This window comes from Lontra canadensis, unplaced genomic scaffold (assembly GCF_010015895.1).
Source record: "Lontra canadensis isolate GAN:19392208 unplaced genomic scaffold, GSC_riverotter_1.0 scaffold87, whole genome shotgun sequence".
Lineage (NCBI taxonomy): Eukaryota > Metazoa > Chordata > Mammalia > Carnivora > Mustelidae > Lontra > Lontra canadensis.
In genome coordinates this window covers 4,258,048-4,379,943 of record NW_022631081.1, presented here as the reverse complement: position 1 = coordinate 4,379,943, position 121,896 = coordinate 4,258,048, and the positions used below count along the sequence as shown (strand labels likewise).

Sequence of the window (121,896 nt, the reverse complement as noted above, 5' to 3'; positions counted from 1 at the left end):
CAGGCAGGCTTTCTCATACTTTCCTCTCTGTTATGATAACCCGTAGCCTTCTGCTGGCTAAAGTACATGTCTGGCCCCAGAGATTCTCCTCTTAGTCTGGGTCAGAGGTCCAGGATTCTTTCATGTGCATTAGAATCCTGGGAGTCCTCCACAGGACCCCACCCCCTGAGATTCTGATTTCAGAGAAATGAAATAGGCCCAATAATCCATATTTTAATGAGCATTCCAGGTGCAGATGTCCTTACTCCATTTGAAAAAACACCAAACTAAGTGAAGAAAAAAAAAAGATGAGTTAAAAACAAACAAACACCTTGTGTTTTGGTTTTATTTAACTGGAAAGCACATACATTCAACATTTAACCTATTGGTCCTGTCCATTTAAATTAAATTTTTAAATTATTTGTTATTAAATAATAAAAACATTTTAAGTCCTATATTATGTGTCTAATACTAATCATTGAGTTTATCAAATGTCCCAAAATAAGGAGGGAACTAATAACATCACCCGCAGGTTACAGACTGATAAACTGAAGTGTTTGTCAGAAAGCATTTAACATGAGACTTCAGAAGGCCTTTCTCAGGTGGCCAACAGAGCGGGGTGGAGGGCCAGATTCAAGGAACTTTACAGGGAGAGGACATTTTGGTCCAACACTTCGTTGATCAATCTCGTAATTGGAGTTAACATAAAAATCACACCTGCATAAGCACCACCACATACAACCTATGCAATTCTGTGGGAATTCTAATAAAGCGATACAGGGATTCCAGTACACAGGTTACAACAAGTTACAACATTTCACAGTAGACTAAATACCTGGGGAGTTTAGTTATGCAAGGAAAACCCTCCTTCCTTTTGAGAACAACAGCTTATTTCTTTTCGAAATAGCTGCTGTGGTTCTTTTACAGATATAAAGGGCGTCTCGTCTCTAACTCAGCCTTGAAGTACTGCTATCCCAAGGCAGCCCTGGTGACTTGTTTCCTTTTGGCAAAGTGAACCCATGTCCTACCCAGTAATTGAGCACTTAGTAAACTGACCAAAAAAGTTGAGCAACAAATTCAGTAAAAGGTTTTGGTGATAGGAACTTACTTTCCTACTTAAGACACTTCATGCATGTTTGTTGCAAAATAAAATCATTTTAGAGTAAATGCAGTGAAGACATCCAACTTTCATTTTCTGTCAGGGATGAAGACTTTCACTGGTTCACTGACCTTCCTCTTCTTCCTGGAGATCTCAGAACTTTGCTGACTGTACGCAAAATTCATTCTTTGAATCTGTGAGAATCACCAGAGAGGCACATTTCAGCAGAGGTTTTGACGTCTGCATAAGGCATATACAAGACAGGTAGACAAGCATTAATCCTTCTAGCTGCATAACGGATCTAAACCTGCTTTCCTGTGGGTTGGTTTGGCCTTGCTGCCAGTATCAGAGTCTGGCATTCCAAGTTTCAGGAGTTGAGGTCCTGGAGGCAGCCAGTTTCAGGGACAGTTTCTTGGCTCTCTTCGGTGAATTCAGCACATCCAACTCTTAAGGGAAGAGTTGTCAAGGTGTGGGGCCAACAAGGAGCAATTAGGGTCAGGAGAGATCTAGGGCACTGATTGCTTTAGAAGCAAATATAACTGCAGTCCCAATTTCAGTAAGCAGAAATATATAGCCTTTTTAATCATGAGTTCAGATTAATGAATTAGGAAGGACCATGGCCGTTCTTTCTGCTGGAAGAGAAGTATACATTATTGATGAAGTTAATCAGCAAATCATCATGAATATGTATTTTCCCATTGGGTTCAGCTTTGGTAAAGACTTTAAAGCTTATTTTTGCTTAACTAAGTAAACAAATGGTTGTATTATAATCTGTCAGACAATCCCTAATGCCTAGAATTCCAAGAAACACAGAGTTTTTCTATTTTCCAGCCACTAGATGGGAGGAAAGGTTTTTCAATGTCCTCTGTTCTTTCTTTGGTAGGAAAATGGAATAAAACATACATTTTTAAGCAAGACACATTAGAATATCTAGTAGAGTTTCCAACATTATCCTTTTTTCTGTTACAGATACAGGCTATTGTTACTATTGATATGTTACTACTACAAAATAGCAGGAATGTCAATAAAACACTTAAGTACCATTTAGAACCACAGACTGGGTCTACGAATGGCTAATATAAGTTTAGTTTTAGTTTTTTAGTTTTAGAAAGCATTTGAATTTCTGATCTCAAAAGCCACAAATTCTCTTTGGCTTAAACTAACATACCGATTATATAGAACAATAAAACTCTGAGAAAATAAATAGAGCTGCTCATCAAATAACTGGTTTGCTTATATATGTAAAAATTTGAAATGGCCTGCTGTAAAGGAAAAGAAATAGCACCATAAAACCCAAAGCACAAAACCCGATTTCTTTATCTACGAGATGAATTTGTTACAGTGTGACTGTAAGAAAGAGCACTTGGTAAAATTCAGTTTTTCTAGAAATGTTGCTTGGGCATACTTTCCACTCAAATGAAATTTCCCAAACTTCAATCAAGTTTGGGTATATGGAGAAGAAAGGAAGAAAGATGGATGTACAAATCCTAGAGTGACAAGTTGGTCTGATGGTTTAATAGTTTTGTTTTCTTTTTCTTCTTTACTCAAAAGTAAACCGGAGTTTTATTACAAGTTTCAGAATTGTAAATTTATTGCAGTGAGTTAATCAAAACATCTTTAATAATGTATCCAATCTCAAGGCAACCAGTGAGGACTGGGAACTCTCAACGGTTTATGGGAAACTAGTGGGTTCAAAAGCAAGTATGTGATCAGTCAGAGGCCACTTTCTAACAAAGACGAATAATCCATATGAACTATATAAACAAAAATATTTATCCATACAAACATTTTTTGGGTGTATTCCAACTGGCTGAGTTTGCATATTTGATGCCAAAGCCAACCAGGCAATCAAAGGGCCAGTGATCAGGCCGTCTAGATTATCTTGGTGATTTGAGCAACAATGGGGGATCATCAAATGATTTCTATTGCATGTCATATTATATTTTAAACAGCCTTTAAAGTGTTCCTTGTATATGGGCTAACAAGAGGCTACTATGATCCATTTACCAACAGAACCTCAGAAGTATCTATATGTAGGTCTGAAAAAAACCCTGAAGATATGTTTTCTGCTATATGGTATTTCCCTACTTCCCATTTTTTGTTCGGTAACATATTCTTTTGAGAAGCCAGAGAGCAGGTTTTGCCTTAAGCACAGACAAGTTACCTAGCTGACTTGGTAGCAGTATTTGAAAGCATGAAAAGGGGTCCCTTCATCTAAATTATTCCATTCATCGTGTATTCCTTTATTCATTTACTAAAAAAACACATGTTTGTTACCAGAATGTTCTCCCAGAGTTCTGTCTTTGACCATCTTTTCTCCTTCTCCACATTCATGTATGGCTCCTGGGAATCAGTTACCATTTATAACAAAGACTTACACTTCTATATATTCAGCCTAGACCTTCCTTTTGAACTCCAGATCCATGTGTGTAATCAATTGCTTACTAAAAGTATCCACATGGAAAGTTAAGAAAACTCAAATGCAATTTGTCCAATTTAGAATTTGTCATCTGCTTCTCTATGCCAGCTCCCAATCTTTGTTCTCACTCTTGGTGAGTCCCCTGGGGGAGTCCACGTTAAAAGCCTGGGACTCATCCATGGCTACTCCATCGTTCTCACCCTAACATGTACCTAATCACTAATTCCTGTTGATCCTACCTCCTTAATAGTGGTCAAATCCATCCATTTTTCTCTATTGCCACTGTTTCTACTTTAGCCCAGGCCAATATCATCTATCCCAAGTACTAAGTCTTGAACTCCCACTACTACTGCTTCTCAAATCTATTCTCTACTCTGGAATCTAAGTGGGCTTCTATTAAATCTGACCATGTCATTTTTCTGATTTGTCACCCATCCACTAAGGATTTTCCATTGTCCTTGGGATAAAATCAGACTCTGTATGGCCCTTACCCCCCTTTGCTGCTTCATCTTGCCCCAGACTCACTGAGCCACTCACAGTTCTCCAAATGGCTCTTCACACTTCCCTTTGGACTTTGCCTTTAATGCCCACTCCTGTGCTCTCCTTTTCTCTTCCTCACCATGCCTAGGGTCAGCCCTGGACTTTATTCTGCCCGCTGGCCTTCTGTGACACCTCTAGGGCTATGTTTTGTTCTTACCCAATTGTGGCAATTACTACATAGTATTATTAGGCCTACTTGCCAGTCTTCTCATCTTCTCATCCAGAGGATAAACTCCTCTGGGTTAGTGACAGTATCTTAGTTATTGTTGTATTCCCAGTTCCTGACATCTGGTAGATGCTCTTAAATTACTGGCTGAATGAATGAATGCATTTTGAAGCTGAATTTAAGTCAGGTACTGTGCTAGGTACTAGGACCATATCTCTAGTGATAAAAAGATGAATAAGACCCAGTAGTTTTCAAGGATCAAATATTATAAGGCAGGGGCATTAAGCACATGAGTATAATACAATACGATATAACAGATAGCTATTCAGTAGCCACAATAAACATTCATTCATCCAGCAATTATTTCTTGAGTGCTAGCTCTGTGCATGGTACTACTGTAGGTGCTCGGGACACATCAGTGAACAAAGGAGATAAAAATCCCTGCCTTGTGGATTTTACAATCTAGCTGTGCTACTTTCTGCTTAATAATTTCCAATGGCATCTCACTGTTTTTAGGACAAAGTCCAAAGTCAATACCTTGGTTTTCCTATACACCATCAGTGATTTTTTTTTATATTTCTTTTTTTTTTTTAAGATTTTATTTATTTATTTGTCAGAGACAGAGGGAGAGAGAGTGAGCGAGCACAGGCAGACAGAGGCAGAGGGAGAAGCAGGCTCCCTGCCAAGCAAGGAGCCCGATGTGGGACTCGATCCCAGGACGCCGGGATCATGACCTGAGCCGAAGGCAGCCGCTTAACCAACTGAGCCACCCAGGCGTCCCAAAGGGTCTTTTTTTTATATTTCTAGGGAGGGAGAGGTATCACAGGTTGGCTATAAGACCCTGATGAAGGCTATGGCCTCTCTTCTCAGAATGCTCACACCTGCAACTCACATACTCATCCACTATTGCAAGCTACTTGAGGGGGCTTCCAGGCCCATGAATACCTCTCAGTTAGAATCACTACATCCCAGGGCCTAGCTCTGCCCAGCAGTACCACCCTCACCTCCTCACTTGATCTGTCACTCTCTGTCCTCTCAGTTTTCTCATAGCAGACTTCTTCCTGATTCTAGACCTTTGCATACGATGCTCCTTCTACCTAAAATGCTCTTTCCCCTCAACCTCCTTTGCCTAGTAAATTTGTATTCATTCTTCAGATCTCAGATGAAAAGTTATTTCCTCAAAGAAATGTTCTCTACCTTCATTCCAGTTAAGTTAGGTCCCCCAATCTTAAGTTCTTACTAAAGTTCCAGGAGATCAAGGACATGCTTGTCTTGGTCATGACTTGCACATAGTAGGGACTCAATAAATATTTTTCAATGAATAAATGGATGAGTGAATCTTCAAAGAGTAATCTGCAGTGTAGAAAGGTACAGGAGGCATCAAGTAAGTGGCCGCAGGCTGATGAGTCATACTACTATAGCAGTCAGGTGATAACTTGGGTGACAGTACAGATAAAGAGAAGTCAACAGTGAGAGAAATATTTAGAAGGTAGAGTCAGAAGGATAGCCAAATGGATATGACAGTAAAGAACAGGTAGGTAAGCCAATAGTGACTCCCATCTTCTGGGTTAGCTAAATTCATGGATGAAGGTACTGTTCTCTCAGGTAGAGAAAAATGGGAGTTTTGAACTTGCAGAGTTCAAAACTCTGGACCACATGTGTAATCCCAAGTGGACATATTAAATAGGCAGCTGTATATGGAAGTTTGGAGCCCAGGAGAGAGGTCTGTGATGAGAATGTAAATTTGAGAGCCATCAGCATATGGAGGCTAATTAATACCAGGGGCGAGGAAGAGTTTGCATATTGAGAGATCAGAGCGTGAGAAGGGAAAGGGGCCAAGACATAGCCTTAAGGAACTCTAACATTTAGAGATTATGTGGAACATAAGCCAACTAAGGAGACTGAGAGAGAGAGATAAGAGAAGACGAGCTGTCTATCATGCAAAGAAAGCCAAGGAAGGAGAGTTCTAAGAAGGAGTGGAGAAAATAAGAGAAATAATGATGGTGGTCAGTAGTGTCAGTTGCTGAGAGGTCAAGAAAGATGAGGACAGATATATCCACTTGATTTAGCCACATGGAAGTTACAAAGTGCATTGAATTTGTAGGGGCAGAAGTCACCTTGAAGTCAGCTGAAGAGTACATATGAAGTAAAAGAAATTAAGAGCAAGTATGTAAAACTTTATAAAGGTCAAGACAGAGTGGGGCGGCTAGATGGCTCATTTGGTTAAGGATAGGACTCTTGATTTCGGCTCATGTCATGATCTCAGGGCTGTGAGATCAAGCTCCGTGTCAGGTTGGTTGCTGGGCATGTAGCTTGCTTAAGATACTCTCACTCTCCTTCTTCCTTTACTCCTACCCTCTTAAAAAAAAAAAGTCAACAGGGAGTAACCAACTCAGCCTGGGAAATTTAGAAAAAGCCTTCTTAGCAAAAGAGGGACACGGAGCTGGGTCTTAAATAATGAGTAGGAGTTTACTAGACTGGAGATGGTGAAGGGGTGGGGTAAGAAAGTTCATTCTAGGCAGAAGGTTCAGCATGTTTAAAGACACTAAATCATGAAAAGACATGGAAGATATATTGGACAGCGAGAAATGTCCCTTTATTAGATCGGCTCTTAGGGTTAAGTGTTATTTATCCAATACACTCCTTTTTAAAAAATTTTTTTAAATTTAAAAAAAAAGATTTCATTTATTTATTTGAGTGAGTGAGAGAGAGTGAGAGACAGAGAGACAGAGCACAAGCAGGAAGGAGGGTCAGAGGGAGAGGATACAAGCAGGCTCCCCACTCCTAGGCTCCTAGGACGCTGAGATCGTGACCTCAGCCAAAGGCAGACACTTAACCAACTGAGCTATCCAGGCACCCCCTCTAATACACTCCTGTTAAAAATATAAATTCCCCTGGAATTATTACTCAATATGATATTAGTGTAAATTAACTCATCAAATGGTCTCCAAGTGGCAGCCTGCTAAAACCTGAGCCTCGCAGGCTTTGGAAAGCAGACAGGTAAGTTTCAATATAGGAAGGATACAGTACTTACTTGGCATTAGGAGGTAAATCTGTGTAGGGAGCCAAGGGGGGGAGGAGGGAGCCCCAGGCAAGCAGGAAATACTGTGAGTACTTTATGTGCTTGGGGTGAGATGAGCATGCAGTGAATTTTGCTTACTTCAAAATTATTTGTCAGGTCAGATCTGACAAAATGTTTTCCCTTTAGAAAACCAGTCCTTACCAGTATAGATTTATAATCAAGTGTTAAGCATGGAATCTTTGGATCTGGATGTTCCCAGATTAAGAAAGAACTGTTATGGTTCAGAAAGGGTGTGTGTCCCTATAAGTAAATTATAGCACTCATGCTAGTTTTGATTCTTCTCCCTAAACATTTATCCTTTTTTTTTTTGTACAATGAAAGATAAGTCAACAGGGATTACAAAATAAATGCTATTAGCATAAATGTAGTTCAAGTTAACATTAAGATGAATGAGCAGTAAGAAAGTGAATTTTTTTAAAAAATTTTATTTATTTATTTGACAGACAGATCACAAGTAGGCAGAAAGTCAGAGAGAGAGTGGGGGAAGCAGGATCCCTACTGAGCAGAGAGCCTGACGCAGGGCTTGATCCCAGGACCCTGAGATCATGACCAACCCCGAGATCATGACCTGAGCCGAAGGCAGAGGCCCAACCCACTGAGCCACCCAGGCACCCCAAGAAAGTGAATTCTTAAAGAGAACACTTCCCTCCAACTCCAGCAGAGCTATGAGCTCTTTTATATGTTGGGAAGTGCCTCATGTTTTAGTGGGATTTATGAAGGGTTTGTTCATTTATTTGCTTTCTTGCTTTCCTGATTTTTGTCACCAGGGTTCTGGACATGGCTATCTCTACTTAGGAGATAAATATGTATTCTTCTTTGAGTCATAACCATATATTTCCATTAATCTCCAAAAGTTATTATATCAATTCTCCCTTTCTCCATATGTTCTAAAGCATCATATAACTTTAAGAGCTCTAGAATTAATTAAGTTATTAAACAACATTTTTGGGGTACCTTCTCTGTGCCAGATAATACTGTTCATGAACAGTACAAAGGTGCTCAAGACACACTCCCGTGTGTGGATCTGGTAAGGGGAAACACACTGGTTACAGATGAAATGACAGTCATGTATAGGGTACAGCAGAGGTTCCAAAAAGATCTTATTAGCTCTTCCTGGGGAAGCCTGGCAAGGCTTCAAAGGGGATGTGAAGCTTACACTAATTAGCGCAAGATGAGAAGAGCTTCACCAGGCAAATGACATTAGAAATTGAAGTTGCAGGGAGAACATTCTAGGCCAAAGGAGCACAGGCACAGGGTTACAAAGCAGAGTACCTCCAGAGAACTGGGAATAGTTCTCTGAACTTGGTACTTTCTACAGCCGTACTACCCGGAATGTGATCAATCTCGTCTAATCTCAGAAGCTAAGCAGAGCTGGGCCTGGTTAGTACTTGGATGGGAGAATGAGTGACAAAAGGATGGAGTGCATGAAGTTTTGGACTTTGTACTGTAGTGGAATGCCACGGAAAGGATCTAAAAGCAGATTTGTTTCAGATAGATTCTATGGCCGCAGAGTAAAGGGTAGACTGGACCGGAATAAGACAAGGAGCAATGAGGCTATTTCAGAGAGAACTGATCTGGGCAAGAAAAAGAGAAGCAGTGAAGTTAGAGAGGAGAGGACTAATAAGGCAGAGGACTGAAGAGAGAGAGAACAAATGCTTGAGCCAAACACTAACATAACTTAGTTATGTTGGTGTTTGAATGAATTACTTAGTGAATGAACACTATGGCAAATAAAGGAGTAAAAAGTGACAAAAATTCTCCAAGTTTCTGGTAATGGCACTGACCAAGATAAGAAACAGAGGAAGCTGAGGGAGTGAGTGTTGGTAGCATCGTGGGAAGGATTCTGAATTAGAAGTGAGATATCAAAATGAAGATGTCCACCCAGGGCATTGACTATGTGACCTTGAGCTCAGGATGGAGGAAAGTGCATCACAAGCACATACAGAAAGATATATTCGCTTTGGACAAAAGATGGGATATTACTTGAGGCCTGGAAGGAAGTAAAAGTAGATATAGATATGTGTACATTTTTAAATATGGGAATAGGAAGTCGAATGATTCATATTTGATGGCCATAATTATTTCTACAAAGTAGAATTTAGGTCACCCACTTAGAAAGGGAGGGACTTGGTCTTGGGTGGTGCTTAAGTGGTACTTGAGTGGTGAAAGTTTGAACAATGAGAAAAGCAGCCAATAAATAGACATTTAAAACTAATGTTAACTGTTGCTTAGAACCTGGATAGCTTTAAGATATCTCACCTCAAAATTAAAACATCTGACATATTAATAATTTTGCTTTTTTGCATTTAAATGCTTACAATAGACCATATACTGCAGTAAGAACATCACAAAGACGATCTTGTTTATTCCCTACAAATAAGTGTGTGAGTGCAGGAAGGGGTTTTTATTCCTCTTTGACAGATGTAGAAATTGAAGTTCAGAGAAGTGAAATGACTTGTTCAGTTCACACAGTAAGTGTAAGTCTTAAACCCAAGTCTCCTGATTTCAAATTTAGTGTTCCTTATTATTTATTTCTTCATTTCAAAGGGGAAAACACAAGTTGAAAATTGCAGGAGATCTCTATATAGGGTTCTTAGGCTTCTTCTGGGGTTGACCCTTTTTGGCATAACTTAGCAGGACTCAAACTAAAGACAGCCAAAGCTGAGTTCTTTTTTTTTTTCCTTTGTAACCAATTTTTCCTCATGACTTTTCAATTTCTATTAATCACCATTTCCCAGTCACGAAAGGTGGAAAACATAGTCACCTTAGATTCTTCTCTCATCTAATGCCTACACAGAATTCTTGTAATGAGTAAATGGAATAGCACAGATACAGCACCTGGTACAGCATCAGACATATACAAGTCATTTAGTGACTGACAGCTGTTACCATTCCTACTGCCACAGGCATCTTCTACTCCAGCCAAAGTGGATCGCTGTAGTAGGCTGAAAAATCGGCTGCCTGAAGATGTCCATATCCTAATCCCTAGAACCCATGAACATTACCTTTTATGGTAAAGGGCGGGGGCAGATCTTTGTGGGTACGATTCATGATTTTGAGATGGAGAGGTTATCGTGGATTATCCAGGTAGACCCTACATATAATCACATGTATAGTTATAAGAGAGAAGCAGAGGGAAACGTGAACATAGATAAAGATGACAATGTGACCACTTAAGCAGAAACTGGAGTAATATGGCCATAAGCCAATGAAAGCCAGCAGCCATAAGAAGCTGGAAGAGGCAAAGAACAGAATTTCCCCTAGAATCTCCAGAAGGAATTTGGATTTACCCACATCTGTATGTCAGCCCAATGACACTGATTTTGGACTTCTGGCCTCTAGTCAAAGAATAGATTTCTAATGTTTTAGGCCACCAAGTTTGTGGTAATTTGTTACAGCAGCCCTATGAAACTAATAGTTACATTCTCCAAACACAGCTCATTCTTTTTCCTCTTCACTATTTCTTACACTTCAGAAAACAGAAATCTTTTATGACTTTTTCTCTTTTAAACTTAGAATAATTCCTTCAAGGTTAATCTCTAAAAGTCTTTCTTTCTTTCCTTCCTTCTTTCTTTTGTCAGAGAGAGTGTGTGTGCAATGTTCAGCACAAGCAGGGGGAGTGACAGGCCAAGGAAGAAGCAGACTCCCTGCTGAGCAAGGAGTCCCATGCAGGACTCAATCCCAGGGCCCTGGGATCATGACCTGAGCTGAAAAAAAAAAAAAAAGCCACCCAGGCGTCCCACTCTCTAAAAGTTACTTCATCCATAAAGACTTTCCTACTCCTTTAATCAGATATGACCTTTCTTTCTTAAGCAAATCCCATCGTGTTTTCGTAATTGTATTTTTCTGACAGCGTAAATGTTTGTAAACAATTTGTCCTTTACATGGGTCTGGGTTTAAGTTCTTCAGGAATTCATTTGTATTAATACTATGGTTTTTAGACTCTGCACTGCAATGCTTTACTCAGTTTCCTTCACCCAGTAGGTATCAATAATTCTTTCGCTGCCTACTTCTACTATCTACAGAAGTGCTCAATTACACAGTTACTCATGTATCCTAAAGCGCACAATTACAGTAGCCATTAGGTCATTAGCCACATGTGACCATTTAAATTTAAATTAATCAAAATTAAATAAAATTTAAAATTCAGTTCCTCAGTTTTCTTAGCCACATTTCAATGTTCAGTACCATATATTAGACATCACAGATATAAAACATTTTCATCATCACAGAAAGTTCTATAGGACAGAACTGCTTTACAGTGGCAATCTGGATATAATCTAAGTAAACAGGAAACTTTCCAGGGGCCATGGTGACAATAGAAATACAGAAACTAGAAATAAGTTTTCTTCAAAATGTAAAAATGTCAATTTTCCCGAGATTATTTTATCAAGTCAATGCAATCCCATTCAAAATTCCAATGGTATGTCTGTTGGAACTTAGTAAGCTGATTCTAATAGTCACCTAGAAGAGAATTGCCCTTCCAGACAGCAAAACATAATACAGTTAGATCAATTAACGCATTACAGTAGTAATACGGGAGTACACATATGGATCAGTGAAATAGAACAGCAAGTCTGAAGACAAACCTATGTATGTATGGGGCTATAACTTATGATAAAAGTGTCATTCGAATTAGCAGGAAAGGGCAGAAAATTCACATAGTACCAACACAATGGGAAAACATTCTCACACCAAAAAAAAAAAAAAAATCCCATCTAGTTTAAGAAGGCAAATGTAAAAAGCAAAATTATAAACTTATTAGAAGAAAATATAGAAAATGTTGCTTATAACTTCAGTATTGGAAAGACCTACTCAAGCAAGACATAAAATGATAAAACCATAGAAAGACATACCATGTTCCTAAACTGAAGATTTAATATTGTTAAGATATCAGTACTACCCCAAAATATCTATAGATGGGGTACAATCACTGTGAAAATCCTAATGACATTTTTTGGAGCAGAAATTCATAAATTCATATGGAATTTCAAAGGCTCCCAAAATGCCAAAATAATCTTGAAAAAGAAAAACAAATTTGGAGGACTTTGGACACTCACACTTCAGATTTCAAAACTTATTACAAAGTTACAGCCATCAAAGCATGTTGTACTGGTGTAAAGACCGACATATAGGTCAAGAAATAGAATGGAGAGCCCAGAAAAACACTTTTACCTATATGACCAAATGGTTTTCAGCAAGGGTGTCCAGAGCATTCATGAGGAAAAGAAAGTCTTTCAGTAAATGGTGCTGAAAAAACTGAATACCTGCATGTAAAAGAATGAAGTTGGATCCTTAAGTCATATACAAAAATTACTCAAAATGAATTGAAGAGGGGTACCTGGCTGGCTCAATGAGTAGAACATGCAGCTCTTGATCTCAGGGTTGTTGAATTCAAACCCCATGAGGGTAAAATTTGCTTAAAATAAATAAATAAATAAATAAATAAATAAGAAAATAAAAGAGAAAAGCTTAAAAAAAAAAAAAAGGATTGAAGACCTAAACATACGAGCTAAAACCACAAAACTCACAGAAGAAAACACAGGGGGAAGCACATGACATTGGATTTGACAAGAATTTCTTAGATATGACATCAAAACAGAGGCAACAAAAGAAAAAACAGATAAACTGGACTTTATCAAATTTAAAATTGTACATCCAAGAATACTACCAAGAGAGTGGACAGACAACCCATGAAATAAGAGAAAATATTTGTAAGTCATTATATCTGTTAAGTGATTAATAATCCAGAATATATAAAGAATTCATACAATTCAACAACAATAAAACAACCTGATTAAAAACTCTGTGAAGGGGTGCCTGGGTAGCTCAGGGGGTTAAAGCCTCTGCCTTCCACTCAGGTCATGATCCCAGGGTCCTGGGATGGGGCCCCGGATCCGGCTCTCTGCTCGGCAGGGAGCCTGCTTCTTTTCCTCTCTCTCTTTGTGTGCCTCTCTGCCTACTTGGGATCTCTATCAAAGAAACGAATAAAATCTTAAAAAAAAAAAAAAAGAATGGTAACATTTATTAAAAAACAAAACAAACAAACAAAAAACTCTGTGAAGGACTTTGAATAAGCATTTCTTCAAAGAAGATACACAAATGGCCAGATAAGCAAATGAAAAGATTCTCAACATCACTAATTATTAGGGAAATGCAAATCAAAACCACAATCACATATTATTTCATACCCATTAGGATGGCTATTATTTTTTTAAAAACCAAACAGAAAATAAAAGTATTGATGGGGTACTTGGGTGACTCAGTTAAGTGTCTACATTCAGCTCAGGTCACCATCACAGGTCCTGAGATAGAGCCTTGCATTGGGCTACTTTCTCAGCAGGGAGTCAGCTTTCCCTCTCCCTCTGACCCTCCACCCCTATCTTCATGCTTTCTGTCTCTCTCAAATAAATAAATAAAATATTTAAAAAAAAAAGAAAAAAGAAAAAATGGAAGAGTATTAGGGATGACATGGAGAAACTGAAACTCTAAGCATTGCTGATGGGAATGTAGAATGATACATTTTCTATGGAAAATAGTATGGGGGTGCCTGGGTAAATTCAGTCAGTTGAGCATCTGACTTTGGCTCAGGTCATGATTTCAGGGTCCTGGGATAGAGCCCTGTGTCTGTCAGGCTCTGTGATCAGCCAGGAGTCTGCTTGTCTCTCTCCCTTTGTCCCTCCCCAAATGCTAAAAAAAAAAAAAAAAAAGAAAGAAAGAAAGAAAGAAAGAAAATAGTATGGAAGTTCCTCTTAAAATTAAAGATAGAATAACCATATAATCCAGCAATTCCACTTCTAGGTATATACCCAAAAGAACTGAAAGCAGAAACTCGAACAGATATTTGTACACCCATGTCAATAGCAGTATAATTCATAATAGCCAAAAGATAGAAGCAACCCAAATGTCCATCAATGGATGAATGGATGAACAAAATGCAGCATAAATAGACAATGTAATATTATTTTGTCATAAAAATGAAGGAAATTCTGACACATGCTACAACATGTGTGAACCTTGAGGACACTATGCTAAGTGAAAATAAGCCCAGTCACAGAAGAATAACTATTGTACGATTTCACATTATATGAAGCACTTAGTCAAAGTTGTAGAAGAAAAGTAGGATGGTGGTTACCAGGGGCTAGGGAGAGAAATGGGGAGTTATTTAATAGATATGAAGCTTCAGTTTGGGAAGATGAAGAAGTTCTATAGATTGATGGTAGTGATGGTTTTACAACAATGGGGATGAACTTAATGCTACTGAACTGTACATTAAAAATAGTTAAAATGATAAATAAATTTTATGTTATATATATATTTTACCACAATTTTTTAAAGTGGCATTTTTCTTAAAGATAATTTTTAAAAAGATGATTTAGTGGTGCCTGGGCAGCTCAGTCAATTGAGTGTCTGGCTTTTTGTTTTGGCATTGGTGGTGATCTCATGGGTTGTGAGAGCAAGCCCTATGTCAGGCTCCATGCTCAGCGGGGAGTCTGCTTGAGATTCTCTCTCTTCCTCTCCCTTTGTCCCTATCCACCCTGTGCTCTCTTTTTCTCTGATAAATAAAAATAAATCTTTTTTAAAAATTAATAAATAAACCCAAAAAACAAAAAAGGAAAAGAATGTAAGATACAATTACAAGCCACATACATAACTTTAAATTTTCTAGTAGATGTATTTTAAAAAGTAGAAATAAAAAAAAAACAAAGTAAAAAGAAACGTGAAATTAAGAATGGTAATCATTGCTTTTATTTGATCCTATATATCAAAAATACTATCATTTCAATATGTAATCAATGTAAAAATTATTGGGATAGTTTACATTCTTTTTGTCTTATACCAAATCTTCACAATCCAGTGTCTATTTTACTCTTATAGCACATGTCAACTCAAATTAGTCACATTGTACGTGCTTAATAGCCACATGTAGCTAGTGGCTACCATATTGGACAGTACATCTTGTGTGTGTGTGTGTGTATGTGTGTGCGCGCACGCCTATGTGTATTTTAAATGTAAAGTCGAAGGTGTGAAATATCTTTGTGGGTAGTTTTTGACTTATTTATGAGAATGTATTCATGTGTAACTTATATAAGGTTATACTAAAAATATGAAGTTCCCTATTAATTTGCTTATAAATTCTGTTAAAATTTGTCTTATTACTTGATATGTTTACAACCAACATGCTTTTTATTTCTTCTTCTTGCTTTCCTTTATTTCAATATGGTGAAAGTTTCATTATGAAATTACTTCTGTTTGTAAACTAGAAAGGTAATAAAGGAACATAAAGTAGACTACATATAAGACAAAGAATATAAATATAACCTTCATAATTTTTCATATTTATTACATGGTAGAATTATAATATTTGATATATTAATAAATAAAGTATATTATTAAAAATTAAAAAATAGGGGCGCCTGGGTGGCTCAGTGGGTTAAGCCGCTGCCTTCGGCTCAGGTCATGATCTCAGAGTCCTGGGATCGAGCCCCGCATCGGGCTCTCTGCTCAGCAGGGAGCCTGCTTCCTCCTCTCTCTGCCTGCCTCTCTGCCTGCTTGTGATCTCTCTGTCAAATAAATAAATAAAATCTTTAAAAAAAAATTTAAAAATAGTAATTAAAAACTTCAAGTTTATTTGGCTTACCTTTATAAATTATAAAATATTCTAAAATATTTAGATACTTTTCAATAGAAAAATGTCAGGTACTTTCCTACTTTCAAATGCCTTAGTGATTAACTATTAATTCTGTGGTAGCTAAAGGCAGACACATAAAACACACAGAACAGGGGTGCACTGGCTCAGTAGGTAGAGCATGCAACTCCTGATCTTGGGGTCATGAGTTTGAGCCCCAAGTTGGGGGTAGAGTTTACTTTAAAAAAAAAAACACATATATAAACACATTCAAGCACATACTTGAAGAAATTATAAAAAATGAAAAAGTTGGGGGTGCCCTGGTGGCTCAGAAGCATCTGCCTTCAGCTCAGGTCATGATCCCAGAGTCCTGGGATGGAGCCCTGCCTCAGGCTCCATGTTCAGCAGGGAGTCTGCCTCTCCCTCTGCCTGCCGCTCCCCCTGCTTGAAGGCTCTCTCTCTGTGTCAAATAAATAAATGAAATCTTTTTAAAAAATGAAAAAGTTGTTTCTTGGTTTGTGGCATGTAGGAGGAAACCTACAGGCAATGACATGATGGTGTTATTAGATGTACTAAACTTGACATGGGTTTGCTGATTCTTCAAAAAAGAGATGAAGAGATAATAGATACAGAATTGGAAATGTGATAACTTGCTTCTTAATATTTGCTATGTAGGTCAATTGCTTGAATCTGAGTCTCTATAAAGTGTTTTAGCAGGTGTCGAAAGGAACCTAGTTTAACTGTAAGTACAGAAATGACTATAGAGATAGGTCCCATAAAATGAACAGAAAAGGGCCACTCTGGTATGAAGAGTGTCTCAAGTGGAAGGTCTCTATAGGTGTGACTTCCAAATCTCAGTTTATAACTGCCTAATCTCACTGGCAGGAAGGAGAGGGTGAAGGACATGGCACTTAGGGCCTCTGCTCCCAACCCCCAATAGCTCTTCCATACAAGGTGGAGGCAGAATGGCAAAAACACATTCACTCAGAAGTCACTTTAAATTGGCCCTGAGTTCATTCGAAGAGGAAAAGAAAAAAGTAAAAGAAAACCTCAAAAGAGAACTAGTTGGGTGTTGAGAGGAAGGATAAGTTTTATATGAGGGGCAGACGGCTAAACTTAATTTTTAAAAAAAATTTCAACTAACATCTACACCCAACATGGTGTAGATCCTGAGATCAACAGTCACATGCTCCAGCGACTGAGCCAGGCAGGCACCCCCTAAGATTAATTTTTATATTACTTTTCCAGCAAATGGTGAAACATTTCAGTTTCTAACACAAAATAAAAACAATCATACCTCTCTTTCTGATCTACTTTGATTTTTTAATATATTTTAATCCTTTCAGAATTTTCTATGGCATCAGTTCAGTTCACATCTACTTTGTATTCACATCTACTTTTTGTATTTGGTTTTATTTATCTATTTTATTAACTAATACAATCACATAGTAAGAAGTTCAAAAGGTAAAATAAAGTTAGACAGTGAGATTTTCCCTGCCATCCCTGAACCACTCAATTCCCCCCCGCAAGAAAGCAACCACTGTTATCAGTTACTCTTGTTTTCATTTTTAAATCTACTGCACCACTAAACTGTTGTAAAATTCCCAGAATCATTCTCTCCTAATTGCTTTACTAAAACTGGACCAGGCCTGTCCACAGTAAGAGTACACAAGGAAGTGGAGGGTTGTGCCCAAATAACAGACCTATCTGTGGGGGCACTCTTGGTCTCATATCATATGAAGGTGGGCCTTCTTCCCATTGCTTCCAGTTATCCTCACCAACTAGATGCCACATGTTTTCCTCCTGCCTAAAGGAATTGAGAGAGAACCAAAGAGTGGAGGGGTAAAAGAGGAGGGTCAGGAAAGCAGAGATTCAGAATACCATGCTAAGTGCTGCGATGGTGATGGGAGCCCTAGGAAGGCACGACAGGGACAGACAGCAGTGTTTCAAGGTAGTGAAGAGCACAGATGTGTAAACAATGAAATCTAACCAATATCTAACACAGGTAGATGAAGTAAGGGCTAAATAAAGTTAAAAGCAGTATGCTGTAGGAATGTGGAGGGAAAAGAAGAATAGGGGGAAGGACTTCATAAATTAGCCCATGGCTGGTTGAGCACGTCTGACAAGCTTCTTCTCGAACTGCACACGTTTTCCCTGACTCATGAAAACCTAGGGCTGGGAGAATGCCAGACCAGTGTGCTGCAGCTCAATCAGTCCGGGAAGCCTTTCGGAACCAATATGGAGAGGAAAAATTAGTTTAGAACTTTGCACACATGCAAAAATGTAAGGAAGAATAATAAAAGTCCCACAGAAGCTTACAACTGGTCTTCGGTTGTGAATCAGAGAAAAACCCATGAGCATTTTCAAAAGCTTCACTAATCAGGGATGCCAGGAATTGTTCCTCTCCAGGGGTTGCCATTTACAGTGTTGTCTATGTTTTCGGTATCCCTGGAATTGGGCAGTGCACAATCAACATGATTGTGTCCGCTAGGCAGACATCAGTTTTTTGACTACCACTTTCTAAGTTTCCCCATCACTAAATTTTTATGAGTTACAGGGTATTCCTTTTGGCTAACATTTCCTATGACAAGAAAAAACAAACATTTAGAATGTTATGAATATATTTTCTTAAAAACCCAAGGTTGTTGAGTATAAACTGCGGGGTAGCTATGCTACAGAATATGGCTAAATTATATACCTAAAGTATGACATACTGTACATATTTTCCAACCTATAAAGATTTTCCATGATGGGGTAAGGACTGCTCAGTTTCAAATTAAACACCATTTATTCAGAATATTATTTAGAGTGGAATAGTATTATTGTTGCCGGGCATCTGGCACATTTTTTTACTCTGAGGCTTTCAGAATTTAATGAGTAAAAGTTGAAAGTTTCTCCTTATTTTAGAACAATTTTTCTGATTTTTCTCCAGTATCTCTCTTTTCACTTCCATTATCTAATTTGGCGATGTACAGACAACCACTGATTTGGAAAACAACATGACAGTGGGTCATATAAAGATAAGATGTGAAACTGATTTTTGTGAGTGTTTAAAGTTATTCCACTATTGTTCTTAACCCCAGATACTAATATTTCTGACTAGGAAATGTCTAACTAAGTGAAATCAAGAAATATTTATCATTAGATATGGCTGTGTTTTGTTCCTTTGGGGCTTTGCATTAATTGTTGAGGATGCAGGAACCAATTTTTAAAGTTTTGTTTTTGTTTTTGTTTTTTTTAAGCGTGTGGGTATTGAGCTAATTCCTGGTGGTTTTTAGAATTTAGCCACATGTTCCCTTTTTGTGGAAACATTTACGCTGGGGATTTCCACTAAGGGAATTAGAGTTAATTGAGCTCTTTTCTGGGGGATAAAGCAGCTGAGGCCATACTTCTATTAGTGTCTTTTTCCCTGCCCTACTCTGAGAGTGTTTCCACACACATAAGACTTAATCTAACAGCTTCTCATGGAATATTATATATAAAATAAGATCATGTATTTGAAAATGTTTGGCACCCAATCTGGTACACGTTAATCACTCATTACAAATTGGTTGTATTGGGGCGCCTGGGTGGCTCAGTGGGTTAAAGCCTCTGCCTTCAGCTCAGGTCATGATCCCAGAGTCCTGGGATCGAGCCCCGCATCGGGCTCCCTGCTCGGCGGGGAGCCTGCTTCCTCCTCTCTCTCTGCCTGCCTCTCTGCCTACTTGTGATCTCTGTCTGTCAAATAAATAAATAAAATTTAAAAAAAAATTGGTTGTATCTAGTTGAACAAGTTGAACATTACCTGATTTTGGTGAATATGTGATTGCTATAAATGAAATGTCCCTTGAGCTGGCCAAGGGATTTAAAAAAAAAAATCTAACTTATCTTGGGGTATGAAAAGTATAAAGTATCTCTCAGTGATAAGCCAGATTACATATTCAATAACAAAATCTTTCATTTCAAATTTCAGCTACAAACTTCGGGTGTTCCTGTAAATGCAACAGTGGAAGATGAACTACATATGGTTGGAAATGCTTGACTGAAAATGAAGAAGGAAAAGAGGAACACAGAACCTAGAGACACTGAAAATTGAAATGCATACAAGCAGACATCCTCTCAAATCCCACCCAAGAAGCAACAAATAAGCTTGAAAAATTATTCATCTGGTTTTTCATGGTATAGCACAAAGACTCAGAACTAGGGTGCTGGGTTCCATCACTGACTTGCAAGTTTCCATCACAGTAAAAAAAAAAAAAAAGGGAGGGGGATAATATTTGCCATGTACTGAACAGTGATGCTTTGAGGATTAATGACATAATGTCTGTAAAGAGGTTGGAGCTCCTTGGAAAAAAGACACTACATAAATATAAAGTAGTATTAATGTTTAGGCTTAGTCCACAATGTGAGACCTGCTTTCTTTGGCTCATGAGGTCATCAGCAGTTTTGTAAGGTGTACTCAAACACCCACAGAGGAGCCTTGTTAGCAGCCTCGTAAGTGGACTGTAAAAGCTAATCTGACCCACCTGGTCAGAGCAGTCACGGAGGCTGTTCCCTTTTCACGGCCTCTGAGAAGCTACAGATGGAGAGTGCTAGGCTCTCTAAAAGAATGAGACGTGGCCATGAGAGAACTTCAACAGCATTTAGGGCTTCTCAGGAATGCAGTGGGAGTTTGGGAATGTTTTGACTTAGAATTAAACAAAAGTGCAGTCATATCATATCTTGATTTAGAAGAAAGGCTAAATTCGCCTTTCTCAGACAACGAAAATTTGGAATAAGAGTAGGAATGAGAAAGCTACTTCTTGGAATGGTTAGTTTATATCTTTAAAGGATTTGGAGGCAAACTGGGGTTTTTTGGTCCTGGGAACATTTTAGTCTCCAGGGGTTGCAGTCTCTTTGATGGCAATATCCTGACTCCTCATTACGGCTTCATCTCTGTGAAACGGTTATCAAGGGCAATCTTGCAGAAGTTTCAGTTCTAAAGTTTCAAAGGACAATCAATTCAATGTAGACATTGTCTTACAAAGTCTTGTGGTATAACTGAATGACATCAATGTAATTGTGATGAAACATTTGCATTTCTCAGTTTTAAAAGATAAAATTAATTTTGATTCAAGGGCCTTAGACATCAGAAACCACCATCTTCAAAATGTGAGGTTCATGAACTTATAATCTTTGGTGCTTAATAGTGATTCTGAGGCTGTGTCCATAACACTGAAACATTTTAACAAAAGATGAAAAATGTGAAGGAATTTTTTTTAAATCTGGGTATTCTGTTTTACATTGATCTAGGTTGGGTGCTCTTCAAGAAATGATTTTGATTTCTTGTCCACTGATTGCTATGGTATTTCAAACTGATTAATATTGATAATATATGCTTTCTTAGGGGAAAGGGAACAAAAATGTTATAGCCTTCTCAACTTGGTAGTCAAATCTACACTAACTAGAAAGGATTTTCTAAATAAAGTATTGTCCTTAGTTCTTCCCATCCTTTAATGAACAGTTTAATCTTAACACTAGTGTTAGCTTGGGTGGCTCAGTGGGTTAAGGCTCTGCCTTTGGCTCAGGTCATGATCTTAGGGTCCTGGGATCAAGCCCCGCATCAGGCTCTCTGCTCAGCAGGGAGCCTGCTTCTCCCTCTCTCTCTGCCTGCCTCTCAGCCTACTTGTGGTCTCTCTCTCTCTCTCTGTCAAATAAATAAATAAAATCTTAAAAAAAAAAAAAAACTAGTGTTAGGTGTAGCAGAGCAAGAGAGGCACCCTGAGCAAGGTGAGGAGGGCATTGCATCTACATTGGGAAAAAGGCCCAGATGGGTATCTATATGTGTGCAGGGGAAGGCGACGAGGATGGGAGTTTGGTTATGTTTGAGGGGACTGATAAAGTAAGTAAGCATGTAAAGCATAATGAAAGCCAGGTTTCTCACTAATGGAGAAAGAAATTACAAATATGGAAAGTGAAAAAATTGGAATGATTTCTATAGCTTTGGATTGGGACTGGCAATATAGGTGTGAACTCATGGATTTCCATAAAGAGATATAGATGTGTGTGTGGTGTGTGTGTGTGTGTGTGTGTGTGTGTGTACGTGTTCATACACATATTTTCCAGCTCATCCACTGAGAGAGACCATGTCTTGGCTACTAATGAAACCAATAAAAAAACTAGGTATCCTTGGAGAAATGGCTGATTCCAGGACTGGAACCAGGAAAGTACAAGATGAGCCAGATGTACCAGAATGTAAGGGAAGTACTCAAAGAATTGAGGGGACATGTCAAAGAACACAGAAGCCAGCTTGAAGGGCCTCCCACTGGCAAAATCTGAGACAATGAGAGCATCAAAATAAATAAAAATAATGATAGTAATGGATAAAACAGGCACCCATCAGTCTATACTGATATAATAATGAATGAGAAATTTAATGAGAAATAGGATAATTTACACAGTTTCAAAGAACTTCCCTACAAACTATTTAAAATTACAAAGAGAAGAGAGTAACTACAGTAAAGAACCCTGGTAGAAACCACTTTAATCAAGTAACCAAAATAAACATCCATCAATAATGGACAGATCAAAATCATGTATCATTTGACAGGAAGCAATAAGTACTAAGTACCACTTCTGTGGTATTCCTGAAAAAGATGCATACCCTGAACCTAATCATGAGGAAACATCAGACGAACCCAAATTGAAGGACATTCTACAAAACATGTCAAGTTGCATAATATACATATTTGTTGAATCATTATGTTGTACACCTGAAATTAATATAACATTGTGTGTCAACTATACTTTAATAAAAACAAAACAAATACACATACACAAAAACATGTCAAGGTCATGAAAATCAAGGAAAGACTGAGGAACAGCCCTAAGCTAAAGGAAGCTAAAGAAATTCAACAACAAAATACAATATTGATTTAATGTGGATTCTTATCCCTATCATTGACATTATTAAGATAAAACTTGAATAGACTTTGAGGGTTAGATAATAGTAATGTGTCAGAATTAATTTCCCAGTTTTCATGGTTGTATTGTGATTATTTTCGAGACTATCCATGTTTCTAGGGATTGTATACTACAGTATTTCGGAAGTGATGAAGCAACTGGTTTAGGAAATCATTTGTGTTGTACTTAACAGTTTTTCTGTAAGTTAGAGGTTGTTTCAACATAAACATAAATTTACACAAAAGACTATTCTAGAGAAAAGACTGTATATTTTCTTGTTTTTTCCTGTTGATATATGTCTTATATATAAAAATCTATTTATATAAATTATGTAGAGACAAATATTGTGGAAACTGAAGACATTTGAGAAATGAGAAATAGGATATCTTATCTAGTGATTATCTAGTGATTATTTTTAAATGTTATTTATCTAGTGATTATTTTTAAATGTGTCCACATGTAAGTTTGGTAACTTAAAAGTAAGTAACTTATCAGTAAGTTTGGCTTGTTCTTAAAACAAAGAAATCCAGAAAAGCTAGAGACAAAGGAGTGAGGGGAAACTGGCACAAGCTAAAGCTAGTACCTTAGGCTAGAGCAGATCAGGTATCACCTGGAAGACTATGGAAAGTGAAGTGACATAAAGAGATTCATATCTTTAAAGAAGGATTCTGGATGCTTTGTGTCAAACTTTGCAAAGGCAAAAATGAAAGCAGGGAGACCCTACATGAGTACTATTTACTTGAGCAAGAATGGTAACAATGAGATAGTGAGAAGTGGTCAGATTTGAAATATATTTTGAAAGGAGAGCTCACTGGACTTGCTGATGGAGTAGATGTGGGTTATAAGGGAGAAGAGCCAAGGATGTCTGCTAGGGTCTTAGAGCAACTGGGTAAATGATGGTTTCATTTACGGAGATGGGAAAGACTGAGGAAGTAACTAATAATAGGAATATAGTATGAATTGAGGAATAGTGGGGAAGAATACCTGGTTAAAGTGTGTTAAAGAGAACAGATAACAGGGAAGTGGACAGAGCAAACAAGGACAATTCTCTTGCAAGGTGGATATTATTTGGGTCAATGGAAAGAAGAAAGGCATTCCAGGTAAGAGAAAAGTATATTTGTTAAGATATGGAGGAAGAAATGAACTTGGCTTGTTCCTGACAGTGAGAAAATGGACATACTCAAGGAAGGGGAACATGTTGGGTAATAGTGGGAAATAAAATAGGTAATATGGACTCAGATTATGAGTAACCTGCAGATTGAGGTGTTTAAACTTGATGTAGTAGGAAATAGAAGTCATGAGATATTTTAATTAGAGAAGTGATATGATGAAGGTTACAAAAAATATCAGATTGGTAGTGGTATGAGGGATAGTGCAGGAGGCTGTGGGAGAGCCTGGAGGCTGTGGCAGCAATTTAAATGCAGGAAGAAGAAGGCCTGGATTCAAGTTTTAGTAGTAAAATCTGACTGGAAAGGGAAAGCTTGGGGAACTTTTAATACCTGACTAAATAAAGAGAACAATCCCAAGATTCTGAACTTTAGACATTGAGAGAATAAAGATGACATTAAAAGGCAGGGAAATTGGGTAGGAAAATTCATTCTGGGTGTGAAAAGGGGAGGGCAGTGGAGAATAAAGAGATGAGCACATTGGACTTGACATATTGGTGGGACATCAAAGTGGAAATTCCCAATAGAAAGTTATAGATATAGAACTGGAGTTCTGGGGCAAGAGGCCTCAAGATAAGCCATTTGGGAGTGGATATGATATGTGAAGCCCAGAGAAGAGATGAATCCTCCGAAGGAAAATATGTACAGCTCAAAGTGTAGATGGTCAAAAACTGTGGAGATGTTGGATTTTACCTGCAACTGGAGGTGGGAGGAGGAACAAAAGTGACAGAGAAATGGATGACAGGTCAGGCAGGTGGAAAAAGAATGAGAACAGAATAATATCATAGAAATAAGAAGGAACATTTAAAAATAGTATATAGTTAATATCATAAAATAGGTCAAGAAGAATAAAGATTGTGAGATCTATTCATTAAAAAGTCATTGTTTATTATGAAGAGAATAGTTAGGAAAGTGAAGATAAGCGAAGTGACCAGCTTTCTGAGCCAAAGAACAAGTGAGGAGTATGCAGTAAATGGAAAGAGTCTTGTGAACTGTGCCTAGCTGGCTCAATTGGTTAAGCATCCAACTCTGGATTTTGACTGAGGTCATCACCTCAGGGTTGTGAGATTGGGCTCCATGCTCAGCACAGAGTCTGCTTGACACACTCTCTCTTCCTCTCGCTCTGTCCCTCACCCTACTCATGCATGTGCACACATGCATGCACACGCTCTCTCACTCTCTCTAAATAAATAAGTAAAAGCTTAAAAAAAAAAAGAAAGAAAGCATCTTGTGAGAAATTTGGCAAGGAAAGGAAGGAAACAGCATATTAACTAGTGGGGTAATCAGGATCATGTAAAGCCTTTTTTAATGTAAAGTTTAGAACAACTTCACTTAAATTTTCCTCCTTTCCTGGCTTAGAACTTCAAAGTTTTCCTTTTGAGAAAAGTCAGGGATCATGACACAAAGCATCCAAAACCAAGTGGAGGAATTTGATCTCTTTGTACATTCTTGTAAATTAATAGGAAGTATCTTTGTGAACTTTCAGACTATGAGGCCACAGTGTTCTGACAAGCTCTGAAAAGATACAGTAAGAGTGAGAAGTTTTAAAACATGAAAATATTTTCAGATACAATTACTATATCCAGTGGCCTTTTACCCAGCTGAGGTATTTATTTCCAAGTGAAGACTAGGAGTCTATATTCTCTTCCTGAGATGGTTTAGACTTAAATTCTTTAAATATAATTTTGTAGTATTTTTATAGTATTATAAAGTGTTTTTCATGTTTAAATTGTTAAACAATATTTTATCAATTCTCAGAATTCCTATACAAAGTAATATTATTTTTATTCTCAGACAAAAATACTTAAAGAAAAAATGCACTGTATGTCCTTTAATTCTTGACATATTTATTTTTTAGAAATGTATTTACTGACTTCTGGGTAGAGGTAGTTTCCTAAACCTCAAATGAGCAGAAACCCCAAATGACAGAAAGAATAAGAAGGAAGAAAAAAAGCACTGAAATTTTGGAAGCTGGAAAGCAGATACATGAGAGGTAACTAAAAGCTGGTAACTTAAACCAGCAGTGGAGCAAACCAAAGACCACCCAAATGAACATTAGTCTAAGGAATGTCCAGCATCATATACTTTTGGAAGAGGGGATTAAGAGGATGGGTAGAGGAGCTAAAATAAGATCAACTTAAAGACATTTATGAAGCAGCTGAAATCTTCAGATCCCTTCAACTTTGCAGAACCATGCAGTTGCCCCTTGCCCACCAGGGTATAAAATCATAAGTTTTTTCTCTGGAGATGGTGATAGTCTTTGGATAGTGGGATACAAAGTATCCCTGAAGAAAGCTTATGAGGAATTAAGTAAAAGTGACCCTCAGGCCTCCCATCTCTATTTGGCTCCCAAAATACTTGTGACCAACAAAGATTCTGAGGAAACTGACCAAGAGGAAATATTTTTATTTTTATTTTTTTAATGATTTTATTTATTTATTTGCGAGAGAGCATGCACAAGCAAGAGAGAGCACAAGTAAGAGAGAGCACAAGTGAGGGAGAGCATGAGCAAGAGGAGGGGCAAGAGGGAGAGGAAGAAGCAGATTCCCTGCTGAGCAAGGAACCCAACACAGGGCTCCATCCCAGGACACTGGGATCATGACCCAACCCAAAGGCAGACACTTAACTGACTGAGACACCCAGGTACCCCAGATACAGATTAAATACGGATATTAAGAATTCCCCCAAAGGCCTGACCAGATCATTCTAGAGTGAAGGCCACAATCACAATAATTTATAATAAGTTCAGAGCTTTCTAGTTCCTCTACACTTAAATATGAGCAGACAGCCAAGGAACTAGGACTACCAGCTATCTCCAGACTTCTGAGGAGAGAGGGACAGAGGAGATGGATTGAAGTACAGGAGGAAATGGCAAACAAACTGAGGTAACAGGGGCACCTGGGTGGCAGGGGGTTAAAGCCTCTGCCTTCGGCTCAGGTCACGATCCCAGGGTCCTGGGATTGAGCCCCGCATCGGGTTCTCTGCTCAGTGAGGAGCCTGCTTCCTCCTCTCTCTCTCTCTACCTGCCTCTCTGCCTACTTGTGATCTCTGTCTGTCAAATAAATAAATAAAATCTTAAAAAAAAAAACAGAGGTAACAAACAGACATACTGAGAGAAGAAATCTATTTAGAGATAATATCCTCTGAGACAAGACACAATTCTTGGAGCACAGACAAGAATATGATAGTATAAAAAAGGAACATTCAGAAAACAACAACAAAAGGCTCTTGGAAACAAACAGTAATATAAGTGAAAACTCAATAAAAGAGCAGGATTATATTGAGGAGTTATCCATAAAAGTAGAACAAAAGCAAAAGATACAAAAAATTAGAGAGAAAACATTTTTTTTTAAATAGAGAAGCTGTATATGAGGTCTACTATCTAAATATTAAGAAATCCAAAAATCGGGGCACCTGGGTGGCTCAGTGGGTTAAAGCTTCTGCCTTTGGCTCAGGTCACGATCCCAGGGTCCTGGGATCGAGTCCCGCATCGGGCTATCTGCTCGGCAGGGAGCCTGCTTCCCCCTCTCGCTCTGCCTGCCTCTCTGCCTACTTGTGATCTCTGTCTGTGAAATAAATAGATAAAATCTTAAAAAAAAAAAGAGAAAAAAGAAAAAAGAAACCCAAAAAGCACAGCAAAGGAAACAGTCAACAAAACAAAGAGGCAACCCACGGAATGGGAGAAGATATTCACAAATGACACTATAGACAAAGGGCTGATATCCAAGATCTATAAAGAACTCCTCAAACTCAACACACACAAAACAGATAATCACGTCAAAAAATGGGCAGAAGACATGAACAGATACTTTTCCAAAGAAGACATACAAATGGCTGACAGACACATGAAAAAATGTTCACCATCATTAGCCATCAGGGAGATTCAAATCAAAACCACATTGAGATACCACCTCACCCCAGTTAGAACAGCCAAAATCAACAAGACAGCAAACAACAAATATTGGAGAGGATGTGGAGAAAGGGGAATCCTCTTACACTATTGGTAGAAATGCAAGTTGGTACAGCCACTTTGGAAAACAGTGTGGAGATTCCTTAAGAAATTGAAAATAGAGCTACCTTATGACCCTGCAATTGCACTATAGGGTATTTACCCCAAAGATACAGATGTAGTGAAAAGAAGGGCCACCTGTACCCCAATGTTCATAGCAGCAATGACACAGTCATCAAACTGTGGAAAGAACCAAGATGCCCTTCAGCAGATGAATGGATAAAGAAGATGGTCCATATATACAATGGAGTATTATGCCTCCATCAGAAAGGAAGAATAACCAACTTTTGTATCAACATGGATGGGACTGGAAGAGATTTTGCTGAGTGAAATTAGTCAAGCAGAGAGAGTCAATTATCATACAGTTTCACTTACTTGTGGAGTATAAGGAATAACACAGAGGACATTGGGAGGTGGAGAGAAGTGAGTTAGGGGAGATCAGAGAGGGGGACAAACCATGAGAGACTGTGGACTCTGAGAAAAAAACTGAGGGTTTGGCGGGGGTGGAGGGTAGGGTGAGCCTAGTGGTGGGTATCGTGGAGGGCACATATTGCATGGAGCACTAGGCGTGGTGCAAAAGCAATGAATTTTGGAACACTGAAAAAAAATTGAATTTTTAAAAAACCCAGAAAGGAAGAACAGAGAAATTTGAGGAAGCCTAATTTTTATCAAGGAAATAATTCAAGAAAATTTCCCAAAACTGAAGGCATACCCAAGTTACCAGATTCAAATGGGCCACTGAGTGATAAGAACAAATAATGAATGAGAATAGACCTACACCAAGATACATTATAAAATTTCAAAAACCTGAGGAAAAATCTTCCATATAGGAGAAAACAGATATTATACAAAAAGTCAGAATCAGAATGGCTTGGAAATTCTTAACAGCAACAACAGAGACTAGGAGAGAAAGGAACAATGCCCCAATATTCTTATTAAAAATAAATGTCTTCCTAGATTTTTATTGCCAGCCAAGCCCTCAATCAAATATGAGGGTAGAATAATGGTATTTTTAGGACATGTATGATCTCAAAAACTTACTTCCCATCACCTCTCTCTAAGAAAGTTACCAGAGGATACACTCCACAAAAATGAGGGAGCAAACCAAGAATAAGAAACCAGAATCTTGGGACATCTGGCTGCCTCAGTAGGTAGAGCATGCAACTCCTGATCTCAGTGTGGTTTGAGTCCCACATTGGGCATACAGATTACTTACAAACAAAGAGATATAACACAGGAAAGGCAAAGAATTCTCCAGAAATTGGTGAAGGCAGATTCCAGAATGAGAGTGAGGCACCAGTCAGAGAACAATCATCCAAATTTGGTCAAAGGTGAAAAGCTCCAGGAGAAATTTCTCAGTGAGGATAAAATTATTTCTTCTGAATATCTGAGAGGAGATTTAGAGCAGCACTACATATCAGCTCTTTCTGTGATGATGGAAATATTCTACATCTGCACATACAGTCAGAGAACTTGAAATGTGTCTAGTGTTTTTGAGGAAACAAACTTATTGTTTTATTTAATTTATCTTAATGTAAATTTTAATAGCCACATGTGGTTAGTGACTGCCATATTGGACAGTGCAGTTTAGATAATCAGCAAAAAAGTCTGGAGTTCAATTAGAAATAAGTATAGAGAAAACTAAGTAAATGAAAAACTTATGCAAGAAAGGAAAAGCAATTGTGGCTTACTACATAATTCAGCTCTGTATAGAATTACATAGTTATAATAATATAAACACAAATTACTGACATAACCCAAATTATATAAACCTCCCAAAAGATGTCTTATTTTACCTTCATTTACCAAAGAAGAATGGATACTATCTCCAGATCAATAATTTTATTTCTCTAGTATTTTCTTAATGGTTACATAGTGCTTCATTTTATTGGTTTACCAAAATTTATTGAATCAATCCTTCATGGTTGTTTCCAACTTGGGACAATTATCAATAGGGCTTTAATAATTAACACTGTGATCACTATGTTTTAAAATTCAACTGTAATGAAACAAAATTTACATATTATTATATACATTGTTGCATCTATATCAAGTGCACATTTTTATGAGCTTTGATAAATGTATATATCTTTGCAACCACCACCACGATCAAGATGGAGAATGTTTCATTACCCTTAAGTTTCCTTATGCTGCTTTGCATTAAATCCCCACCCAACTCTGACCCCAGGCAAACACCAATTTGTTTCCTATCATTTCAGATTACTTTTGTTTCTAAAATTTCAAGTAAAAGAAATTATACAGTATATACTTTTATCTGACTTTTCTGATTTTTAAAAATGCATTCACAGTTTTACAAGTACTCATTGTTTGTTCCTTTCTGTTGCTAATAATAATCATTGTACAAAGGTACCACAATTTGCTGATCCCTTGATCTGAAAATGAGCATTTGGGTTGTTTCCAGTTTGGAGCTATTATGAATAAAATTGTTATGAACATTTGCATATAAGTCTTTTTGTGATTGCATGTTTTCTTTTCTCTTGGATAAATAGCTAGGAGTGAAATTGCTGTTCCATATAGTTAAGTGTAGGCTTAAGTTTATAGAAAAGTGACAAAACATTCTCCAAAGTGGTTGTACCATTTTACAACCATCAACAATATATGAAAATTTTAAAAACTTTACATCTTGACAACACTTGGTATTGTCAGTTTTTAATCATCTTAGTGAATGTACTAGTATCTCATTCTGATCTTAATTTGCATTTTCTTGATGACTAATAATATTAAGGATCTTTTCATGCATTTATTTGGCCATTGGTACATATTTCTTGTAAGGTGCCTGTTCAAATTCTTGGGACATTTTTTAAAAATGGGATTGTCATCTTACTATTAAGTTGAAAATAATCTGTATATATAAAAGTTATATATTCTGAATACAACTTCTTTGTCAGAGGTATGTATTCAGACTATTTTCTCCCAGTATTGGCTTGCATTATCATTTGTTAACAATGTCCTTGGAAGAAAAGTTTTTAATTTTGGTAAAGTCCAATTTATCAACAATTTTTTGCTTTTATGATTAGTGCTTTTGGGGAACTAAGAAATTTTTGCTTGAAAATTTTGTTCCTTCTAGAATTTTTATAGTTATAGCTCATACATTTAGGTCTATTTTGAATTAATCTTGTGTGTGGTCAGAGGTTAGGATTAAGGTTCATTTTTCCTATATGGATATCTAGTGTTCTAGCATCATTTGTTGAAAAGACTATCTTTTACCTTAGTGCTTTCATAAAAATATCAATTGATAAAATATATGTGGGTATACTTCTGAACTCTTCATTCCAGTCCATTGATTTGTACATTTATCTTCACCACAATGTCACCCTATCTTTAGTGTACTTTTACAGTCTTGATATCTAGGAGTAAGTTCTCCAACTTTGTTCTTTTTCATCATTATAGAGTTTTAGGGTCCCTTGCATTTCCATTTAAATTTTAGAAGTAGCTTGTCAATTTCTACAAAGGTGGCCTGTGGAATTTTGGCTGTGATTTTATTGAATATACAGATCAGTTTGGGGAAAAGTGACCTCTTAAGTCTTCTAATCCATCAACATGACACATTTCTGCATTTATTTGTCTCTTCTTTAATTTATCTCAGCAATGTTTTATAGTTTTTATTATACAGGTCTTGCCATTTGTCTTGTTAATTTAGCTCTAAGTTTTTGAATTTTTATGCTACTGAAATGGTATTTTAAAATTTCACTTTCCAATTTATCATTAATAGTATACAGAAATAAAATAGATTTCTATGTATTGACCCTATATCCTGTGACCTTGCTCAATTCATGTTACTAACCCTGGTAGTGTGTTTCTTATCTATTTCTTAGGATTTTCTATGTATGCAGTCATGCCATTTTCAAAGAAATTCAGTTTTATTTCTTCCTTTCCAATGTGTATGCCTTTTGTTTCTTATTCTTACCTTAATTCACTGACTAGGACCTCTACTATAACATACAATAGAAGTGATAAGAGTTGATATCCTGTTTTATTGTCTATCTTAGGAGCGAAGCTTTAGTCTTTCACTGTTAAGTATGATGTTACCTTTAGGTTCTTTGTAAATGTCTTTTAGAAGGTCAAGGAAGTTCCCCTCCATTCCTTATTTTCCAGAAGCTTCATTTTTAGAAAATTACAAATGTGTATTCAATTTTGTTAAATACTTTTTCTATATCTATAGAGGTGATCACATAGTTTTTCTCCTCTATTACATTAATATGGTGAGTTACAATGATTCTTTTTTTTTCAAAGATTTTATTTATTTATTTGACAGAGAGAGAGAGATCACAAGTAGGCAGAGAAACAGGCAGAGAGAGGAGGGGAAGCAGGCTCCTCGCCGAGCAGAGAGCCCGATGTGGGGCTCGATCCCAGGACCCTGAGATCATGACCTAAGCCGAATGCAGTGAGCCACTCAGGCGCCGCTACATTGATTCTAAAATCTTAAACCCAACTTGAATTCCTAGGATAAACCCCATTTAGTTATGAAACATTATCTTTTCCACATATTGCTTGATTTGATTTGCTAATATTTTGCTAAGGACATTTGCATCAATAGTCATGAGGGATATTATTTAGTCCAAAGTTTTCTATTCTTGTAATGTCTTTATCTGGCTTTAGTATTAGGATAATGCTGGTCTCAAAAGAGAAGTTTGAAGATTTCTCTTTTATGCTCTTATGGAGTTTAAGATTAGCATTATTTCTTCCTTAATTGTTTAATAGAATTCACCAATGAAACCCTCTAGTCTAGAGTTTCTGTATATGAAGGGTTTTAGTAATGACTTCAATTTCTTTAAGCAATGTAAGTTTATTAAGTTTATCTATTTCTCCATGTGTCAGTCTGGTAATTTTTGTCTTTCAATGAATGCGTTTATTTTACCCAAGTTGTCAAATTTAACAAAATATAATTTTCATATTTATTATGTTTTTAATGTCTGTGGAATTGGTAGCAATATCTATCCCTCATGCCTGATATTGGTAATTTGTGTCTTCTCTCTTTATTTCTTAGCAGTCTAGTTAGAGGTTTATCAAATATAGGTATTTTCAATATTTTCCAAATTTTTGTATATTTTCTAGATGTGTTGTTATTGATTTTTAATATAACTCCACTGTGGTCAGAGAAATACTTTATTATTATAATCCTTTCAAATTCACTAAAATATGTTTTATGACCCAGATTATGGTCTAATTTGGTTCTACAAACAGTTTATTTTTTTAAAGATTTTATTTATTTATTTATTTGACAGACAGAGATCACAAGTAGGCAGAGAGGCAGGCAGAGAGCAAGGAGGAAGCAGGCTCCTGTTGAGCAGAGAGCCGGATGTAGGGCTTGATCCCAGGATCCTGGGATCATGACCTGAGCCCAAGGCAGAGGCTTTAACCCACTGAGCCACCCAGGCGCCCCTACAAACACTTTAAAAGAATATGTATTCTGTAATTATTGGATGGATTGTTTTGTAAGGTTAATGAGGTCAAGTTGATGGTGTATTAAGTCTTCCATACACTTACTGATTTTCTGATTGCTCTATCATTGAGAGAGGAGTGCTGAAATAACTGTAATTATTGATTTCTCCTTTAGTCCTGTCAGGTTTTGATTAATGTATTTTCTTTTCTTTTTTTAAAGATTTTATTTATTTATTTGACCGAGAGAGATCACAAAGCAGGCAGAGAGGCAGGCAGAGAGAGAGGAGGAAGCAGGCTCCCTGCTGAGCAGAGAGCCCGACGCGGGGCTCGATCCCAGGACCCTGAGATCATGACCTGAGCCGAAGGCAGTGGCTTAACCCACTGAGCCACCCAGGCGCCCCTGATTAATGTATTTTCAAACTCTGTTATTAACTGTATATACATTTAAGATGGATTCTTTTACTATTTTGTGATATCTCTATCTCTGATAGTGTTCCTTATCCTAAAATCTACCTTGTCTGATATTAATATTGTCATTCCAGCTTTCTTACATATGGTGTTTGTAATAGTAGCCCCCGGATGGCTCAGTCATTAAGCTTCTGCCTTCAGCTCAGGTCATATCCCAGGGTCCTGGGATCAAGCCCACTCGTGCTCACTCTCTCATGCTCTCCCTCTCAAATAAATAGGTAAAATCTTTAAAAACAAAAACAAGTAGTCTTTGTGTGATATATCCTTTTTTTTTTTATCATTTTACTTTTAAGTTACCTGGTTCTTTATATAGAAAGTATTTTTCTTGTAAATAGCATGTGTCTATTCATTTGATAGTCTCTGCCTTTTAACTGAAGTGTTTAAACATCTAACTTTTAGTTAAACTGTCTATGTGATTGGCTTAAAGTCTACCACTTTGTTTCTATCTGTCTCATCTCTTCTTAGTTCCTTTTCTCTTGCCATTTTTTGGATTCACCATTTAAAAGAACATTTCGTTTAAATAAATTTTCATTGTATCTCATCTACTGACTTACTAATCATACTACTTTTTAATGATTTCTTCAAGAGTTTATAAAATGCATATCTGACTTAAAAAATTAATCTTCAAATAACATTGTGCCACATCAAGCAAAAATCTTACAATGTACTCCTATTTCCTGCCTCTTGTCCTCTTGTCATATATTTTGCTCCTACATGTTATAAATTCAATAATGTATTGTTATTATTTTTGCTCTAAACAGAAGCTGTCTTTAAAGAAATTCAAAAATAAGACACAGATTCTTAATTTAACCACATATTAACATAGATCCAAGTATACATCTCATATAATTTTCCTCCAATTTGAGTGTTGTTTTTTTTTTTTTTTTTTTAAGATTTATTTATTGAGGCACCTGGGTCGCTCAGGTGGTTAAGCATCTGCCTTCGGCTCGGGTCATGATCCCGGATCCTGGGATTGAGCTCCATGTCAGGCACCCTGCTCAATGGGGAGTCTGCTTCTCCCTCTCGCTCTAACCCTCCCCCCTGCTTGTGCTTTTGCTTGCTCTCTCTCTCAAATGAATTAAACACACACACACACACACACACACACACCTTAAAGATTTACTTATTTATTTATTTGAGAAAGCAGTAGGGAGAGGCAGAGGGAGAAGGAGAGAGAAACTCTAAGTAGATTCTATGCTCAGCATGGAGCCCAATGTGGGGCTCGATTTCATGACCCAGAGATCACAACCTGAGTGAAAAGCAAGAGTTGGTTGCTTAACTCAGTGCAGCACCCAGATGCCCCTTGAACTTCTTTAATATTTCTTGTAGTACTGCTCTATTGACAACAAATTCTTTTTTTTTTTTTTTTGCCTAAAAATGTCTTTTTTTCACTTTAATTTTTAAAGGCTATTTTTGCTGGGTACAAATTCAAAGTGGAAAGCTTTTGCTTTTCATGAAGTTAAAAGATGTTATTCCATTGTCTTATGGCTTATATTGTCTCTGCTAAACACGTGTTTATAATTTTCATCAAATTTATAAAATTTATGGTCACTATATTTTCAAATCTCCACTTGACTTTCAGGGATTCCAATGACATATACAGATTAGACTGCTTGATATTGTTCCACAAGTCACTGAGTCACTATTTTGTTTTGTTTGGGTTTTTTTCCCCATCTATGCTTCAGTTTAGATATTTTCTATTGTCTCTATCTTCAAGTTCACTGATCTATTCTTTAGTAGAGTCTAATCTGCTGTTAAACCCACTAATGATATTTTTAAATTTTAGATATAGTGTTCTTAAACTCTACAATCTATTTGTCCCCACTTTTATCTTATTATTTATTTTTTACTTTTTATTTACTTGACAGAGAGAAAGAGCACAAGCAGAGGGAGCTGCAAGCAGAGGGAGAGGGAGAAGCAGGCTTCCCATTGAGCAGGGAGCCTGACCTGGGGCTCAAACACAGGACCCTGAAATCATGACCTGAGCTGAAGGCATATACTTAACCAACCAAGCCACCCAGGTGGCCCTGCCCCTTACTTTTAAAATATTTTTTCATTTTTCTAATTATATTCATGTTTTTCTTTAAATCATTGAGCATATTTATCATAGCTTTTCCTCATTTGTTTTATTGAGGTATAACTTACATACAGTAAAAACTATCCCTTTTAGTATATAGTTCCGTGAATTTTAACAAACATATGAACAATAAAATTATAAAATAGCTCCATTACCCTCAAAACTCCACTATGACCCTTTGTGACCAAACCTTACACCCAGCTCTGGAACCTACTAATCTATTTTCTTTGCACAGAGCAACCAATTATACATATTATATATAATTATACATATATTTTAAAATTAAGTTTTGCCTTTGTAAGAATGTTTTGAGAGAGATCAACTTCTAGCATATCAGTATGGAGAGCTCCACAAACCTGCTTCTCAGAGAAACTGATAAAACTATTTAAAAAAATTGAAGCAGCTGAGGGATATTTGGGTAGCTCAGTCAGTTGAATGTCCAACTCTTGGTTTCAGCTCAGGTCGTGATCTCAGGATCCTGGGATTGAGCCTCGCATTGGGTTCCAAGCTCAGCATGGAGTCTGCCTGAGATTCTCTCTCCCTCTCTGTCTGCCCCTCCCACTTATGCTCTCTAAATAAATAAATAAATATTTTTAAAAATTCAGTCTCAGAATGGTCCCAAAGACATATAGCAAATGAAGAAACCTCTATTCAAGAAAATTTACTAAAATTTGGTAAGAACAACAAGTCTGTGGTATTTGAACCAAAGCCACTCCCTCCACCCTCTGAGCTCGGTGAGACTCCACTCCACTCCAGACTGGTATAGCCAAGTACACATAGCTCCCTCTCCTTTACATCTTCATGAGAGGGTCTAAACATCCATATTTCTCATCCTGGCCCTACCTATATATCGTTGAGACTAAATTCTATGTCATTATGATCAAAAGTTGAGGGCTCCTTTCTTCTACCCAGCCCCCACTGGTGGTCGAAGGTTCTAATTTGGATGCAACCAGGAACACAATCACTCTTCCCCTGGCTCATAAGACCATAGTCCCACACTGGGAGAGACTAATTGAGAAGACCTAAGTCTAATGCCTCACCTCCACCCAGCACTTAGCTCCTAAAATAGGACTGTCACGCAGAGAGATGTAAGCCATTGTCCCCACTCCCAGCTTCAGAGCTGGGGCTCAGAGATTTTACCAGGGGGTAGAAGCAGGACATAATACAGATATGTCCTAACTTTTCCCAAGAAAAGTGACTATTTGCAACAGAATGTGGAGCAATGAAAGGCAAAGGGCACTCTTAAATACGATCAAGGTTGTGCTGAAATGAAACTGAGAGGGTATTTGTAGATTCATTGAAGATACAGGCTAAATTGTAGGCCAATTAGTTTGCAGGAAAGAATCAAAATAAGAGGTGGGAGGAGCCCTCTTGAAATAAGAACAAACACTGAGCTCAGGAACTCCCTTCAAAGGAGCCTAAATTTGATTGGACTAGTCTCTTGAGCAGTTTATATCTGGAACACTGTTGAAAACAATCACCAGCAATTAGCTGAGTTTAATAGCTGGTGAGGTCAGGGAAAGAGACAAAGAAAGTCCTGACAAAACCATCAAGGTAATTGTGGGTATCCACAAGGCTACATTATCTAAGTAGCAACATCAGAGGCTTAATACTAGGGAGAAGTAGATTTGCTAAAATAAGACAGCCAGTCACTAAACAAAGAAATAACAATAACATGAGCCAGGAGGCAAGGAAGGTCCAGAACCACAGTTGCTACATTATCTAAAATGTTAGTTTCAAAAAAAAAAAATATGGGACATTCAGAAAAACAGGAAGGTATACTCATATACTGGGGGGCGGGGGAAAGCAGGTAACAGTTAATGACTGTGAAAGCAATCAGATATCAAATTTAACAGACAAGAACTTCAAAGTATCCATTATATATATTATCAAAGAATTACAGGAAACCAACACTAAAGAAATGAAGGTGTGACAACAATGTCACATCCAATAGGAAATATCAATAAAGAGATAGAAATTATAAGAAGTACTGAATGGAAATTCTGGATTTGAAAAGAACTGAAATGGAAAATGTGCTAGAGAGGTTCAACAATAGATTTGAATTGACAGAAGAAAGATTTATCAAACTTGAAGACAGATAGATAAAAATTATACAATCCAAAAACCAGAGGGAAAAAAAGAATAAAGAAAAATGACAAGAGGGGCTCCTGGATGGCTCAGTGTGTAAAGTGTCTGACTTTGGCTGAGGTCATGATCTCAGGGTCCTGGGACTGAGCCCTGCATTGGGCTCTGTGCTCAGTGAGGAGTCTGCTTCCCTTCTTCCTCTTCCCCTCTGCCCACTTGTGCTGGCTCTCTCTCTCTCTCTCTCTCTCTCAAATAGGTCTTAAAAAAAAAAAAAAGTCTTAAAAAAGAAAAAAAAGAAAGGAAAATCCCCTCTGGGAATCTATCCCTATTAAAAAATAATAAAGAGGGGCACCTGGGTGGCTCAGTGGGTTAAGGCCTCTGTCTTTGGCTCAGGTCATGATCCCAGGACCCCGCATCAGGCTCTCTGTTCAGCATGGAGCCTGCTTCCTCCTCTCTCTCTGCCTGCTTCTCCGCCTAGTTATGATCTCTGCCTGTCAAATAAATAAATAAAATCTTAAAAAATAATAATAATAAAGAAAAAAAGAAAAATGACAGGAGCCTCAGAGAAATGTGGGATACCTTTAAGTGCACCAACATACACATAATGAAGGAGAGAAGAGTGAGAAATAAATATTTAAAGAAATAATGACTGAAAACTTGTCCAAATTTATTGAAAAACACTAATGTATACATTCAGGGTGTTCAACAAACTACAAATTAGAAAAGTGCAAAGAGAACCACAAACAGAAACATCAAAATAAAAATGCTAAAAGCCAAAGACAAGGCAAAAATCTTAACAACAACAAAAGGAAACAAAAATCTCAACAACAACAAAAGAAAACAACTCATCACTTACAAGGGAACCCCAAAAGGTTAACAGCTGACTTCTCAGCAGAAACAATGGAGGCCAGTTAGGCAGTAGGATAACATAATCAAAGTGTTCCAAGAAAAACTGTCAGTCCTAAACTAAGCAAAGTCATCTTCAAAAAATATATATATATATATTTTTAAAATATATTAAATATATTATATATTTTAAAAATTTATTATATATTTATTATATATATAATTATATATATTATATTATATATTATATATTTAAAAAATATATATTATATATTAAATATATATATATTAAATATTTTTAAAATATATATATATTTTATATATATGTACTTATATATATATGTATTTATATATATATTTTTTTTTCCCCAGATTAACAGAAACAGAGAATTTGTTGCCATCAGATTCATCTTTTTTTTTTTTTTAAAGAAAGTGTTTTTTTGTTTTTTTGTTTTTTAAGATTTTATTTATTTATTTGACAGACAGAGATCACAAGTAGGCAGAGAGGCAGGCAGAGAGAGAGAGGAGGAAGCAGGCTCCCTGCAGAGCAGAGAGCCCGATGTGGGGCTCGATCCCAGGACCCTGGGATCACGACCTGAGCCGAAGGCAGAGGCTTTAACCCACTGAGCCACCCAGGCGCCCCGCCATCAGATTCATCTTATAGAAAATACTATAGAAAATGCTTCAGGTTGAAAGCAAGTGACTCCAGATGGTAATTTAAATTGCCATGAAAAAACAAAAGACAATGAAATGGTATTGGTAATTATATAATTATAAAAGGCAGTATAAGGGCACCTGGCTGGCTCAGTCAGTGGAGCATGTAGCTCTTGTTCTTGGGATTGTGGGTCTGAGAACTATGTTGGGTTGAGAGATTACTTAAAAAAATATATATAAATAAATAAATAGCAGTGTAAAAATAATAAATAAAAAGCAGTATAAAGGCATATTTTCTCCTTTCTTAACTGACTTAAAGACCAATTGTATAAAACACGTATGTAATGTATTCTTCAACCTATAACATAAAGAAAAGTAACATATTTGCCGATATCAACACAAAGCAGGTGAGTGGGGGCAAAGCTGCATTGGGCTAAGGAAATGGCTACAGACGATATAGTAATAATTACAGCAATGCATTGTTGGGCTTGTAACACTAATAAATGCAATATGTATAACAATAATACCACACAAATTGGGGGGGGAGATTAGAGCTATATAGAAATAATAATGCTACATCTCACTGGAATTCAACTAGCATAAACCTGAAACTTATTTTGATGAGTTAAGAGATATGTGATAAGCCCCAAAGCAACCAATAAAACATACATATATATATAGTTAAAAAAAAACCTTAAAGAAATTTAAATGCCTCATTAAAAATATTCACTCAAAAAAAATATTCACTCAATGCAAAAGAAAGCAGTAAAGGAGGAATAGAGGAACAAAAACACTGAAACACATGGAAAGCAAAAAGTAAAATGGCAGTCATAAACCCAACTCTATCAATAACGGCATTAATGTGAATGGATTAAATTTGCTACTGGAGATAATGAGGGACATTTTATAATGATAAAAGGGCCAATCCATCAAGAAGATAAATTAGTTATAAACATCTAATAATAGAACACAAAATCACATGAAGCAAAAACTGACAGAAATGAAGGGAGGACTAGGCAATTCAACAACAGTTGGGAGACTTCAACACCCAATTTCAATAGTAAGGAGGACAACTAGGCAGAAAATTAACAAGAAAATAAAAGACCTGAACAAAAGTACAAACCAACTAGACCTAATATATCTACAGAACACATACCAAATAACAGCAGAATATATATTCTTCCCAAGTGCACATGGAACATTCAGCACTACGCACATGCAAGCATAGAACATATGTTAAAGCATAAAACAAACTTCAATACATTTAAAAGAATAATAGAAAGTATGTTCTCTGACCACAGTGGAATAAAATTAGAAATCAAGAACAGAATAGAATTGAGGAAACTCACAAATATGTAGAAATTAAACAACATGCTCCTAAATAACCAATGGGTTAAAGACGAAATCAAAAGAGAAATCAGAAAACACTTCAAGATGAATAAAAATGAAAACACAGTATAACAAAACACAACACAGCTAGAGCAGGGCTTAGAGAGAATTTTATAGGTATAAATGCCTATATTAAGAAAGAAGAGAGATCTCAAATAACTTAAATTTCCACCTTAAGACATTAGAAAAAGTATAAACTAAATCTAAATCAGGCAGAAGAAAGGAGATAATAAAGATTATATTGGAAACTTATGAAATGGGGAATACAAAAACAATAGAGAAAACTGATGAAGCCATAAGCTGGTTCTTTGAAAGATCAACAAATTTGACAAACCATTATCCAGACTAACCAAGAAAAGAAAACAGAAGACACAAATTACTAGAGTCTTAAATAAAAGAGGAAACATTACTACAGACTTTATCAAAATATAAAAGGCATAAAGGAATACTAGGAATAGTTATATATCAATAAATTAGATAACATAGATTAAATGGAAAATTCCTAGAATGCACAAACTCCCAAAACTGACTCCAGAAGAAATAGAAAATCTGAATAAGTCTATAATAAGTGAAGAGATCAAATTAATAGCAGAAAAAGGAAGAAACAAAGAAAAAGAAACCCACCCACAAAGAAAAGCCCAGCCCCAGAGAGCCACTGAATTCTATCAAACATTTAAAGAAGAATTAATACCAGCTCCTCACAAATGCCTCCAAAAAGTAGAAGAGGAGTGAACACTTCCAAACTCATTTTATGAAACCAATGTTACCCTGATACCAAAACAGAAAAAGACATCACAAGAAAAGAAAGCTATAGATTAATATCCCTTACACATATGAACATAAAATTTCTCAACAAAATATTAGCACACCAATACCAGGAACATAAAAAATATATATATTTTTAATGATATATATGTGATATATATACATATGATATATATTTTTATGTCATATATATATATATATCCTGTGACCAAATTTTTCCCAAAAATGTAAGCTTAGTTTAATATCTGAAAATTAATAATGCAATACATCATGTCAAAAGAATAAGACAAAAATCACATGTCAACAGATTCAGAAAAAGCACTTAACAAAATCCAACAGCTTTTCATGATTAAAAAAACACTCAAGAACTAATGCAACATAGGGCATCTATAAAAAAAAAAATCATACTCAATAACATACCTTTTGGTGAAAGACTGGATGCTTCACCCTTAAGATCAAGAACAAAACAAGAACGTCCACTCTGACCATTTTTATTCAAGATTGTAATGGAAATTCTAGTCAGGGCAGTTAGATAAGGAAAAGATATAAAAGGCATCCAGGTTGGAAAGGAAGTAGTGGTGCCTGGGTGGCTAGTGAGTTAAGTGTCTGACTCTTGATTTCAGCTCAGGTCCTGATATCTGGGTGGTGGAATCAAGCCCCATGTCAGACTCTGTGTTCAGCACAGAATCTACTTGAGATTCTCTCTCTCTCCCTCTCCCTTTGCCCCTCCCCTCTGAGCTCTTGCTCTTTCAAATAAATAAATAAATAAAATCTTAAAAAAAAAGGGAAGAAGTAAAAGTGTATCTTATCTGTAGGACACAGTCTAACATATAGAAAATCCTAAGGAATCCATTACTGTTCGAACTAATAAATTCAGTGAGTATATTAGTTAGGAGTTCTCCAGAGAAACAGAATAGGATGTATATATGTATATGGAGAGATTTATTATAAGGAATTGGCTCAGCCGATTATGGAGTCTGACTGGCAAATCTAGAATCTGCCCTATGGGCTGGCAGTCTTGAGACGCAGAAGGACCAATGAAGTAATTCTAGTCAGAAGGCCAGCAACCAGCAGACCCAGGAGAGCCTATGGTACAGATGAAGTCTGAAGGCAGTCTGCAGAGAATTACCTCTTGCTTGAGGAGGATGATCTTTTTGCTTTATTCAGGCCTTCAACTGACTGGTTGAGGCAGACTCACATTATGAGGGCCAATCCGCTTTACTCAAAGTTCACCTATTTAAATGTTATTCTCATGAAAAACACCCTCCAAGTATCCTCGACATATAAAATTAACCATCATAGCAAGGTTGCAGGATATAAAATCAATATACAAAATTCAATTGCATTACTATACAGTTGCAATGAACAACCCAAAAATGAGATGAAGAAAAACCAATTACACTCACAATAGCATCAAAAGAATAAAATACTTAGGAATAAATTTAACAAAATAAGTGTACAACTTATACTCTGAAAACTATAAAAAACTGCTGAAAGAAATTGAGGAAAATGTAAATAAGTGGGAAAATATCCCATTTATTTATGGATCAAGAACAGCTTGATCATAGATCAAGGATCTTGTTCATGGATCAAGAACAACTGAGTATTGTTAAATTGTCAATAATCCCTAAGTTGATCTAGAGATACAATGCATTCTCCCTATGAATTCCAGCTGACTTCTTTTTAGAAAATGACAAATTTCTGATTTGAAAATTTAAACAATTCTAAAATTCAAAGGACTCAACAAGCCAAAACAATCTTGAAAAAGAATGAAGTAGGAGGACTCATACCTAATTGGAAACTTACTACAAAATAATGGTAATTGGAGCACTTGGGTGGCTCAGTCATTTAAGCATCTGTCTTCAGCTCAGGGCATGATCCCAGGATCCTGGTATCCAGCTCCATGTCCAGCTCCCTGCTCAACAGGGAGTCTGCTTCTCCCTTTCTCTCTGCCATTCCCCCTGCTTATGCCCTCTGGTTCTCTCTTTCTTTGTCTGTCAAATAAATAAAATCTTAAAAAAAAATAAACAGTGGTAATCAAGACAGTGTAGTAATGACACAAAAGACAGCCATATAGACTAATGGAAAGCAAGTGGGAGTCCAGAAATAAAGCCATGTGTCTATGGTCAAACTGATTTTTGGTAAGAGCACTAGGGCCACTTTAGAAAGAAAGAATCATCTTTTGAATAAATGATGTTGGGACAACTGGATATCCACATACAAAAAAATTTCAGATGATTATTTCATTCCATATATAAAAATTAACTTGAAATAAATCAAAGATTTAAACATAAGAACTAAAACTATAAAACTAACAAGAAAATAGAGGGATATAAATCCTCATGACCTCAGATTTGGCAAATTACGCTTAGATATGACACACAAACATACACACAAAATATAAGCAACAAGAGAAAAGTGGATAATGGATCCAAAATAAATGGATCCATTAAATGTATCAAAATTGAAAGTCATTTGTGCTTCAAAGGACACCATCAAGAAAGTGAAAATACAACCCATAGAATGGGAGAAACTATATGCAAACAGTATAGCTGATAATTAGACTTAGAAAAAATAAAGACTTCTTAACCTCAACAATAAAAAAATTAAAAATCTAACTTTAAGATGGGCAAAAGATCTGAATAAACATTTCTCCATGGAAGATATATAAAGGGACAACACATGAAAATATGCTTGACAGCTGTCATTAGAAAAATGCAGATCAAAACCACCATAATATACTACTTACTTCATACCCATTAGAATGGCTAGAATCAAAAAGTAACATGATGAGTGCTGGTAAAAATATAGGGAAAATTGGAACGCTTATATACTGCTGGTGGGAATGTAAAATGATGCAGCCACTTTAGAAGACAGTTTTGGCGTAGTGATCCGAAGGGGCACGTGCACCCGAATGTTTATAGCAGCAATGTCTACAATAGCCAAACTATGGAAAGAACCTAGATGTCCATCAACAGATGAATGGATAAAGAAGATTTGATATCTATACACAATGGAATACTATGCAGCCATCAAAAGAAATGAAATCTTACCATTTGCGACAACGTGGATGGAACTAGAGGGTATCATGCTTAGCGAAATAAGTCAATCAGAGAAAGACAACTATCATATGATCTCCCTGATATGAGGAAGTGGAGATGCAACACAGGGGGGTTAAGGGGGTAGGAGAAAAATAAATGGGAGATGGGATTGGGAGGGAGACAAACCATAAGTGACTCTTAATCTCACAAAACAAACTGAGGGTTGCTGGGGGGAGGGGGGTTGGGAGAGGGGGGTGGGGTTATGGACATTGGGGAGGGTATGTGCTATGGTGAGTGCTGTGAAGTGTGTAAACCTGGCGATTCACAGACCTGTTCCCCTGGGGATAAAAATACATTATATGTTTATAAAAAATAAAAACAAAACAAAAAAAGAAGACAGTTTTGGAGTTCTTCAAATATTAAAGACAGAGTTACCATATGACCTAACGATGGCACTCCTAGGTATATATCCAAGAGAACTGAAAATAGGTATTCAAAAAGAACTTGTACATGAATGCTATAGTAGTATTATTCATAATAGTCAAGAGGTATAAACAACCCAAATGTCTGTCACTGATGAGAGGACACAATATGTTGTATAGCCATACAATGGAATATAATTCACTGAAAAAAGGAATGAAGTATCTTATATAGCCTACAACATGGATGAAATTTAAAGACATAATGCTACGTGAAAGAAGCCAGTCACAAAAAAACTACACATTATATGAATCCATTTATATGAAATATCCAGAGTCAGAAAATAGATTAATGATTGCTTAGGACTTGGGGTAGAGGTAAAAGGGGGAAATATGGAGGTGATAACTATGTGATGATGAAAATGTTCCAGGACTGTGGCAATGGTTGCACAAGTCTGCGAATATACTAACGACCACTCAATTGTACACTTTAAATGGGCAAACTGCATAATATATTAATTATAACTCAATAAATCTGTTAAGGAAAGAAAAATGTATAAATAGAATCATATAGTATATAGTCTTTTGATTCTGGCTTCTTTCACTTAGCATAATCCATTTGCAATTGACCCACATTGTTGCATGTATTAACAGCTTGTTTCTTTATAAGTTTATCCATTCCTCCATTAAGGAACATTTGGATTGTCCAGTTTTTGGAGATTACAAATAAAGCATTTGGTATAATGGCTGTTTTAAAGTCCCTATCTACTAATTTTTATCATTGCTGACATTCCTGGGTCTTCTACTGATTTTCTTTTGGGTTATAGGTCAATTTTCTGGGGCACCTGGCTGGCTCAGTCAGTAAAGCATGCCATGCTTGATCTTGGCATCATGAGTTCAAGTCCCACACTGGGCAGAGATATTACTTCTAAAAAGACTGTTTCCTTCTGCTTTACATGTCAATAAAGTTTTACTGGATAATGGACAGTAAGTTTACATAGTTGAGTGTTTGGATTTAGTTGTCTTCCTCTAAAAAGTGTTGAATTCTGGGGGTGCCTGGCGGGAACAGTCAGTTAGGCATCCAACTCGTGGTTTCAGCTCAGGTTATGGTTTCAGGGGTCATGAGACCGGGGTCCAAACTCAGTGGGGGTCTACTTAAAGATTCTCGCTCTCTGCCTCTCCCCCCATTCGCACCTCTCTCTCTCAAATATATAAATAAATCGTTTTTTTAAAGTGTTGAATTCCATTTTGGCAGGCAAATAAGTTTGATCCTTTCAAGGTTTATTTTTAAGCTGTTAAAATGAAGTTTGGAGGCCTTCATTAGAGGGTTGGTTTAGTTCTACTGCTAAGGCATAACCTTTCTGGAGTCCCTGTTGAATGCGCAAGATTTTCAACAAGGTCTCTTTCCACGTAACTGGTAATTTTATGAACATTTCCCAGCCCCATGACAGCTTTAGGAATTGTCTAGTTTACACCTGGAGAGAAAACTCCCCAATAGTTTTCTTTGTCCAACCTTACAGAATTTCAAACACAATTGAGAAACTGAATATTCAACCACAGACTCAGGGGATCCCTATGCCAATTTCTAGAGCTCTTTCTCTTTATAGGTCCCATCTTTCTGGTATTCTGTTCCCAACTTCCTCAGCTTCCTCAAACTCCAATCTCTGTTTCTTCAACTCAGCAAGACTGCCATTTCTGCTTGGGTTCTTCCCTCTCTGTGGCAGTGGTCCCGAAAGTACCTCCTGACAGAAAGTCAGGCCAATTTTAAGGCTCATCCTGTTCTTCTCTCAGAAATAACAGCTTTGCACCTTCTGTTGTCTGAAAACAATTGTTTCATGTATTTTTTCATTTCCTAGTTGTTCACACCAGGACAAGTCTATTAAATTTATTCCTTCAAGACTAAAAGTGGAATTTGATCGTTCTATTGGATTTTTGCTGTCCTATGGGATTTTTCACATTCTCTCTTTTATGAATGAATGTAAGATTTAATGGATTGAAGGGTACGTGGGTGACTCAGTCAATTGATCATTGACTCTTGGTTTCAGTTCAGGTCACGATTTTGGGGTTTTGAGACAGAGCCCCAAGTCAGGCTCCACCCTCAGCAGGGAGTCTGCTTGAGATTCTCTTCCTCCCCTCATCTCTTCCCCTGTGCTCTCTCTTTCTCTCTCAAATAAATAAATCATTAAAAAAAAGATTTAATGGATTGAGTATGAACTTTGAAGCCATAGAGACCTAGATTCAAATACTGATTTTGATGGTTTATAGTCAGGCAACACTGGACATCCTAACTAATGTCTATGCACTTCCATTTCTTCATCTATAAAATGTTATGCAAAGTCATTGTTGGGATTAGTTGAAACTATGTATATTTAGCCCTTTGTAGGCACTTAATGAATGGTGATACTACTATTTATATTTATATAACAGCTGTTTGTTTCTGTGTTATTTCTTTACCAAACAGTTTTGAATCAGGGATTTGGCTTATTTGTGCTCACTACCTATGTACAATGACTCATGTATGATAGGCTTCAATATAAGTTTATTGACTGAATAAATGTTGATAACTTACAATTAGAATATTTTAGAATATCTTTTAAGCTTTCTTCACAATGAGCTTCATGTAGACTTGTTTAAATATCAACATAGTGCCATTAGCTATAAAGTTTCTTCTTGTTCTAAATTTGATTATCAAAGAAGGTTCCCTCCAACATGCAGAAGAAGCAAACTTGAGGTCATGGCTTTATAAGGTATATACATAAAACTTCTGTTTCTAGTTCTTTTTTTTCTTTCAAAGATTTATTCATTTGAGAGAAAGAGAGAGAGAGAGAGAGAGCATGAGTGGGAGGGGCAGGGGGAGAGAGAGAGAGAATCCGAGACACTCTGCACCGAGCAGGGGACACTGGGCTCAGTCTCAATAACCCTGAGATCGTGACCTGAGCCAAAACCAAGAATTAGGAGCTCAACCGACTGTACCACCCAGGTGCCCCTCTTTCTTGTTCATCTTACCACTGTCTGAAGTACAGGTTTCTGAAGTCTTAAGATCTCAGTTTTGAGATCCTAATATAAATGCTAAAAGAATTATTCTCTCTATGATACCCAGATTTATTACAAACCATAATCTTATCTGTTTACCAAAAGATAATTTAGCCTCAAATGGAAAACTAGAAGCATATATAACAAGTACTAGAAAAATCAGCCAACTGAATATAATTCTAAATACAAGTAACATTATATTTTTTCTAATGTGCAGTTGACTAAATCTCAACAAAGTCTTCACTTTTGAAAAAAATTCTTTAACTTTTACTTGCATTTATTTTATGTAGAATTTACTCCTGGGCCATACATTTTTGTTTCTTCAGTTTCTTTTCTTTTTTTTTTTTTTTTAAGATTTTTATTTATTTATTTGACACAGAGAGATCACAAGTAGACAGAGAGGCAGGCAGAGAGAGAGAGGGAAGCAGGCTCCCTGCTGAGCAGAGAGCCCGATGTGGGACTCGATCCCAGGACCCTGAGATCATGACCTGAGCCGAAGGCAGCGGCTTAACCCACTGAGCCACCCAGGTGCCCTGTTTCTTCAGTTTCTTCTGGGATATCTTTCTTCTGTGCAACCTCCTTTTCTGGTTTAGAAACAATCTTCTCTTTTTCAGTAAGGATCCTCTCAATGTGACAGGGAGAGCTCATGTGTTAATCTGACCATGAGCCCTGTGAATTCTATGCCACATCTTGGGGGTTTTGTTCTCCTGAATGTGCTCAATGACCAGGGAATCTACATCTAAACCCTTTAAGTTCAGTATTACTCTGCATTATTAAGCACATGCAGCAAAAATTTAGCACTTTTTGGGTTACCAATCCTGTGTCCAGCTCCACTGTTTGACCTGGGCACACCTACCAACTCCCACCAATGTAGTGAGGGAACAGCACAAATTGCCTCTGTAAAGTGGCATGTTTCAGATACTTGGTGGCTTTTTGGCTATGCATACCCTTGATGGCCTGGGCAGTTTCACTTGTGTTCTTAAAGTGAACACAAAGATTTGAACCTCTTAATTTGCATGCTTTGGTAGGGTTTTCTGGGCCAAGTGAATAATGAACCATTTTCAGAGATCACCTGAGGCCACTTACGGGAAGAGAAAAAAAAAAATCCTAATTTAAATAGAACCTAATATTAGTTTTAGTTTAATGGTTTTAGTATAATGATAACATTGTATTATTTCAGACTATTAGGAGTATCTTTTTTTTTAAACAAACAGAAGATTCTTAGTATTACTCTGTTTTGTTTTTTTTTAACAAAACATTTCTTTTAATGCTAGGATTTAATAAGAATACATCCAAAATATTCTTATCTACTCACCATGCTCAACTTTTCTTCTGTTATAATAAATATCAATATACTCTTTTTTTCTTTATATAAGTGAAATATACACAGATCATCAGTGTGGCTCTTCCCACTAGAAATAACTCCGATATGTTATAGAATGATCATATAAAAAAAAGAAATGATTTAAAGGACTATGGGGCATTCAACCAACTTTCATTCCTCCTTGCATGGTTAGCAGAGGATAACAATTACATTCTATAAAGGAAAACAAAAATTAGTTTAAAATTTTTCCTATTTGACAAAAAGAAACTTTGTGGCAAGGACTAGCCCCATGATAGAGAATGATGTGTGGTTTTTAAGACTGAATATTTTCTGTAGATAATGTACGTTCTTCAACGTTTTCAATAATCAAGTCCACTTCCAAGAATCTAAGATATCCTTGCCAAGACCACATTGTATCAAACAAAGCATATATGCTTCATGAGATGTGATGCTATGAAAATCATCAGACTATACTTCAAAAATGCAAAACTTCAGTTCAGAGTTTAGTAAGAGAATATAGATTCAGAATGAAAAGGCTCTTGTTTCAATCCATTGGCTGGAATACAAAGCAATTGTAAGGAATTCAGAAAATATCTTTCTAGCCCACACTTAAATGGTACCATTTACTTTGGCACTAATGTACTTTACATTCTAATTTCTCAAAAACAAATCATTTGCACTAATCAAATGTGTTAGCACAAAAGGCTGAAAAATGGGCCTTACACAGGAAAAAGAAAGGCATCCAAAAATGCTCATTTTGTACCTAGACAAAATGATAAGCTATTGAATGGGTTTTTAAGAAATACTGGTGGGCTGGAGGCACCTGGGTGGCTTGGTCAGTTAAGCTCTGACTCTTGGTTTTGGCTCATGTCATGGTCTCAGGGTTCTGGGATCAGGCCCCAAGTCAGGTACCTCACTCAGCTGTGTGGTTGAGGATCTTTTCTCTCCCCCCCTCTTTTCCCCCTACTCATGTGCATGTTCTCTCTCTCTCTCCCTCAAATGAATGAATAAATCTTTAAAAGAAAAAGAAATACTTATTGCTGTTATATTAAAAAATTTTTCTGCCTTTAGCTAATCCTCAAAAAACATCGTCTGTATTAATTATTTATGGATCAGTTAAATTAATGTGTCCCAGATGAGAAAATATACCACGCTGAATCAAGATTACTAGGTACAAAGGAAGGAATAGAAAAGATGTGTAGAGTATCTAGCAACTCTTTCTAACATGGAGGTACAGACTCATAAAGAGCTCAGAAAATTAAAAAAATTATGGCATATGAACCCTTATCTAAAAAACTGATAAAAATTCAAATTCCAAAACAGCTATAATGGTTTAATAAACTAGAATCATCACTTTCTAAAGTAGATTTGGGTAACATTAGCCCTCTTTTTTTTTTTTATAGCTGTCTGTATATGTCAGTAATCTATTAGAAAGAAGTACTTTTCCATCAGCATAAATTTAGCATAAAATTTAAATAAAATTCCACATCCAATTCCAGAATATGTGTTGACTGTTACCAGATAGTGAGTTCTTTGGAGAACCCTGGCCAGGGGTCTATCTCTAGTATATATGTCTACTGTCATCTGTCCAATTGACCACAACAGAGAAAACAGGCCCAACTTCCCAGAATACTATTGAGGTGTCACTGTGTTTGTCTACTAGCTAGATCTTAAGCCCAGACCATCCCTATTAGGAATTAAGATCTGTCCTGAAGGTGTTGCAGAAGTAGATAAAATGATAAGAACACATTTAGGATAGAGTTTTCCAGACATTTCTACATAACTCTATTTTGTCCTAGAATTCCTTGGTCTCCTACATGGGTTCTGTGTCCAAGTGGAGGTTTTAAGAGTTCTTATACCTTAAGAATTTTTTAACCTCAAGTCTGTGTGCTTTTATCATTTCTGAACTTAATGTCAAATTACAATCTCACTTTTACATCATTCCTTGGATCTTAAGGATCATACCAGACAATGAATAGTATAAATACTAAATAATTTCAACTACGGATAAAAAAAATTTTATATTTCTCTTTCTGGGACTGAGATAAGAAATAACCTAAAAAAGAAAATTGGATGAAAATCTTTTTTTTTTTTTCAATCTTACAACAGTCTCACAACAATATGATATGTTAAATTGCTTCTTTACTACAGATCACTGGTGAAAAAGCAGTATAAGCTGTTTGGTCAAGATTTTGTTCTATTTTAATAGAAAATTTATGATATAAAAAAGTTTTAAGAAATCTTTGAGCTAGAGGTTACCAAACATAGAGATTACAGCAAAGCCACAGAATACAGGGAAAGGTATGGAAAGTTCAGTATTGGAATTACAAGTCACAGAGACAGAAGTTCTATACTATACCGTACTTTCCAAATTGCTTGGAACATCCTTTGCCTTGATCTCTGCCAATCAAAATATAATTCATCCATAAAATCACCAATTCAATGAAACCTTCCCAAATAGTCCCAATTTATGCTTATTTCTTAAATAACACAGGCTTTGGAGTCCAACCACCTGAATCTGAATCCTGGCCCCGCTACTTATTCACTGTATATGTAGCCTTCAGCTAATCTCTCTAAGTCTGTAGTTGCTCATTTATAAAATCAGGAAAATAATAGAATCTCCTTCATAAAATAGTTGAAAAGGTTAAAAGTGATAATATATGGAAAACCCTGAGAACAATGCTCTGCTGTTAGTATTATTCCTATCATTCATACATTCTCCACTATTATTTCTCATTACATTATGTAAGTATTGTCTCTTCAGCCAGAGTTCCCAAATGTAGAAACTATATTTTATATGTCTTTGTTTTCCACACAGTGCTTAGTAAGCATTACTCTTGAAAGGAATTTTTTTTTTTAAAGATTTTATTTATTTATTTGCCAGAGAGAGAGAGGGAGAGAGAGCGAGCACAGGCAGACAGAATGGCAGGCAGAGGCAGAGGGAGAAGCAGGCTCCCTGCCGAGCAAGGAGCCCGATGTGGGACTCGATCCCAGGACGTTGGGATCATGACCTGAGCCGAAGGCAGCTGCTTAACCAACTGAGCCACCCAGGCGTCCCGAAAGGAATTTTTTAAATATCCCAGAGAATCTTAGCATAGAAGGGATCTCAGAGGTCAAACTAGTTTAACTTTTCCCCTAAATCGTGATTTTCTCTTGCAACACCAAGGAGACAATCACCTATACCCTATCTTGAATACAGTATGTATCTATACTTGAATATATCGCCTGACAAGGAGTTCACTTTTCTCAAGACAGTTTCATTGTCAGAAAATCCATCCTGCAGAGGTAGAGAAGCTGGCAAGCTTTTGGGAAATGATTTGGTAATACTCGTATAAGAGCTATACAAATTTTCAGGTTCCGTACATTTCACTCCTGATACTATATCCTTAGAAAACAAGGAAAATTCTCTCGTACTTACAAAAGTATTTATTAAAACACTATCTATAATAGCAAAATCAGGAATTAGCCTAAATATTCTTTTAAGATTTTATTTATTTATTTTAGAGAGAGAGAGCATGTAAAATGTTTAAAAGAATGGAAAAGCAGAGTAGGTACCTAAATGAAACAAAAGGTCACTAAAATTAGAAATGTGAAGAATAACGTGGGGCATAGTTATAAAGTTAATGTTAAGTATAAAAGTAAAACAAATGGATATATAAACCATGATTAAAACCATAAACAGGGGTGCCTGGGTGGCTCAATGGGTTAAAGCCCCTGCCCTCAGCTCCAGTCATGATCTCAGGGTCCTGGGATCGAGCCCCGCATCAGGCTCTCTGCTCAGCAGGGAGCCTGCTTCCCCCTCTCTCTGTCTCTGCCTGCCTCTCTGCCCACTTGTGATCTCTGTCAAATAAATAAATAAAATCCTTAAAAAAATTTTTTTTAAAAACCATAAACAAATATGTATATCTGTGGGAAAAAACTGGAGGCGATGGAACATACAAAAATGAAAACAGTATCAACAGGATGGTAGGAAAGTTGGAAGATTTGCATTGCTTTTTAAATTACTTTAATGTCATTATAATACTGCTTTCATTTTTTTTTAAGACTTTATGTATTTATTTGACAGAGAGTGATAACAGTGAGAGAGGAAACACAAGCAGGGGGAGCGGGAGAGGGAGAACACGTTTCCAGCTGAGCAGGGAGCCCAATGCAGGGCTCAATCCCAGGACCCTGGGATCATGACCTGAGCCGACGGCAGACGCTTAACGACTAAGCCACTCAGGCGCCCCTGCTTTCAAATTTTTTAAGAGAACGTTCTTCCTTCTATTGAGCCAAAATCAACCTCCTCTTACTATCTGTGATTTTCATTTCATGTCTCTTCTTCTGCCTTTTGAAATTACACAAAATAAATGAACTTGAAATATGTGAAAATGATTATCATAGTTTTAGTATCCTCATTCTCTGGTACTCCAGAAGACAGATTAGAGAGGCAATGTTGAAATCAGGAAGACTCTTAGCTGTCATTTGCAAAGAAAGCAATGATGACTGAATCAGCACAACACCAGTAGGGCCAAACTTGAGAAATATTTCAAGGGTAACACAAATGGAAAAGGTAACCAAAGGGATGTAAGAAGTGAGAACACAGAAGTTGAACACATTCCTAGTCAGACTGTTTGATAAAATCATGGTTACAACATCAACATAATGAACCTGAGAGAAGGAAGAGTATATTTGGTCAGAAGTTGAAATCCTATTTGGAGATGTTGATATTGAAGTACCTTTAAGATACATATGTCTATATATTGTTGGAAAGATCAATCTGAAGTCAGGGAGACAAAAACCAAACCAGAGAAATAGAAGGCAAAGATAAAATCAAAACATGAATGAAACAGAAAACAAACAAAAAGCCATAGAAGTAACTGGGACAGGGGCATCTGGGTGGCTCACTTAGTTAAGCATCTGACTGTTGGTTTCAGCTTAGGTCACGCTCTTGTGGTTATGACATCAAGCCCCACATGGGGCTCTGCAACGAGGCCCAGAGTCTGCTTCAGGTTCCCTCTCCTTCTCCCTCAGTTCCTCCCCCATTATGTGCTTACGCTTGCTCCCTCTCTCAAATAAGGTAAATGAAATCTTTAAAAAAAAAAAAGAGGAAGAAGTGATCAGGACAACCAAAAGATGACTTTGAATAATAATAAAAAATGCTGATTTTTAGCAAATATAACCAAGAAAAACTAATGGGGCACAAATAAACAGCAACCAGATATGAAAATGGGGAAATAGCTATAGGAACAAAGAGATTTTTTAAATTATAAGAGACCTCCATGAGTAACTTCATCCACAATATATGAATATTTGAATGTCAGGGAGAGAAATGTCAGGTATTTATATTTTGGGGTATAAAGTTATTCATAGAGGTCTTTAAAATTTTAAAAAATTTCTTGTTTCTACCATTATTTCCCCTTTTTAGAGAAAAACATAGAACATACCTCTGTGAAATTCAAAATAGACAGAAAATTTTTTTTTTTTTTTTTGAGAAAGGGAGAGAGAAACCACAAGCGGGGGTTGGGAGCAGAGGAAGAGGGAGACAGAGTCTTAAGCAGACTCCAGGCTCCGTGTGGAGTCCATGTATCTATATCCCAAGATCATGATCTGAGCCAAAACACGAGTCAGATGCTTAACTGACTGAGCCATCCAGGCACCCCTGGAATAGACAAAAAAAATTTTTTTAAAGATTTATTTATTTGAGGGGCACTTAGGTGGCTCAATCGTTAAGCATCTGCCTTCGGCTCAGGGTCCTGGGATCAAGCCCTGCATCAAGATTCTTGCTCCACAGGAAGCCTGCCTCTCCCTCTCCCGCTCCCCCTGCTTGTGTTCCCTCTCTCACTGTGTCTCTCTTTGTCAAATAAATAAATAAAATCTTAAAAAAAAAGAAAGATTTATTTATTTAAGATAGAGAGAGAGAAAGGAATCAGGGGAGGGGCAAAGGGAGAGGGAAAGAAGAGAATCTCAGACTCCCCACCAAGCATGGAGCCCAGGAAGGGACTTGATCCCATGACCTGAGCCGAAACCATAAGTCAGATACTCAGTTGATTGAGCCACCCGGGCGCCCCAACAGACAAAAATTTGTAAATAAAAACTGCCAAGAAAATAATACATTGTATATAATTTAAAAACTGCCACATATGGATGAAGAGATTAATAAATTGGAGTACATTAAAATTAATATAACTAGTTTTCTCAAATACTATTAGTGTTCACAAAATACTATTAAGAGACTAAAAAGGAAACTCACAAAATCAAAGAGAGATTCACAATACATGTATCTGACAAAGGACTTATACATAGAATATATATGCAGAACTCCTAAAAATCAGTAAGAATGAAAAACAGTCCAATAGAACCCAATAGAAAAAAATGACAACTTGAAAAGACACTTTACAAAAAAGTATATACAACAAGACCGACAAACATATGAAAAGATGCTCATCTTCATTAGTCATCAGGTAACTGCAAATTAAAACCAAAATGACATAACATTACATACTCACCAGGATAGCTAAAATTAAAAATCAAAACAGAAAATGCCAAGGGTTGGTGAGGATGTGGAGCAACCACAACTCTCATACATTCCTGATGGGAGTATAAATTGGCACAACCACTTTGGAAATTGTTTTGTAGTACCTATTAAAACTAAAATGTACACATATCCTTGACCTAGCAAATCTACCTTTAGCAGTTCTATTCTTACCAGAAATGTGTACATACTTCATTGAAAAGCATGTTAAGAATGTTCAGAGCAATACTATTCATAATAGTCAAAACCAGAAAGTTATCCAAATGACCATCAACACTCAAGGAATGAAAGTGAGAATGATACACAACAGCATGGAAGAATATGGATAAATAAAAAAAAATATATGGATAAAGAATATGGATAAATATGGATAAAAAAACATAATGTTGAGTGTACAAGTGGTTCATACTCTATGACTCTATATCTATAAAATAAAAAACAAGAGAAACTAATCTATGCTAATAGAAGTCAGGATAGAGATATTCTTGTTGAATGACTTCAAAGTAAGACTGGGTTTTCTGAGAAACTGGTAGTGTTTTGTTTCTTCATCTGGGTGCTGATTTCACATGTTTATTCAGTAGGCTGGGACAAAGGTGAGACAAACAAGTGGTCTAAGAAGCAAAATTTAAGAACCCACTTACTCTCATTTTGCTTGCCTCACCCTCATCCCAGCCCTGATGTTCAGTTTGTGAATATTTATTGAGCCATATCATTATGATGTGTTTTTCTATAAGTTGTACTTGAATTTAAAAATTTTAAAGGGGTCTGGTCTACCTCACACCACAAATAAAAATAAACTTGAAGTGGAATAAAAACCTAAATGTAAAAAGAAAAGCCTAAAATTCTTAGAATAAAATACTGGAGAATACAGTAGTCCCCCTTATTTGCAGGGAATATATTCTAAGACCTCCAGAGGGTGCCAGAAACCATAAATAGTACCAAACCCTATATATACTATCTTTTTTCCTACATATACATGCCTATAGTGAAGTTAAATGTCTAAGTTAGGCACAGTAAGAGATTAGCAATAACTATTAATAAACTAGAACAATTAGAACAATGTAATAAAAGTCATATGAGTATGGTCTCTCTCCCTTTCAAAATATCTTACTTAATACTCACCCTTCTTCTTGTGTTGATGTGAGATGATAAAGTACCTATGTAGTGAAATAAAGTGAGATAAGAGATGTAGGCGTTGTGATGTACTGTTAGGTTACTATTGACCTTCTGACAATATGTCAGAGGGAGGATTATCTACTACCAGACTATAGCTGATGGAGGATAACTGAACTGCAGAAAGCCAAATCACATATAAGGTGGTACTACTATATTATAAATGGCCTCAGGTAAAGAAAAACTTCTTAAGAATATTCAAAAGCACACGTTAGAGGAAAATATTTGATTACACTAAGACTAAGAACTTCTCTTTACCAGGAAAAAAAAAAAAAGAACTTCTCTTTGCCAAAGACATCTTTTAAAAAGTGAAAAGACATGCCACAAACCTGGAAAAAATATTACAACATAAATAAGCAAAGAAGAATTATTAATCAAAACATATATTGTAAATCAACGAGGAAAAGATAAATAATCCAATAGAAAAAGAAATGAAAGACTTGAACAGTTACTTTATATATAAGAGAACCAGAATGGCCAACACACAAGAAAAGATGCTCAAACTCACTAATAATCAGGGAAATACAAATAAAAATCATGAAGTATTACTCTTTTATATCCAGTAGATAGAAAACATAAACTTGAATAATATTGAGTGGTTGCAAGAATGTAGAGCACTCTCCTCCACTATTGGTGGAGTACAAATGGGAACAACCACTTTGGAAAACAGTTCTACATTACTAATAAAGTTGATGATGTATAAGCCCTAGGATTCTTTGGTATATTCTCTAGGGATGCTCTTGCACATATATACCAGGAGATTTCTACATGAAGGCTTGTAACAATTAAAAAGAAAGAAAGAATGTCTATCAGGAGTAGAATATTCTACAGCAGTGAAAATGAACTACACACAAATAAATGGTCAAGCAAAAGAAGCAAATCATAGAAAAATAACTTAAGAGTATGATTACATTTATATAAAAGTTTTAAACAAATATACTCATAGATGGTAAAATTATAAAGAAGAGTAATAGGAGGATTATCATAGAAGTTAGGAGTGGGGTTACATTTGGAGAAGGAAGTGGTGCAGTGAGTCACATGGTGGCTTCCGAGGAAGTGACAGTGTTCTACTTCTTAACCTGAATGGAGGCTACATGGATGTTCTCATTATTCTTTAAATGTACATACTATCTCATACACTCTGCTGTAAGTGATATTTTCAAAATAAAACGATTTTTAAAAACATAAAATGTTCTACATATGTATATCTGTGTATGAATATGTATGTTCCATGAAGGAAAACAACAGAATTTTCAGTGACAAATTGTCAGTAAGCTATTCACTAGACTTAATAAATTCTTTCATATAATTGAGAAGTTGAATGAGTTTACCACAAAGTCCTGATTTCATATATATAGTTCCTACTAAACATATGCTTGGAAAGTGTTATCACGGATCTTATTTAATCTATCAATTGAATTATTCATTCTCAAGTTGTCCACTTTCATTCCCATTGGTAAAAGATAAATTCTTAATTTTAAAAGATAAAAATCCAGTTGAAACATGCCCATTCTTTTCTTAACCTTTATTGTTAACTAACCTATGTTAACTGTATTTTCCTGGAACAGAATCAGAAGAGTTGCATCAAACTTTAAAGCCATCAGCATGTGTGACATTGTGAAAATACTTAAGACAAAATCCTGTTGTTTGGTTATATTATTTATATTAATTAAGACCTCTTTTTAATATATCAAATATAACACAGATTTAAAGAACCAGAAGAATCTTCAAAAGTTATTTACTACAGTATCTCTTTAAGTAGGACTCAAATTATCTCAAGCAAATAAATTAGCATCCTAATTTGAAAATAGCTCCTGAAAAGATTATTATATAGCATCACCTACCATTAAGCAGTCTGAAAAATTTTGTCTAACTCAGAACCCTTTTTTTTTCTCTTTTTTTTTAAATTTTATTTTTTATAAACATATAATATACTTTTATCCCCAGGGGTACAGGTCAGAACCCTTTTAATACAACATTGACATACAGTAAACTTTGTTATCTGGATGACAGGGTATGGATTTACCTAGGGCAAAGTGGGGCCCTAGCAAGTACTCAACTCTAAGTCTCTAATGGAGGTAGTAGAAAAGTAAAGGGCTCAGAGCCCTATCTGTTTGGCTCCAGTGGCTCCAAACGCTCCAGACCCCTGGCCTTCCACAGGAACTTAGCCCCAAAGCTTGACTCTCTCTACATAACCAACAGTTGACTATCATATTGTTTTCACTCTAACTTGAGTTTATCCATAACTTTTTCTCCCCCAACATCCCCCCACTCAATTATCCCAGTAATCAAGAACTTATTTATTCTTCCAGTGAATATGAATAATATGTAGAATATTTTTAAATCCTAAAAATGTTACCTATAAATGAAAAAAAGAAAAACCCAATTTTTCTAAATGTGTGGATACCTTTTATAAAAGAAGTATATTGGAAAGACTTTTTTTTCTCCTAGTCATGGAGAATTTCGAAATATATTCCCTTCTTAAAGACAGTACTTCTTTTACAATAAAGACTCCCCAAGGTCAGAGGCTAATTTTGACTTAGTTTTTATACCTGACATATTCCACTGGACTGTTACGGTAATATAACCTAGGTAGGAATTAAAAATGTTAGTTGGGTTTAAGTGAAGCAATGGAGGGTATATAAAGCTTTGCCTTACATGACTGTTGCATTCTTCTTCTTCTTCATCGAAGTCTAGACCCTGATGAGCGATCTCAGTAGTGCTGTTCTCCTGAAAGAGACTGTTCTCCAAATCAGACACTCTGGTGGCCTCAGTTGTGACTTTTACTTTCATGCTATGAAAGCCAGTGGAGACCAATCCCACTTGCAAGTTTACAGGCTCCCCCTCGAAGAGCAGGAAGTGTGAGTTTACCCCTTCTTTAAAACCAGGGGGTTGGTAATCATGTGGAGTCACTGCAAAATGAAAAGGGCAGAAAACTAAGAAAACTGTGAGTTTCAATAGAAGCCAAATTAATCTTTCATGTGTAGCAACAGGTATCTCTTTCAGATGTTTACAAAATCTCTCTCTATAAAATATTACTTTGACACTTAAGAAGGAATTTAACTAGAGGTATCCACCTACCCGCATTATAGTAGTGGAGTTTCATAGTAAGTATAACATCATTAGGAAGGGGTCCAAGGTTCTGCATCAGTATATATAATTTACGGATCAGTAGAACACTGGCTTTCTTAATATCTTCACTGTTTGTCCCACTTTCGAAGCTTGTACTACTGCTATAACCATATAGAAAAACAGCATACTCTTCAATCATATATAATATTGAAAATCTTTTCAAAAAGAACAGAACTCTTTACCATATGATCAAATAAATATAAAGTAAACATCAGGATACTTGAGACCATTTTTAGAATGTAAATTTGAGCAGTGATTGTACTTTTTGCAATGTATATACAATGGATTTCTTAAGTAGCAAGTTTCTGTAAGGCATTTTAAATATGACCTGATTTTTTAAAAATCTGAGTTACAAATAACCACATGCCATAGTAGTGAGAACAATGGATTTAGAATTAGGAGACTTGAAATCTAATATTGGGTCTGCTGCTAACTAACTGAATGACTTTGTCAAGTCAGTTAGACACTCTAGGTCAGTTAGCTCACTTTGTGGAATAAGCTTATACACATTTCTACACCTCTCCAGATTTTCTATTTGAAAATCGGTCATCAGCTCTGGGCCTTTCTACCGTCTGGTTATTTGTCAGAGACATCCCTTCCTCTTACATGGATTGCAACAATGGCTATTCTCTATCCCACCGCTGCAATGATATACCTAATAGGAAAATCTGCTCCTGTCACTCTCATGCTTAAAATTCTTCTACTACACTCATCACCTTTCAATCAAATTCAAGAAGGTAGGTGTACAATACCTTTCATGAGCACCCGCGCCCTCACCTCCAACCTCGTCTGCATTTACTGCCCAGTTTCTTCTAACCCACGTGCATTTGCATATGCTGTTTACTTTGTTTGCTTGTATTTGCTTTTCCCACTTCTTTTCCTGACTCTCCTGAATTCATCCTTTAATAGCGAGCTTATGTGCAACCTCTTCAAGGAAGTTTTCCCTGATAATTCCTATACATTACTCCTACGTATAATTGTTTGTATGCCCCCCTCCAGATTATGCATAGCTCTATCTTTCATGTCCACAGTACTTTTTGTTGCCAGCTAGAGTAAATACTCAGTAAACATTTGTGGAATGAATAAATGAATGTACAAGTTGAACTAAATTACCTTCTGACTCTAAATATTTTTTTATTTTTCTCCAAAAATTTCTTCCCAAATTGGTCTCATATTTGAGTAGCTTCTAGGAAGGACTATCACTGCAATATATTTGCACATGCCTTTCACATAATAAGCACTCAATAGTGACTAATAATCCTGAGTAACTGAGCTACTGCAGGAAGCGTGGATTCATAAAACATACATTATTAAGTGAATTCATTTCCTCCTTTTTTGATTTTGAACAACAAAGTTTTCTCTACTAAGATTTAACCAATTTGAAAAAAAAAATTTAACCAATTTGAAATAGGTAACCTGAGTGAAGGGCTATAGCATTTCACTCATGGGATCTCTCAGTATACATCATATTTATAAAATCATATCCATGTAAAATCATACTCAAGACTTCCCTGCACTCTTTTAAAGGCAAGAGGTGATAAGGTGATTTTGTATGACCAATCATTTAAATAAATGTCTACCTGGGGCCCCTGGGTGGCTCAGTGGGTTAGCCCTCTGCCCTCGGCTCAGGTCATGATCTCAGGGTCCTGGGATGGAGCCCCACATCGGGCTCTCTGCTCAGCGGGGAGCCTGCTCCCCCCTCCTTCTCTTCCTGCCTCTCTTCCTATCTCTCTGCCTACTTGCGATTTCTCTCTCTCTCTCTGTGTCAAATAAATAAATAAATCTTAAAAATAAATAAATAAATAAATAAATAAATGTCTACCTTTGGTTTCTAGGAAATTAGTAATATGCATTTTCTTCTCTGAAATAGCTGAAAGATTTGGCCATTTCTGTTTTACTGCTCATCACTTGGCATATGTGCCTTCATAACAAAAGAGATTAATTTGGTTGCCAGTAGCACTTATATTTAAATTTTGGAGAGTAAAAGGCAACTGTTTAATGTGGGAGAATATGCATGAAAAGTGCTGTACAATCTGTATAATATTATATAAATGCTAGCTTATGATGATTAATATTTTAATTCTCATTCCTAAAACTCACTTCCTCTGCACATCTTAGTGCTATCTGTAAGTTTTACAAATAAGAAGATAATTAAGGAAGTGAATCTCAGAGAGGAATCCTCAAACTTGCAGTAAATGATAAGACAGAGCTAATAGCAGAAAATTGAGAATTAGGCCACATTTCTCTTCAGAGTTGCTCCTTTCATGGGCACTCATTCCCCTGACTGGGATCCCTCTACCACCCAGGCCTTTTCACCACCATCCACCTGCTCCACTTCTATTCCATCTCATCAGCAAAACTTAGATCTTTCTGAATCTAATAGCTACTGGGATAGGAAAAAATGTTGCTCTTCAATAAAACATCTCCTACACCGGGAATCTTTTTAAGCAAATACCCTTGACTTTCCTCTTTAAACCATTAGTATATCTAAACTTGGCATTATAAACTTGATAGGAAAATGTAGTGCTTTTCAGTCTTTTCCATACAGGGACACACATAAAAAGTTACATTTGTATGACATACTGGGAGAAGTAGATGAGAATGTTGCATCTATAATGTTCAGGGGTTTCATCTACTCCAGATCCAGTCTGGCTATATCGAGGGCAAAAGAGATTAATATCTTGGCATAGCAAGAAACTTCAGGTTAGTATCTAAGTAGAATCTTACAAAGTTCTTCAATCAACACCATGTAGACAGTCTCATTAATATAATTTCTACTGCTATGTCACCCACCAACCACCACTGGCTCCAAGGACCACTACCATCACCACCACTGCCACAGGGTACCATTTACTGGCTTTCTAATACATACCAGGCATGGGCAAAGATTTGTATGTGCATTGTAATTTAATAGTCACAACAACCATATGATGTAAATATTATTAATTCCACTGTGCAGATGAGAATACTAATATCTAGGGAGGTTGAGTAATCTGTCCAAAGTTAGACTAATAATGGAGTGTTCCAAGCTAGGTCTCTGCTTTAGGAAATTGGAACTCTTAACCACCAAACTTAATTGCCTTTAGACCCCACTAACATCACCTATGAGGAGAGGAGGAAAGGAAGCAAAGGAAGACTCTACTCCCATCAACTTCATCCACGGATTTCAGAAATTTAAACAATTATTACTATTATTAATAACAGAGGGGTTTTGTAGGATTATTGGGGAAGTTACAAAGGAAATATAAAGCCTATCTATGGCTTCAAGAAGCTTATGTTTACCTCAGTCCTATTTCTCATGTTCATTAAACAATTAGTTTCTACCTGTCAAAATCCATAGTGGCTCCTTCTTTTGTGTATTTGAATTTGAACTGGTATATCTCAGTCACTTTCTAGAAATATCAAAGGGAATAGAGAAAGAAATTACTTACAAAAAAGAAGTCCAGAACCTTATCTGGTAATAGGTGAGGAATATTTTTACTGTATACCTACTATACTACTTACATACCTCTTTGTTTCACAGCATGACATTATTCAAGAGTAATATTTCCAGATATAAAGATAACTTAATTTTTCTCCTCCATGCTAAAAATGAGTTAGATGGCAAATTCTATTGTTATTCTTTCAAAGCTGGAAAAACTAAGACACAGCGTCAAGTACCTGACCTGGCATACGTAAATGACAGTGAAACCAGTTTGAGAAACCATTCATTCATGTAACAGATATTTATCAAATGTCTACTTTGTGTTAGGCACTGGAGTCAAAGTAGTGAACATGACAAAAAAGGTCCCTGTTTTTCTGGAATAGACAGCCTGGTGAGAGAGACAGTCAATAAATAAGTAAAAAAATAAAATAATTTCAGATAGTAGTAAGTACTGTGGACAACAGGAAGCACAAGCTATGAGAGAATAGAAGGTAGAGGTACTTATTTGGTTTGGAAGGCCAAGGATGGCCTCCCTGAAAGGATGAGGCTTGAGCTGAGCCTCAGTGACAAAAGGGGGTCACGTGCAGATCTGGGGGAGGGCAGTGTATCCTAGGCAGAAGGAACAGCAGTGTAAAGTTCTAAAGCAGGAAAGCAAGCCTCTTTCAGGTCAAAGAGGAAGCCAAGTGGCTGGTGATGAGTAAGCAAGTAAGAGAATGTAGGAGATGAGGATGTGGAGCTTTATTGGCCACGACAAGAGATTTGGATTTTATTCTAAGTAAACCAGAAATACAGTGAAGTGTTTTAAGCATGGGAATAATCTTCATGTTTTTAAGATCATTATAGTGAAGAAGGAAGAAGTGGGAACCATGACAGCGATTAAGAGGCTACTACAGTATCTCAGGGAAGACCAGAATGGCAACAAGAAACTAGAAAAATTCAAAAAGAAACCAGGATCTATGACATCAGGTCTCTCTCTTTTTTTTTTTTTTTGGATCTTGCACTAAAAACTCAGATACCACTGCTATTTGCTCTCCTCACTGTTTAGAAAGCTAGAAATAAAGAGGGACACATGTTCTCATAAGAGACATACTTCATGTAAAATGATTGTCTTGTAGTTGAAGCAAAGTTTGGCCCACATACACTGTATAGCTTTGTCCACAGATCTGGAGAAGGTCCGAAAGACAGGCAAAGGGTGTAAGTTTAAGTCAAAACACAAAAAATGCCCTTCAGTCATCTGTTTCAATATTTGGTCTTCATACTATGAGTATGAGGATGTTAGATTGATCAAAAAGCCTCAGTGCTTCTCTTACTTTACTCTAAGACTTGTTCCCCCCACTCTACTGATTTTAAAACCTTAGAAAACAGGTTAATCACAGGTTATCAAGTCCTGGAGAAATTGGCTCATGCTGCTTAAACTCAAGACAACTGATTTGTAGTGGACTTAATTTAAAAGAAAAAAATATTTTTCTAGCAAGACAGTGTACTCGGGAAATCAAACAAAATTTAGAAGGCTGTTTTGTGAGTATAGTAGGAGAGGTATGTGACACTAGAGGTGCCTACCACAACAGGTTCGCCCCAGATAGGCAAGATACAGAGCATCCTCTCTTTGTTCATTCTGCGTGTAATTGCCCTGCGAAGCAAACAATGTCTATTCTTCCTGCCTGCCTATGTTTCACAGCAAACTCTAGCTTTTTGATGCTCTGAGCTATCTTTTATTTTTTTTTAATTATAACAAGAGTAGATCCTTTAGCAGCTGATAATTTTATTAACATGTTATTTGGTCCCTGAAGCAATTCATGGGAGAGTTATGTTTACAATAGTTTTACAGAAGATGCTAATTCCATATAACTTCAATCTGACTCTGATTATGACAGAAGATACATTTACAGCAGGCATTAGTCTCTTCTTAAATACTGCATAAAACATTTTCCTGCTTTTCAGATTAATGTGTCGCTTCATAAAGATGGGCCTTTAAACCATTCAGCGATGGTTTCTGTTAATCATACTGAATATATTCAGATACCAAAGCAATAGTAACATATGTAACCTTTTCTCCTCCCTTCGCATTCCAATCCATTGGCAACTCCTTTCAGGACTATCTCCAAAGCATATTCTAAGTCCATCCATTACTATCATCCTGTCCGAACCACCACTATCTCTCTTCATCTGATCTCCTTGCTTGCAAACTATTCCTTCAGTAATTCATTCTCTGTTCTATAGCCAAAAAGCGTTTTTGGAAAATACAAGTCAGACCATGTCACTCCTTTGCTTAAAACACCCCAAAAGTTTCCCATTTTTCTTAGAATAAAATCCAAAAACTTACCTTAGCCCACAAGATCTTACACAACTGTCCCTTGTCTACCTCTATGACCTTATCTTCTGCTTCTTTCCCTCCTACCCACTAAGCTCCAGGCTCAGGGCACCCTTTCTGTCCATGACCACACAAGATGCCTTGCTGGCTTAGGGCCTTTGCGCAGCTACCCTCTGGAACATGCTGTCTCCAGTTGATGATGATGATATTTGGGCACTGCCCTAAATGCTCTACATTTATTCATTCTTACGCAGTCAGTGCTCTGATGTAGGTATTATTATCCTCATTATACATGAAGCTAGTAAGTGTTAGAGCTGGAATTTGACTCCAGCACCTACAATGTTAACCACTGTGCTACTCTGCCAGTCACATGCCATTCCCTCCCACAGACCTGCATAGGCTGATTCCTCTGGCCCTTGAGGCTTAGCTCTGAAGGCTTTCCACAGACTATATTCCAATCCTTCCTTCTCCATTCCCTGCCTCAGTATTCTCCAGCACATTACCTTTCTTTTATTTTCTTCATAGCTGTAGGATTATCTGAAAACTGTTTTGCTCATTTTTGTTTGTTTATTGTTTATTCTCCCCCAAGGATATAAGAATGCAAGCTTCCAGAGAGCAGGGACCTTGTCTATCCCATTAACTCCTGTGTTTTTATACCTTGAACAGTGCTAGGCACATAAAGGGAACCCAATTAATATTTGCTGATTAAATATTCAGTCAGGATAGAGTTCACAATCAATTGGGATTTCATCCTACAAGGATTTTTTTTAACAACATTTCTAAAACCAAATTGTGGCTAGAAACAGGAACCACGTATAATTCAGTTCTTGAAACAATCTATTAAAAATGGATGCTGACCACCTCCAATAGGTACAAAGGAACAGATGGTGAAACAGTAAGATTTTTGTCCTCACAGTATTGATACATAGCCATTCTTTGTAGGCTCCATGTACAGGGTGGAGCCCAACACCGGGATTGAACTCACCACCCTGAGATCAAGATCTAAGTTGAAATCAAGACTCAGATGCTTAACCTACTGAGCACCCAGTGTCCCCCCCCCCCACTATCATGCACTGAGTTGTGTGAACCTTTCCTTAACATATTTACATTTTGGTTTATACAACTTATTAATACCCTCCACGCATAGTGTTTATCTATAGGAAAGCTACACTATCCCTCTTCACTACTTTAGTTACTTTTGTCAATTCATCTCTGACATGAAATGGAGCAACCAGAAGAAAACTTCTAGTACAGAAATACCACAACTTAGTGCAATGTCCAAAACTCCACTGGCCCCTGAACTCAGTAAGCACACTTATATAAAACAGAGATTTGCAATTATTGTACTGTGACAGGCTCTTCACAAGATTGCTACAATTTTTAATCCATGCGTAAAATATATTTTTGCTTCATGTATATATTAATGTTGCTATTGTTTCTTCAGTTTTGATTAAGGAAGGAAATACTTCTATAGATAGGAGTCAAGAAACATGGCACAACATCAGATAAACACCAAAAGACTGTGCTTACGTGAGAATGTTGTTTTGTGAGTATATAAAAGAATGAGAGGGGAGCCTCGTGAGTCAGTCATTTAAGTGTCTGCCTTCAGCTCAGGTTGTGATCCCAGAGTCCTGGGATCGAGCCCCACGTCTGGTGGCTCCCTGCTTGGCGGAGTCTGCTCTTCCCTCTCCCTCTGCCACTCTCCCCTGCGTGTGCTCTCTTCTCGCTTGCTCTCTCTCTCTCAAAATAAATAAATAAAATCTTTAACAACAAAAAAAGAATGAGATTAGGGAAGTAAGTGATTGTATCAGCAACTTGATGCTAAATATCAACTATAGAATAGTGTAATCCCACGGATACTTTTAAACATTGTGAATGTTGCTATTCCATAGTCATATTGTACTTATTGCTGACTTGTTTGGGGTGTTTTGAGTCTTTTAATACCCTCAAACATGCCACTAAAATTTCTAGCAGTCTAAAGTGTACCACGAACACACAGAGGTTAGAGATAACTACTACATGGAATGATCTATAAGCATTCAAAATATTTTTTTCTAGGTTATAAATGATAGCTCAGCACTTCATATTATAAGGTTTTGTTTTCTAACTTTATTACTTTGCCTGCATCAAACCTCATTTAACAGCACCCCCCCACACTCTTAAGAGTTTTCTGTAGTTAAGCCCAATATGCCCAGCATTTTACTATGTCAAAAGCACTGCTTTCAGATTAGGAATTTTAAATACATAAGAAAACAAAATAATTCATTGCATTAAGAAAATGACCACTTTATTTATAATTTATCAGAAAGTTTTAGTTTGGGAAACTTCCCTTCAAACCTAAAGGTTAAAAAAAAAAAAAGCATTTTGAAACTAAACAAGAGACAAAGATAAAAAGGGGTAGTGCAGGCATTGAGGAATTTTTACCCACCTGTATGTACCAGTTTTCCTCCAACTTGTTCAAACAGTTATTTATAATCTTCCCAAGAAAGGATATGAAAGGCTAAAAATGCTTAATTTAGTCTTGAATGCTACCAATTAAGCTAAATCCATAGGCTTAAGAAGGAAAATTGAAAGCAAGGAAGAAGGAAAGAGAAGAAGGAAAGAAAACTAGGAGGAAAGTACAGAGAATAGAATGAAAAGAAAGAACCGAGGGCTTTTCTCTCCATCTCTATGCCACTGCCACAGAGTAGTACAAGTAACTATTACATGACCAGGACTATGATATTCACTCTGGGAGATAGAAAACAAGACAAGACACTTGTCCTCAAGAATTCAGAATCTGGTTGAAGAGATAAAGCAATCTACATGAATCAACTGAGAGTATTAAATTGTGGGGTCCCATCAGAAAAGGAATTTAGAGGAGGAAATTAGTGTGAACAGCATAGGCCAAGAGGATTTCATGGAAGATTTGAACATAAATTGGCCTTGAAGATGAGTAGGATTCAATAGGGAAGAAATTATGAAAAAGAAGAAGATCTGAAATCTATGAAAAGGTCAAATAAGGGAGAATTTAGTTGTCAAAAAGGGGGAAAGTTTAGAATTATGCTGTTTCTTTCCAAAAGGCCACAAACAGAAAGGATTTGGAATCAGTTAAAATAAATAATAAAACATAGTTTTATACATGGAGAGACTTTACATTTTAACATGTTAGGGAATAGGCTCCTCTATGCTTTTTTTTTTTAACACTCCTAAGTAGTTTTTAAAATCTCATAATAAAGAATTGGTGACGTTTATAACAAAACACACCGAAAGAGCTCATGACAAGTTACTTTGCTCATATAGTAATCTAGTAACATAATCAACAGCTTCAACTCAGGTAAATATATTTAAATATAATTCCATCTCAATGTGTGTTCTTACCTCAGGTTCCTTGGGATTTGTGTAAAGCTGTTTAAGGAGAAATAAATAACATTTAATTTCTGAAATTTACTAGATTACTCCTCACAGAATATATTTTCTATGTGAAAAGTTCAATTTGTGCTCTATTAATTGAGGAATGAGATATACATATCTCAAGATAATTTGTTATGGCTTAAAAATATTTAAATAAATCAAATATCTAAGACTCTCCATGTTATCCTCTCATTTTCTTTCTATTCTTAACTATACATAGCATGTCATATTTAGAAGCACACACAATTTCAAGAAAGCTACAAAACCACAAAAACAAAAAACTCCCAAGTGTGTAAAGTAATTCAAAAAATGAAATCCTGATAACCAATATGTGAAGCAGGTAGTATATATACTATATACTTTCCCATGTACTGTAATAGACCTAAGAAATATATAATTTGTTATCTTTCATTGAAACTTCTGGTAGATTCTAGGGCCGCCTGGGTGGCTCAGTCATTAAGCATCTGCCTTCAGCTCAAGTTGTGGTCCCAGGGTCTGGGGATGGAGCCCTGCATTGGGCTCCCTGCTTAGTGGGGAGCCTGCTTCTCCCTCTCCCATTCCCCCTGCTTGTGTTCCCTCTCTTGCTGTGTCTCTCTGTCTTTGTCAAATAAATAAATAAAATCTTTTTTAAAAACTTCTGGTAGATTCTATTTTTTTTAATTCTAAAATGTCATAGGACAGATAAATTCAGGGAGAAGTGGGGATAGTACTGTTTTATTGTTTTACTTGCCAAAAAACAATATAGTAGAGACATGGATTTGGTCTTTAAGTGTGTACTTACTGTAAGTACTGCCATGTGTAGCTTCAAGAGAAAAGAAAACTACTGTCATTATATACTTGTACCGATATTATTATTATTTTCAATAAAGGCTAATTAAAATATGATTTCAGAGAGGTTCCTAAGATTTGGGTAGAAGACCTAAAAAAGGGATATTAATTCACTCATTCATTCAAGTAAGTATAAATTTCCATACATAGGGTTCTGCTGGAGAGGAGGGATGCAAAAAAAAAAAAAAAAGATAACTATCTATATTCTCTAAAAGTTATATTTTAGTTTGGGAGGCAAAAGATATACAAAATAACTCATTTTTACTAAATATTAAATATGCCACAGTATCTCAAAAAATATTTTTTGAAACTAATCTATTAAAGTAAAAATTTTTAAAGTCTGATAGGTCTATAAAACCCTTGCCCTACCTACATACATATTACTATAAACAGATTCCCTCTGCTTGAAAGAGTAAGACAATACATAGAGATATAATCTAGCCTCTGATAAAAATTTAAAAACTGGAATACAAATTGGAAAATTTCTGGACCAGGGGTGCCTGAATGGCTCAGTTGTTAGAGTATGTGACTCTTAATCTCAGGGTCGTGAGTTCAAGCCCCCATGTTGGTTATGGAGCCTAGTTTAAAAAAAAAAATTTTTTTTAAAGAAAATTTCCCAACCATAATTTCATATTAAATTATTCACCTATTAAAAAAAATTATTCACCTATTTCACCCAAAGGACTAAAACTTTAGTGACACATTGTGGCTATTTTGGTTACTGCATACAATATAATTTTGAGACTAATACTGAAACTCTATATTAATTATTTGATTAATAGTTCATTCATTCACTCATTCAAAAATAGACATGGCCCCTGATCTCAGGGAACATGCAGACCAACAGGAAAGAAAACATTAAACAAAAAAGCAAACAGATAGGGACATCATTATAACTGTATTAATTGCTATGACAAAGCAGCACAGGGTGCTTGAGAACATTAAACAAAAGGACAACCTAGGCTGAGGTGGGGGCAGTATATGCCAGGGAAGACCCCTCTAAGAAAGTAAATATTTAGGCTGAGACCTGAAGGATAAATTGGATTTAGCCAGGTAAATGTATGGGTAGGGAAGAGAATTTTGCAGGCAAAAGCAACAATACATACAAAGCGAAAAGGCACTTGGCATGTTCTAGAATCCTTGTGTGGCTTGAATATGGTTAGCAATGGTGAGAGTGATGACTTTTGGAAAGGCAGGTGAAGACTAGATCATACAGGCTCTCTGTGACGGACTCTCAACTTTATTTTAAGAGCTGTGCAAGATTTTCAGGCAAGAGATTGGAATAATTAGACTCAGATTTCTAAAAGAATGTAGTATGAATAGCGAGTTGGAATGGCAGGGGATTGAAAATGGGAATAGGGAGACAGATTAGGAGGTTAGGTACAATATAGTCTCTTCTTTATAATAATTATCTAAAAATATATACATACTTACTTTAAAGAATTTGAACATAGTATCAACTACAAAGAAAACGGCAAAATCACCCAAAATTTCACAACCAGAAATAATCATCTTCAACAGAAGACTATCTTTCAAGCTCTTGATACTCAAACTTGACTCAACTCAAACTATTTTTAACACATTAATTATTTCCTAGTAGGAAATTTAAGATACTAACAACTGAAAAACAAATGTAAATAACATTAACAGCCTAAGTCATCCATCTAATTTATTGTCTTTTAATCTCCCCAAACAGTAAATTTAATTGATTCAGTCATACAGGTAGTCATTTAAGTAAAATTAATCCATCAAACTAGCTAGATAATCTTTTCTCATCACACTGTTCTTTTAGTACAGGTAACATTGTAGTTATTTAAGAAGTGATGCTCTTAGATTGTGACCTCCTTGAGTGGAGGAATCACATCTTTCTCTCATTCTTATCTCATCTACTATTTAGGTAAATGTATGGCACAGATTAAATAGATAAGAAAGGAAGGGAGAAAGGGAGGGAATTAAGGAAGGACAGAAGGAGGGAAAGAACAAGAGAAGATAGAAAGAGAGGAAGGAAGGAAGGTGAGATAGAGGGAAGGGAGAAGAAGGAAGGAGGGAGGGAGGGAGAAAAAAGAGTTAACACTTACATAGCACTTATTAGGCACCAGGCATTGTTCTAAATATTTTAGATCAGTGGTTCTCAAAGTATGGTCCCTAGACCAACAGTCTCAACATCACCTGAAATTTATCTGAAATGCAAATTCTCACATCAAAAATTCTGGGGTGGAGCCAAACAACGTTTTAACAAGTTCTCCAGGTGATTCCAGTGCAAGCATACATTTGAAAACCAGTGCTTTAGGTTAGTTCATTATCTCAAACAACCCTAAGAAGTTCTGTTATTATCCCCATTTTGTATGTAAAGAAACTAAGGTACATGCCCAAGATCACACAGGTGTTAAGTGCAGAACTAGTATTCCCTTTAGACTGATTCCAAAACTTGTGCTCTTAACTATATTGCACTGCCTCTCAATGATGGATGTTCAAGAAATGTTGCCCAAGGAATGGATGAAGGAGAATGAATGAGTAGTGTTCAGCATGCTGGTGATGACTGTCTCCATTTAAACCTATCCAAGTACCAAGGGCCTTCAAAGTTCAAAAGCCATTTTCTCCCAAAGATTTCCCTCATGCTCCTCACTAGATACAACCTCTCCTTTTCGATATTTCTATTGCACACAAGCAGTATCTTTCCTTTAGTATGCATTAATTTCTAATGAGGATTATGGATACTTACACTCATGATAGAATTATTGTCAAAATTCCTATTTCTACACAAAAATATCAAGCTGATGCGAAAAAAGTCAATATTTATAGCCCAATAGGGCACAGGTACAGGCCAATCAGAAAGACTGCCAACTTAGCCTTGGCACTGGGTTCCTGGAAGCTCCCCCTGGGCCAGACGTTAACCGTTTAGTTACTAGATATGGATAGGTCTGGAGAGATCCCAAAAGAGACAATGGTGAAGTGAGGGGGAGAAATGAGGGTCACTCAGGGTCTCAGTAAAACAGCTATTTACCACCTGATACAGAGTATTTCAACAACAGGCACAGCTGGGCCAGTGTATAATAGCTGATCATCACCCAAGCATATGAAGTATCATTTCTCTTCTGCCATGGTCTAGATCTTTGTGTGCACAATCCCATATCTGTTTTAATTTTATATCCCTTAGTCCCCTGGGTCAATGTTGAATAAATCATAAAAAATAACTGTTCATTGAAAAAGGAAATGAATGAGTTCAACTAAATAATCCAATATAAGCTTTATTCATCTCAAAATTACTTAAGGGAATGAGAATTGAGAAGGAGTTAAAAGAAGATATAGATGGGGAAAGGAGGGGAAGCAGTGGTAGAAGGTTCATTTATATACATCTTGTCTCTTCAACGAGAACTAGAGCCTCTAATTTTTATACCCTTCATAGCAGTCTTGGGCAGCAAGAAAGATCTGATACACTTAAAATTCAACCTACATTTTTAAAAATTCAAGGTACAGGGGCGCCTGGGTGGCTCAGTGGGTTAAGCCTCTGCCTTCAGCTCAGGTCATGATCTTGGGGTCTTAGGATCAAGGCCCATGTTGGGCTCTCTGCTCAGCGGGGAGACTGCTTCCCCCCCCCACCCACTCTGCTTGCCTCTCTGCCTACTTATGATCTCTTGTCTGTCAAATAAATAAATAAAATATTTTAAAAAAATTTTTAAAGAAATAAAAATTCAAGGTACAATACTAGCTATTTGAGGGGACAGGTTATATAAAGGCACAAAACACAGTTAACAAAATAACTATCATAGAATAAAAACTAATTATTCAAGTCTGTTTTTTCCTTTCATATCTGTGAATTGAATCACAACTATTTTGAACATGTTAAATGTGCTAAATGAGAGATTCTTGTCTCCCCTGTCCCACATCCTTTGGATCTCTTCCAGTGACTTCAGAGGAAATTCTGTGGTCAAAAGATATGAGTATGTAAAAGGGAAAAATGAAGGTTTCCTTTCTAATTGATGAAAACAAGACATCAACAGGACAACAAAGACATAAAAAGAAACTTTCATAAATGCAAATGTAGGCACTAGTGCATTGTTAATACACAACAACAAAATAAAAACTAAATTTTTTTTAAGGTATAAAAGATAAGTCTTTAATACTGGTGTAAAAGTAAAAACATTCTTACGTATCTCTTTTCCAAAGCATCAAAACAACCTTGGATCCTGTCAAGAAATAAATGTTTGATATCAATTTGGACAAGATGCAAAAGCCAAAAAAATTCCAAGAATAGAACTGATTTATAATTTTTGCTTTTAAGTACATTAAATTGGTAGTCATTTTACCTTTCCCACTTGAACTTTTTTTAAAACTCCCAATGCCATTTAATATATTGTAGATCTTTATAAGTAACAGGCAAGCAATTTAAGGTAGAGAACCACATCTTATTTTTCTTTTTGCCTCCCATAATGTTTAAGATACTGCCATGCATATGATGAGTAATCAAATTTTGATTGATATTTTTCTCTTTAAAAATTTTTTGTTATTGAAGTTGACATACAGTATAATATTTGCTTCAGGAATACAATATTTTTCTTTCTTTATACAAGTCCATTTTTTTTCAAAAACAAAACTAAATCAGTATCTTAAAATTATATTGAATAGTTGTACATTTCTAGGAAACTGTGAAAAAAAAAGAAGGAAAAAAAGAAAGGAAGGAAGGGTTTTAAGGAAAAATCTTACCAAATAAAATCTTATGGGTAATTTCAACCATGATAAAAATAATGTTGTTCAACTTTTGTGGACTATCAATTACTTACCATTTGATAATGTGCAGTGACCCAGGACATTTTTTATCTTCTCGAAGGATTTTTAAACTGAGGTCTACAAAAACAAAGAAATACAGTCTATTTTCCTCTACTAAAAGATAACTATACTAAAATCGTCCATGCCAGAAAAGGGTATTTCCTTTAACTATTTTATTTATATAACTTAGTTTTATAGCTTATAAAAACATTTTGAATCTCTAAATATCTACTTTCAAAATAAGTCCTATGTTGAAAACTAGCTTCGTTCCAATTCTGTTTATAGTCTAGTAGTCGCCCCTTCTACAATGCAGCACAATTTGTGTCACTTCTTCGCTTCTGTTGAATTCCAAGTAATCATAAGGGACTATGAGACCATCTCCAATTTAAAACATGTACCTCAATCTCAAGTCAGTTCTCTCATATTTGTCTCCCCTAAATGAAAATAAAGATGAAAAATTTTCCCATGGGATTATTCTCCAACATTAATTTCCATCTGAAATTCAACTACTTTACTATAGGTAGAGAAGAATAGGAAAATCGTATTAAAAGTTTTGGCTTAAATCAGTCCAAAATCAATCCCTGATTCATTTATGACTTTGCATGTCACTTCACCTTTTCATACTGTTTTCCTAAAATTGGTGCTCCCTCTATCTCTATTGAGGTACATGAAAATTACTCCATGTTGGTATAATATTTAGAGATTACCAGAAGAGAATAATATAGGAGTACTGAACATTTTTATGATGTATGTTACTTTAAGAACTGAGAGGGAGACATACAACTTCTACTAAAACTACCACAAAAAAATAAAGCTCTAAATAATAATATTATTTCAACTCTGTTGAAAGGAGGGAAGGAACGCAGGAAGGAAGGAGGGAAGGAAGAAGGAAAGAGCAAGGGAGCCTAAAATGGAGTCACTTGCCACCAACGAGGAGGAGCAAACCAAAACGTAATTGCAGGAATGTAACCTTTAACCAGTCAGTCTGGAATTTCCTGATGAATACTTGTGAAGTAATCTGCATGGTAGACCCCTACCCTTCCCTCTCCAAGGAAGGTGACCTTGCCTGAAATAAACCTTTCTTTTCTCTCACTAGTGACTTCCTTGTCCTGCCCTATTTCTGCCTATAACAGTCTAACAATTTGTACTGCTCCTCAGAGCTCCTTTCTATTTGCTAGATTGGATACTACACTTTTTGTTTATCACTGAATAGAACCAATTAGATCCTCAAATGTACTCGGTTGAATTTTGTTTTTTAACATCCATCTCCCATGCCTAGGGTAGTGATTGGCACACAATAAGCCCTTAATTAATTACCCCAAACATGTCTTTTTCCAGTTTTTCCCAATTCTGTTCCAAACAAGGAGAAATGCAACCAGATTCACTATTACAGATTTATATTCTATAGACCAAAAGAAGACATGACACAAATGAAATTGTCATGATTGCAAATGTCATGCTCTTGGGCACATGCACACATGCACTTCATTGAAGCTAGCTAGTAGAGAGGACGAAATGTTAAGAAAATACAATTGGAATGAGGCCAAGGTATATCATTAAATACAATACAGATGTGACGAATTTAAAGTAAAGTTAGATCTTGAAAAGTGAGATCTTACTAGGAAACTTATAGCCCTCTACATTTATTATCCCAAATGACAGTTCCCATTTTAGTGACAAAACAGCAAGATTTTCTGAATTGTTATCACAATCCAGCTTTTTAAGCTAATAATACGATTCTAAAAAATTGAAGAGTCCTAGGTACATTTTTATCTTTCAATCCAAGACAAGGAAAGGAGCCAGAAACTGCTTGTAATATAAGGAAATGAGATCATCAGTTTAAGATGTAGAAATAAAAGGGAGTAAAGTAGAAGACCTGGCAATTGAGAAAAGAAAAGTGCTGATTAGAATAGCAATTTTCTATCAATGCTAATCAACAAATGGGTTTGGCATGAATATGCTGTTCTTCCAGCATATTTATATGTGTTAACAGAAAGAAGAGTTTTTCACCTGGCTCCATCAAATTGCCTCAATGCCAAAGTAAACCTCAAAGAACAAACTCAGTTGAGGCACAAAATAGCACAGATCTATAGCACCCAAATAGTTTTTGATCCAGCTGTTGCTTTTATAGGTATGGTTTAAAATTACTGGGCTTGTCTATACAGATTTTTCTTCTCAGTCTGTCATTTGGTATCTAGCCAGGAACTAATGATTCCTATAAGTAAAACCACTAAACATACTGAATTAAAATGGAAAATGAATTAGCAAATTGATCTTGATGAACATTCCCATGAACTGGAATTAGCACACTGTGAGAACTGAAAGGTTTACTCCTGCCAAGTAGAGGAAAAGGCTACAACAGGCAAGGTAACTAGTTAAACTTTACCATCCAAATGGCGTTCCCCGTAGGAGCTCTCCGGAAACAGGCCTCTTAGATATGTTATACATGAGATAGAAGTAGCAAAAAGTTTCTTCACCATTATCAATGACTCATGCTCATTAGTGATTTGGGATGGAAAAACGGTTTCCTGGAGGGAAAAAGATGAAAAAGATTAGTTATTCTTTAATATATTCAGCCATCATGCCATTACCACAGATAATGATGGGAAGATTTTTCAAGACTTCAAATCTGATACCTTTATAGGTAATCAAAAGGAAACAGGGCTTTGAAAATGGCATTCAATTTGATCTCCACAGACAAGACAGAGCAGAAAGGCAGGGAGAGTTACCCAAATAATTCAAGACTAGTATAATTTATTTCACAATGATCCACGGTTTGAAGCAAAATTGGAGCTTTACTAAGATTACATAATCTCCTTCTCTTTCACACATTCCTCAGAATGCAATGCAATCTGCCTTTTGTAACCTGCATTTTATACTATTCTCTCCAAAGTCATCAAGTATATCCTATCATTGACCTCTCCTGTCCTTTGTACTAACTTCTCTGCAGTGTTTGACACTTTTGCCCACACTTTCCCTCTTCTCTTTCAGCTGCCATAACACTGTTTTCTTTTTATTTTTCACCCATCCCTCCAAATCTATCTCAATCTCTTTTATTTTTTCCAGTTCTTCTGACATTTAAACATTTAAATTCTGTCTTCGGTCCTTTTCTCTTTGCATAGTTCTCACTTCTTGGGTAATCTCATCTAGTCTCACTGCTTCGGCTATAGCCTATACAGGCTGTTCTGAGCCCCACTTCTGTGTTTCTGTTCTGTGAACCCCTACACCTAGACCATTTTGTAGACCCCTCAAACTCAGTTAATCTCTATCATCTTGATCCCAAATTTCATTGTCAGAGTAAAGAATCAGCCTCCATGCCAATCATTCAGGCTAGAAAAAGAGTTGTCTTTGGTTTCCCTTTTTATTTCATACCCCATTTCTTTTTTTTTTTAATTTTTATTTATTTATTTGACAGACAGAGATCACAAGTAGGCAGAGAGACAGGCAGAGAGAGAGAGGGAAGCAGGCTCCCTGCCGAGCAAAGAGCCTGATTTGGGGCTCGATCCCAGAACTCCGGGATCATGACCCGAGCCGAAGGCAGAGGCTTTAACCCACTGAGCCACCCAGGCGCTCCTCATACCCCATTTCTAATCACTAAACCCTATAATTCTCTGTAAAGAAGTTCTCAAATGTATTTTCTCCTTTCCCTTCTCACTCTCACTGCCTTGACTCAGGGCATACTCACTTTCCCCCTTTATTACTGCGGTAGACCCTGATCTTCCTGCCAACAGTTCCTTTCATTCACTTGGTCCTTCATAGTGCCATCGTTATTAACTTTAAATAACACAAAATTATTGGGGCGCCTGGATGGCTCAGTGGGTTAGGCCTCTGCCTTCAGCTTGGGTCACAGTCCCAGGGTCCTGGGATCGAGCCCCGCATCGGGCTCTCTGCTCAGCAGGGAGCCTGCTTCCTCCTCTCTCTCTGCCTGCTTCTCTGCCTACTTGTGATCTCTGTCTGTCAAATAAATAAATAAAATCTTTAAAAAAAAAAAGAATACAAAATTATTATGACATGACTAGTATTCATGTAGGATAGAGTTCAAGTACCTTAGTGTGGCACTAAGAACTATCAAAGACTTATCCTTGCCTAACTCTCCTGCCTCATCTGCCACCCCAGCGCTCTGCCCCTATTCCCTATCACCTCCTGTGTACCTTACCCTAGTTGTATGTAACTACTATTCATTTACTATTCTACCACCATGTATCTCCATACTTTTGTGCTTTGCTTAAGCTGGAGTTCAACAGAATATTAAGGTTCTATAAAATGTCAGCCTCTCACAAAATGTATCAATATTAACAGTAGTTTCTTCTAAATTTTATATGTGTGTGTATGATATATTGAAAAATATATACAGTTATTCTTTTTTTTTTTAAAAGATTTTATTTATTTATTTGACAGACAGAGAGATCACAAGTAGGCAGAGAGGCAGGCAGAAAGAGAGGGGGAAGTAGGCTCCCGGCTGAGCAGAGAGCCCGATGCTGGGCTTGATCCCAGTACCCTGGGATCATGACCTGAGCCAAAGGCAGAGGCTTAATCCACTGAGCCACCCACCCATATACAGTTATTCTTAAATGACTGGATAGTCTGCCCTAAGAAATGGTGTGCTATATTAGGAATGTCGTAAGACAGCGACAGATGCGTGAATTTTACTTCAGTGTATAAGAATTATCTAGGGGCACTGGGGTGGCAGGGACAGGTGAGTGCCAACTCTTGGTTTTGGCTCAGGTTGTGGTCTCAGGGTTGTGGAATCAAGCCCCACATCGGGCTCCCCAAGAATCCCCTTGGGATTCTTTCTCCTTCTCCCTCTGCCCCTCATCACCCTGCTCTCTCTCTAAAATGAATTTAAAAATCTTTAAAAAATATTGTCTACCAAATAAAACAGAGTATTTGTTGATAGTTTGTTTTGTATCTCAAGTTATCATTTCAACTTGTTTGTCGTATCTAGTATTGACTACATACATGTATAAAAATTAAAAATTTGATCATTTTTGTCACAATTAATTAGTCTGAGACTGCTTTTCGCTCTCTTATTTAATCCAAGCACAAAATATGTCTCATGAACTCCAGCTGGTATTGTGTCAATACATTTTCATTTTAAAGTATTTTCCAAATATCAACGAATTAGATTATATTAAACTTAAGAACTTTTGTTCAAAAAGGCAACTTGTATGGGAGAAGATATTCTCAATACATACATCTGCAAAGGACTCATATCTAGGATATATGAAGAACTCCTAAAATTCACTAAGAAAAAGACAACCAAAAAGTAAAATAGGGACAAAAGACTTGAACAGACACTTCACAAAACAGGATATCCAAATGGCCAATAAATAGTGCTCAAATGGAACACCAGTGTGGCTCAGCTGATTAAGCATCTGACTCCTGATTTCAGCTCAGGTCCTGAGCTCAGGGTTGTGAGATTGAGCCCCATTTTGGGCTCTGTGCTGGGTATAGAGCCTGCTTGGGATTCTCTCTCTCCCTCTCTCAATCCCTCCCCTGACCTAAAAAAAAGTAGTGTTCAAACGTCACTGGGACGTGCACATTAAAACCACAATGAAATAATACTATGCACTTAACACAGAGGCTAAAATTTTTAAAAATCAGAAAATACCAAATGTTGATAAAGATGTGAATCAGTCAAACTTTTAAACACTGGTTATAGGAGCATAATAAGTGAACACAACCTCTTTGGATAATTTGCTCAGTGGTATCCATTAAAGTTAAATACACATGTATTCCATGACCCTTATTTCACTTGTAGGTATACACCTGACAGATACTGTCTCACCAAAAGAACATTCATAACACTATTATTCATAATGGACCCAAAATGGAAATTACTAATGCCCATCAACAAAAGAATGGATAAACAAATTGTAACATATTCCCACAACGGAATACTATAGAGAAATGAGAATGAATGATCTATAATTATACTTAACAATACTGATGATTTTCATACATAAAAGAGACCAGATACAAGTGACTACTATTGACTTCATTTATATAAGATATGAAAGTAGATGAAACTACTATTTCTATACTGTCAGAAGTCAGGATGGTTAAGTCTCTGATTATCTTAAATTCAAGCTCTTTTTATTATATTAAAAAGTTTCAGCTGTTGAAGTTTTAATAATTCTGTTACTTAGAGGCAGGTACTACCCAAAAATATGCCTTTGATGAAGAGGAGCTCCCAAAAGTTTTTCTTTCTTTTTTTTAAATGTATTTAAGTAGTCTCCATACCCAGTGTTGGGCTTGAACTCATTACCCCAAGACCAAGAGTCACATGTTCTTCTAGCTGAGACAGTCATGTACCCCCAAAAAACTTTTTTGTTTTTTAAGATTCATTTATTTGGGGGGGTACACAGAGAGAATTTCAAGCAGACCCAACACAGGGCTCAATCTCACAATCCTGAGATCATGACCTGAGCTGAAACTGAGTCAGATGCTTAACCAACTAAACCCCCCAGGCACCCCCCAAAAAAGCCTTCTATACTCCAAAGACATTCTAGTCTTTGCTAGATTTTGCTCTATAAGCTTTGTTCTTCTTTGGTACACCATATAGTGGCAATGAATGATCAAACTATATTATATTCAGGTATTAAAAATATATAATAAAATTATTACTCTTATTGCAGTATGGAAGGAACTTTGGAGACAAATCAGTATGGATCTTAAAAGCCAGGTTAAGGAATTTATGCTTTATTCTGCAATCAGTAGAAAGTCAGTGGATTTGATCAGGAGAGTGAGTAAAATAATTATTTTAGTAATTAATATTAAGCTATATAGAAGTAGGAAAAATTGAAGCTGAAGGACATTAGGTGTGTATGTGGTGTGCATATGTGTATGTTTGTACATTTAAATTTTTTACAGAAAATTGTTTTTGTATTCACAGATCCTGAGAAATTACGGTTCCTTTGAGTAATTGAGTAATAGCTGGCATGGCATGCATATATAGTAACTTACTGAATACTTGCCAAAACTTAGAGGCAATACTTGAGTAATAACCATTTGTAGAATTAAATAACCTGAAAGTATAAAGACACTTATTTTTAATATAGGATCTAAAAAGCCATTTGTAGTAATGAAGATCAATAGTTGAAAAAGCCCTCTAGAGTTCTATTATTTCTCTATACTCCAGAGATTTTTTTTCTTAGCTCAATGATCTAATGCTTTAAGGGTCATCATCAATGTTTTTATAAATGTCTAATACATGAGGGGCACCTGGGTGGCTCACTGGGTTAAAGCCTCTGCCTTCGGCTCAGGTCATGATCCCGGGGTCCTGGGATCAAGCCCCGCATCGGGCTCTCTGCTCAGCGGGAAGCCTGCTTCCCACCACCCCCTCTGCCTGCCTCTCTGCCTACTTGTAATCTCTGTCTGTCAAATAGATAAAATCTTTTTAAAAAATGTCTAATACATGAAAATACTATGACTTGATAATAGAAAACACTATTATAAATTATTTTAACAAGTTAGTGAGCTAATGACATAAGTGATGTTTGACTGCTTAGCTGTCCAGTTACACCACCTAAGACAAGTTAATTTTACTTCTCTGCACTTCAGTTTCCTCCTTAATGTGAGGTTTAATTGAAATAATAATATAAAGCCCGTGGCACAGTGCCCAGTACAGGGTAAGTGATGAATAAATGTTAGCTTCTATAATTGCTATTCTTGTTTTAAATATTAAATAGCAAAATCATACAGTCACTTAAAATTTCCTGGGAAAAGTAGTTCGTTCATACAACCCAAACTACAAAGATCTGTTTACATCAAAAACTCAATTTGTTAATTTACAGTGAGAAAAATAACTGCCAAACTGATTGCAATTCATATACCCAGCTCAGCATCTCCCCCTAGGAAGGAAGCCACTTAGGAAACCAAACGAGATCAGGAATCCAGTGAGTATACTGAATTTGAGCCAGAAAGATGACTGCTTTCTCTCTGCCCTAATTCTCCTTCAACCTTAATCTTGTCCCTTTTTTGGTACAGCTTAATATTCCTAAAACAATTGTTTTATTCACTTTACTGATCAAACCCACTGACTATCTACTGATTGAAGAATAAAGCATAAATGCCTTAGCTTGGCTTTTAAGATCCATATTAATTTGTACCCAAAGTTCCCATTCAACTTTATTTCCTAATTCTGTCCAACACGACGTCTCTCAACTCCAATAAGGATGGATTCTTCATTATTTACTAAAATATGCCATGTTCATTTTTCATTTTGAGCCAAGGCACATTGGTAGGTTTTCCTCATAGAATTCTCTTCTCTCTCCTCTACTCAAATCCTTTACATTATTCAAAGTCCACCTTCAGTCACATTTCCTTGAGTAATTCACAAACCATTTTAGTTTATACAAAATCTCTAAATTCCTATTATTTGTATTGCTTTACTCTTTTTCACATATATGTAAATACATATACTGCTTTGTAAATTGGCTTAACTCCTCTAAATCATAATCCCCTGTCAGATTCTAAACTTCTAGAAGATAAAGATTTTTTTTTCTCTCAGAGAATAACACCATCTTATATATAGAGAAACACACACACACACACACACACACACACACATATATGTAAATACATATATTATATAATATTGAGCTCTCAATTTATAAATGCATGATTCATTAATGAATGTCTGGGGTAAGTTAAATCTGCCCTTGTGAACCCAGAAAGGTTCCTTGGCTTTGGCATGTTACCCCAAGGTCCCAGCCTCCAAGTTCCTCTCTGTATTCTCTCCTCAGTTCTTATAATTATATCATAGTACCTATCAGAAATTTCCTAACTGCTTCAGAGTAAATGTCTAACAAAAAAAAAAAAATCTTTAAACATCTTTTTTGTTTCTGACTTCTTTCACTCTAGAAAATCTAAATATATAAACATGAAATAAGCACCCAGTTACTTTGTAGAAATGTATCCTAATTTCTTGAACATTCTCAGCCCATTACATAGTTAAAATGTAGACATACTCTGACAAAACATTATGTGCCAATTAACTGATAAAACTGCTGTTTTAAAAAAACACCAAAGATTAAAGTCATGATTCTGAACTAACTTACGAAATAGCCATTGATTTTCTTTTAATTCTTAGTAATTACCTTAGATGCTTTGTGAATTTTGATTGAGTGAGAGAGCTGAGCAGTGGCCATTGTAATAATGTATCAGGATTCTTTTGACAGGTCAAACCTGTGGGGGGCGAAAAGAAAAATTAGAGACTTTGCCTAACGTAATGCTTTTTGTGAATTTTCCAAAGAAGACCTACATATAATTAGCATTTTACTGTATTCTTTGAAAAATTCGTTTAATGAACATTTTTATCACTACTACCCATTTTCTATGAATTTAGCATAAGGGCTCTGGATTAGTTTTTTCAACCACCCAGTGAGAATTTAGGTTGATTTGCCTGTTCCCACATACATTTGGAGAAGAAAACATAAATTGTAAATCACCTACAGATTTAACAATGTACTTTACTCATCATTGTTATTCTCTTAGAGTCCAACTGTGCTCTGTATGTAGCAGAGGCTCAAAAACATTTCTTGAATTAACTTTATGGGTTGTTGGTTTTCAAAGGTAACTCAAATGTTAAGATTTTCACTTCACACCATTAGGGTGGCTATTCCCCAAAAATGGAAAATAATAATGTTGGTGAGGATGTAGAGAAATTGGAACCCTTCTGCGCTGGTGGGAATCATACAGCTGGCTTAAAAAACAGTATGGCAGTTCCTCAGAAAGTTAAACAGAATTACCATATTAATCAGCAATTCCACTTCTAGGTATAAATCAAAAAAACTGAAATCAGGGATTCAAACAGATACTTGTACACCAATGTTCACAGCAGTATTATTTAAAATATCTAATAGGTGGGGGTTCCTGGGTGGCTCGGTGGGTTAAGGCCTCTGCCTTCGGCTCGGGTCATGATCCCAGGGTCCTGGGATAGAGCCCCGCATCGGGCTCTCTGCTCAGCGGGTAGCCTGCTTCCTCCTCTCTTGGCCTGCCTTTCTGCCTACTTGTGATCTCTGTCTGTCAAATAAATAAATAAAAATCTTAAAAAATAAAATAAAATAAAATATCTAATAGGTGGAAACAACCCAAATGTCCATCAACAGTTAAATGGTTTTTTTTAAATGTGGTATGTACAATGATATATACAAGCCTTAAAAAGGAACAACATTCTGATGCATGCTATAACATGGATAAAACTTGAAAACATTATGCTAAATGAAATAAGCCAGACACAAAAGGACAAATACTGCATGATTTCACTTATATGAGGTAGAAGTACCTAAAGTAGTCAACTTCATAGAGACAGAAAGAATAGAGGTTACAAAGAGCTGGAGGGTGGAAGGAATTGGATGTTTAAAAGGCACGGAGTTTCTGTTCAGGATGACAAAAATTTTCTAGGAATGGATAGTGGTGATGGTTGCATAACACCATGAATGCACTCAGTACCACTGAATCGTATACTTGAGAATGGGTGAGGTAGTGAATTTTAAGTGCATTTTAACACAATAAAAATATTAATGTTAAAAATACATCTAATTTTGGGGCACCTGGCTGGCGCAGTTGGTAGAGCATGTGATTCTTGATCTTGGGGTCATGGGTTCAAGCCCCACGTTAGGGGTAGAGTTTAGTAAAAAAAATAATTAAATAGGGGCACCTGGGTGGCTCAGTTGTTAAGTGTCTGGCTTCAGCTCAGGTCATGATTCCAGGGTCCTGGGATGGAGCACCGCATCAAGCTCCCTGCATTGCAGGAAGTCTGCTTCTCCCCCTGCCATTCCCCCTGCTTGTGTTCCCTCTCTCACTGTGACTCTCTCCATCAAATAAATAAAATCTTAAACAAAAATAAAGATAAAATAAACAAACAGAACGAAGTTCTATTTTAAGTTATAAAAAAATCCATCCAGTTCACTTTTATTGCTTCACTACCATTAAAAAAAGAAGCAGCAAATTTCCCTTTTTCTTTTCAAAGACCTTAATTTAATTTATGCTGTGGCTTCTTTTCAAGGTTTTATGTAGTTCTGACCAATATATTTGTAAAATAACCCATCTAAAGTAATTCCATTCTGGATCTCGCAGAATAGCCTGTGACCTTTTTGGTGTATAGATTAATGCAAGATTCTGGATGATTTTGCAAATAAAAGAAGGCAGAATTATTTGAGAACGCTGCCACAAGATGGTGATAGAGATTATAAACAAGTACTACTTAATTTCTCTCAATTTCTTCAGAGCAACACTAGGGGACACTCTTTTACAATATCTTACAGGACACTGAAAACCACTTATTAGTCCTCCAGTCCTTAAAGATTCCAAGGTATCTTTTGTTGACTTCAGAATATGACCTTCATTTCTATGTATAACCTTCAAATCTAACTCAACACAGAAACTGTTTCTCTTGCAACTTCAAGTAATAAAATGAGCAAAATAAGTAACTACAAGAGTTTAAGCTCTAGTTCTGGTCCATTAAACCATATAAATGCCTCCTATTGGGGTAGTTATTAGCCTTAGAAACAATAAATAATAATAAGAATTTTTAAATAGATTTCTACATTGGTTTTTTTTTTTAAGTAGTCTCCATGCCCAGTGTGGAGCTCAATGCAGGGCTTGAACTTACAACCCTGAGATCAAGACCTGAGCTGAGATAACAAGTCAGACTCTTAACCAACTGAGCCACTTAGGGGCCCCACTACACTGATTTTTTTTTTTTAATTTCTCTAAGGGGGTATCTGGCTGGCTCAGTCATGCAGTTCTTGATCTTGGGGTTTTGAGTTCAAGCCCCACATTGGGTATATTGATTACTCAAATAAATAAACTTAAACATTTTTTTCTCTGGTCATAAAACATTCTGGTGGCATTTTTAAAGAATCAAGCCCTGGGGTGTCTGGGTGGTAAAGTTGGTTGAGTGTCTCCCTTCTGCTCAAGTCATGATCCCAGGATCCTGGGATCGAGCCCTCAGCCAGGGCCAGGCTCTCTGCTCAGCAGGGAGTCTGCTTCTCACTTTCCCTCTGTGCTCTTCCCTCTCTGTCAAATAAATAAAATCTTTAAAAAAGAGAGAGAGAATCAAGCCCTGAAAAAAGCATCATTCAATTAGAACATAATGCATTATTACATCTATACTGGAATGTACAGATAACCCAGATTAAACTGATACTATCATTGAAAACTCCAAGGCAATCAGGGCACTTGCTTTTTTTGTTGTTGTTGTTATTTTTTGTTTTAAAGATTTTATTTATTTATTTGACACAGAGAGAGAGATCACAAGTAGGCAGAGAGGAGGCAGAGAGAGAGGGGAAAGCAGGCTCCCTGCTGAGCAGAGAGCCTGATGGGGAGCTCAATCCCAGGATCCTGAGTCAGTCCCAGGACCCTGAGACCATGACCTGAGCCGAAGGCAGAGGCTTAACCCTCTAAGCCACCCAGGTCCCCCACGGCACTTGCTTTTGAGAAAGGATTCAAAGCTAGTCACTATTAGCATTTGGTAAATACCTAAGAAATTAATATTCATAAAATGAGTAAAGTTAAGGTTTATATACATATATGTGTGTATGAAGAGAGAAATAACCAGTAGTATAATATAGTAGAAAGAGGCTTTGGGGTTAAGGAACGTAGGCTCATATTCTGCTCAACTACCGAGTAGCTCTGTGACTTAGTTAAGTCACCCAATCATTCTGGACCTCAGTTTCCTTTTTGTAAGATAGAGACAATAAATCCAACTTCTCAGGGCTCTTACAGTGTTTATGGGGGCATGTATTCATCTGGAGAGCATACATAGCCTAATGGTTAAGTACACACACTCTTCCGGAGCCACTCTGCCTACAGCCAAATTTCAGTCTGCAATTAACTTGCCATTTCATCTTGGGCAAATTGTGTGCCCCAGTGTCCCCATCTGTAAAATAAGGACAGTCCTAGTACCTGCTTCATAGGGTTGTTGTGAGGACTTACTTAGTCATAGACTTATGGGGCACTTGGAACACTGTCTGACAAATATTTTCATTATAAGTAACAAAGCATATTTATTTTTTAAAATCTTACATTAGTATTCGAACTCCTAGTTTTCTACCAGCCTTCTAGTTGTTCCTTCTCATTCTCTACTTCACACTTTTTCCCCTGCACATTTTTGAGTGTTTGGTGTTCAGGGCTCTGTACTAGGAGCTCCTTTTTTTTTTTTTTTTCCCTTCTTCTTCCTACTTCTAAACAAGCCCTCCCTGGATGAACAAATACATTTTCATTGTTTCAATTACTATATCCATTCTAATGATTCTTTTTTTTTTTTTTCATTCTAATGATTCTTAAATGTCAGAAGCCCAGGTCTTTCTGGGGAGTTAGAGATCTGTACCTCTACGAGACAGTTCCACTTTGATGTTCCCAATACATCTAAATGTCAATTCTTTTCTCCCAAAACCTATTCCTGTTCCCTAGCTCAATGTTTCCTGCAAATAACATCATCAAATACCTAATTTCTCAAGCCTAAAAACTATGACTCAACCCTGACCCTCCCTCACTTACACATCTAGTCTTCTTAATATTTATCAAGTGTGTCCATTCCTCACTTTACACAAGTTGTTATCTCTGCTTTAGATGAGATTAGCCTCATCTTTTGCTACCAGTCTGCTAGTCACTGATTCTGCCCTTCTCCAGTCTGTCCTTTGTATTGCAGCCAGAGTTTTCTTTTTATTTTTTTTATTTTTAATTTTTTTAAAAGATTTTATTTATTTATTTGACAGGCAGAGACCACAAGTAGGCAGACAGGCAGGCAGAGAGAGAGGAAGGGAAGCAGGCTCCCTGCTGAGCAGAGAGGCCGATGCGGGGCTCGATCCCAGGACCCTGGGATCATGACCTGAGCCGAAGGCAGAGGCTTAACCCACTGAGCCACCCAGGCGCCCCCAGAGTTTTCTTTTTAAATTGTAAACTTGATTATGTAACTCTGTAGCCTGAAATTCTTCAATGGCTCCCCACTGCCCTCAGGATAAAATTCAAACTCCTTAAGGTGGCTTCAAGATCTGGCTCATCATGCCTCCCTAGGTACATCTCTAACCATTTTCCCTTACACTTTTATGCATCAGTTATTCTTATCAACATTCGTTACCCTAAACCATATTCTCTCCAGCTTTCAGGTTTTTGCAATTATCCTTCTGCCTGAAACCTTCTCCTCCATTTTCAATTCCTACTTATCTCCTAGATATGGAGTAAAGTGTTCTCAAGGAACTATTTCCTTACTCGCCACCACCACCAAGTTGGGTTATGTGCCCATTGTAACATATACACTATCATGGTTGCATTTATACATCCATCCCACCCTGCCTGTGAGCTAACATGAGGGTAAAGTTGTGTCTGTCTAGCTCATTCTTTATTTTTTATGTTTTTTTTTTAAGGTACAATTTAGTGAGTTTTAGTATATTCATAGTTTTGCAACCATCACTACTAATTCCACAAGATTTTTCTTATCCTGAAAAGAAGCCCCACGCCCATTACCAATCACTTCCCACTCCCCCTCCCCTGGCCCCTTGCAACCACTGATCTACATTTCATCTCTCTGGATTTGCCTATTTTGAACATTTCATATAAATGGAATCATGTAATACATGACCTTTTATGTCTGGTTCAGCCCATTCTTGAATCCTCAGCACCATCACAGTATTGGAACAAAATAGACGCTCAATAAATATTTGCTGGATCAATAGAGAGTTAATACAAGAACAAGGAAGTATTAAGTATCTAGAAAAGAATTACAAATTATTAGAGATAGAAGGAGCTTTAAATGTCATCTAATACAAACATCTAATTTTCTAGATGAGGAAATCAAGGTCCAGAGAAGTCAACTGACTTACTCAGGGTCAAACACTTAGTGGTAGAACTGAGAATAAAATTCAAGAAACTTTGACTCACAAATTAGGGGTTTTCTACAACGACTCCCTAAAATGAAATTCCATTTTTGTTTCATTCCATTTAAAATTATGCACTACCAGTGTCTTCCTAGTTGCAGAGCTTGCTTGCTTGCTTATTTCTAAACACAGTAGTGTCTTTTTCTGTTGTTCTAGAATGAGCTTGCTTTAGAAAAGCAAAACATATCTAAATAATTTTTTTAAATAACCAGGCTCTTTTCAACCTCTAATTATTCTGCTGCTACTGTTGTTTTCTCTTTGAGCAGGTGTTTTGTGGAAGTTTTCTATTCAAGTACAAACTCTTGTTTAGTTTTGAAAGCTCACAAGCTGACAGCCCCAGGAGGTATGACACTACAGATCATGTACTCTCAGAGAATAACTCTGATGTTTTTTTATCACCTTTTTCTAACTCATTATCTAAAAGCTTAGGAGAGATTTCATATTTATGGATTTTAAGAGCAGAACTCTAACTTTCAACTGCCTTTCACTTATATATATTTGTTTGTGTATTTGACCCACAAACATCTGAAACTTCACAGGGCATCAATAATCATTCACTTTAATGCTTGATATGTCCACTCGGTGACAAGAATTATGATTTGGAGAAGGAGGTAAGATTTCTGTGCTTTCTCAGATAAAGACTCATGCTAGGTTTACCTCTTGACCTACATCTCAACTGCCCTATTTAAAATGGTGATACAGGGGCACCTGGGTGGCTCAGAGGGTTAAGCCTCTGCCTTCGGCTCGGGTCATGATCTCAGGGTCCTGGGATCGAGCCCCGCATCAGGCTCTCTGCTCAGCAGGGAGCCTGCTTCTCCCTCTCTCTCTCTCTGCCTGCCTCTCTGCCTACTTGTGATCTATCTCTGTCAAATAAATAAATAAAATATTTAAAAAAAATAAAATGGTGATACAATTGCTTACTATTTTACCCTTGTACGTGTGAATCCAAGATTCAGATAAAGATTAACCAGCTATTGTTCAGCATATTAAAGCCTAAGCCATTCCCTGCCCCCTGCCTTTGGCCATTCTGAGTGAAGCAAAAACCAGTTTTATTATGTTTGCGCAAAGACAGTAATAGTTGATTTTCTAATGCTCCCCACACATCTTCCCCAATCTTCCAACACCACTTTTTTAACAAGAAAATCCCCCTTCTATCAAATGAACAATATCTAATTGCTGGATTCTAAAATGCAACTAGGTGACCTTTCTTGCCTGATACGAAGGACAGCTTTACACAAAGAAAGTACATTTTGACATAAATGGGCTCAGCGTCATAGACTTGGAAGGGAGAGAAGAAATATATAATCCAATCCCTTCATTTTAGAGAAAAGGAAAGTCAATTTAGTGGAGGAAGGATAGTCTTTTCAACAAATGGTACTGGAGAACAGGACATCCATAGGCCAAAACAAAACACTCAAAACCCAAAACAAACTCTCAACCTAATTCTCACACTATATGCAAATATTAATTCAAAATGGGTCATGGATTTAAATGTAAAATATAAAACTATAAAGAAGAGGAAAGTGAAGTCCAACAAAAGAAATTGGTTTGTCAGAGGTCACCCAGTTACTCAGAGGTTTCACAGAGTTTGCTTCTGTTATTATTCGCCATTTTAACAAATCCCATTTGGCTCTAATTCCCCTTTTCCACACTCACTCAGAGAAAATGGTTTCCACTATATTAACTGGATATGTGTTCATGCTCTTTTGGTTTTTTAATATCTTCTTCGGGCTACTTCAATTATTCATTCATTCAACATTTACTGGGTGACTACAATGTGCCAGGCACCATGTAGGATTGCAAAGATGTAAAATACTGCTCACATCTCAAGAGACTGATGATCCAGTGGGGGAGAAATTAGACTCAGCCTAATTAAATAAAAAACTCCTGTAGGGGCAAGAACCGTGCTTTATCTCCGTTTTCACCAGCCAAGGGCACCGTGTACTGCACACCCCGTCCCATGCGCTGCACATTTGAACACAAGTTGGTGATTGGCTGATCTTGCATTTCGAGACATTTTCTCCCTCTGTACTGTTTGGGGAACTAAAGTCCACGGAGATTAAACGGCACATCCTGGAAAAGGTAGCAAAGGAGCCGAGGTCATTCCGTGGGGACCTATCCCCAGCTCTGTCACCTCTTGGGTCTGCGCCAGGCATTGATTTGGCAGAACAAATCCATGGCTGGAGAAAACCTGACCTAGCCAAGATCACCCCAAAGCTCCACTCCCGACCTCCAGCAATAAACAGACATCATCGGCCTCACCCACTGCTTGGCCGCTAATTACCGCTGTTGCTTCCTCACCAAGACTCACTCCTTTCCACCCAAATCTGAATACAACAGCTACCTTGATAGCGGGAATGCGGTGTCCCCACTACTATTCTCTCTGCTCTTCCCCCCATCTCCGCTCCCCACCCCCGTTACATGTGAAATTTTTCAAAGTCGAGCGCTGAGGGCGGGAATTGAAGGAGGGGGTGGGGTGCTATCTAGAAGCTTCCCTTTGTCTTTTTCCTCAGCCCCCACCTTCCCGTTTCTCCTCAGAGTACTTCGGGCTTCAGCGAAATACTTTCACATCAAACTTAAAAGCCGCAAGGAAAAGGAAAGAAAAAAATTTAACCTAAGCCTAGACACTGACGACGCTCAAGAGCCCTCTTTCTCCGGAGCCCTAGCGTCTGGACAGCCCTCACCTCAGCGCGTCGACGCCACTCAGAAGGGTGGCTACCCAACGGCCTTTTCCAGCCCAAACCCTCTCGGGCTCATGAATAGTCAACGAGGTCTTTTTTGGGCGGGATGAGACGCTTACTCATGAATAATTCATGATCTCTCCGCTGCCTGCCTCCTGGGCGGTCCGCCCCGTTTGGCTTCATGAATATGCAAAACGGGGCGAGCGGCCGCTAACGGACCCCTCATGGGCCCGGCCCCCTCAGCGTCAGCGTCCTCGGAGCCCGGCCTCCTTCGCCCCGGTTTCCCGGCCGCATGCCTTCGGGTCGCCGGCGCAGCGTCTCTGCTGCCGCCTTTCTCGCCCTTCCGAGGGCTGGCCCCGCGCTCCCGGGCCTAAGGGACCCGCGCGGGGCTCGTGACGCCACCCACAGACCCTGGCGAGGCCTTCGGCTCCTGGCCGCTCTGCCTGGGCAAACCGGTACGTCGAGGACAGCTTGGGGAGACGCCTGACGGCCCAGGTGAGGCGGCGGCGGGGAGGCCCTCGCGGGCCTAGAGGGGCCTAGGGTCGACGCGGGCGGGGCCAGGTGAGAGAGCCTGGGACTGGGACCCGGACCGGGTTGAGGGGGTGGGGCGGCGTCGGGGAAGAAGCGTCTAGAGCCTTGGGGAACGGGTGTTACTGCGAAAGCCGGCAGCGGGAGCTAGAGGTCTTGGGGCAGAGGTTTTAATCCTTGAGGCATCTCCACTTCTTCCGTAGCATGGACCCCAGTTTGCATTATATTGAATATCGATTTTAATTACGCAATTTTAATTACGCAAATGAAACCTGACTTTGAGAACTCTTCCACCGCGCCTAATCCAGTCCCTTCCGCGCAGGGGTGACCCCCGTGAGCAGTTGGGTGGTGGGTTTCTTCAGATCGTTTCCCGCGCATTCAGGGACATAGTCACTACCTTGTGTAGCTTTTCAAAGGTTCGCGGAGTCCCTTGAACCTTTGGGGTGGGATTTCTTAGAGAGTGACTGAAGCATGGGCCCACTTGAAACCCGTTTTTACTTTGTTTCTGCAGTAAAGGAAAAAAGACCCAAGTTGGTAAACACATGAGTTAATAACAGAATGACGAAAACCATAATTTGGGCTGTAATGGTTCTTTAGTTCAGGTTTTCTCAACCTCCGGAGTGGTACTCTCCCTGCCACATTGTGACAACCCAAAATGTCTCCAGATGCAGTCAGGTATCCCCTGAGCGGCAAAATCGCCCTTGGTTGAGAATGACTGCTTTAAATCCTAAACTTTCCAGAAGTAATTGCTGTTTAAGCTCCAGCCTGGCAGATGGTGTGTCTGCTCCAGCCCTTTTGGAGTCAGTATTTACCCACTTCCTTCCACGCTGGTTGTCCTCATTCCCATCTGCCCTTGGTTCTCAGCTTCCTGTCTCCAAAGAGCCTTCCTCCTCACCCCTATGCTAATGATAGTTCATCCCACCCCACCCTCTCTTATTACTGTTGTTTTCCTTCCTAAAACTTATCACAATCTGGATTTCATTCATTTGCTAATCTGTTTTTCTTCACCACTAAGAATGCAAATAAGCTTTAATAGAGGCCTGATCTGTCTGGGTCGCTCTAGGCTCTTCAGTGCCCAGCACAGTGCCTGACACAGAGGGATCACTCAATCAGCATTGGTAGACTGAAAGGGTAAATTCCTTTCTTCTAAGAGCTTCCATGGGGTTTCTTCTGCTCCTTTTCATTCTCATTCCTGCTGGGCTCCTTGTGACCTTTGTTTAGAACTTGAATGGATGAATGAGCACCTAGAAGCTATGAGTAGAGTTTTCACTTTTCTTACTGATTTATCCACTCCTCGAGGGCAGAAACTGTCCTTTATTATGTTCTTTGAAGGTATTCATATAGTTGAAAGAACCAGTCTATGACTTAAGGAACAATATTAGACAATGAAAAATGGGGAGTGCCACAGGGGGCTTTAGGAGTTACTAGTCTAGTCCCTTACTTTACAGATCAGAGTTTTAAGTAATTTGTGCAAAGTCCCTACACTTGGTAAGAGACCAAATCACAAGTAGGACCCATGGTCTCACACCTTTCATTTCAAGGCTCTTTTCTAATCTCTGGCCAGTCTAGTTTCTGATTACTTTTCTGTGAAGCTGACTTACAACTGAAACACAAAAATCCCAAGCCAAAGACTTGCTTCTTGTCAACAAAAAGCTTTTGAGCTTGTACTCTTCATCTTTTGATTAAATCTACCCCAGGGGATAATGGCCTAAGGAACTCAAAAGTGTTGTATGATATGCAGTTACCCATCTTCTCTTGTACCTTTCAATAAGAGCCTGGAGATTGTCCCTGTCAGAGCAAAGAATCTTGTTTGTTTTGGAAGGAAAAAATGCACACTGTGGGAGGAATTGATCATTGTGTAGAAATTTTCAAATAACCAGTTGTTAAAGTTTGGCCAAACCCTGTATCCAATAGTAAGATAACATGCAAAACAAATTAAAACAGTGGGGAAGGGAATTTTTAGTTGAGATGATTTTCATTGCCTTTCTCTCTTTAGACACATGTGCTGCTTCTTAACTCTGTGTACCTGAAACAGTTGTCACTCCTCATTAATCAGTCCCTAGTTAAGCCCTTGTTTTTTGAGAACTAAAGACCATTTTTCCTTCTCAGTTAAATTCAGGGTTTCTTCTTTTTCTCTTTTTGATCAGTTTATATAGGCAGCACCTGGTTGGTAGAGTCTTGTGGCGTCATGCTCTCAGCTGTTAGGATTTTGCAGTTTTTTTCTGAGGCCTCTAATAGCACTCTTCGTCATAGGAAGTAGATACTATTTTTCTGACTGACTGGAACTTTCCTGGTGAAGTTCAGTGTAAGCTTGACAGTCTTCTCCTAAAGATAGTTTACTTGAAGGTTGTCAAAAATAGACATATTGAATATAAAATGTATTTTCAAGAGGACATCTTTAGATGCATTTCCCTCTTCAGTGTACACAATCATGATACCAAATACAGAGAAAAGAAGGGTGCTTTCTTTACCCTATTTACTTTCAACTTTTATTAGAACTCTTAAATCGTAACTTCCAATCATAACACCACCATATTTATTCATTCATCAAGCATTTATTTTGCACCTGCCATTTATAAATCACTCTGCTTCGCATTTTGGGGACCAGAAAGATGATAATTTGGTCTCTGAGCTGTGGAAGTTTACAGTTTAGTAAGAGAAGATACCTGTAAACACATTACTCATTGAGAAAATATTAATGCAAATATCAGTCAAAGTATAAATTATAAGACAGGATGTAGAGAAGAAAGCTATGCATGCTAAATAATGAATCGAGACAGCTTCACAAAGGAGGTAGCATTTTAGGAGGAGAGCATGTGTATGTAATTTGCTTTGCTCATTCTTTGGCAATGGTTTGACAGTTTCAAACCAGTAAATGTAGACATTTTGCCCACCACTTTAGATTTAGGAAAGAAAAGGAGGTGTAAGATCCTTTCTTTCCATTCCTGGTAGCAGCATGCTTTTGAAAGCTAAATGTTGTCTTAGCTATCCCAAATGCCTTATTCATGGTTAAAAGGAGAGTGCCAGCCCTCATTTCCACAGTAGGGTGTTATTTTATTCTAGTCTCCATTGGGGTATATACTAGTCATGTGGTATGTTGGGGGGGGGGTCAGTGGTATTTATAAATGTGTTTATGAATGTGACTCTGGAGTCCTAGAATTTTAAGTATCACTGAGAAGAGAGGCAAAATGACTTAAAGAACTGAAATTTTGAATCAGGCCTCCATGTATAAACTGGCTATGTTGCCTAACTTCTTTAGGGTAATTATTTTTTTATTTTTGACTTAATTTTTTAAAAAGATTTATTTATCTGAGAGAGTGTGTGCGCTTGCACTTGGGGATGGAGGGGTAGGGGGAGGGGCTGAAGGGGAGAGGGAGAGAGAGAATCTCTAGCAGACTCCCCGCTGAGCACAGAGCCCCAGGCAGGACTTGATCTCAAGACCCTGAGACCCTCCTGACCCTAGCTGAAACCGATAATAGGTGCTCAAGAGACTGAGCCACTCAAGCGCCCCTGTTTAGGGTAATTTTTAGAGAGAAAGGCAAAAAGAAAGGATTGCCAACTTGGCTTTAGCTTTTGAACGTGATCCATTCTTTGGCAGCCAAAGAGAAGCCAGTCAGTATGAAATAAGCCTGTCAATATAAAATAAGCCCAACTATAAGATCTTAACATAAGCTTCTCCTGCTTCTGCCCACACACTGTCAATCTACAAAATATAATTCCGTGTGTAGGTGGCAATTTATTATGGCCTTCATGCCCATTCAGAGTTGCATATTGATTTCTGCATCTTTTGAATTGATCTTTTCTAACTGGCAGAAGAATCTCCTTGTGGGTTGTATGTTTCTGGGGAAAACATAGGGTTTGATGAACTGGAACAGGAAATGACAGGGGCTATAAGTGACAAGCTGCTGCCTGCTTGAGTGCCCTGACTTAAGACATGATGTCAAGGAAGGTAATAATCTGAAACATTATAGAAATGCTCATTTGCCTACTTGGTTTTCTTTTCTGCTGACTATGAGGTTTTGGTGACATGTAAAATTATTTTATGCCTCCTAATGTGTATCATTTAATAGAAAAGGTTTCAAATGAAATAGATTTTAAACTGGCTTTCCATGATTGTTACTTGGTACATCCGCACCGAGATCTGAGTCGAGGTGACTTTCAAAATTTACCGCAGTATTTATAGCCTATATTTTGAAGCCCTTTACTTTCTACACATTTTGATGTTTGGAAAATGACAGTTACCAAAAACATTGTTTAACACTCCTATGAGACCATCATGTAGCCTCAGCCCTATGGGAGCCTTTTTTCTTCTCTTAGTTTATACTAACCCAATGATAATTGTTTAAGTATTAATGACCTCTCGTTGAGAAGGTCCTTAATTCAAGATTCAGAATACTTAATGACCTTAGAGCAAATTGAATGCAAGGATAAGACATCTAAGGCAGCCTTTTCTTCTTTTCTTTTTGTAAATAATTGCCCCTTTATTTACTTATTTTTTTACTTATTTATTTTTTAAGTAATTACTATACCCAAGGTGGAACTCAAACTCCTGACTTCAAGAGTCACAAGCTCCATTGACTGAGCCAACCAGGTGCCCCCAGGGCAGGCTTTTCTAACATCTCTCCTCATTAAACAAACAAAAAGCAATTCCTTTCTACCAAGAAAAAAGTTTAACAACTGGAAAGTGAGTAAGGTATTACAGGAAGATTGCCTACAGAGCTTTTAAAAATGGGAGGGAGAAAGAATTTCAAGGAGACATCATTTAGAGATTTACCATGACTTACACCTAAGAAAACTGTCCCAGAAAGCCAGATTCCTGTGAAAGCCGTATTCTCAAATGTGCCAGGGGCTACATTAACTTTGGTCACGTCAGTACACACCACAGAGAGATTTACTATATTAAGTTGCATTGAAAGAGTTCAAAATATGACCTTATCAATAATCTGTGGGCATATCTCCGCCTTTGTTGAAGAGTGCATATACATATGACATGCTCAATAAACACTCGAATGAATGCATATATGTTGTTAGAAGAATCCCAGATAATCCCAGTGATGTACTGGGTATGTTCAAATTATACATAACGGGGTTAATCTTTGAAAAGATGCATTGCAAATTTCTATTTCTGTTAGTATTATTTTTCCATTTATCCTAATTTGAAATCAGTGTCTTTTTTTGTTAGCTTTTTATTCTAGTATACATACAGAAAAACATCCTCATTCTTAAATGTACCTTTTATTTACATATAAACAAAATTCACCACCTTAAAGTGTACAAATAAGTGGTTTTTAGTAAAGTTATAAAGTGGTGTAATCATCACTGCTAATTCTAGAGCATTGTTATCACCCCAAAAAGAAACCCCATGCTTTAGCAGTCACTCCCCATTTCTTCCTCCCCTAGCCCCTGTCAACAATTAATCTACTTTTTGCCTCTATAGATTTGACTATTCTGGATATTTCACATAAGGGTAATCCCACCATATATAGCTTTTTTGTGTCTGGCTTCTTTCATTTAGTGTAAAATTAAAAGTATGATACTCATGTTATAGCATGTATTAGGACTTCATTTCTTTTTATGGCTGAATAATGTTCCATTGCATGGATATACCACATTTTGTATATCTCTTCATAAGTTGATGGACATTTGGCTTGCTTCCACTTTTTGGCTATTAAGGATAATCCTCCTGAATATACATTTTCCAAAGAAAATATACAGGTGGTCATGAGACACATGAAAAGATGGTCAGCATCTCCAGTCATCAAGGAAATGCAAATCAAAATCATAATGAGATATCACCTCACATGGGTCAGAATGGCTATTAGCAAAAAGACAACAAGTGTTAATGAGGATGTGGAGAAAAGAGTAAAAAAATTTTTTTTAAGTTTTAATTTAGGAGCACCTGTGTAGCTCAGGTAAGGGTCTGCCTTCAGCTCAGGTCATGATCCCAGGGTCCTCGGATCAAGCGTCACATCAGGCTCCCTGTTCAGCAGGGAGTCTGCTTGTCCCTTTCCCTCTGCCCCTTACCCCCTCATGCCCTCGCTTTCTCTCAAATAAATAAGATCTTAAAAAGAAAAAAGTTTTTATTTTAATTACTTGGTGCTCATCACAACAAGTGTACTCCTTAATCCCCATCACCTGTGTCACCCATGCCCCCATCTGCCTCCCCTCTGGTAATCCTCAGTTTATTCTCTGTAGTTAAGAGTTGACTTCTTGGTTTGTCTCTGTCTACCCTCCCCTTTGCTCATTTGTTTCTTTTTTTTTTTTTAAATTCCACATATGAGTGAAATCATGTGGTATTTGTCTTGTTCTAACCAGCTTATTTCACTTAGCATTATACCCTCTAGCTTCATCCATGTTTTTGCAAATGGCAAGATTTCATTTTTAATGACTGAATAATATTCCATGGTATATATATTACCACATCTTCCTTATCTGTTCATCTGTCGATGGATATTGGAGCTGCTTCCATAGTTTGTAAATAATGCGGCAAAAAACATAGGAGTGCATGTATGCCTTTGAATTAGTGTTTTTTGTATTCGCTGGGTAAATATTCCATATGGCGATTGCTGGATCATAGAGTAGTTCTATTTTTAACTTTTTGAGGAACCTCCATAATGTTTCCACAGTGGCTGCACCAGATTGCCTTCTCACCAAGAGTGCAAGAGGGTTCCCTTTTCTCCATATCCTTGCTAACACCTGTTGTTTCTTGTGTTGTTGATTTTATCCATTCTGACAGGTGCTATGTCATTGTAGTTTTGATTTGCATTTTCCTGATGGTAAGTTTATTATTTTTTTTAAAGATTCTATTTATTTATTTGAGAGAGAGAGAGAATGCACAAGTAGGGGGATGGCCAGAAGGAAAGGGGCAAGCAGTCTCCCACTGAGCAGGGAGCCTAGCATGGGACTTGATCCCAGGATCCTAAGATCATGACCTGAGCCAGAAGCAGAGGCTTAACTGACTGAGCCACCTAGGCACCCCCCGGCAGGGTAAATTATGATGAATATCTTTTCATGTGTTTGTTGGCCATCTGGATGTCGTCTTTGGCGAAATGTGTTCATGTCTTCTGCCCATTTTTAAATTGGATTTTTCTTTTTTGGATGTTGAGTTTTAGTTCTTTATATATTTTGGATTCTAGCCCTTTATCAGATATGTCATTTGCAAATATCTTCTCCCATTCCATAGATTGCCTTTTTTTTTTTTTTTATTTATTTTAGAGAGAGCACACACAAGCAGAAGGAGGGGCAGAGGGAGAGGAGAGAATCTCAAGCAGATTCCCTGCTGAGTGGGGAGCCCCCTGGAGGCTTGATCTCATCACCCTGAGATCATGACCGGAGCCAAAATCAAGAGCTGGCTGCCCTGTGGGTTGCCTTTTAGTTTTGTTGATTGTTTCCTTTATTGGGCAGAAGCTTTATATTTTGATGTAATCCCAGTAGTTTATTTGTACTTTTGTTTCCCTTCCTTTGTGGGGCCTATCTAGAAAAAAAAGTTGCTATGGCAGATGTCACAGAAATTCTAGGATTTTATGGTTTCGGTTTCACATTTAAGTCTTTAATCCATTTTGAATTCACTTCTGTGTTTGGTGTAAGAAATGGTCTAGTTTCATTCTTTGGCATGTGGCTGTCCAGTTTTCCCAACAATATTTGTTGAAGAGACGGTCTTTTTTCCATTGGATATTCTTTCCTGCTTTGTTGAAGATTAATTGGCCATAGAATTGAGGGTTTATTTCTGGATTTTCTGTTCTGTTCTAGTGATCTACGTGTCTGTTTTTGTGCAAGTACCATATGTTTTGATTATTACAGCTTTGTAATATAACTTGAAGTCTAGAATTGTGATGCCTTCATCTTTACTTTTCTTTTTAAAGATTGCTTTGGCTCTTTGGGGTCTTTCGTGGTTCCATACAAACTTTGGGATTATTTGCTCTAGTTCTGTGAAAAATGCTCTTGGTATTTTGATAAGGATTTCATTAAATATGTAGATTGCTTTGGGCAGACACTTTAACATATTTGTTCTTCCAATCCATCAGGGTGGAATGTCTCTCCTTTCTTTATGTCATCTTCAATCTCTTTCATCAGTGTTTTATAGTTTTCAGAGTACAGGGCTTTACCTCTTTGGTTTGATTTTTTCCTAGCTATCTTAATACGTTTAATGCAGTTGTTAATGGGATTGGTTCCTTAATTTCTCCTTCTGTACTTCATTATTGGTGTATAGAAATGTGACAGATTTCTGTATATTGAATTTATTTCTTGTGACTTTACTGGATTTGTGTATCAGTTCTAGCAGCTTTTTGGTGGAGTCATTTGTGTTTTCTATGTATGATATGTCATGTACAAATAGTCAAAGTTTTACTTCTTTCTTACTGATTTGGATGCCTTTTATTTCTTTTTGTTGTCTGATTGCTGTGGTTAGGATTTTCAGTACTATGATAAATAAATGTGTTGGGAGTGGGCATCATTGCCTGTTCCTCTCCTTAAGGGAAAGGCTTTCAGTTTTTCCCTATTGAAGATAATGTTAGTTGTGTGCTTTTCATAGATGGCCTTTATTATATTAAGGTATGTTCCTTCTAAACCTACTTTGGTGAGGATTTTTATCATGAATGACTCTTGTACTTTGTCAAATGCTTTTTCTGCATCTATTGAAATATATGGTTCTTATCCTTTCTTATTGATGTGATGTATCACATTGATTGGTTTGCAGATATTGAACCACCCTTGCAATCTAGGAATAAATCCCATTTGATTGTGGTGAATTTTTTTTTGAATGATTTTTTTTTAAAGATTTATTTATTTATTTGACAGAGATTACAAGTAGGCAAACAGGCAGGCAGAGAGAGAGAGAGAGAGGAAGGGAAGCAGGCTCCCTGCTGAGCAGAGAGCCCGATGCGGGGCTCTATCCCAGGACCCTGGGATCATGACCTGAGCCAAAGGCAGAGGCTTTAACCCACTGAGCCACCCAGGCACCCTGAATGATTTTTTTAAATGTATTGTTGGATTTGGTTTGCTGGTATTTTGTTGAGGACTTTTGCATCTATGTCCATCAGAGATATTGGCCTGTAGCTCTTTTTTGTGGTATGTTTACCTGGTTTGGTATTAGGGTAATGCTGGCCTCATAGAAGGAATTTGGAAATTTTCCTTCCTTTTCTACTTTTTGGAATAATTTGAGAAGAGTAGGTATTAGCTCTTATTTTATTATTTTTTTTAAAGATTTTATTTATTTGACAGACAGAGATCACAAGTAGGCAGAGAGAGGAGGAAGCAGGCTCCCTGCTGAGCAGAGAGCCCGATGCAGGGCTCGATCCCAGGATCCTGGGATCATGACCTGAGCCGAAGGCAGAGGCCTCAACCCACTGAGCCATCCAGACGCCCTTAACTCTTATTTAAATGTTTGGTAGAATTCACCTGCAAAACCATCTGCTCCTGCACTTTTGTTTCTTGGGAGTTTTTTGATTACGGATTCATTTTCTTTGCTGGCAATCCATCTGTTCAAATTTTCTGTTTGTTCCTGTTTCAGTTTTGGTAGTTTATATATTTCTAGGAACTTACCTATTTCTTCTAGGTTGTCCAATTTGTTGGCATGTAGTTTTTCATAACATTATCTTATAATTGTATTTCTGTGGTGTATGCTGTTTTAAGGTTTTGAACTATTGTGTTTTCATTTTCAGTTGTTTCCATGTACTTTTTATTCTTTTATTTCCTGGATGACTCATTAGTTGTCTAGTAGCTTGCTATTTAACCTCCATGTATTTGTGGTCCTTCTAGATTTTTTTCTTGTGGTTGACTTCTAGTTTCATAGTGTTTGGTCAGAAAAGATGCATGGTATGACTTACATGTTTTTGAATGTTTTTGTTGGGACCTGTTTTGTGGTCTAATATGTGATCTATTCTGAAGAATGTTTTGTGTGCACTTGAAAAGAATATGTATTCTGCTGTTAGGATGGAATGTTCTGAATATATCTGTTAAATCTATCTGGCCTAGTGTGTCATTCAAAGCCGTTGTTTTCTTGTTGATTTTTTTTTTTAAAGATTTTATTTGTTCAGCAAGGGGAGCAACAGAGGGAGAGGGAGAAGCAGGCTCCCCAGAGAGCAGGGGGAGCCTGATGTGGGACTCGATTGCAGGACCCTAGGATCATGATCTGAGCCAAAGTCACCCCTGATTTTCTGTTTAGTTGATCTGTCTGTTGTTATGTGTGGGGTGTTAAAGTTCTCTACTGTCATTGTATTATTATTATTGTATTATTATCCTTTCTGTGTGTTATTAACGGTGTTATGTATTTGGGTGCTCCCATGTTGGGTGCATGTCCTCATATCTTCTTGTTGGGTTGACCCCTTATGATATAGTGCCGTTCTTCGTCTTTTTGGCTTCATTCTAAAGTCTGTTTTGTCCAGTATAAGTATTGCTACTCCAGCTTTCTTTTGACATCCATTTGTATGACAGAAGTTTCTCCATTCCTCTCACTTTCAATCTGCAGGTGTCTTAAGGTCTACAGTGAGTCTCTTTGTAGGCAGCATATAGATGGGTCTTGTTTTTCTTTTCTTTTCTTTTTTTTAATCTATTCTGTTACTGTGTGTCTTTTGATTGGAGCATTTCGTCCATTTACATTGAAAGTAATTTTTTTTTTACATTTAAAAAGTTATTTTTCATTTAACCTTTGCATTTGTACTTAAAATATACATTTTTCAAGATAACATTTAAAAATTATTCTACTACAATAGCAGCATAAATATAACTGCAATTACAAAAAAAGTTAAACTGGGATCCACAGTTAAGTTATTCTCATGTTTACAAGTATGATTCTGAAATAAGTACTACTTCTAAGCAGCTGTTATCGGCTTTTAGGTTTGGTTTAAATACACGTATTTTTGGTTGTGGGGAAGCTTATAATACTATATTCCATCCTCTGTTCTGAAAGGGTTAAGGGCCAACCGGCCCTAAAAACTGAAGTACTCAGTCAGTCTGCAAAACAGGTGGAACGCAGTTAAACAGGATTCCTACATAACATCAAAAGCATGTGATATCTGCAGCTGTGATACTCTGCAGCAACTGGAAGTACTTCAGGATTGGCAAATTGTCCTCTTTATAACTGATTTGATCAGAAGAGTTTAAGAAGGAGCATATTTTACCACTATCAAGTACATTTAAAAGTGACATGTGCTAATTTAACTCTCCTGAATGACCTAGCTAATTACCTGGTCACTAGTAATTTGGTTACCAGGCAGATCAAGCTTGAAAGAAAGGAGGCCAATACTTAAATTACTGTGTTAATTGTGTGACCCATTCAAATGATTTATTTTCAACATAAACATATAAACTCAATATGAGATGCCTAATTAAAGCAGCACCACCAACAAAACCAAGAGAGCTTCTTTTATTCTAAGGTTAGGCTTTGCACAGAATTCCTTATGCGTGGAATAGCTCACACTGAGAGTCATTGCTCCCACAACAAAGCCTTGGGCTGCCACAGACTTGTGGATCAGGTGAACAGACATTTTAGTATTTCCCCTGCTCTTCAGTTTATATAATCCATTTGCAACGATTGCTGCAAACCCCACCATTCCAGCGGGAACATACGGTGCCTCTGGCTTTTCGGATAAGTTTAGATCCCTGATCTTCATCATATGAAGAAAGGAAAACATCTCTGCCAGTTGACATAGTGACTAAAGAATCCTCCTATAATAACAGGACTTAGGCTCCCTATATTAAAAGTAGTTATTGATAGATACATATTATTGCTATTTTATTACTTGTTTTGTGGCTGTTTCTAAAGATTTTCTCTGATTCTCTCATGTATTTTTCCTTTTCATCGTTTCCTGGTTTTCTTTAGTCATATATTTGGATTTCTTTCTCTTTATTCTTTGCATGTTTTTAATGGTTTTTGATTTGTGGTTACCATTATGTTTTGTATATATCTTCTGCATTTAGCAGTCTATATTAAATTGATAGTTGTTTAAGTTTGAACCTACTCTTCACTCCTGTCCTCCTCACATTTTAGATAAATAGTGTCCTATTCTACAACCTTTTATTTTGTGAGTTCCTTGAGTGATTTTTTTTTTTTACAGGAATATTTCTTTTTAGGGGCACCTGGGTGTCGCAGTCTGTTAAGTGTCTGCCTTTGGCTCAGGTCATAATCCTGGGGTCCAGGGATGGAGCCCCAGTTCAGGCTTCCTGCTCTGCAAGAAGTCTGACTCTCTCCCTCTGCCCTTTCTCCTGCTTATGCACTCGTGCTCTCTCTCTCTCTCAAATAAAATCTTTGGGGTGCCTGGGTGACTCAGTTGGTTAAGTAACTGCCTTTGACTCGGGTTATGATCCTGGAGGCCCAAGATCAAGTTCCTCATCGGGTTCCCTGTTCGGCAGGGAGTCTGCTTCTCCCTCTGACCCTCCCCCTTCTCATGCTGTGTCTCTCTCTCAAATAAATAAAATCTTTAATGAATAAATAAATAAATAAAATCTTTAAGAAAAAGGAAAAAAAAATTTTATTGCTTTTGTGTTTCCTACCTTCATACTTTATTTTTGGTCTTTCCACTAATAGCATCCCCTTTAATATTTCTTACAGAGCTGGTTTAATGGTCAGGAACTCCTTTAGTTTCTGTTTGTCTGGGAAACTCTTTAACTCTCCTATTCTGAATGATAGCCTTGGTGGATAGAGCATTCTTGACTGCATGTTTTTCCCTTTCAGCACTTTGAATTTATTATGCCATGCCTTTCTGGCTTAGAAAGTTTCTGCTGAAAAATCCACTGATAGCCTTATGGGGTTTCCTTTGTATATAACTGTCTTCTTTTGTCTTGCTGCTTGTAACATTTTTTCTTTATCACTATATTTTGCCATTTTAATTACACTATGTCTTGGTTTGGATCTACTTTTGTTGATTTTGTAGGGGGTTCTGTGTGCCTCCTGAATCTGGATATTTTTTTCCTTCCCCAAGTTAGGGAAGTTTTCAGTTATTATTTCTTCAAATAAATTTTCTAGCCCCTTTTCTTTCTCTCCTTACTCCTATAATTTGAATGTTACTATGTTTTGGGGAGTCACTGAGTTCCCTAAGTCTGTTCTTGTTTTGCATAATTCTTTTTTCCGTCTTTTGTTCAGCTTGGTTACTTTCCATTACTGTGTCTTTCTCTGCTTCTTCTAGGCTTCCATTCCATCAAGTGTGTTTCTCATTTTATTTATCGAGCTTTTTGTTTCTGTGTTATTTCTTATCTCTGTGTTAATGATCTCACTGATAGCCTCCATTCTTTTCTCAAATCCAGTGAGTATACTTGTGACCATTGCTTTAAATTTTCCATCAGACATGTTACTTATATCTGTTTCACTTAGATCTCTAGCTGTGGCCTTGTTCTGTTTCATTTGGGACAAATTCATCTGTTTTTTTTCATTTTGTCTAAATCTTTATGCCTGTTTCTCTGTGTTAGGAAAGTCAGCTGTGTCTCCTGTTCTTGAGAGTAATGGCTTTGTGAAGAAAGAGGTCCTGCAGTGTAGTGTTTCCTGTTCCCCAGTACGTCACCCTTCTGGGAGTGTCTCCAATATGTGCTGCATGCACTCTGATAGTCTGTCCTGGCCACTTTATCCTTCAGGCTAGTTACCTACAGAGGCTCTGTTTGCCTGTTGTAGGCAGTGTTTGGTCCCTGGTTTGAGAGTGGTACGCTTTAAATAGGTGTGCTCCGGTTTGCTTGTGAAATGAGACTTGTTTCCACTGCCACTGGAACTGGGGCATCACAAAACTCCAGGGTCAGGAGACGTGGTGTTGGCAGGGGTTTGGGCTAGTTGTCTTGGGGAGGGGACCTGCTGCACTGGAACTGCGGTTGTGACTAGGAGGGGTGGTTCTTCTGGAGCATGGGGGTTGCAGAGCTTGTAAGCAAGCTAGGTAGGGTGTGTCTGTGCTGTGCTGGGTTCACATAGGTGTCCCTGTACTGTGGTTATGCCAAGGGAAGCGGAAGGGAAATGCCCCAGGCAGTTCCTTTGTTCCTGGAGGGGTCTCTCTGTGAATGCTGCCACCCTGGGACATGCTCCAAGGTGAGCAGTTAACCTCCCCACTCTGTGCCCTGGGCACCCTTCAGATTATTGTTTCCATGCCAAATGTCTGTGGGCTGTTTGCCTTGCCTTTTCTCCAAGAGCAGCCCCAATGTCCTCTGAGCTCTCCCAAACGCAAGCACACTGACCTTTAAAACTCCAGGCTTAAGCCCTGGTGGTTAGAAGAATTTATGAAATTTGGGCCCTTCCACTTTCCAAGCCAATTGCTATGAGGATATGTTATCCCTGTGCACTCCCCTGTATGCTAGTCTGTCTCTCACCCTTCTCATTGACCACAGCTCCCTCCCTACTGCAGGGGCCACAATACATTTCTCTCCCAAACTGTGTGTCTACACTTCCTACTTTCTTCCATGTGACCTCTGCCTTTAGTTGTGGAGTTTGTTCTGCCAGTCTTCAGATCAATGTCTGGACTATTTCAGATGATTTCATAGTTATCTAATTGTATTTGTGGGACAAGGTGAGCCCAGAGTCCTTCTACTCTGCTGCCATCTTCCCCTCTCGTCTATTGAAAGAATAAAATCTTGCCATTTGCAACAACATGGATAGATCTAGAAAATATTGTGCCAAGTGAAACAAATCCAAGAAAGACAAATACTGTGCGATTTCACTTATATGTGGAATATAAATAAATAAATAAATAAATGAACAAATAAAGCAAAATGGAAACAGACTTATAAATACAGAGAATAAATTGGTGGTTGCTAGAGGGGAGTGGGGTTGAGGAATGCGTGAAGTGAAATAAGTAAAGGGGATTAAGAGGTAGAAACTTCCAATAATAAATATGTCATGAGGATATAAAGTGAAGCATAGAGAGTGTAGTCCAAAATACTATAATAACTGTGTAGGGTGATAGATGGTAATTATACTTACTATGGTGAGCATTTTATTATGTACATAAATGTTGAATCGCTATATCATACATCTGAAACTAATATGTTATGTGTCAACTGTACTTTAATTTTATTTTTATTTTTTTTTTTTTAAGATTTTATTTATTTGTCAGAGAGAGAGGGAGAGAGAGCGAGCACAGGCAGACAGAATGGCAGGCAGAGGCAGAGGGAGAAGCAGGCTCCCTGCTGAGCAAGGAGCCCGATGTGGGACTCGATCCCAGGACGCTGGGATCATGACCTGAGCCGAAGGCAGCTGCTTAACCAACTGAGCCACCCAGGCGTCCCTGTACTTTAATTTTAAATAAATAAGAATAATCCTGCTATGAACATTTGTGTGCAAGTTTTTGAGTGGGTATATGTTTTCATGTCTCTTGGGTATACATGTAGGAGTGGTATTGCTGGATCATATGGTAACTCTTAATATCTGACTTTTAGAGGAACTGCCAAACTGTTTCCAAAGCAGCTGCACCATTTTACATTCCCATCAGCAGTGTATGAGCGTTCTGATTTCTTCACATTCTTGCCTCGTCATTTCCATCCCCCCAGCTTTTTTTTTTAATAGTTGTCATGGTGGGTATGAAACGATATGCCATTGTGGCTTTTATTTGCATTTCCTTGGTGACTAATGGTGGTGAGCACCTTTTCATGTGCTTCCTGGCCATTTGTGTTTCTTCTTTGGAGAAATGTGTATTCTATCCTATGCCCACTTTAAAATCGGGTTATTTGTGTTTTTTTGTAGAGTTGTAAATGTTCTTTATATATTCTGGATACAAATCCTTCATCAGGTATATAATTCTGAAATATTTTCTTCTATTCAGTGGGTTATCTTCAGTTTCTTGATGATGTCCTTTAATACACAGACGATTTTGATTTGTTTTTTTGTTGTTGTTGCCCGTGCTTTTGCTGTCATATATGAGAAACTATTACCAATCCAAGATTATAAAGATTTGTGCCAGTGCAAGTATAAAATTCTACTTATATTTAGATCTTCAGGCTATTTTGAGTTAATTTTCATATATAATGTGAGGTAGAGATCCAACTTCATTTTTTTGGGTATGTGAATATCCACTTATCCAAGCATAATTTGTTGAAGAGACTGTTCTTTCCCCATTGAATTGTCTTGTCTTCTTTGTCAAAAATTAATTGACCATAATTGTGAGGGTTTATTCCTGTGCTCATATTTTTTTCCATTGATATATATGTCCACTCTTTGCCACTACCACACTGTCCTTATTACTATAGCCTTGTGGCAAGTTTTGAGATCAGGGATGTTGGAAGTCTCTCACTTTTCAACATCATTCTTTTCAAGATTGTTTGGCTATTCTGGGTCCCTTACAATAATTTTAGAATCAGTTGTCAGTTCCTGCAAAAACGGCAACTGGGATTTTGATGGGGATTGTATTGGATCTAGACTAGGGAGTATTGCCGTTTTAATCCATGAACAGAGTATCTTTCCATTTATTTAGTTCTTCAGTTTCTTTCAGTGATGTTGTTTTTGGTTTACAGGTCTTGAACTTCTTTAAATTTACTTTTTAAAATTTATTCCTGAATTTTTTATTCTTTTTGATGCTTCTGTTTGCCTTCTTGGACTGCCATAACAGAAGAACCATAGACTGGGTGGCTTAAACAACAGAAATGTATTTTTTCACAGTTCTGAAGACTGGAAGACCAAGGTCAAGGTGTCAGCAGGCTTGGTTTCTGCGAGACCTTTCTTTTTTACTTGCAGATGGCCACCTTCTCCTTGTGTCTTCATGTGGCTTTTCCTCTGTGCATCTATAGAGAGAGAGATCAATCTTTGGTGTCTCTTCTTCCTGTAAGTACACTAGTCCTATCATATTAGATCCTAACCCTTGACCTCATTTAACTTTAATTACTTTCTTAAAGACCCTATCTCCAAAAACCTTCATAAAGACCCCATCTCCAAATACAGTCACATTGGGGATAGCACTTTAATATATGATTTGGGGCACAGTTCAGTCTATAATAATGCTAATATAAGTGGAATTGTTTTCTAAATTCCATTTGCATATCATTCACTGCTACTGTATAGAAATATAATTAGCTTTTATGTATTGATCTTGTATCCTGCAACCATGATGAAATAGCTTATTAATTCTTACAGATTTTTGTGTGGATTTCCTACATAAAGATTATATAATCTGCAAATAGAGATAATTTTACTTATTTTTAATCTGGTGCCTTTTGTTTTCTTGGCTAATGCCTGGCTATAACTTCTGAAACTGTGGTTTTTATTGTTGTTTTTGGTTAGTTTTTTTTTTTTTTAAGATATTATTTTTTAAAAGATTTTTATTTACTTATTTGAGATAGAGAGAGCACAAACAGGGGGAGGGGCAAAAGGAGAAGCAGACTCCCCACTGAGCGGGGAGCCCCAGGCTGGACTCTATCCCAGGTCCCTGAGATCATGACTTGAGCTAATGTCAGCCACTTAACCGACTAAGCCACCTAGGCACCCCACTTCTGGTACTGTGTTGAATAGAGCTGTGAACATTTTTGTCTTGTCTTGATCTTAGAGGAAAACATCCAGTCTTTCACCGTCAAGTATAATGTTCAGTGGGGCTTATCATAGATGCCCTTAATCAGGTTGATGAAATTTCCCTGTAAGTTGAATGTTTTCATTATGAAAAGTTGTTGGGTTTTGTCAAATGCTTTTTGTACATATATTGAGATCATCATGTGGCTTTTGTTCTTTAGGTTTTTAACATGACGTATTAAATTGATTTATTTCCATGTACTGAAATAACCTTGCAATCCTGGGATAGATTCCATTTGGTCATGGTGCATAATCTTATATGTTGCTGGATTGAGATTGCTAGTACATTTTAAGGACTTTTTCATCTTATATTCATAAGGAATATCAATCTCTAATTTTTTTGTGATTTTTAAACATGCTAGGAAATGTTCTTTCCTCTTTTATACTTTGCAAGAGTTTGTGAACTCCCCTTTATACATTCAATAAACTTTCAGCGAAGTCACCTGGTTCCGAGCTTTTCTTTTGGGAAATTTTCTGATTCAATTTTTTGCTTGTTATAGGCCTATTTAGATGTTCTTTTTCTTCTTGGGTAAGTTTTAGTAGTTTGGGTAAGTTTAGTAGTCTTTATAGGAATTTATGTATTTCTTTTAGTTTATCCTATTTGTTAGCATACGTTTGTTCATAAAATAATTTTATAAATCTGTTTCTATAAGGTTACTATTACTGTCCCTCTTTTCATTTTGATTTTAGTAATATGAGTTTTCTCTCTCTTTTCCCTTGGTCTTTCTAACTAATAATTTGTCAATTTTGTTGATCTCTTCAAAGAACCACCTTTTTATTTCATTGATTTTTTTTTCTGTTGTTTTCTGCTATTTCATTTATTGCTGCTCTAAAATGTATTATTTCTTCCTTCTTGCTTTAGATTTAGTTTGCACTTCTTTTTCTATTTTCTTAAAGTATAAGGTTATGTATGTAATTAATTTGAGGTTTTTCTTTTTTTTAATTAAGATTTTATTTATTTATTTGACAGAGATCACAAGCAGGCAGAGAGGGGGAGAGGGGGAAGCAGGCTCACTGCGGAGCAGAGAGCCTGATGTGGGGCTCAATCCCAGGACCCTGGGATCATGACCTGAGCCAGAAGCAGAGGCTTTAACCCACTGAGCCACCCAGGTGCCCCGAGGTTTTTCTTTTTAATGTAGCACTTAGAGGGGCGCTAGGTGGCTCAGTGGGTTAAAGCCTCTGCGTTAACTGGGTGTGATGCAAAAACGATGAATACTGTTACGCTGAAAATAAATTAAAAAAAAAAAAAAGCCTCTGCCTTCCGCTGGGTCATGATCCCAGGATCCTGGGATGGAGCCCCACATTGGCCTTTGTGCTCAGCAGGGAGCCTGCTTCCTCCTCTCTCTCTCTCTCTGCCTGCCTCTGCCTGCTTGTGATCTCTGTCAAATTAATAAATAAAAAATCTTTTTTAAAAAATATAGCACTTAGAGCTGTAAATAAATATTCCTCTAAGTGTGTAGCTGCATCCCATAAATTTTGGCACATTATGTTCTTGTTTTCATTAACCTCAAAGTATTTTCTTTTTCTTTTTTTTTCTTTTTCTTTTTTTTTTTAAGATTTTATTTATTTATTTGACAGAGAGAGATCACAAGTAGGCAGAGAGGCAGGCAGAGAGAGAGGAAGGGAAGCAGGCTCCCTGCTGAGCAGAGAACCCGATGCGGGACTCGATCCCAGGACCCTGAGATCATGACCTGAGCCGAAGGCAGTGGCTTAACCCACTGAGCCACCCAGGCGCCCCTCAAAGTATTTTCTAATTTACCTAATGACTTCTTTGACCTATTTGTTATTTTGGAGTGTGTTGTGTGATTGCCACATATTTGTGAATTTCTCACATTTCCTTTTGGTTATTTATTTCTTTTTCTATTATAGTCAGAGGACATACTTTGTGTGATTTCAGTCCTTTTAAGTTTATTGACAATTGTGTTAAGACCTGACATACTGTCTGTTTTTTAGAGTGTTCCATGTGTATTTGAGAATGTATGTTCTGGTGTTTTGAGTGGAGTGTTCTTCAGATGTCTCTCAGGTCTAGTTAGTTTCCAGTGTTGTTTAGGTCTTCTGTTTCCTGTTGATCTTCTGTCTAATTCTATTTATTATTGAAAGTAAGGTACTTACTTATTGTTGTCTTATTTCTCCCTTTATTTCTATACTTCTTTGCTTCATGTATTTTGAGTCTTTGTTGTTAGGTAGGTATATGTTTATAATTATATATATTCTTGATGAATTGACTTATTTATTATAATTGTCATTCTTTATCTCTAGTGACAGTTTTTTTGTGTCAGAGTCCACTTTGTCTGATATAAGTATAGTCACTCCAGCTCTCCTTTGAATATTGTTTGTATGGTTCATTTTTCCCCATCCTTTTATCTTCAATCTATGTGTGTCATTGATTCTGAAGTATGTCTTTTATAGATAGAATATAGTTAGGTCATGTTATTTTTATCCATTCAAAAGAGCAACCTCTGTCTTTTGATTGGAGTGTTCAGTCCATTTACATTTATAATTAATATAATTACTGACAGGTAGAATTTATGTTTACCATTTTACTGTTTTCTTATGTCTTATAACTTTTTTTAAGATTTTATTTATTGGGCACCTGGGTAGCTCAGTCGTTAGGCATCTGCCTTTGGCTCAGGTCATGACCTTGTCGGGCTAACTGCTCTGCTGAAAGCCTGCTTCTCACTCTTCCACTTGCCCTGCTTGTGTTCCCTCTCTCGCTGTCTTTCTGTTTGTCAAATAAATAAATAGAATCTTTGAGAAAAAGATAAATAAATAGAATCTTTAAGAAAAAGATTCTATTTTTTATTTGACAAAGAGAGAGGGAACACAATTAGGCAGAGTGGCAGGCAGAGGGAAAGGGAGAAGCAGGCTCCCCACCGAGCAGAGAGTCTGACTCCCGACTTGATCCTAGGATCCTGAGTTCATGACCTGAGCCGAGGGCATTTAACTGACTGAGCCACCCAGGTGCCCCATCTACATGTCTTATCTTTTTATTCTTCTGTTTCTCTCCATTACTGTCTTCTTGGTAGATATTTTCTAGTGTACCATTTTCATTCTCCTGTCATTTGGTTATTTTTTATTTTTTTAAATTTTCTTAGTGGTCTCCTGGGGATTACAGTTAATATCTTTATAGCAATCTAGTTCAGATTAATGCAACTTCATTTAAATAGTTTACAAAAGGGGTACCTGGATGGCTTGGTGGGTTGAAACTCTGCCTTCGGCTCAGGTCATGATCTCAGTGTCCTGGGATCGAGCCCCGCATCAGGCTCTCTGCTCAGCAGGGAGCATGTTTCCCTCTCTCTCTCTTCCTGCTTCTCTACCTACTTGTGTTCTCTCTATATATATCAAATAAATAAATAAAATCTTTAAAAAAAATAGTTTACAAAAACTTGGCTCTTATTTTTTTTTTTAAAGATTTTATTTATTTATTTCACAGAGAGAGTTCACAAGCAGGCAGAGAGGCAGGCAGAGAGAGAGAGGAGGAAGCAGGTTCTCCGCTGAGCAGAGAGCCCGATGCGGGACTTGATCCCAGGACCCTGAGATCATGACCTGAGCCGAAGGCAGAGGCTTAACCCACTGAGCCACCCAGGCCCCCCAAAACTTGGCTCTTATGTAGCTCCTTTTCCTCCCCCTACCTTTATGCTGTTAATTATCCCACATACACATTATACATAAACATTATAAACCTGCAACACAGCTTTATAATTACCACAGTTGTCTTTTAAATCAGATAGGAGAAAGAATTTACAAACAGAAAACACATTTATATTGTCTTTATAGTTATCTGTGTGTTACCTTTGTCAAAGTTTTATTTATTTCTTTATGTGAATCTAAGTTACTATCTGGTGTCGTCTCATTTCAGCCTGCAGGATTCCTTTTAATATTTATTGTACAGCAGGTTTGATAGTGACTGGTCCTCTCTCCACCTGTTTATCTGGAATTAATTTCTCCTTTGTTTTTGAAGATTAGTTTTCCTGGATATAAATTCTAGTTTGAAAGTCTTTCTTTCATTACCTCAAATATGCCATCCCAGTCATTTGTTACTGTTATTGAGGATATCTTGTGTGTGATGATTTGCTTCTCTTTGTTGCTTTCAAGATTCTCTCTTTGTCTTTGACTACCAGTAGTTTGATTATGAGGTGTCTAAGTGTAGATCTCTTTGATATTATCCTTTTGGAGTTTGTTCATCTTCTGGGATGTATAGATGCATGTTTTTCTTTAATTTTGAGAAGTTTTCTGGTATTATTTCTTTGAATACTTTTTTTTCCTCTTTTTCTTTCGACCTTCTGAGACTCTCATTATGCATATATGAGTATACTTAAAATGTGCCACAGTACTCTGTGATTCTGTTTATTGATTGATTTTTTTGGTGGGAGACCAGATAACCTCAAGTGATCATTGATTCTTCTCTCAGCTCAAATGCTGTTGAGCCCTCTAGTGAATTTTTCATTTCAGCTATTTGCTTTTTAACTCCAGAATTCTATTTGGGGGGTGTGTGTGTGAGAAAGAGAGAGAGACAGAGACAGAGACAGAAAGAGATTGTGTGTGTGTGTAGGTGTGTGTGTATAAAATTTCTATCCCTTCATCAACATTGTCCATTTGGTAAGACATCATTCTCATACTTCCCTTTAGTTCTTTAGTCCATGGTTTTCTTCAGTTCTTTAAACATTTTTATGAACTGATTTAAAGTCTTTGTGTAGTATAATGTCTGGGCTTCCTCGGGAATAGTTTTTCTTGACTGCTTTTTATGTGTGTGTATATATGGGTTATAATTCTTGTTTCTTTGCATGTCTTGCAATTTTTGGTGAAAAGCAGACATTTTAAAGTATTATAATGTGGCAGCTCTGAAAACCAGGCCACCCCCCACCAGAGTTTGTTATTGCTATTTATCTGGTGACTTTCCCAAACTAATTCTATAAAATCTGTATTCTTTATTATGGGTGGCTATAAGAAATCTCTGCTTTAAAACTATTCTATTTTTCTGTCCCTCTGTCCCACATTCAATCATTTTCCAAGGTCTGTCAGTTTTAATTGCATAGTTTTTTTTTAATTCCCTCCTTTTATTCTCATGGCGTTACTCTAGCTCAGGTCCCAGTTGTTTCTTACCCTGATTACTGTAGAAACACCTAAACCGAACAACTCATTTCTAGCTCACCATCTTTTAGATTTAAACTACCCCACTACCAGTTTTATTTCTAAATATGGTTTAATCATTGTCTTTTCCCTAACCAAGTAAAATTTTTCCAGAAAGATTCAAGGCTTTAGGTTGGAGAAGACACATACATGTTTGTAAACTAGGAATAATCTTGTGGCAAAAGAGTGTCTGCTGAAAGGATAGTGTGGAGAGTGACTTATGGCATAAAATCCTAGAGGAAGAGGGAGAGAATTAGTACAGAATATCGGACATGGGAGTCGGGGGGTGCTTTATCCTCTGAGACATTATTGAAGGTGGTAGGGATGGATAGAGTGCAGATGATAGAAGAAGGCAGAGGAGAGAGGGCGTGAAGTATTTTCTTTTTCTTTTTCAGAGTTCATCTGTTTAGAGTAAGAGGGTTAAGTGTGATCTGGGAGTCTGAGAGAAAGTAAAGTTTTAGAACAGTAATGGGTAAGAAATTTAAAAGATTTTTCAGTTAAGAAGTGTAAAATTAGGGGCACCTGGGTGCTGCAGTTGGTTTGGCATCTGACTCTTGGTTTCAGCTCAGGTCCCGATCTCAGGGTTGTGAGATCAAACCCCATGCTGGGCTCTGCACTCAGTGTGGAGTCTGCTTGAGAAATTTCTTTTTCCTGGCCTTTCCACTCATGCTCTCTCTCTGTCTCTCTCAAATAAATAGTAAATCTTAAAAAAAAAGAAAGAAATGTAAAGTTACTGTTAAGAGCCTAGTCTTAAGAAACATTCTGAGTAACACTGTTACTGTGTCTTTGGAGTTCTTAGTGACACTGGTGTTTACTGAAGAAACCAACTTATATCCTCTTTGAAGATGTCTGCTTAAAGTTAATCCTTGTTGGGGGTGGGGAGGGGGGGAGCGGTTGCCTGGCTGGCTCAGTTGGTTAAGCATATGACTTTTGATTTCAGCTCAGGTTGTAATCTCAGGGTTGTGAGATCAAGCCCTGCATTGGGCTCCATCCTGCTTGGGATTCTGTCTCTCCCTCTCCCCCTCCTCCTCTGCCCCCTCTCTCTCTCTTCAAAGGAGAAAAGAGGGCGCCTGGGTGGCTCAGTGGGTTAAAGCCTCTGCCTTCAGCTCCGGTCATGATCTCGGGGTCCTGGGATCGAGTCCCACATCGGGCTCTCTGCTCAGCAGGGAGCCTGCTTCCTTCTCTCTCTGCCTTCCTCTCTGCCTACTTCTGATCTGTCTCTGTCAAAGAAATAAATACAATCCTAAAAAAAAAAAAAGGAGAAAAGAAAGGCTAATTGTGCATTAGGTGTATTTCTGATATATTTTTTACAAACTTTTCTATCACATGCCAGACAGATGGGCTAATAATAATAATAATTGTATTTTTAAAAAATGTATTTTTTACTTATTCAGCTTAGTAACAAGCATTTATTTCCTTTTTATTTTTTATTTCTTTTTTTCAAGAAATTTTTTTTTAAGATTTTATTTATTTGACAGACAGAGATCACAAGTAGGCAGAAAGGCAGGCAGAGAGAGAGGAAGGGAAGCAGGCTCCCCGCTGAGCAGAGAGCCCGACATGGGGCTGGATCCCAGGACCCTGGTATCATGACCTGAGCTGAAGGCAGAGGCTTTAACCCACTGAGCCACCCAGGTGCCCCTTTATTTTTTATTTCTTTTTAATTTTTTATTGTTATGTTAGTCATCATTAGTTTTTGATGTAGTGTTCCTTGATTTATTGTTTGCATATAACACGCAGCACTCCTTGCAATACGTGCCCTCCTTAATACCCATCACCAGGCTCACCATCCTCCACCCCTCTCCCCTCTGAAACCCTCAGATTGTTTCCCAGAGTCCATAGTCTCTCATGGTTCATCTCCCCCTCTGATTTCCCCCCTTTCATTTTTCCCTTCCTTTTCCTAATGTCCTCCATGCTATTCCTTATGTTCCACATATAAGTGAAACCATATGATAGTTGTCTTTCTCTGCTTGACTTATTTCACTTAGCATAATCCCCTCCAGTTTCATCCACGTCGATGCAAATGGTGGGTATTCATCCTTTCTGGTGGCTGAGTAATACTCCATTGTATATATGGATCATGTCTTCTTTATCTATTCGTCTGTTGAAGGGCATCTAAGCTCCTTCCACAGTTTGGCTGTTGTGGACATTGCTGCTATGAGCATTGGGGTGCATGTGCCCCTTCTTTTCACTACATCTGTATCTTTGAGGTGAACACCCAGTAGTGCAATTGCTGGGTCATAAGGTAGCTCTATTTTTAACTTTTTCAGAAACCTCCATACTGTTTTCCAAAGTGGCTGTACCAGCTGGCATTTCCACCAACAGTGAAAGAGGGTTCCTCTTTCTCCACATCCTCTCCGACATTTGTTGTTTCCTGCCTTGTTAATTTTGGCCATTCTAACTGGCGTAATGTGGTATCTCAGCATGGTTTTGATTTGAATTTCCCTGATGGCTAATGATGTTGAACATTTTTTCATGTGTGTGTTAGCCATTTGTAAATCTTTTTTGGAGATGTGTCTGTTCATGTCTTCTGCCCATTTTTTGAAGTGATTATTTGTTTTTTGGGTGTTGAGTTTGAGAAGTTCTTTACAGATCTTGGATACCACCCCCTTATCTGTAATGTCATTTGCAAATATCTTCTCCCATTCTGTGGATTGCCTCTTGGTTTTATTGATTGTTTCCTTTGCTGTGCAGAAGCTTTTTCTCTTGATGAAGTCCCAAAAGCTCATTTTTGCTTAAGTTGCTATGGCTAATGTCAAAGAAGTTACTGCCTATGTTCTCCTCTAGGAGGAGATGAATTCCTGTCTCATATTGAGGTTTTTCATCTATTTAGAGTTTATCTTTGTGTATGGTGTAAGAGAATGGTCAAGTTTCATTCTCCTATATATAGTTGTCCGATTTTCTCAGCACCATTTATTGAAGAGACTGTCTTTTTTCTTTTTTTTTTTTTAAAGCACTTTTTTTTTAAGATTTTATTTATTTATTTATTTGAGAGAGATCACAAGTAGGCAGAGACAGGCAGAGAGAGAGGGGGAAGCAGGCTCCCCGCTGAGCAGAGAGCCCGATGTGGGGCTCGATCCCAGGACCCTGAGTTCATGACCTGAGCTGAAGGCAGAGGCTTTAATCCGCTGAGCCACCCAGGCGCCCCGAGACTGTCTTTTTTCCATTGGATATTTTGTCCTGCTTTGTCAAAGATTCGTTGACAGTGGAGTTGAGTGTCCATATCTGGGCTCTCTGTTCTGTTCCATTGATCAGTGTGTCTGTTTTTGTGCCAGTACCAGGCTGTCTTGGTGACCACAGGTTTGTAATACAGCTTGAAATCAGGCAACTTGATGTCCCAGCTTTGTTATTCTTTTTTCAACATTTCCTTGGTGATTTGGGGTCTTTTCTGGTTCCATACAAATTTTATGGTTGTTTCAGCTCTTTGAAAAATGCCATTGGTATTTTTATCAGGATGACATTGAAAGTATATATTGCTCTGGGCAGCATAGACCTTTTAACAATGTTTATTCTTCCAATCCATGAGCATGGAATGTTTTTCCATCTTTTTGTGTCTTCATCAGTTTCTTTCATAAGTGTCTGTAGTTTCAAGAGTATAGATCCTTGGGGTGCCTGGGTGGCTCAGTGGGTTAAAGCCTCTGCCTTCGGCTCAGGTCATGATCCCGGGGTCCTGGGATCGAGCCCCGCATCAGGCTCTCTGCTCAGCAGGGAGCCTGCTTCCTCCTCTCTCTCTGCCTGCCTCTCTGCCTACTTCTGATCTCTGTCTGCCAAATAAATAAATAAAATCTTTAAAAAAAAAAAGAGTATAGATCCTTTACCTCTTTGGTTAGGTTTATTCCAAGGTATCTAATGGTTTTTGGGGCTATTGTAAATGGATTCAATTCCCTAATTTCTCTTTCTACAGTTACATTGTTAGTGTATGGGAAAGCAACTTATTTCTGTGCATTGATTTTGTATCCTGGCACATTACTGAATTGCTGTATGAGTTCTTGTAATTTGGGGGTGGAATTTTTTGGGTTTTCCACATAAAGTATTAGGTCATCTGCAAAGAGAGAGAGAGACTTTGACTACTTCTTTGCCAATTTGAATACCTTTTATTTTTTCGTTGTTGTCTGATTGCTGATGCTAGGACTTCTAGTACTATGTTGAACAGTAGTGGCAAGAGTGGGCATCCTCGTTGTGTTCCTGATCTTAAGGGGAAAGGTCTCAGCTTTTCCCCATTGAGAATGGTATTCACTGTGGGCTTTTCATAGGTGGTTTTTATGAATTTGAGAAATGTTCCCTCTGTGCCTACACTCTGAAGAGTTTTAATCAGGAAAAGATGATATATTTTGTCAAATGCTTTTTCTACATCCATTGAGAGGATCATATAGTTCTCATCTCTTCTCTGATTAATGTGTTCTATCACACTGTTTGATTTGTGAATATTGAACCACCCTTACATCCCTGGAATAAATCCCACCTTATTGTGATGGATAATCATTTTAATGTACTGTTAGATCCTATTGGCTAGGATCTTATTGAGAATTTTGGCATCCATATTCATCAGGAATAGTGATCTGTAGTTCTCCTTTTTGTTGGGGTCTTTGCCTGGTTTTGGGATCAAGGTAATGCAGTCCTCATAGAACACGTTTGGAAGTTTTCCTTCTGTTTGTTTTTTGAAACAGCTCCAGGAGAATAGGTATTATTTCTTCTTTGAATGTTTGGTAGAATTTCCCAGGGAATCCATCAGGCCCTGGACTCTTGTTTTTTGGGAGGTTTTTGATCACTGCTTCAATCTCGTTACTGGTTATTGTTATTAAGGTTGTCAGTTTCTTCCTGTTTCAGTCTTGGTAGTTTATAGGTTTCCATTTCTTCCAGGTTGCTTAATTTATTGGCATATGGTTGTTGATAATAATTTTTAATAATTGTTTCTATTTCCTTGGTTTAGTCATGATCTCTTCCCTTTCATTTATAATTTTATTAATTTGGGTCCTTTCTTTTTTCTTTTTGGTAAGTCTGGCCAGTGGTTTATCAGTCTTATTAATTCTTTCAAAGAACCAGCTTCTAGTTTTGTTGATCTGCTCTACTATATTTCTGGTTTTTAATTCATCGATATCTGCTCTAATCTTAATTCTCTTATCCTATTTGGCTTCAGCTTAATTTATTGTTCTTTCCAGTTCTTTAAGGTATAAACTTAGCTTGTGTATTTGGGATTTTTCTTTCTTCCCTTTTTTTTTTTTTTTTGAGTGTCGCGGCCGGCGCGACAACACGACAGGGTCGAGAGGGTAAGATGATGGTGAGACGAAGACGAGACGTAAAGAGATGGGGACAGGAGGGACACAGCGGATGATGTCCAAGCAGTGCCAACTTTATTACGAAGTGTGCATGATTATATAGAAAGCAGAAACACTTAGGGGAGACTAACCGCCCACCACATACCAAAAATAGTTTCTCCAGGCTCTTGTTTACCAGTTTCTCCAGGCTCTTGTTTACCAGTTCCCTTAGGTTAAACACGCAGACATCCTGACGTCAGCATGTTGCTTACTTATAGATAAGTTCCCTATTGACGAAGGGACTGAAAAAGGGCGCCAGGTGCGTTTTATGGCCCATGCAGGAACAGCAAGGTCCAGGCATGGATTGATGACTTAGGCCTGCATTGTCCTGTTCCTGATAAACCTCAGTGGGTAGTCACGTAGGCGATCATGAGACTCATAGCACAGACCCTTTCTCAGCGCTACTCAACCTTTCCATTGCTGAGGTTGCTTAACCCCTTAATGTCAGGAAGGCGCAAGTCAGGGCCTGGTTTGGCTCATATCTCAAGCTTCTGCTTGGCTTCCCACATTTGAGTGAGGCTTGGATGGCTGTGTATTTCCCCCTTAGGACCACTTTTTCAGTATCCCATAGGTTTTGGACTGATGTATTTTCATTCTCATTGGTTTCCATGAATTGTTTAAGTTCCTCTTTAATTTCCTGGTTGACCCAAACATTCTTAAGCAGGATGGTCTTTAGCTTCCAAGTGTTTGAATTCCTTCCCAATTTTTTCTTGTGATTGAGTTCCAGTTTGAAAGCATTGTGTTCTGAGAATATGCAGGGAATAATCTCGGTCTTTTGGTATTGGTTGAGACCTGATTTGTGACCCAGTATGTGGTCTATTCTGGAGAAAGTTCCATGTGCATTTG

The 121,896-nt window shown here is 37.3% G+C and overlaps 1 protein-coding gene and 1 pseudogene across 4 annotated transcripts; both read right to left on the bottom strand.

The window, feature by feature from the left end:
• Positions 1–315: 315 nt before the first annotated feature.
• Positions 316–92,755, bottom strand: HORMAD2 (HORMA domain containing 2). 4 transcript variants are annotated; one of them, XM_032883383.1, is made up of 11 exons: positions 92,739–92,755; positions 84,158–84,245; positions 77,443–77,584; positions 75,071–75,134; positions 74,440–74,476; positions 70,243–70,263; positions 69,429–69,455; positions 63,658–63,725; positions 60,283–60,434; positions 59,860–60,113; positions 316–1,272 (listed from the first exon to the last, which is right to left on the bottom strand). In XM_032883383.1, exons 2-11 carry the CDS (start codon positions 84,206–84,208, stop codon positions 1,168–1,170), a joined length of 921 nt encoding a protein of 306 aa, XP_032739274.1. In that variant the 5' UTR covers positions 84,209–84,245; positions 92,739–92,755; the 3' UTR covers positions 316–1,167. The 4 variants fall into 4 exon arrangements, with proteins under 4 accessions (XP_032739274.1, XP_032739273.1, XP_032739275.1 ...); XM_032883382.1 differs by lacking the exon at positions 92,739–92,755 and adding an exon at positions 92,623–92,722; XM_032883384.1 differs by lacking the exon at positions 92,739–92,755 and adding an exon at positions 92,623–92,722 and having other exon boundaries at positions 60,283–60,431.
• An 11,716-nt stretch (positions 92,756–104,471) lies between these two features.
• LOC116882698 lies at positions 104,472–104,793 on the bottom strand (annotated as a pseudogene).
• Positions 104,794–121,896: the final 17,103 nt, after the last annotated feature.

What these genes read in the sequence shown, in the direction of transcription:
- HORMAD2 (XM_032883383.1), bottom strand. Translation starts at nt 84,208, where the DNA reads ATGGCCACTGCTCAGCTCTCTCACTCAATCAAAATTCACAAAGCATCT. An exon ending in CGGGGAACGCCATTTGGATG is followed by an intron (nt 75,135 to 77,442) that starts GTAAAGTTTAAC and finishes TTGTTTTTGTAG; the next exon opens with ACCTCAGTTTAAAAATCCTT. An exon ending in ATGCTTTGGAAAAGAGATAC is followed by an intron (nt 70,264 to 74,439) that starts GTAAGAATGTTT and finishes TTTCTCTTGAAG; the next exon opens with CTACACATGGCAGTACTTAC.